This window comes from Candoia aspera, chromosome 3 (genome assembly GCF_035149785.1).
Source record: "Candoia aspera isolate rCanAsp1 chromosome 3, rCanAsp1.hap2, whole genome shotgun sequence".
NCBI classification, from domain to species: domain Eukaryota; kingdom Metazoa; phylum Chordata; class Lepidosauria; order Squamata; family Boidae; genus Candoia; species Candoia aspera.
The window spans coordinates 183,500,989-183,621,720 of record NC_086155.1 but is presented as its reverse complement, the minus strand read 5'-3'; the positions used below and the strand labels follow the sequence as shown (position 1 = coordinate 183,621,720).

Genomic DNA, 120,732 nt, shown 5'->3' with positions numbered 1-120,732 from the left:
CTGGAGGTGGTGGACTACCTGGATCCCTTTCAGTCAGGGTTCAGACTTGGATACTGGGTAGAAAAGACACTGTGCTTATAAGTGACTTCTAAAAGAACCAGGTTGGGGTGGGAGTTGAACCTCCTAGTCCTTTTAAATTTCTTAGCAGCGTGCAATGTCATTCACTACAGCAGTGTTTCTCAAGCTTGACAACTTGAAGATGTGTAGATTTCAATTCCACATCTTGATGTGTAGAGTTGAAGTCCACAGATCTTTAAGTTGCCAAGCTTGAGAAACACTGGACTACAGTATTCTTCTGGACTGCCACAGGATTAGGAGTTTGTTCCACTTCTTCTCAAGAGTATAGTTCTACTGGTATTAATGGGAGAAGAATGCTCAAAACTAAGGTTCAGTGAGGATCTCAGGCATTCTAGATTAAGGCAAAACTTTACCTAGTTAAAGGGAAAGCTGTCTTATTGAAGACAAAACTTCTTTCACTACAGAAGCTTTATTACACATAAAATGATGGTTAATATGAGTGCCGTTATATGAGATTTCTTAATACAACTTGTATGGGATATGTTCTGTTGCTGTATTATAGTTGCTGAATCCTGAAAGGCTCCACAATCATTTTAAGATTTCTTTTCTACTGAGTATCTTTATTAAACAAAGGCAAAATGGGCAGCAAGGCTCAAGAGCCTTGCAAAACCAGCATTCTAAGGTAATTGAATAAAAAGCTTATTGATACTGGAACAAAAGACCACAAAAGACACAATGGAATTTCCAAAAGTATATCTCCCAACCCACAGTACAGTAACTTTTGTCAGCTATATTCACAAAAATTTTACTGGTTTCTTAAATAAGGTGATGTGTTGAATAAAAATCTAGTGTGAAAGCACCTTTTGTCCACAGTCTGTTATAACTACCATACAATAGAACCTAGATTTCCAATATTGTTGGACTGTCTCTTTTTGGACAGCCTTCCAGAAGGACACATGGACCCTTGAGTGACATCATAACATGTCCTAGCTTTTCTTATAATTCACTTTGCTACTGTCTGATGTCAGTTTCAGCTATCACAAAGGGTGTTTTATTCCTTTGATCTTACAGGTGATTGCTTAAACAGGATGGAAAAGTATTTATTCTGAATTCCAACATCTATGAAAAATATACTGTATACAGCAAAAGCTTTTCAATAGTATCTTGTAGAGACAAATGTATTTATACAATTTCAGGGACAGGCAGATACTATAAGACTATGAGTGCTCCTTATCAATATTACACTCAGTATTCCATCTTTATAGAGCCAGTTTGGTGTAGTGGTTAAGGCATCAGGCTAGAAACTGGGAGACTGTGAGTTCTAGTTGTGCTTTAGGCACAAAGCCAGCTTGGTCATTCTCCCTTAGCCCTAAGAAGATGAAGACAATGGCAAACATCTTCCAAAATCTTACCATGAAAACTTCAGGGACTTGTCCAAGCAGTCACCAGGAATCAACACTGAGTCAATGGCACCAAAAAATAAATCTATCCTTACCTGCTGTACTACCAATATTGGAAATCTGGACCTTTTGTGCCAACTCCAGCCTTCAAAGAATAGCCTTGTCTCACCAACTGCAAAATTGGATGCGTCAGATTTTGTCAAATACTCTTCTGAAAACCATATTTGAAATACCACAGATATATGACCAGAAATGCTCCATCAGCATAGGATGCTGAAAAATAACCAGCTTTTATAACAACAACACAGAAAATGTTGTTGATATGTCATATATCATATGAAAATGAAGCATATGCAGTCAGACACTTTGCATATGGAGAGGAAGCATGGTAACGATTTGTAGAGAGGAGGCTCTGACAGAACTGTGTTGCCATAACCTGAAATATTAGAGATACCAGAGAGATGCAGGTTTTTGTTTTCTGAAATAAATAAATCCATTATATTCTCTAGAGATGGGTTGTTGTGGAAACTCCATAACAAATTTTGATAGTGAGCATTGATAAAAATTGAACATAAATAGACTACTCAGAAATAAATCCTGGTAATAATGGATTATTGCTATGTATTAACTAGGACAACATCAGCTGGAAAAACCAAAGTGAGAAGATGGAGAAAAGAGAAAAAAATAGAATGACCAATTGGAAAGTATGATTCCTACATTAAAAAAAGAAGTGTTTCTAGCTTTCACAGAATTATTAGAAATACCAAATCCTACAAGTTCACTAGAACTGCCCTTGAAGGACTGAATAGTTCACTATAAAGTAAGCCTTACTGAAGTACTAAAATCTTCACTGTCAAACAAATCTGTCAATGAGGTAAGTTACTGTCTGATTTATAAGAAATGGATTGTGCAATTCACAGTTCAAATTCAATGTTCCGTGTGTGGACTGTCGCATGCAGCAGGCATTACATAAAGAGCTACTCACATCATAGACTAGCTGGATTGCATGTTTTCAGGTTTTTTGTGGAAACTATTCATGCATGATGTAAGTTATTAAACTTACATATTAAACTGTTTCAGCTTGTTTCCGTGTCAGATATCATGTTCTGACCTAATGGCTTGGTAAAGTACATGTTGAGATAACAATTGGAAGCTGGTATTTAAAAGAAAGGTTAGGAATACTGTACAACATTTGGAAACCCTTGTACCTGCTCTAAAGTTCCATGTGGAAGGAAAGGTGATTTAATAATAGAAGCATGTCTGTCATGAGTGCCATATCAATGGCTTTTAATCTTATAGGCTTTTGTTAAGTAGCAAAACAACCAAATATTGACGGAAATGCTATGTTCAGTATTCCTCTCTGTGTATACAGTACATGGACCACCCCCTGCTCTTTGGACATGAAGCTGCCAGAATGGAATATGCATCATGAATTATGCACATCTTGATCTTGCTATAATATTGTAAATAAATATACAAATATATAGATACCTATTCACTGAAATACATCTATGAAACTCTATGAGTTGTTTCTTTCAGGGCCACTACCAATTGTATTTCTAATACAGTTTTGCATCCCCAACTCTTACAACTACATAAATGCCATATTAACTATGAAGGGGTAGGTGGACCTACAGTAACATATCATTAGTACCAATTTCTTTTTTACTTTACATTGAATGAATACCATATACCCAAATTCTCTTCCTATCTGGTAAATTAGACAGAAGTTTACTCATCATAGCTGGGGCAATATATATAAAGATATTGAACTGGCTACTAGCTTGGATTCCTCTCTTTAAAGTTTCCATCCATTGGTTCTTGTCCTACCCTCAGGCACAGTGAAGAATAAATCCTCACCCGCTTCCCTATGACAGCCCTTCAAGTATTGAAGTCTGCTATCATGTCTCACCATAGCCTTCCCTGTTTTAGGCTAAATATACCCAGTCCCTTTTACCTTTTAACTGTAAAAGGTTTCAGGATGCTTTGGCATAGGAAGTGGTATACACATAAATAATAACATTAATAATAAACAGTGAAAGTTTCATTAATATTGACAAATATCCAACAACACACTAAACATTAAATCCATCTTCATAAAGACTGACGAACTCAGAAAATCAATTCAGAAGGAGAAACTATTAGAAAATGCTATTACTTCCACATACTCACAATGAGCTAGTTGGAAAACAAGCAGCAAGCTAAACAGAAATAGTCAGATAATCCTTTCTGGCATAGTTCACCTTTCTGCTACTGCTGTAACTCATGAGTTCTGAATTGGCTCCAAATAGCCAAGTGTGTTAGAGATCACAGGTTGGCAATGGACATGTTCACAAATCCAAATGGGTAGTTCTACTCCAGTATAGGCATGCAGGCAGTGATGTGGTTGCATAAAAGCACATATTTACCCAGAAATTGTATGCTATACATGTTGGCCTATTCAGAGGATACCAAACCAAATGCCACCCAAGCACGCAACTGTCCCAGTCTCAATCAGAATTTATTTTTGCATTTTTCCATTCAAACACACTCACCTACTGCTGTCATGTGCTCTTTTCATAGGTGACTCAGTCATAAAACACCAAAGCACTAATTATTTACACAAGTTATGTAGGTATCAAAATGTAAACAGCTCAGCAGCATATTCCATTAATACCTTAAATTTTATCACAAGGGACCATAATCTATGCAAACACATCTCCCAAAATTATTTGTTCAGTGCACTACTCAAGGAGGTTCATTTCTGATAATGAAAGCATTTTTACATTCAGTTACGCTAAAGCTTGATAGCTCTAAAACAGTCATTCAAAATTCTGAATCTCATGCAAAACTACAGGACTTTCAGTTCTAATTATAAAAATGGGACCAAATTAGACATGTTTCCGTCTCAAATGTGAAAATATGTGGTGGATATTTGATTTGGGCCCCTATCTAACACTAAAGAGTCGCTCTCTGAGTGAGATGGGTGGGGAATAAATTTGATAAATAAATAAATAAATAAATAAATAAATAATAAAGGTTTCTGCCTTTCTGCACTAAAATGTATAAGCTTTCATTAGAGATATACAAAGCAACAGTGACATCCAGTGGCATTTGCAGATAAACTGATCATTCTTCTTTAGATCAATATGACTCCTGTTTTCTTGATGAATAAGATCCTCCAAGTTTGACATCATTCACCAGCTACCCAATGTACTACCACCAGATGATACTGGAGTGTGATGGCTAAAAAAGAGAAGCAAAGTACTCACTCCTTTGTTGAAGAGACAATCAAGTCAAATTAGTTGGCATTCTGCTCTCCACCCCAGTGGGAGAAGATGACACAGAGTCCTAGCAGGACAAAGAAAGGAACTTTTGATATCTTTTTATACCAGACAAATAACATGTTCATGAAAACCAATGATCTAAAAAATAGATTTCTTCCTCTGGCCGCCTATTGTACTGTCCAAAAACTGGACTGGAGAATTAAAGTAACTTCTGGAGCAGGATGAGAGACAATGCAGGGGCTGCAGAAGAGGGAATTAATTATTTCCCTATTTATTTCCTCCACAGAGGAGTTTCATCTGGGTGCCAGAGCCCTCCCACTCATTTAATGGCTACTTTTTGGCTCCAATCAATCATACATCTTTTTTTTTTCTAATTGTATTCATGTGCAAACAAGTGTTCAGATTCCTCTCACTAAATCAGGGTGCATGTTTCAAAAATATCTCTTGGAGTCACCTCCAGGGTTTGAAATGCTTTTGAAATATTTCAGCAGAACTTCTGCACATTTCCCCTTTCCTTGAAATCTTGGATTCATGTGCTCTTCGTGATTACCTGATACACTGAGTCACAATGACAGTTAAGTAAATGGAGCAGAAATCTACAAGTGATTATTAGCCATGAGAGTTAAATGGAACGTTACTGTTCAATGGGATCATGCAGTGCAGTTGCACGTGGTTGTGAATAGCCACACTCCTGCCTTGCAATGATCAAGGTTGCTGGTCAGTATTTATATAGGACTTCAAAGTTCAAAATATTCCATATAATTATTTAGGTAATCTCTTTTCTACAGTTCTGGATGTCAGACTAGTCATGCCACTTCATCTTGGAGATGGTGAACTGAGGCTGAAAACAGTAACTGAGACTGATTTAACACCTAGCATACAGAAGAACTGGAATCCTCTTGGCTCGCAGATCTTCCTGTTCTGTTTATAAGTGTAAAAGAAGACCAACTAATCTGGACTGAACTGAAACAATCTACCATAACCTGCTCATCCATACACATTAAATCTTGCAGTTAATCTTTACCAGTTCCTAGCCCAAGTGGAGAATATGTACTCTTGGCTGCTCTTCTTGAACAGCAAAATCCCCCACATATGGAGAACTAGTCCTTCAAGCAATTGGCCACAGAGAACCAGCGTCCTCACAAAATTTCTCCCAGCATTAATCTTGTAGCTCAGGCCTCCCTCTGTCTCTGTGACTCTCCCTCTTCACTCCATTTTGTCTTACACAAATGTAGTTTGTAAAATTAAACCCCAGAGGATTCCTTGCTCCAGGACAACTGGGGGAGGAGAGTCCACCCTATTCAGCCCAGATGGCGGCCTGTTACCTTCTGCAACAGTGGATCTTCAGTGGCAACTTCTAGCCTTCTCTCCTGGCTCACTGTTGCCCATGATTTGATACATGCTGTCAGCTGACCCCAACAAGCCAATCAGAATTCACTAGGCCTTATGAGTATTCAAATCAATAATAAGCAGCTTAAGTTTAGCTGAGTTTGTTTATTTCAGCGTTTTTCAAAGTTGGCAGCTTTAAACCAGCATGGGGAATTCTGGGAGCTGAAGTGCACACATTTTAAAGCTGCCAAGTTTGAAAAACACTGGTTTATTTATCTGTCTATTAAAGTTGTATGCTGCCTCCCAACAGCTCTGGGTGGCTCACAATCAAAAAAAGGAAATTACAATAAAGCAATTAAAAGGAAGGGGGGGGGAAGATAAAAGAGGGCAAGAACAACAGACTGGATAGAATGAAGCAAGGGGTCTTCATGGCTCTTCTAAAAAAGATGGCATCAGGCTATCTCTAGATTAAAAAAATATTAAGGTCATGACAGTTAGGAGGAGCCTGGAAACCTAAATGTTACGTCTGATTTCACCACAGAAACTATGAAGCAGTTATATTTGCATATTCTTTAGCATAAGAGTTTAGGTTATGTTCTGTTAGGGGTCCTTCACTCAATCTATTTGCTGGTGATTTACCACATTGGATCAAATGTTTATTGTTTTGCAATTGCAAAATAAAATACTGGTTATTTTCCTATCATTGCTTGATTAATTGGGACAAGCATGCTTCCAGGGTGCCAAGAAATTGCATTGTTTAATCCAGTGTTTCTTAAAGTGTGGTTGTAGGACCCCTGGGGGTGCTCTAAAGCCTTCTCAGGGACCCTCAAAATCAAAATTATTTGCCAGCCTATGTTGAAAAATAATACAATGTTAAAATCCCATCAAACAATTGTGAGAAGCAGTGGCAGCAGCAAATGTGTCAATTTTAATTTGGAATGCAGTAAATATTGATAAATATAACCTGTACAAACAAAAGGTCTTTTAGGGTCCTCCATAATTTTTAAAACTGGGAAGGGGCCCAGAGAGAAAAATTTTTAAGAAACACTGGTTTAATCAAAGAGAACCAAAGCATGCCAGCCCTGCAGGATCAAATCATCTGGGCAGATACTATGGGAGGCAGGTGGTCCTTTAAGTAACCAGGCCCTGTGCCATGTAGGCCTTTATAGGTAGTGATCAGCATCTTGAATCACACCTGGAAGCAAATTGGCAACCAGTGCAGCTCGCAAAGCAGAGGTATTACATGGGCCTACCAAGGCGTGCCCATCACTGCCTCTGTGTTCTGGACCAGCTGAAGTAACCAAACACTATGTAAAGAAGCTTAATTTATCTTATCTGAATTACACACGATTAAGCTTCTCTGGATGATCCCAGGCTCTATTATTAGGGGAAGGGGGAAAGTTTTCTCCTTCTTTGATAATACATCCATCGTGTCTCTTCTTACTCCTCCTTCTCTTTTTTTCTCAGCTATTAAAATCTGACATATAATATTTCCTCATGGAAGATATGCACAGTGACCATACATTCTTTATCAAATTTCAGAAGCTGTCCATTAGATTTGCTTTTCAAAAACTCCCTTTTGTCCTTTATTTAGCTCATTTAACTTTTACCTTGCAAATGGTACCACTTCATGCACAGTCTTTCACATTCATGTGAAAAATGTGGAAATTGAATTGTCTTTTTTATATAAATTTACATATACTGTTTGATGTTAGATATTTTTATTAGAATATGCAAGTTTGTAAAGCCTTTCTTGGTTTTGCTTTTGAATTTTCCTTTGTAAAGCAAAGTTATAAACATAAACAAGTAAATTTTTTTATCCTTATGAACCTCTTTCAGATTTGTCCCTTTTTGACATTTTTCCTTTATTTTTTCCAAGAAAATATGGTCACCGCAAAGATATACCTCAGTCCCCTTGATCATTTCAGCTGCTCTTCTCAGCATTTTTTCCAGTTTGTTAACTCTGTTGTAGCACCTGCTCCATCAGGTCAACAATCTCAGAGAGCTGCCATTGCACCAGGTTGTATTTGACCAAGATGAGATAGAAAGCCAGGTCATTCCATGAGCCTAGCTGAGAGAACAGAAACCAACTTGTCTTCCCCCCTTGCATTTTTCCCCTCTTTCCCATTAGACTACAAGTTTGATACACAAACTTCTTTGATTTCATCAACACCTGAAAACCATTCCAAAAGCAGAGATTTTCTGTGGAAAATTTTCCACTTAGGCAAGTTTATTATTTTCAAAATTGTATGATATTTTATTGCTTCATACCTACTGTACATATTCGCTCCTTTCCTATCCAATATGGTTTTTGTTTGATTTTGTTTTTATGTAAAAAGGAAAGGAGAAGTGGTGTAAAAATATAGGATATATAATAGGAACCACATTGTTCTTTTTGCTCCTTATGGGAGAAATTAATTTGTAAGTGAATGAGAATTATTTCCTTCCCATAGCTGAAAACAAACTAAAATACACATAAACAATTATTTTTGATTACAATTTGGAATATATTTATAAAAATTAGATTTAAATCAATTAAGTCTGGCAACTGCAGCTCTCTAGCTTGTGTGGTTTTCCCCTGAATCCAAAGTCCTTTCCTTGAGTGTAAAACGAGTAGTTTAAATATCTGGTATTTTGATCCTTCAAGCAATTCTGACTATCTAAAACAGCATAATTTAAATATGCGTATCTTTTAATGTACAAAAGATTATATTTTTCAGAATTTGGAATAGTTGGTTGAGTTAAACAATATCCAACTGATTGAACTTAAAATAGACTTTGCTGTACCAAATAATTCATTTTCACTACAACATTAGAATTATTAAGATTTATACTGGTGTTTTTCAAACTTGGCAACTGGCTGGGGAATTCTGGAAGTCCACAAATCTTAAGGTTGCCAAGTTTGAAAAACACTGATATAGATCTTATGACTATATTGCCTCTATGCAAATTGCAGGGTGCATTTAGTTTTAAGAATGGACGTGAGTCTTCTGATTGTCCAATCTCCATATTGGAGAATGGCTTGGGGATTCCATAGTACCCTGGGGAAGTCTTCTGCTCCTCCTCCTCCTCCCCCCACCCCACCAGGGTCCTCTTATTTTGCCAACCTCTCTCTCTCACCATAATAAATAGACTGAAATAATCTATTATATACATGCTTTTAATAATAATGACAGTCAGTTAAGATCAGCATTTATGTCCATAAAATACCTTATGCAGTCTGAATAAGGTCTTTAGATCCCTATTAATAACACGGTTATTTGTGGAATCTCTTATGATCTTCATCTCTCAAGCTAATTCAAAGTTAACAATTCAGATAATTTTACTAGTCCATTCCAATGTCATCTGCTTCTGAATAGTCCTTCTGATTCTTCCTCTTCTACAGAAATAGGCATCTTCACTTGTGCAGTCTTTGTTTAGAACTTTGAAAATATTCTCATTGCAATTGTACAAACTGTTTCATGGTATTATGAATGAAAACAATCCAGTATGTATTGTACCTTTAAGCACAAATTCAAGCTGCCTGAGTGTTAGTTTTCCATGACAATTTCCACAAAAGTTTTAGTTTTCTATGGCAATTTCCACAAAAAGTGAGTAAGTGAATTCCTAGTGAAAACTCATAGTACAGTATTGCATTTATTTTAAAACATTTGGTTAGAAAATTTGTTATATTTTAAACAACTTCTTCAATACAGCAAATTACACAAAAGAACCACTGCAAAACTCAAGCAACCATAAATCAGTGCAAAAGTTTCTGCCAAATTGTTTCCAGTCTACTGCAGAGTTATGGATTAAAATCACAGAGCTATTGTTCTCGTTTGTAACTGGAAGTGGTGTCTTTAATCGTCATAGTTTCTCGGCAAGATCAAATTAGTACAGTATACATTCACCATTACTGACACTTTGCTTAGAGTCAAATATTCGGGGAAGTTCCAAAATATGGGACCCTCACTGGGGGCTCCATGTTTCAAGCCCCAGTGCAGAATAGGATTTGGACTTAGACCAGCAAGTCCTAAATTCAGTGACTAGGGCATAAGTCACTGCCTGAAGGGCCTCCCAGTCCAGGAAGGGGTACAACTGATGCACCAGATAGAGTTGTGCAATGGCCCTCTTGGCCACAGCTGCTACCTACTTTTCAAGCAGGAGCTGTGAGTCCAAGAGGACCCCCAGATTGCACACCATTCTTGAATGGGGAAGTACTAGAATATAGATGGAAAAACCCCAGATCCAGGGGTCCCTAATAACCACAGCCACTTGGTCTTGGTAGCATTACATACTCATTGTTATTATTATGGCTGATTGCACAGTCAGCCAGATGTTTAGACTGGATTTGGCATTTTTGTTCACCTATCGAGTCATTATTATTATTATTATCATCAACATCATCATCCCACCTTTTCTATAAATAATAAAGGCAGGATAAAAATTAAAAATAAATTTAAAAAATAAAAAATATATAACTCAAGGCAGCGAACTTACCTACTTCTCCTGCCTCTAATTTTCCCCACAGCAACAGCCCTTATGCTCTGAATAACGGTGGTATATATTCAAACTTGTATTATTATTTGATTTCTATGAAAAAAATGCTAACTTTTTTTATTTAGCTAATCAGTAGTTAAAGCGGCTAATTAGAATTTAATCATCTCCATTTAATAAAAAGAAGATCTGCAAGACAACAAGCACAAACAAATACTGACTGGCAAGACAAGAGGACAGTTACAACATTCTGATATAAGAACTGATGCAACCACAGAACTAAACCAACCATGCAGAATCTCCAGCCCAATTGACTCGCAGGGACAAGTAAGACCTTGCCCCTTCCCCAAACCCTCTTCCTTCTACAACAGGCTGAATTTCAGGTGTGATTCCTCTTTGGTTTCCTGTGCTCTTATAGAAAGATACACAGGAGCTGAAGCTGGTGAAAAATGTATTTATAGGTGCTCCAGATGGGGGCCTGCAAGTGTGGTCCTTCTTCAGGCCTTCATCTTTCACCATTGAGAAAGGCCCAAGGTAACTGAAATAAATGACAAAGCTGGAGACAGACTGTTGAGTTATTTCTTGCATTTATATTTTCTTCTGCTATAGTTCCCTGTGAAACTTTCCTGAGTTTTCGTCTGTGACATAGAAGAATGAACAAAGCTACACTAAGGACACCGTTAATCCATTCAGTACAGACAGTTGCACCTACAGTAGGTGGGGACAGCTTGGGCCTCCTATTTTCAAAGTTTAAATTTATTTGTAAGTTTGCAGAAGTGGAAAATCATTTCAGTGTATTCTACAGGCATCTATATGGTCATCTCTTCCCTAATATAAATGCTGAATACAATTTTCATTAAAAAAAAACAGTCTGCATTGTTGCATAGAAGATTTTAAATAAGGTTATTTTGCTGAATGGAAACTATCTACACTTTAGGCAATCACGTGATTCTACTTATTATCCTTTCTGCATGATCTCTATATGTAAACTGTAAATGTTTATATTTAGGGTAAGTTTGGTATTCTGTTAGACTATAATTAGTCACATGAGATGAGCACGCTAGACATAAATTTGGAAGACTTACAGAATAGAAACATTTAAAACATCCATAAGAATTTTTAAAAAAGAAACTTCATATAATAATTGGAAAGGTAAGCAAACATGCACCTATCTCTAACTGCCTGCTTCCTAATAGAATATTGTTTTTTTCCAAAATTTGTCATGATACACATAGCCTTTCTACAATCAAAGCACCTAAGAGTGAAGAAATCCTCCTTAATGTGTGCCATCTTTTTCTAAAAACCCTCCAACAAATCTTCTCCTGTGTTGAATATTCTGCATGCCAAATGTTATAGCCAAGTTATAAACATCTATAAAACAGGATTTATAATGGAAGTCAATCACCAGACATATGTTAAAGTAGTCTTTTGCATCGTTAAATTCTGGCCCTAGATTTTCAGAGAGAAAAACACAGAATTTCACATTAGTTTGTCTGGACAGAAGCCAGAAAAATGTAATATAATCCAGATCAGTTAGTTTACATTATAAAACTTTACCTGAAGGCAAAATAATGCTGTTGGCCCAAGTTAATCTATTTTTAGAAGTAGAGTCAAGTTTGCCAAAACACACCACCCACCATCACTTCTCCGAAATCACTATTCCAAGAAAACCGTATATTCTAAATTACTAAATACTGATGCAGCACTAAATACTGGCTTCGGATTTTAAAGGTCTTAAGAATGCTACAATGGCTGCAAGCTCGTTGAGGCTGTTTCACTGTTTGCTCTATGGTACAGCGATTCCAAAGAGTCCATGGTCACGGTGATGAAAACATTTGTATGAACATAGTAGTGACCTGACAGGTAAAAGTTGCAAGTTTTTGCTTGTCTTCATTTGCTTCTAAAAAAAGAGAGAGAGAGAGAGAGAGAGAGAAAATATGACATCTAGGTGACAGCATTTTAAATCTCATTATAGTTAACTATGAAAAGGTCCCTTTTTTAATCCCTCTCATAACATAACACTTCCAGCCTTCACATTTTCTGATAAAATAGGCAGGATATTAATGATATAAATCATATCTGCAGTTAAGAAGTTTTCTGAAGCACTTATCACTAAACAAGAAGTTGCTAGGGATTCTGAATCTGCAAAGAACAGTCTAGTCCAGTGTTTCTCAACCTTGGCAACTTTAAGATGTCTGGACTTCAATGCCCAGAATTCCCCAGCCAGCATGGCTGGCTGAGGATTTCTGGGAGTTGAAGTCCAGACGTCTTAAAGTTGCCAAGGTTGAGAAACACTGACTAGTCCAATGTAATTAGCTGTGGAAATGGGCCAGCAAGAGTCAGAGGAAACAAATTTACTGAATGGCATTCAAAAATAGCAGTTAGAAGAGCAGAACCTGAACCTGGAAATCAAGATGTTGAACTCTGTTGAGGAGGTGTTGTGAAATAGGGTCAGACTTGTTCAGGACAAGGTTCCAGAAGGGGTAACAATTCTTTGTCCTTTTAGAGACTCCCCCCAAAGGATTATCAGAGTCTATTATGAAGTACTGTAAAGTAAAGGTAAAGGTTTCCCTTGACGTAAAGTCCAGTCGTGTCCGACTCTAGGGGGCGGTGCTCATCTCCGTTTCTAAGCCTTGGAGCCGGCGTTGTCCATAGGACACTTCCGGGTCATGTGGCCAGCATGACGACTCGGAACGCCGTTACCTTCCCGCCGAAGCGGTACCTATTGATCTACTCACATTTGCATGTTTTCGAACTGCTAGGTGAGCAGGAGCTGGGACGAGCAACGGGAGCTCACCCTGCCGCGCGGTTTCAAACCGCAGCGCCACCGCGTCCCTGAAGTACTGTAGCACATGTGTATAGGTACCATCCATGTTCGTTCCACCCATTCATCCATCCAAGTTTCACTATCCTTTGTCCTCAGTACAGACTAAACCTCCATCTTAAAAAGAACAACAAAGCATAGAGATGCTATTTTTGTGTCCTTTCTGGACACAAGATAGTGTATTCTACTACTTGGTCCTGATATGTTTGCCAACAGCTGCATTCCTTGACCAACACAGGCAACTGGGCATGGAGAGGTACTGAGTGTTTGTATGATGCTCACATAGACAGGAGATTCAAAAGACACAGCACCAAAATATGTTTTTGTTTTTTTCAACACAGTCTGAAAAAAAGCAGGGATTAAGAAAATAGCTTTTGAGCCAGAAATCGAAAGGGCAAAGTTTGAAGCTGATTTTCAAACCATCATTTGGGTTATGTTTGAATAGACTATAATTTGAAAAGTTCCATGCCCAGGGGCCACTGTCTGGGATTACTACTTGGAGACCAATTATTCACAGTTCATGATTTGTCTATACAGCTGGAGAACAGTTCATCTGAGTCGAAATTATGGTTAACACAAATCATTGTTTTGTAACATAAATTACAATTGTTCTTAACAAACTAGTAAAGGAACTGTCATTTCCTTCCCAAATTTTATTATTATTTATTTTATTTTATTAAATTTTCTCAAACCACCCAATAGCTGAAGCTCTCTGGGTGGTTTACAAGAACACACAAATACAGTCTAAATAAAAATATATACAATGAAATGCAAAATAAAACACCATATTAAGTAGGCAGCTGCAAGGTGGACATTCAAAGACTAAAACAATATATATTGAAATGCAGTTAAAATGCATTTAAACAGCAATTTAAAGCCCTGGGAAAATAGAAAGCTCTGCATCTGGCACCAAAATGATGCTAATACCGGTGCCAGCTGAGGGAGGGAATTCCATAAGTGGGAAGCTACCACAGAAAAAGCTCTCTCCTTTGTAGAGGCCCATCTCACTTCCCTTCGGTGAGGGTACCTGGAGGAGGATCCCATTAGATGATCTAAGGTCTGAGTAGGTCTGCACAGGAGAAGGCGCTCCTTCAAGAAACCTGGTCCTAAGCCATCTAGGGCTTTAAACGTCAAAAACAGCACTTTCAATTGGGTCAGAAAATGGACTGGCAGCCAGCATAGATGATGAAGAATTGGTATAATATGTTCTTATCAGCCAGTTACATTGAGCAATCTAGCTGCTCTGTTTTGAACTGAAGTTGCCAGACTGTTTTCAAAGACAGCCCCATGTACAACACTTTGTAATAATCCAACTAGGAAGTTATCTGAGCATGAATAATTGTTGCAAGGCTGTCACTGCCCAGGTAAGGTTGCAATTGTTTAATAAGCTGAAGCTGATAAAAGGTACTCCATCCCACCAAGGCCACCTGGGCCTCTGGTGACAATGATGGATCTAGAAGCACTCCCAAACTGCAAACCTGCTCCTTTAGGACATGTGCAGACACCTCCAGGACAGGCAAGGCACCACTTAGCTGGACAGATGCATCACTCACAAACAGTATCTCTGCCTTGTCAGATTGAGTCTCGGTTTATTGGCCCTCATCTACTCCATTACCCTGCTCAGGAATTGGTTCAGAATGCCAACTGCCTCACCTGTGTTAAATAAAAAGGAGGGTATGGTTGGGTGTCATCTGCATATTGATGGCACCTCAGCCCACATCCCTGGATGACCACTCACAGTGGTTTCATACAAATGTTAAAGAGTGTAGGGAAAAAATAGGGCCCTGAGGGACTCCATAACCCTACCACCACGAGTCAGAAAAGTATTCCCCCAGCACCACCTTGGAAATAGACATCTAAGTAGGAGTGGAGCCACAACATCCCAACTCTGAAAACCTATCCAGGAGGATACCATGGTTGATGATATCAAAAACCATGTCAGGGGGATGCTGGAAACTTATTATGTAGAGGACAGGATTATTCAGTTGCAGAAGTGGATTTAAAGTGTGCTAGAAAAGATTAGCAATGGGAAGGCTGGTAGTGTGGCAGACTTCAATTTTCATCCTAATGATCTGCTTCCTATCCTTTTGGGAGGTTGAAGTGTTCCGTGTGTACGTGTGAGCGTTCCCAAGAGGGAGACTCTAACTTGAGCAAAGTTTTGTGAAGCAGGTTTTCTAACTATAACAGAAGAGATTTATTTGCAGGAAATACATTATAAGAATAAGCAAAGCCTAGCACCCAGTTAGGCAGAAGGAAGTGACCTCAGATTAGGAATCTGATGGACAAAGAGCAGGCAGAGTGACAGACAAAGAGAGACATAAGGTAAATCCTTAACTCTCTATCTATAACCCACTGCCTTCCTGTGGTCAGTAGGTCATGAGGTGCTGAAGACTCAGTCCCATTGGATTTAAACCTCAAAAAGTTTTGTTGCTTGGGGAAGGAGCAAATATATGCCACTCTCTTTTTAGCCTCCATTTAAATGTGTAAAGATTGTCAACAAATCACAATCATACCACAATGGACATTTATGGGGTTGTTCTAGATGGTAGGGCAGGCAGCTTATGGCCTATAACTGGTTTCATTCAGGTAATCTATAGGATAAAAAGGAGGGCTGGGGTGGGGCACGGAGGTGAATAGGCTGGAATGAATGAAGAGATAAAGGGATACAAAAGCCCTTTACAAGTAATCAGACCCTTGGCAAAAAGAAGGCAAAGGGATGACAAACAAGATAATTCCTGCATGCTGTGCACTGACCAAAACGGTGATTTCCTGCCACTTTTGACTACAATCCTGCCCATCACCATTATGATCCCCTGAACCAATTATTCCAATCTAATGATACCTTCACAGAAATAAATCTCTCTCTTCTTGCAGCAAGTTTTATGATAACCTAATTTAGGGGGAATTGTGAGGGGAGAAGAAACCAAGTAATTTGAGTAATCCAAAATGAAGACAGTGTAGTATTTGTTCCATAGTGACATTTGTTTCATAGAATACATACAGGAACCATACCTAGCCCAATCCTGAATTTCTGTTAATGGGTAAGTTCACTTCTACAATAAGGATAGAAGTACACTGCTATATTAAGTATATTAAGTAGTACACTGAGTATGCTGCATGCTGTTATACTAATAGCTTCCCATTTTCAGTACAATTACATATATACTAAAACCAGTACATAGTTTGATGACTATATTTTTTCTCAGCTTTCCCACAAACAACCCAAGATGTATTCTGTCCTCTTGGCAACCTTAGAAGACCAAGACCTTTGAACCAGTCAATAAGCTCTGTAGCCTAATGGAGATTAAACCTTGTTTTCTCACATCTGTGTCCAAACTTTTAGTCGTCATTCTATTCTACAGGTCACTTATGTGAAAGATAATAGTTCTCTTTCTTTTCCCATATTAACCTGAAGCCTGTAAGATCCAAAATTCAGGGTTTCTAAATTATGGTGTTGAATATGAAAATGAGTTATCTTTTTAGAAATTAAAAATCCTTCAAAATGCCATTGTGTAGTTTTCATTTTATTCATACAAAATGGCCATTTTGCAAGGAGAGAACTGAGAAATTAAATAAATATTGGTTGGGACAAAAGAAATTAAGTGCTTGCCTGAGGGGGTTTCTCTGTTGTGTTTTGCAAGCAACTCTACTGTGTGGCAAAAACTCTCAAAAATAGATTGCAGTATTTTTAAAGAGTCTCATGTGTTCTTGGGAACTTAGCCAGAGTAAATGGGCTGCCTCTTATAAGAAATGTTGTGTTGGGTAGATGGATACTCAATATCTGTAACTGAGAGAAAATAGATAATTTACAAAACAAAAATATTTTGTCTATGGGAAGTCTGTTTTCAACTTAGTCCAAGAGCTTGTTTATAGAAGTTGTTGTGTAGGACTTTAAACACCTACTAAAATGTATACATTATATGGTTGGTACTTCTCCTATTCATTATTTCTTATACAGGAATGCAATCTCTGAAATTAAACAGTAAATCTTCTGTTCCTTCTTGTACAAAAGGTCACAGAACAGTGCCAATGTATTTTCACATTGGGTCACTGAATTCTGCATCCAGGTCTCCATTTTGTAATACCCATATTTAAATTATATGGGATATATCCAAAAATATAAGCACTGTTTGTTTGTTCTTATAGGATTTTTTTTTTACTGTAAAATGTATTTCGTGTTATAATTGTGTATAAAGTCCAGTCAAAGAAAGTTTTGGCGTTCCCTGATTTTCTCCCAGAAGTTTCCTTTCTACCCTTTCCAATGGTGGCCTCTTCTTTTCTTCTCAGGAATAAAAAGTGGTTTCTAAGGTTCCAGACAGGTCCAGCCATGAAATTGGCCATATAATCAATTACAATATAAATTTAACTGATGCTTTTTATAACTGGTATTCAACTGAATGTATGACTGAACCTTGTGATATTACTGTATAAAATTACATTAATTTTCTAAAATGGAGTTCTCCAGGTCAAACACTTTAAACGTGTTCTCTTTCAAAAGCAGTGTTTGATTATATTATATCATTTTCTGCAGAGCTGAAAGGTCTCAGGCAAGCATATGGGTAGTTTACTCCCAACAGGTTATTGATTTAAAAGAAACTAGGGAAGTTTTTACAACTGCAAAGCAAATCAGAATCACTATGAGTAAAGTAATGGAATCCATGATAAAATTAGGAAAACTACCCACATAAGCAGGCTTGAGCTTCTAGAGAAAAAGCATAATATAAATTTAATAAATAAAAATATTATTCTTTCCCATTTTTAGATTCTGGTCAATCAGATTTTGAAGCACACATTAATATTAAATAACCAGTTTTTCCTTTACATTTTTTTCTACTTTCAGGCTCCCCTTTTTACATTTGCACTACCTCCTTTTATATCCTCCTGAAAGAAAAAAATACCATATTGCTTAATTTGTATTGCTTTCCAAAGATTATCCTATTTTTTGGTGCACTACTACTAAAGTTCTTTATTGTTTTAAATATCTCTGAAGCTTATCACCAAAACCCTTAATTGTTTATCTATCTATTGTTTGTCATAAGAGTATACATAAATCACAAGAGTATACATAAGATCAGGTTGGCCATTGATAGAAAATTAGTTCTGGACCACATGGAATCTTCCCTTAATCCATCAGGATTTTGCTTACATTTGGAAGCCAATAAGAATTACACTGATGAGTAATAAAGGGTATAGAAATGCATAAGAAAAGCATGTAGCAGAGACAACTTCTGGTGGGAACATGACTGACTGAGCAGCTGTGTCTGCAGGCTCCGCAGGCAGAATTGACAACACATGCTTCTGTGGGCTCGGGCAGGCTTTTTCCTGGAGCCCAGAGCTTTTTCATGAATAAAGAAAAAGCTTGGAATCACCCCATCTCCTCTCCTGAATGCCGTCTTGCAGCCAGAGAATCACAAACAGTTCGTGACGATCTGGTAAGAGACAACGGGAGGTGGGGACATCACCATTTCCAAGCCATATTTGTAGCCTTAAGGGGACATTAGATTGAGCCACCCCATTTCTAAACCACCCAATTTACCTTTTTTTTAAGTTGGTGTACCCCAGGAGAGGCTTTCTACAGTAAGAAGTGGACTCTCTTGGTGCTTATCATTAAAAAAAATAAATAGAAATTTAATCCAGAAATAAAGTTTTAGCTTGTTTGATTCCACGAGATGGAATCCTCCTCCCCTCCCAGACGAAACACGCATCAGCCAAATGACATGCAAAACGTTACGATGTAACGGTAACATTGGAACGGTGAACATGACATACCGCCCCCCAAAAAATATTAAGGAGCAGGTTTCATAGGATAAGCTAGATGAAAGCGTCTAACTAAAACAGGAGATTGAACATCACGGGCAGACACCCACTCAGGGTGGGGAAAGTGTTTCCACCAAATGAGGTACTGCAGGGTGCCACGAAGTCGGCGAGAATCAAGGACCTCCTTCACCTCAAAATTTTGCTGTCCGTCAATCATGATCGGAGCAGGAGGTGGGGGTTGCGGATGCCAACGATCAGAGTGGTTGACAGGTTTGAGCAAGCTGCAATGAAAAACAGGATGCAAACGTTTCAAATTGTGTGGCAAATCCAGTTTAAAGGTGACAGGGTTCACAATTCCCACAATGGGAAAAGGACCAACAAACTTAGGAGCCAACTTCTTCAAGGGCTGAGGGGATTTAATGAACTTGGTAGAAAGGTAGACCTTATCATCAACTTTAAAAGCAGGTTGAAGGGCTCATCACTTATCGGCGTGCAGTTTATAGGCAGATTGGGCATCAGCCAACGCCTGTTGAATCACTGGCCATGAATCAGCCAGGTGAGCAGCCCAATCAGAAGCGGAGCAGGGCTGTGTGGAGGGTTGAGGCAAGTCAGGAATGGGAACAAAGTCCCGGACAAACACAGTACAGAAAGGGGTGTGCCCCGTGCTCTGATGGACGGCATTGTTATAAGCCACCTCAGCAAAAGGTAGCAGATCAACCCAATTGTCCTGTTGATAGTTGACAAATGCCCGCAAAAATTGCTCCAGGGTCGAATTAAGAGCCTCCGTAGATCCATCAGTCTCCGGATGCGATGCAGTGGACAACGCCTGCTTGGTGCCCACCAGCTTCAAAAATGCCCTCCAAAATTGGGAAGTAAACTGTGTTCCACGGTCTGTGATCAAGCGGGAGGGGCTCCCGTGAATCCGGTAGATGTGGATTAGAAAAAGGCGGGCCAATTGCTGCACAGACGGAATGGAAGCACATGGAATGAAATGGGCTTGCTTAGAAAAGTAGTCCTTTACCACCCAAATCACAGTCTTTCTCTGACTAGGAGGCAAATCCACAATGAAATCCATGGAAACCTCCTCCCAAGGACGGGAGGGGCTGGCCACCGGTTGCAGCAGCCCTTGCGGTTTGCCCCCCTTCCGTTTAGATATGGCACAGACAGGACAAGAAGCAACATAACTTTTAACATCACGTCTCAATGTGGGCCACCATTGGCGGCGTACCAGGTGCAAGGTTTTGACAAACCCAAAATGACCAGCCACTTTATCATCATGAGACCTAATCAAAATTTCCCTTCGCAAACTGTCAGGGACATAGAGGCGGTTTTGCTTCCAAGCGAAGCCTCTGTCAAAGGTAACATTGTCTCTATTCGCTTGCAACCAAGTGTCAGATTTCAGCTCTAGCAGAAACTGTTGTTGCAATTGCGAGGGAATTGGCGTTCTTCCCCCAGCCGGTGAAACCGAAGCTGGGGGCAGCTGTGCACAAGTCTGACTGCGTGTGACAGCTTGCAACCCCAATTGGGGTGCTGTCTACACTGTACCCACAACATCAGGTGCCTGGACCGAATCCTGGGGCAGGCGGGAAAGCGCATCAGCCAGGAAGTTTTTCTTGCCCAGAATGAACTTCAACTTAAAGTCAAAGCAACTGAAAAATTGAGCCCAGCGGATCTGCTTAGGATTGAGCTTACAGGGCGTGCTGAGCGCTTCCAAATTTTTATGGTCAGTCCAAACTTCAAAAGGACATTTAGCCCCCTCTAAGAGGTGGTGCCATGCCTCCAAAGCAGCCTTGACTGCAAAAGCTTCTTTTTCCCAAACATGCCATCGCCTTTCCGTCTCGGAAAATTTCTGGAACAGATACGCACAGGGCTTCAGGCGGCCACCAGCATCCGCTTGCAGCAAGAGCGCTCCAATTGAGAAATTGGAAGCATCCACTTGAACCACAAAGGGTTTAGTGGGATCAGGGTGTTGAAGAATGGGTTCAGCAGAGAACAGGCTTTTGAGTTTGTCGAAAGCCAACTGGCATTCAGGTGTCCAATTGAGCAATGCCCCCGGGTTCTTCACCTTACATGTGTCCCCCAACCCCTTCGTACGTAACAAATCAGTGAGAGGCAATGCAATTTCTGTGAACCCCTGGATGAATTGGCGGTAATAGTTGGAAAATCCAAGAAAACTTTGGAGCTGCCTGTGGGTACGCAGGTGCTCCCACCCCAAAATAGCTTGAATCTTCACAGGATCCATTTCAATGCCCTTGTCAGAGATCCTGTACCCCAGGTAGTCAAGCTGAGTCTGATGAAATTCACACTTAGAAAGTTTAGCATAAAGCTCAGCCTTTTTCAGTTTGCTAAGCACCTGTTTCACCAAGCGCTCATGTTCCTCCTCCATTTCAGTATAAATCAAAACATCATCCAAATAGACCAGTACACCCTTGAACAAATGTTCATGTAACACTTCATTGATCAATTGCATGGACACCCCTGGTGCCCCCGCCAACCCAAAAGGCAAAACCTTGTACTGAAAAGAACCCAGAGGACAATTGAAAGCAGTCTTCCATTCATCCCCCTCGCATATGCGGATGCGGAAATAGGCTTCCCACAAATCCAGCTTAGAGAAGGTTTTCCCCTTAGCCAGATGTGCTAACATGTCTTTTATTATTGGCAGAGGATATTTAATATCGAGACCGCATTTAATCCGTGGTAATCTGTACAAAGTCTCAATGTCCCATCCTTCTTCGCTCGAAACAAGACGGGGGCGCCCACTGGCGAATTTGCTGGTTCAATAAAACCCCTGGCCAAGTTTTTGTCCACAAACTCCCACAACACCGCCAGTTCCTTTTGCGTCATGGCATAGATTTTTGGTTTGGGCAGTTGCGCATCGGGGACCAACTCTACCGCACAGTCAGTTTTTCGATGAGGTGGAAGTTGGTCCGCTTCCTTCTCACCAAACACATCTGCAAAGCTTTGGTATTGCTCCGGCAAGCCCTCCAGTGGGGTGACAGTGAAATGCGGGGTTGCTGCCACCGCCCTCCCCACTGCAGCCTTCGGATCATCGTCCTCCCCAGGGGCTTGATAGAAACCATCCCCAAAAGTCAAAGTCCTGTGCACCCAATTTATATATGGGTTTTGTTGGACCAACCAAGGAATCCCTAGAATGGCTAAGGGACCCCCCACAGGCACCACCACAAATGGCTGCCCCTCACAGTGGTTGCCCATTTGCAACGCCACCATGCCCGTAAAATGGGTGACTGGCTTCCCCCCTGCCGTAGAACCATCCAGCTGGGTGAAAATCATGGGACGTTGTAGTGGAAAGCTGGGCAACTCCAAAGCAGCCACCACATCAGGGTGCATCAAGCAACGCGAACACCCTGAATCGATCAATGCCCAAACTTCAACGGTTCTTGTGTGGGAGCTTAACTTCACTTTAATGGTCAGTGTGGGATAGTTGCCACTCACCGAAATATGTTCACGCCCCTCCTCCACCACCTGCCCAGAGGTGCTCTTTAAAGCAGGTGGCTGGCGTTTCCCACCGGCTGGAGTAGATCAGGCTCCCCCTCGCCCCTGAAGTAAGGAATCTCCTCCACTTCAGTTTCAGCCATGGCTGCCTTCATTTTCCTGGGTAGAGAGGGAGATTTCCCCAACGGCTTCCCCGGACGATCATCGGTCTTTCCCTTTGGGCACGCCGCCGCTCGGTGACCTTCCTTCCCACATTGGAGGCATTGCCCTTTCACATAGCGGCGCTCCCTCTCCTCTTCCCAGGCACATTGACTGGACTTTTCAGTGGGCGCAGCAGTGCGGGAACCCTTGCTGAGCCCAGCATATCTCATCACCTTCCTGTGAGCGAAGGTCTCATGGGCATGCTCAGCCTTCCCTGCCAGCTGTATCCATTCATACAGGGTATCTGGGTCATCCCTGCCGAGCGACCACCTCAGGACCTCCGTATTCAGACCGTCCTTAAAAAGTTCTATTAATGTGGATTGGGACCAATCCTCAACCTTCCCAGCCAGAGCCTTAAATTCCAGAGCGTAGTCTGCCACCAATCGTGGCCCCTGGCACAGCTCCCTCAGTGCCCGTTTTGCTCTTTCTTTAGCTAACGGGTCTTCCAAGTGTAGTTTCAATGCCCACAGGAATTCTTCGAACTCCTCCAGCTCAGGGGCATCCGATTGACATAACTGCACATACCAATCGGCTGCCCGCCCCTTGAGCCTAGTGGCAATGGCATTAATCTTGGCTCTTTCTGGATGGAAAAACTGCTCCCACTCATCCATATCACTCCTTGCATTGGTAAGGAAGAACGATAGCTTAGTTGGATCTCCATCAAATTTAACGGTAAAGTCCTTAACCCCCACTCCGGGTGGTCCCTTCACCACAGCTGGGCGGTCGAGCTTTCTTGTAGCTCCCAGGGATCTCTGCTCTCGAGGAGGGGACCTGGAAATCCTCACCCTTGGCGCTCTTGCTTCCTCTCTGTGCCAGGTCCTACTCCTTTCCTCCGGGGAAGTTGGGGGCAAAGAAGGAGTCGAATGCCTAGTACTAGACTCCTCTCTCCTCCTCTCCCGGGGACCCCAGTCCATGGACATCTTTCAAAACATAAATTCTAGTGACTCCAATTTGGCCTCCACCAGTCTTATATGGTCAGGGGTTTGGGAATCCTCCTTTCCCTCTTGCCTTACCACAGTTGGGGAACTCGGGTATCGCTGCTTCCAAGACGTTTTGGGCGTCCCTGGTAGGGATCCCTGTGTCTCATCCCATGTGGTCAGCTCGCCTGGTGACTCACCAGTCAGTTCAGGGGCTCTTTTACCTCCAACCTCCTCTTCTCTTAGGCTGGAACTCGACTCCTCTCGAACTTCTGAAAGCTCTCGAGGAGGGACCCTCTCCATTCTTATCACTGTGGAGTCAGGTTCCCCCTCGCTTGATTCCTCGCTTTCCATGGTTTGGGGATTTGGTTTGCTCATTGCTAGCACTTCTCCCTCACAAAATAAATCTGGAAAGGGGCTAACGGTAATTTTTTTAGATTCTCAGCTTTATGTGATGATTGCCTACTCTAATAGACTCAGACTCACAAGCAGGGACTTAATGATATCTGATTTATTAAAGAATAGTATGCAAATACAGAGAAAGCTGAGAATGAGTAAAAGCGCGCCAAATACAAACTAAAAACCCTCAGCTCAAACGTAATCCCTCCCCTCGCCCTGCCATTGCAAACTCCCCCCCCCCCCCAGGTGCTGGTAACCATTTCTGCTGATATCCTGGGAAAGGAAACTTGAACACACGAGATAACCCAAACACATTCCAATCCAGCTGCTAACACATAACAATCCCACGAGATGGAATCCTCCTCCCCTCCCAGACGAAACACGCATCAGCCAAATGACATGCGAAACATTACGATGTAACGGTAACATTGGAACAGTGAACATGACACCCATTTATAGATTAAGGAGGACTGAGAATAAATAATTGCCTTCCTGCTATCATTTTTGTACTGAATTTGAAGGTTTGAATATTTTCCGACACTTTGGATTTGCCGTTTTGAATCTTCAGTTTTCTGTTCACTTTCTCTGGGACCTGCTTGTTAACTTCTTTCTCTTGGGCCAATTTCATTTGGAACTTTTCTATTAACTCATTAACTCCTATCTGCATGAGTCAACTATCTAGGGGGCACCATAACCTACTGCCTGAAATATGGAGGATTTCAAAGAGGATTTTTTAGAATTTCATTGTGAGCTTAAGCAGACCTTCAAAGAGATCTTTTCAGAGTCTGTCAAGTTATTCTGCAGAATATTCGGGACATTGAGGAAGATATTATCTCTAAAGTATGTCATCTGGCTGAAGATGTTATGGAGGAAGATGAAGATTTTGGCAAAGATGGAGATGTTTCTACTGTCAGTGAGACTGAAATAATGCCAGGCAAAGACTACATTTTGGTGCTGAAGGGATTAAAGCGACAGTCTGAGCTACAGATTACAAAAAGAGCTTTTTTTCTGGGGGATTGTTTTGGTTTTCTGAGGGAATATTATGGGAGAGAAGAGAATTTGTTTTGTGGGATTTTTTTTGCTGAGAAATCCGAGTTGTTAAGGGGGCAGTTGGGCTGTTTGATTTTTGCAAGAAAAATGCCTTGTGTGTAATAGGGAGATATGTAAATGCCTTGGTATACTTTGAAGTGGGGTAAAATAATTAAGCATGTGTAATTGGATTGATAGCGAGGTTATTATGGTTTCATTTCTCTTTAATGATTTGGATTAAGATTTACTGGACTTTTTTAAGGTTTGTTTGATTTGCAAGATTTATAAGGTATCTATAAGGTATAATAATAAATTGCTATTTTTATAATTTGATTTTTATTATAGTAGACAGAAATATATAGAATAGTGGTAGGAAGGAAATAATTAAATAAATGTTGTTTGGAGGGGAGGGAAATTGATTTAGAAATGTGTGTGTGTGTGTGTGTGTATTATACTGTATAAGGGGAAGGAGCAATTACATTAGTGATTTGTATATGTGCTAATGGAAAGATTTATAGAAATAACGTGATCTTGGTTTGATACTGAGTAAGGGATTGATTATGAAAATTGCTGTATATTCTTGTTGTTGAAAGTCGGAAGTCACTTCTTTGTGTAATCTTCAAAACTCTTTTTTCTTGGGTTTCACACTTCTTGTCATGTTCACTGTTTCAATGTGCACTGTACATCGTAACGTTTCACATGCCATGGCGCTGATGTGCGCTTGTTCGGGAGGGAGCTGCTGTGAAACCTTGTGCCAAGCTCTATCTATGTTCATTTCAATGGAATGTGTTTGGGTTATGTGCTTTGTTCAAGGACTTTTCCCGCGGACCATCAGAAGCCGTTAGGAGGACCTAGGATTGTGAGCTTGGGAAGATTCTACAGGGGGAGGGATCTCATTTGTACCGAGGGTTTTTAGTTTGCATTTGGCGCGCTTTTTTCATTCTCAGCTTTCTTTGTGATCCTGCATACTATTCTTTAATAAATCAGATATCTTTGTGATCCTGCTCATGAGTCTGATGGTGTTCTAGAATAGGCAATCATTTCATAAAGCTGAGAATCACCAAAGTAGTACCGTTAGCTCCTACCAAGATTAGTTTCTTGTGAGGGAAAAGAGTTAACAATGGTCGCGTCCAAGCTCACGGCCGGGGGACTTGAGGAACCGACTGGCTTGATGCCCGAGTCAACGGTCAAGAGCGGAGAACTGAGCCTCACCCCAGAACCTTCAGGTTTCTATTAGGATTCAAGTTCCAGCACTGAGGTGGAGGAATCTGACGATGGGAGAGAACCAGAGCAACCGGCACTCAGCGAATCGCCCGCAGAGTTGATCACCTGGGATGAAATGGGAGAACCCCAGCCAGGGACGTCCCAGGCATCCTGGAAGTATCGGTTCCCACTGACCCCAAACGTAGAATCTACCACAGTATCAACAGGGAGACAGCCTAACACATGAGGGAGGGAGGAATCTCAAACCCCTGAAAGGCTAAGAGTGGTGGAGGCCAAAATAGAATCGATGGAGTACATATTAAGAAACTTGTCTCTATCATGGGGGGGGGGGCAGCTAAGGCGCGAAGGAGATTCCAGCTCCAAGCAATCATCCCCCATCCCCCCACCCAGACTGCCAGCGGAGCAGGGCCAGAGACGGCGCTGGGATGAATCTCCACCCCGCAGAGTTCGACCACCAGTGTCCTCACCCCGAGGAGGGAGAACTACTGTAACCTGGGGCCCAACCACTCAAGCAGCCGCTGATTCAGCTCCAACAGGAGTGGGGGTGAAAGACTTTTCTGTCAAGTTTGATGGGGATCCAACCAAGTTACCTTTCTTTCTCACTAATGCTAAAAGTTACATGAGGCAATTTGGACCATACTTCCCTTCCGAAGAGGCTAAAATAACTGCCATTGCCACCAAGTTGAAGGGACGAGTAGCTGACTGGTATGTTCAATTAAGTGAGGCTGACTCCCCCGAGCTTGAGTATTTTGAGGACTTCATGTGGGCGTTAAAGCTGCATTTTGAGGATCCTCTAGCCAAGCCAAGAGCTAAAAAGGCGCTGAAGGATCTTACCCAGGGCCAACTGTCTATAGCTGATTACGCCCTGGAGTTTAAGGCTTTAGCTGGGAAAATCCCCGACTGGTCTCAGTCAACCTTAATAGAATGGTTTAAAGAGGGACTCAACCGGGACGTCCTGCAGTGGGCGTTGTGTAGAGACGACCCAGAGACATTATATGAATGGATCTGTCTGGCCGGCAAGGCTGAGCACACCCAGCATACCTTCATGCAAACCAAACGACCTGAAAAACAACCAGCCACCATGAGGGGACCCCGAAGTGCTGCAACTGCTGCCCGGCCAGGCTATAGAGCCTAGGAAGAGGAGAGAGATCAGCACTATGCGAGGGGTCAGTGTCTACGATGCGGAAAGGAAGGGCATCGAGCAGCTGATTGCCCAAAAGCCAAGGCTGGAGATCGAGCAGGCAAGCTGCCAGCCAAATCCCTACCCCCCTCGCGGCGGATGACAGCAGCCAAGGGGACAGCCGATGCTGAGGAAGTATTCTACTTATGGGAGAGGCTGAAGATGACTCTAAGGAGCCAGCGGGAAATGCCAGCCACCTGCCATGAAGAGCACCTGCAGGCAGGTGGAGGAGGATGGGCGCAAGGATGCTATGGTGAGTGCTGTCCCACTTTAGCAGTAAAAGTGAAATTGGGCTCCCGCACAAAGACTACAGAGGTCTGGGCTTTAGTTGACTCTGGGTGTTCCAGGTGTCTGATTCACCCTGATCTGGTTGCTGCTTTGGATCTGCCTAGCTTCCCCCTCCAGCAGTCTTTGATCTTCACACAGTTGGATGATTCAATGGCGGGGGGGGGGGGTGGCAACCCATTTCACTGGAACTGTTGCAATGCAAATGGGCAGCCACCGTGAGACTTTGAAATTTGTAGTGGCACCTGTTGGCAACCCCTTGGTCATTCTGGGGATTCCCTGGTTGACCAATCGAAGCCCACATATAAATTGGGAACACAGAACTGTGACTTTTAAAGATGGGTTTTACCAAGCCCCTACCGCGGAGAGAGCTTCAAGTGCAGGGGGTGGAAGGGCTGCAATTGCCACGCCGCACCCTAGTTTGGCACATTTAGAAGGCTTGCCCAATCGATACCAAGACTTTGCAGACATCTTTGAGGAAATGGAAGCAGAGCAGCTACCCCCCGCCCATCGGAAAACTGACTGTGCAATAGAGTTGGTTCCCAACGCTCAATTGCCCAAGCCAAAAATTTATCCAATGACTCAGAAGGAGCTTGAGGCATTACAGGACTTTATTGACAAAAATCTGTCAAGGGGATTTATTGAACCTGCAAATTCCCCAGTTGGGGCACCTGTGCTCTTCCGGGAAAAGAAAGATGGCACGCTTTGACTCTGTACAGACTATTGGGGGTTAAATTCCATCTCAATTTGCAACAAATACCCTCTGCCACTCATGAAGGACATGTTAGCTCACTTGTCTAAGGACAAGATTTTCTCCAAGCTCGATCTTTGTGAAGCCTATTTCCGCATCTGCATACAAGCTGGAGATGAGTGGAAAACCACTTTTAATTGCCCACTGGGTTCATTTCAGTACAAAGTCCTCCCTTTTGGGTTAGCTGGGGTGCCCGGAGTTTTCATGCAATTGATTAATGAAGTATTACATGATCATTTGTTTAAAGGGGTCCTAGTTTATTTGCACAATGTGCTCATTTACACTGAAACCAAGGAGGAACACGAAAGCCTTCTCAAACAGGTGTTAAGTAAGCTTAGAGGTGCCAAGCTTTATGCCAAGCTTTCCAAATGTGAGTTTCACAAGACCCAACTTGACTATCTAGGCTATAGGGTATCTGACAAGGGCATTGAAATGGACCCTGCAAAAATTCAGGCAATTTTAAGTTGGGTATGTCCCCGCACCCAGAGGCAATTGCAAAGTTTCCTCGGGTTCAGTAATTACTATCGCCAATTTATCCAGGGGTTCACTGAGATTGCTTTGCCCCTTACTGATTTACTCCATACCAAGGGCTTGGGGGAGACACGCAAAGTAAAAAACCTTGGGGCAGTGCTGAATTGGACGCCTGTCATGACCCCATTGAAAGGCACACAAGAGCCTCACAACGTGGATCATGATCATCAGGAAAGAGAGGAAGGATACAATCAAATCAATGCTCAACTAATCACCCAAGCAACCACACCCATGAACTGATCTACAGCTTAATAGGAGGACATCACAAGGTAATTCAGATAAGCATCGATGACACAGAAGGACTCACGCCTTGTGCCCCAGAGGACGCACCTGCACCAATAGGACAAAGACGGCAGCCGGGAAAACGCCCAAACAACCATCACAAATCCCATCAACATCTAAATCTCCCGTCCGGTCAGGGGAATGGGGACAATGGAGGGTGGAGGAGCACAGGGTCCGGCAAGGGGGTATAAACAGGACACCATGCCACCACGCCTCCATTCCCGTTTTTCGTTCTGTCAAGCATTCCGTTCCAATAAACCGGAAATCCTTAATCCCTATTAAGTGAGTCTGTGACTTATTCGGAGTGAGGCTGACCCTGACACGCCTGAATGCCAGGCAGCATTCGAGAAGTTAAAAACCCTCTTCACAGCTGAGCCTATTTTATACCACCCCTATCCTGAACGCCCCTTTGTGGTCCAAGTTGATGCTTCTGACTCCTCAGTTGGGGCTATATTGTTACAGAGAGATTCTGAAAATCACTTAAAACCCTGCGCTTATTTGTCCAGAAAATTTTCTGAAACTGAGCGCAGGTGGCATGTTTGGGAAAAAGAGGCTTTTGCTGTAAAAGCCGCTTTGGAAGCCTGGCGTCACCTCCTGGAAGGCGCTAAATGCCCTTTTGAGGTTTGGACCAATCACAGGAATTTGGAAGCCCTCCATACCCCCCGGCATCTCAGTCCTAAACAAATTCGCTGGGCTCAATTTTTCAGTCACTTTAACTTCCAGTTAAAATTTATTCCGGGAAAGGAAAACTTTCTGGCCGATGCTTTGTCACGTTTACCTCAGGACCTTGACCATGTGGCAGATATAGTTGGGACTGTTCTCACTGAACCACAACTGGGCTTGGTTGCTGTCACTCAGAGCCAGACCCGTGCACAGGCAACCCCGCCCCCAGCCCAGTCTGGGAAGCGGAAAGTGCAAGTTCCTTGTCAGTTACAGAAGGACTTTCTCCAGGCACTGAAATCTGACACTTGGTAGCTAGCTAATAGAGACAATGTCTCTTTTGAAAACGGTCTGGTATGGGTGGAGCACTGCCTTTATGTGCCTGAAACTTTAAGAGCTGATGTTTTGCAGCGTTCCCATGAGGATAAACTTGCTGGACACTTTGGTTTTGTCAAAACCTTGCATTTGGTTTGCTGTCAATTTTGGTGGCCAACCTTAAGGCGTGATGTAAACGACTATGTTGCTTCCTGTCCTGTTTGTACCATGTCAAAGCAAAAAGGAGGGAAACCACAGGGGCTTCTACAGCCAGTGGCCAGCCCATCCCATCCCTAGGATGAGATTTCTATGGATTTTATTGTGGACCTACCTCCCAGTCAGAAGAAAACTGTCATTTGGGTTGTAAAATATTTTTTCTCCAAACAACCCCATTTCATTCCATGTGCATCCATCCCATCGGCCCCGCAACTGGCCCGCCTATTTCTCATTCACATCTACCGTCTCCACGGTAGCCCCTCCTATTTGGTCAGCGACCACGGGACACAGTTTACTTCCCAGTTTTGGAAATCATTTTTAAAATTGATTGGCACCAAACAGGTGCTGTCCACGTCGTCCCATCCTGAGACTGACGGATCTACTGAGATTTTGAACTCCACCCTTGAACAATTCCTCAGAGCATACATTAACTACCATCAGGACAATTGCTGCGTTTTGCTGAAGTGGCTTACAACAATGCTGTCCATCAGAGTACCGGGCAAACCCCTTTTCGTGTGGTTTCTGGTCACAATTTTGTTCCCATCCCTGAGCTGCCACAACCCCCTCCCCCCCAATCCTGTTCTGCCTCTGACTGGGCTGTTAAGCTTGGTGATTCCTGGCCGGTGATTCAACAGGCTTTGGCTGATGCCCAGGCTGCTTACAAGTTTCAAGCCGATAAACATCGTTCTTTGCAACACGATTTCAAAATTGGGGATCAAGTATATCTATCTACCAAATTCATCAAGTCCCCACAACCCTCTAAAAAACTTGCTCCCAAGTTCATTGGTCCTTTCCCTATTGTTGGTCTTATCAATCCAGTTACTGTTAAATTTGACCTGCCTCACAATTTGAAACACTTGCACCCTGTTTTCCAATTGCAGCCTGCTCAAGCCTGTCCACCACTCTTCCCGCTGGCATCCCCAGCCTCCTCCTCCTGCCCTGATCATGATTGACGGCCAACAGCACTTTGAAGTCAAGGAGGTTGTTGATTCTTGCAAGCTTCGAGGCACCCTCCAGTATCTGATCCACTGGAAACACTTTCCTCATCCTGAATGGGTGCCTGCTCGCCATGTTAATGCTCCTGATTTAGTAAACCATTTCTACTTGGCTTACCCTTTGAAGCCTGCTGCTTAGTGTTTTCTTTCTTTTGGGGGGCAGTATGTCATGTTCACTGTTTCAATGTGCACTGTACATTGTAACGTTTCACATGCCATGGCGCTGACGTGCGTTTCTGTTTGGGAGGGAGCTGCTGTGAAACCTTGTGCCAAGCTCTGTATCTATGTTCATTTCAATGGAAAGTGTTTGGGTTATGTGCTTTGTTCAAGGACTTTTCCTGCAGACCATCAGAAGCCGTTAGGAGCACCTGGGATTGTGAGCTTGGGAAGATTCTATGGGGGGAGGGATCTCATTTGTACCAAGGGTTTTTAGTTTGCATTTGGCGCGCTTTTTTCATTCTCAGCTTTCTTTGTGATCCTGCATACTATTCTTTAATAAATCAGATATCTTTGTGATCCTGCTCATGAGTCTGATGGTGTTCTAGAATAGGCAATCATTACACTTCTTTAGTTTTTTTTCTTTTTGTAGTTTTTTTTGGGGGGTTTTGTAGTTTTTATCTTTGTTTCAAACTTAATAAAAATCTTTATAAAAAAAGAAAAGCATGCAGCAGTAAAATCTACTAAAAGTCTGAAGCTGCAATAAATGAATCTTTAAAATGTACAGTATCCAAGTAACTTACCTGTTTTACATCTATGAAATGCACACATTCTAGCCACATACTCAGAAAGCTGTGTCCACACTGAGCACATTTTTGCCTCTTAGAAAGCAAATTCTGGGCTTCTAAGTTTTTTTTTATTGCTGTGTATAGAAGATGGTTTCTGTTTTCCAACTGAGTGAAAATAAATCTTGCTGTTACTTCCTGTACAATTAAAAGACAGAATAAATATTATTGACAAGTATTGTAATAGAAATTCAAGTGGGTAACTTGAAGTTTTAATTTAGAAAAATTATGCGCCACTGTCTTTTTTAACAGCACAGTGCAGCTCAGAAAAATACAGCAAAAACCATCATTAGAACATAATTAAGAACAAGAAATACAAAAACTGAGAAACAGTAGAGACTTAATACTAAAACATTAAAACATCAAAAGCTCCGGGTAAATACGGATGCTTTTAACCCCCTCCAAACTTAATAAGGAGGCAGATTGTAATTTATTACAGTGGCAATTTATTTCTTGACATGGTCCCTGCCAAGAGAAAGAAAAAGTAACCACTGATGTTATATGCATCTGTGTTGGGAGCTGCAGCATGTGCTCCATTGATGATCTAAATGCATGGAGAAACTATGCGGGAATACGTAGGCAGATCTGTAGTTAGCTTGACTTTAAGCCATGTAATGCTTTATACACCAGTGTGAGTACCTTGAATTGGGGTGGAAGGAAACCCATAACCAATAAAGCTGTTTTAACACATGGATTATGTAGGACCTTTGACAGACACCACTCAGCACTCATGCTGCTGCATTCTGGGCAATTTCCAGGTTTTTTTTCAAGGGATGCACACCTGATTTAATTGGAGCTGGTTTGGTGTACCGGTTAAGGCATCAGGCTAGAAACTGGGAGACCGGGAGTTCTAGTCCCACCTTAGGCACAAAGCCACTGGGGGACCTTGGGCCAGTCACTCTCTCTCAGCCCTAGGAAGGAGGCAATAGCAAACCACTTCTGAAATCTTGCCAAAAGAACTGCAGGCAGTCACCAGGAGTAGAGACTGTCTTGAGCTCACCACCCCCCAAAAATCTACCCACTACCTGATTTATCAACCGAAGCTGCTAAAAGATGTTCTATTACCTACTGTACATTACTTAAGTTTGCTCTGCCCACAAATTAGCAATGAAAGTGGCCTAATTATTAACATATTTTTTTGATTCAAATATATTTAAAGTGTCTAAATGACCATGCCATTTTAAAAGAAGTTTTCTTCCTCATTTGACACATATTTTTTTTCTAAGAGGATAGCATCTACATTTCATGCATGCATCAAAAATGCTCCTTCCTTCTGAGCTGTTGGCTGATTCACACATTCTACTAAGAGATAAGGTGGCTTGTTTTATTTTGGTTTAGTGATGTGTGAAGCCAGCTAGTGTGCTTCATAAATCATTACTTACATGGTTTAGCATTATATGAAAAACAGCCAAAAGCTTGTTCACTGACCCATGTTTAAAACAAACCACCTTTTTTAACTGATGTTATAATCATCCCAAACTCATACAATTAAGGTTCTTAGTATTATGCTAAATCATTTTAATCTATTTAACTTGAAACTACTGTACTGAACTCATTTGATTAACAATCACTTTCAGCATATATTGCAGACTATAAAATGGTTATTTGGAATTGTTTGAATATCAAAAATTCAAATTACTTCGAAATCTAGGGAAAGCATCATGTTAAAACAATAGTTTCTTGAAAGTGTACTTCTCTATTAATAACCTTAAGAGTAAGAATGTCCTCTTCTTGTATGGCACTAACTGGATTTTTCTGAAGCAATGGATTATCTTCACAGTAAAGTTCCTCAAGCTGAAGATATCCCATCTATTTAAATAACACAAAAACATTTTAAATATAAAACAATACATTTAGTATTTTTCCAATTAACGCCATTTATTTGCCATAATTCCCAGGCCTGCAGTTGGGATTTTGTGTTTGTGGAGCCCTGACAATTTGGGGGGTTATTTGTGTTTTGTCTGAGTGTTCATTGGTGGTCCCCCCCCATTTTATATTATGCATACTTTAAAACTATAAGCTGTCCAGAGTCTTTTTTGGAGTCAGGTATCTTCAGAATCAATTAATTAAATAAATAAATAAATAAGATGTATTTGTACAGATAAAAGAATAAGGCTACAGATACAATTGGAAAAAAAAAAAAAAGAACCACATGTTCTTTCCTGCCCAGACTGAACAGGCTTTGTGTCTCTTGCATTTCCATCTGAAATTGCATAAAAGAACATTTTCTATTGCTGCACCAAAATGGTGGGACTCTTTTCTCTGCTTAGAGAGTGATTTTGATGGCTTTTGTCGCTGACACATGGTGTTCAAAGCCTTTGATCTGGCTGATTTTATCTGCAGTTCCTATACCATCTGTGTGTTTGTGTAAATGTGCATGTTATTAAACTTTACTAAGCAACAGGGTGTTTTTACAAAAACAAAATGGCGAAACACAAATACAGTAACAGCAAAAACACTAACAGTTCCAAAAAAAGGTAAAGTATTAAATGTCAAGTAGGGATCCATACTCCCCCACAAAATGGGGATCTTTGAACTCAATTGGACTGTTTTCCCTCTAAGAATGGTTCTTAGGAGCTTACGATGCTGAACCATTAGAATACATACAAGTTACCAACTACTACAATATCGAAGATAAATATGACTACATACAGTATAAGGATGCCATTTACTAGCAATTTCCTTTCAGCTCTGAATGCTTATGCTGGAATAGTGAGATGATCAAAATAACACATCGAGAACATGTTATATCAAGATTGTATGATGGGAATATTTATTTCCACAGGCATTTCGTTCTGAACCTGTTTGTTTTATGCAAGTTGAGAGCGAATACAGATGGTTTTGCATTCAAATATAAGGGGGTTGTAGAAATATACACAGGCAAACTGGCTCATGGGGTATGTTGGCTTATACTTCCTTTCTCCTTCTTGCCAATATACAGGCAAGAGAGACTATAGATAATAGTAATAGCTATAGCAACAGTCCATTATATGCTAGAGGAATGAGAGATTCCTACCTTTTCAAATCTTCCATTTAAAATAGCCTTTCTAAAAAACCTATTTGATTAGACTATTTCAAATTATTGTGAAAACAATATTCACATCCCTACGGTAAACTGTGGAGTAACTAGAACTGTTATAACTCTGATTTCCATAGTCTAGAATCAATAGCCTCTGTTCCCATAACTGGAGCATGGAACTATTAAACCAGCACAACCCAAGAAAATATTGTGGGTTAATATATATACTCAGTTCTTCTTATTATTCCTGGTCCTTTTCTGTCTCCCCAGGTAGAACTTTACCCAGCCTGTAATGGCTTAGACTCTTCTAACAATTCTGTTGCCAGTGCTCAAGGAAACCAAAGGATGCGAAGGGAGACTGGAAGACTTCTGCTAGACTTAGGCTGTGGCTGAAGAAGATATTTCTAGTTATAGGTAAAGTATCTCTGTAACAGAACTTCTCTAGTGATCAATAGTCTGGTAGATATTTCTTTATGGGGTTTGCTAGAGAATCCCATTCATTTTTGTTTAGTAGAGATCTCCTTCAATACTAGTTAAGATAGATCTTGGCACCCAGTTCCCAGAGGGATCTAATACTTCATATTATCTGCTGGAAAAACCATCCATTAATTAGTTTTGTTTCTTGGATTTAGAAGAATTCTTTCAGTAATTTGAAGGGGCCATGGTGGCTCAGTGGTTAAGATGCTGAGTCAGAGGACCATTAATGTTGGCAGCTCGGCAGTTCGAAACCCAAGAGTATGAGCCACGTGACAGAGGGAGCTCCCGTCACCTTGTCCCAGCTCCTGCTAACCTAGCAGTTCAAAAGCATGCAAATGCAAGTAGATAAATAGGTACCACTTAGGTGGGAAAATAACAGGGACATGAAAAGAGCCCCCTCAGGCATCCCCTGGGCAATGGTGACATCACCAGCAAATCCTTTCAATAAAGAAGCACCTTGGTAGGTGCTTCTGACACACACACACACAAAAGTAATTTGAAAGTGATCTTGAAGTACATGTTACTGGTCTTTGGCAAATAAATAAATACTTTTTTGTATTTATCTTTTATACATACATAATTGGACATTAAAATTACATTTCTTAAAGAACAGAATACTGCTTCATTAGATGGGGCATCCAAAATAGGCACAATTGGAAGCTAATGACTTAGCTAATACAGGTGGTCCTCACTTAACAACCACTCATTCAGTGACCATTCAAACTTAAGACAGTGCTCAATGAGGGGAACTTACAACAGGTCCTTGCACTTACAACAGTCCATGGTCCCGTGATCACAATCCAGGCACTTGGAGACCGTGGCGACCAGCTCGGAATTATGATGTCACAGTGTCCTGTAATCACATGATCACCATTTGCAACCTTCTTTGCTGGCTTCCTACAAGCAAAGTCAATGGGGAAGCTGGCAGGATTTCACAAATGGCAATCACATGATGTTGCACTTCACTTAATGACAGCAGCCAGAAGTGCCAGAATTTCTGTTGCTAAGCAGTGCAGACATGTGATGTCATGCTTTACGATCATGGCACTTAATGATGGAAATTCCGGTCCGAATTGCCGTCATTATGTGAGAACTACCTGTATTATGTAAAGAATGATTAAGTGCAAAGAGATACCTTTTGATTATCTCTAAGGTAGATATTGTAGCTGTGTACAAAATATATATGTACACACGCAGTGTTTCTTAATCTTGTTAACTTTAAGATGTGTGGACTTAAACTCCCAGAATTCCCCAGCCAAGACTGAGAAATACTGCACTAAGACTACTAGTATATTATTCTTATATTTATTCTTTTTCTTTTATCAGTAAGCTGCCCAGAGTGTCAAGGAGTCAGGCAGCCTCGAAATTAGATAGAATAAATAAATATTATGCAGCTGGTCCATCTGCAAAACCTCTTACAATTCTCTACCAAAAAACTCTTGAGACTTTTCATATCTTCAGGGCAAGCAGGGTGAATAAACATGTATATTCCAGGTCATATCCTTCATAGTAATCTCTATAAAAATAACAGTATTTTAAAGATTGTAACCGTGACAGAATTCCTTGAGTGTAATCCAAAAACCTCCTTGCCAAAAGATGATTTCACTCTCATAAAATAACAGATCATTAAGTGTGAAATTCTTGAATTCTATGGCTTAGATTTCACATAAAATGTGATTACAAGTTTTCATGGACACGTTTAGCAAAGCACTTATTTATTTACTATATCTTTTATACTGCCAGCTATGAAAGTCTCTTGGCAGGTTACAATAAAATACACAACCTAATCCAACCACAGAGGGAGAGGGAGAGGGAGAGGGAGAGGGAGAGGGAGAGGGAGAGGGAGAGGGAGAGGGAGAGGGAGAGGGAGATGATATAGATCAGTGCTTCTCAACCTTGGCAACTTTAAGATGTGTGAACTTCAACTCCCAGAATTTCCTAGCTAGCCATGCTGGCTGGGGAATTCTGGGAGTTGAAGTCCACACATCTTAAAGTTGCTAAGGTTGAGAAACACTGCTCTAAACTGGTTGGAGATCCAGTGGTCAGAGTTCCCATTGTATGATGGTACTTTTATGCCTTCTTCTAACCATTCCTAAAAGCCACTGTAGAAACTATGGAAAGCCAGAATCACTAGAAATCAGATACCACTTTTCTGTGAGCAAAAGTACTGATTGTTCATACAACAAATTCTGTGTTTCTCAGTCTCAGCAACTTCAAGATGTGTCCCAGAATTCACCAGCCAGCATGTTAAAGTTGCTGAGGCTGAGAAACACTACTCTGACTCTACCTCTTTATTAAAATTTCTTTAAAATCTTAAATAAGACATTCTTTTATGAACATCTTCATAAAATATAAACCGTTGGGCATTCAAAGGTGCTTCTACATTAGTTCTTTTCACTGGAATTGCTATTCTTTCTTTACTTACTTTTTACAGAATATTTATATGACATTGCTGGAAATGCACTGTATTTGGGTATTTTCTGGGCCAATCATTAGACTTCTGTAGAAGATTGGGAGGGAGGTTTCCATTGAAGAGATTTATTAATACTCATACTTACTGCTTTGGGAAAAATCTGAATATTATTTCCTGCAACGTCAAGAACCTTAAGTCTCTTCAGCTTGCAGATTCCCTAATTAAAATGATAAATGTGAATTAGTAATATTAAAATAAGTGGCTTACAGTGCAGTCCTAAGTAGACCTACTCTGAAGTTCTGCAGAGTGTGTTCCAAAGTAAATGTGCATAAAGTTACTGTGTTTATTGCTTCACAGAGCTGGACACCTTGAATATATTCCCAGAGTATCCCCAAAAGAAACCATTAAATTATCATTTTTAATGTGACAGAAGGAGCAATGTTAAATACATGGAGAATAATTAATTTGATTTAATTATCTTTAAATGTAACCTAAATTATATCAAATTTAGTTTTTTCACAAGGCATTATCACTATTTTGTTCCAGTCTTCCAGTCTTTTTTATAGAAAAAATTACCCCAAGAAACCACTTAAATGCAAAATGCAACACTCTTCCTTAAATTAGGACGAATAGACAGACAGCAGTCATGAAAGAGAAGCTGAACACAAATTATAGATAGAAGGGAGAGTCAATTCTTTTTATATATTAAATAATCTGGAGATAATGTGTCTTGTTATTTATTTGCCCCTATGATTAGAATATATTATTTGTGACATTTTATTTCCTGCCTTTTCAACAGAAACCTAAAACAATGTTATATTTTGGCCTCAAAATAACACTAGTGTACATTAGGCTGAAAAACAAGGACTGGACTCACATACTGTGCTAAACTACCATGTAGCTGTTTGGTTTTCTGCTTGGTATGTTGTGTGAATCTAAGCACCCTGGTTTCAAAACCATGATTTATAGGGGGTTTTTTACTAATGCAGATAATTATAGTTTATTCAGTAGACTACCATTTAAAAACCATGGTTTGTTCTGATGTGGGAAACCAGCCTATATTAGCCATTCTGCAATTTGAGCCTTCCCATTAAAACAAACATCTGCTAAGGGTATCTTTTGAAGTGATCCATTATTTTTCATTCTTTTGTCTGACCTTTGATCTATCAAAAGTCCCTTCCCACATTCAGATATAACCCTGCTTTCCCCTTTCTAGCTCCTCTGTGTTCCACTGGCTAAAGCTCTTGTTCTTCAATAGCTCATTGCATTGCCCTCTGTCTTTTAAAAGTTTTTTAAAAATCCAGATACTTTTTATTTCATTAATTCATCAGATGAACAGTACACTGTATCTACAATTAACTCTGAGTCCTATTTAAGAGATGTAAGCTGGTAGCATAATGAAATTTCTATGGAGGTCAAGTTGGGGAGTATTTGTCTGTAACAGTCAATACGAGTTGAACTGTCTTGAAGCACTTAACTATTAAAAATCTAATAGTATCCTACTTGAGATAGAGAGATGAGAGAGAGAGAGAGAATGCTGACTGGGGAATTCTAGGAGTTGAAGTCCACACATCCTAAAGTTGCTAAGGTTAAGAAACACTGATATAGATGATAAAGATGATAAAGATATAGAGATATAGATCAGTTTAGCAAAACAGACTTTACTTGAAATTCAACAGAAAATAACCCAACTTTTTTCAGTATAGCTTTCATAGGGGCTGACCACCCCCATAGGATTAACATTGTCTTATCAGGTAGGGAAGTGAAAGATTCAGAGAAAAGTCAGCTCCTGTTAGAAGGTCAGCAAAGCAAGGATCACCTCACATTATGGAAAGCTTTTGACAGTTCCCAGTGAAGGATAGACCAGTGGTGGTAATGATAGAGCTTGCTCCCTAATTTTATTTTGGCTTGTATTCTTGGAGTATTAAACAATAATACTGTTTATATACTCTGGAGTAAATATTAATAGGGTTAATGTCTTGACTACATACAGAAGCAAAGCTGGCTACTTAGGATTTACCATTATAACCTCAAAAGAGAAACAGAAATCATAAAAGGGATTCTTGTTTGGTACAAAAAGGAGAGACGCCATAACTAAAACAGGTGGCGCCAGCCTACCTGAGAAAACCAATATTGTTGCATAGGACCCCATGACTAGAATTGTGCAAGGTATTCCATGCTGGAGAAAAATTCTGCTCTGAAAAGTTCCATTTTTTTGTCCTATTTTTCTTCAATACAAGCTGATCAAAATTTTCCAGAGGTGTTTCAGGTATTTGAGAAAGTAGTTTGTACAGAAGCTAAAATAATTTGTGGAATTCTGGAAACATTTCGCATAATCTGTGGCACCTTCATCAGACACAAACATTTTTCAATTTCAAATATACATACATTTCTTTGATTAAAGATTAGGGGTGACTCTTTTAGCTTTACTTATATACTTCTATATTTTCAGCATTTTTTAAATATTTCATATAAATAGAGCAATTAAACATAACATTTGGACTTAGTCCAAATAATTTATTAGACTTTTATTATTTTTCATTAACTCTTCTGGCAATATTCCAATCGCATTTAACTGTTTCAACCATTTTTTTATGAAAAGCAAAAAACAAAAATAAAAAAGCAGGGATAAACCATTACAGTAAAAATAGATACAGGCAAAAGGTGGGAAGCCAACCTGTACAGACAAAGATGTTTGTTCTTATGCTACACTGTTCAAACACATTTACTACTTTACATGAGCAGAACCGCTGACCATTGTTTCAGTTATATACTACTTCATGTTTATATACCAAATAACAAAATTGGTCATTGCAGCTTTTAAGATAACACAACATTACACAAAAGATCGCCTTGAAGTAGGGTGAAAAATCTCATGTCTACAAATGTTGCTGAAGAACAATTCCCAAGCTTCATCATCATTGGCTCTTTTGACTGAGCTTCTGAAGATAATTCCTTATCCCAGTCCTAAAGGCATCGCTTTTTCAATGATCCCAACATGATGCACTTTTTTTTTTCCAAAAAGCATAGCTACTCACATCAGGGAGGTATGCTATTTTATTTCTTGACAAAATCAAGATCGTGAGTTTTGTCAGTTGTCTGATCTCTTCAGGCAATGTGGTGATGAAATTGTGGGATAAGTGAAGTTCACGCAAATTCCGAAGGCAACAAAATTCTTTGGGAATATTTTCCAGTTTGTTTTTCTCTAAACTCACACATTCCAAATTTTGAAGCCTATAGGAAGAAAGTATTTGAGGATAATGATTTTGCTTTTGAATATTTAACAACTGTTTATAAAAGATGGCCTATATTGTTGGCATATAGATGGATAAATAAGTTAAAATATATTCTCAAATCAGCCTTTCTAGCCTTCAGTGGATTTCAACTCCAGTAACTCAACACTGCCACATTAGCTGGATATTATGGAAACTGATGTTCAGTTTATCACTACTGAGAAATAAATTTTATAAATTTTATTTTTAGAGGTCTGAAAAATGACTAAAAATTACTTCAGTAGCTGTCGGTTATATGAAGTTGTGGTAGGACATATTATTTGTTATTATATTTGTATGTTACCCATTCCTGAGAGGCTGACAATCAAAAACATCATAGAATCCTTTGAATAAAAATAAACCCACCCAAAGATAATACTAATCCCAACAGCATCATAAGGGACATACAAAGTCATGTGTACACTAATGCACCCCAACTTATACTCATGCCTTCCTTCTGAACCAAATGGAAAATCTAGGTCTTAATTGCTCTCCTAAAACCCAGGAGGAACTGTTATATTCATAAGGAGGGAATTCCAAAGCATAGGGACAGTGATAAAAATTGCTTATTTTTTAGTTCACATCAAATGACATTCTCAAATAGTTAAGACTTGAAAGGAGTTGACCCAATTTGATCTGGTAAGATGGGCAGATTGGAGAAGGCCATCCTAAAAATAACCAGGCCCAAATCCATGTATGGCCTTACAAATACAACCAGCACCTTAAATCACACCCATAAACCAACTGGCAAGCAATGCAGTTCCCAAAGCAGTGGGGTCATGTGAGTACAGTAACGGAAAACAACCAACATTTTCTGGGCCACCCCATTTTTTTTTTTATAAAACATCCAACTTCCAAAACTGAAGATTAAAAGATATTTTTATGATCCATGAGGAATGCCTTTTGGAGAATTTGCTTTTCTTCAACGAAGTACTAATTTGGGCAGAACATAAACAGTTCCTAGTATAACTGATGAGTTTTAAGCAAAAGAAAAGTGATCTAGATCAGTGTTTCTCAACCTTGGCAACTTTAAGATGTGTGGACTTCAATTCCCAGAATTCCACAGCCAGCATGAAATCTTAAAGTTACCATGGTTGAGAAGCACCAATCTAGACAAATGGAATGACGTGTGAATATACTTTTGCAGCTAGAAAATCTGGACATAAACATAAACCAAATAATTTACTATATTCTGTTGTTAAATATAACAAATAAAATAGCAAGTTTTATTTATTCTATGTATATCCCACCTTTTATTCAGAAGCAAAATGTAGCATCCTATTTTTCCCTGTGAGATAGGGTGGGTAAGAGAGAATGACTGACTCATAGTCATCCAGTCACCTTCTATGGCTAAGGGTGAACTAGAACCTGGATCTCCCTCTTCCTACCCCAACATCTTAGCCCAGTGTTTCTCAACCTTGGTAACCTGACGGTTGATGGACATGCTGGCTGGGGGATTCTGGGAGTTGAAGCCCATTCACCAGTCCACCTACCTTCAAGTTGCCAAGGTTGAGAAACATTGCCTTAGCCACTAAATCACACTGGCTCTCATAATCATAGCTCTCCTTCAATGCTAATCTAGGAGTTTGTGTCCTTTCTATTGTCTAGAAAAAGTATTTGCAATCTTTCTTAAATAGCTTTTCTTGTAAGATAAACATGTATTTCCCTCAACCACACTAATTTTTACACAATTCACTCTATAAAATGCTAAGAGGAATTACAGCAAGATACAGCAATATATAGTATTGATATTCAATAAGAGAAAGACCCACAAATCAAAAGTGTTTCTATTACAAACTGTGTGGATTAAATGATGTTTGAAAATTAAGCCAAGATTGTAAAATACATTGTTATGGTGAGATGGTGTGAGAAAGATACGGACCTATCTCACACACAGTGGCATCAGTAGGTAACAGCAGTGAGGGTCGGGCTGATATCAAGAGCAAGGGACATCATGTCACAAACCCTGTCTCTGATGTCATACACATGCACACAGACACAAAAGGCATGGAGCTTGCAGCACAGCATTGCAACACTGCTCTCATCATTCAAATGATGCTGCTGCTTGCAAAAATAGTTACAGGTTATTGAAACCAACTTATACAGTGTAGCCAATTAAAGCAAAAACTCATCCTGATATTTATCAAATTTACCTGCCAATCTCTGGAGGAAGATAACTTAGTTGGTTCTTGTTCAGATTGAGAAGTACTAAATTCTTCAATTCATCTATAAACAAACATAGCCTTCAGATAAAATATACAACAATGAAGTCTTCATTATGCCTATTCTATTTATGTTCCATTTTATTTTATATAATCCTTGTTGTCATAATGCCTTTTTAAGTAAAAGGTACATTTAATTAAAATTAAATGTATTTAATGTAAGTACCATCCAGCTATGCGTTTTTTTTCACCTTCATTCATATTTTAAAAAATAGTTTTGTAAGAACATTTGCAGAATTCCACTTGAGGCTTCCAAAGATCATGAGTAACCATGGAACTTCTGTTTCTGGATCTCTGCATTAGCTCTGTTAGAACCAGTTTCAGGTGGGAGATGAACTGCTACCAACAAAGCATGCTCAGAAGACAGTGTACCCAGTGACAGAAGCCCCAGATGACAGATAGCTGTTAATAAGAACACAATAAACATTTAAAAAAAAAAATTCAAGTGACCAGGATCCTTTCCATGGAGCCAAGAGTTGATTAGGGGGAGAGTTCAGCCGGAGCAGATTTCTGAGGTGATGACTTTGCTTGCTACCGTTTTTTCTTTCTTCTCTCATAAAAGATTCTTTAAAATCCCCAAAAGTGGGCTTTATTCGTCTTCTCTCACAACAGATTTTTTTTTCCTAAGATGGCATCTGCTGAAACATGTGCATCATTCACAACAAAATATCTTCCTTTTAAAACTATTCATTTTATCCATATGTTAATTTATACAACAGAAGTGATTATAATGCACCTGAATGGACATCTAAATTAAAAGTGATTTCACTACTGCGGGGTGGGGGAGTGATTTCATTATATAGAATAGATTTGTTGTTAAATAAATAGTATAGCACATATATAGTAGTATATCTGCTGTACAGTAGAGTATTCGACTTTGAACACATAATACTCCCTTACCAAATATTAAGGGTGATATTTTGGTGATCTTGTTTCCAAACAAATGAAGCTTTTGCAGAGACATGAGGTATTTCAATTGCTCTGGAACTTCCTCAAAATTATTATTTCCCAAATTTAGTACCTTCAACTATAATCAGATATTTGATTAAATAGTGTTGATCATTTCTCCTCTAAGGTTGAAATAGAAAGACATTCATGTTATCATTAGTACTAATTTTGAACTATGTTAGAGCTGAAACTATCCTGTGATACAAGCATGCAACAGAAATGCTATCTTTTAAAACAATACTGGAAATTATTGTCATTTAGTCTGAAATTAAGAAATCAGCTACAACAAGCAAAATCCTACATTATTATAGCAGGATACCTAAGTGGCATGGAATTATCATGAAAAGATTTTGTACAGAATGGAATGGCATGCAAATTCCTTGGAATGGTACATATGACTTTATTAAAGATATACCCTGCCTTTCATTCAGGAGCTCAAAGTAGAGATGAATACAGTATCAAATTTGGTACAATGAAATTTTGTATCGGGTAACACTGACAGGATTGATATGTTGCCCTAGGTCATAGTTTGTTAACAAACAATTAGCTGGGTCACACAACATACTAACCTATAAGCTAGGATTTGAAAATCATGATAGCAAATGAGTTGCATTAATGTAATGTGTGAACCTAAGGTATCTGCCTTAAGCTACATTATACGGCTTTGCTGAGCTTTCTGTAGTAGGCCCAGGCAAGATGGCCAAGATTTGGTTCAGTGAGGCATTTTGTGGTGGGGAGGCAACGTGATTTTTGTTAAAGCAGCGGCAATGTAATTTGCTTTTAGACTACTCTGCATTGCCTTAAAACTTCTCCCTAGTTCCTGTCACTTGCCAAACCTACAAGCTCCTGTGCAGCCAGCACTCTTAGAAGTAGGTGGCCATTTTCCTTTACAAACCAACTTTGAGTACTTCACTTGAAACTTGGTTGCAGTGAACACTTATTTGAAGATTTCTGCAGTTCCAGTTTATAACTATTTCACTGCACACTGCAGAACATTCTTTCTGCCTCTGACAGGCTATGTTTTCAATTACATGGGCTATGTCTAGCTGTGGATAGCTAATCTGCTTTTCTCAGAGACTGAGATCCAAAGATCAACTTACTTCAGTGTGATTACTGGTTACATATGGCCACCAGGATTTTTTTTAACTTTTTAAACAAGTAAAATCTAAATTCTATCAAAAATGCTTAAGTTCTCAAGGCATGCCCCCCCCCCCCCAAAAATGAGTTAGGAAAGAGAAGCAACAAGAACCATATGCTTATATATTTAATCCAAGAAAGGACACAGTAGGGAAGCACACAATTTGAGAAACACTGGCAAAAGGCTACTCAAAATAATTATAGCCAGCACTTTCTATAACACTACTTTCAGCATGAAATATAATTTATAGTAGTGGAAAAATAACACTTTTTTGCCACAATCCTGGGAACCTGTGAACTTATTTTGATGTAATTTGATTTTTACCAGAAATGTTTAAAACAATATTTTACAAAATGTTTATTAGACTCAAGTTGAATTATAGTATTGTCAAGCTTCAATTTGTCATAAAATGTTACATAGCAACCCCTTTACAATGGATTTAAAATAAAAGCTTGGAATGTACAATAACTATTTTATTTATATCCCACTTTTTTGTATAGAAGCACAAAGTGGCATACATAATGCAGCTTTTCCCCCTTTTAAGAATATACATTGTTTGTCTGCACAAACCTACTCAGTAGTAAGTACAAAGGTTGAATGAGAAGTAATGCCTCCAGTCTGGTCTAGCAGTTAAGGCAACGGGCTAGAAACCAGGAGGCTGAGAGTTCTAGTCCCACCTTAGGCATGAAAGCTGGCTGGGTGACCTTGGGCCAGTCACTCTCTCTCAGTCCAACCCACCTTACAGGATTGTTGTTGTGGGGAAAATAGGAGGAGGAAGGAGTTTTAGGTATGTTTGCTGCCTTGAGTTATTTATAAAAATAAGGCAGGCAGGATAGAAAATGAATTTTAAAAAATCATCAACAGGTGGCAGTACTGATGCACCAGAAGTTCTAAGTGTTTCTCAACCTTGGCAACTTTAAAATATGTGGACTTCAACTCCCAGAATTTCCCGGCCAGAATCTGTTCTTTCACATCAGTTGGCAAGAAGTTCCTGTGAGAAAAGGTGATGTTGCTCTTGTTCATGAAGTGGAAGCCTACATTAAGTTATCATCAGTGCACTTTAAATGAAGTACTGTTCTTTAATTTTTCACTGGTAAAGGAGTCCCTCCAACTTCACCACTGAATGCAAGTTGTTTATACTGATGACTCTGTTGATGTGAGTACTGCACATCGCTGGGCCAAAAAATGTAAAGATGATAAACCAGAAACAGCTGGTTTGTGTGATCAAGATTGAAGTAAATGACCTGTGAAAGCAACTAATGAGTTTCACATGAAAAAGGTTAATGAACTGATCAAAGGCAATTGGTGGCCCTATGCTGCCATCTAGATGCCATTTAGATTTTTGCAAGTAAGTAGACCTTATTTAGAGGAGAGAGGGTTAAGTTCCAATGATCAGATGTTGATTCTGCTCTGGGTTTACACTATTGCAATTGCAATATATTTATTCTCACTAAATAACATACATTTTATCATAAAGAAAAATCACCTTGCAGCAAAATGGTTAAACTACTCTGTAGTTCTCCACTGTTCCAAAAATGTTCAAAAAACCTAAAATCCATATCTATTTTTAAAAAAGGAGAAACACTCCTTATTTTAAAAGGCTTCTTCATTCCACTTCAGAGGCTAAATATTTCTGCCTTAGCAGCAGTCATATCCTCCCTCTTTAAGAAACCACTACACAAGGAAACTAGTTTTCTTTTTTAAAAACAATTAAACTATACTAATTCTCTTTCAATGAAGATTTTCAACAGTGTTCCTTACAAAGCTGTTTTGGATTAGAAAAGGTATTTATCAAAAATGCAGCAGTATTTTGATTATAGCTGAGAATACTGATTGAAATTATTGAACAAATTTGTTGTAACAGCAGGTTAAAAACAGCTTAATTGTAATACTTGACTTTAAAAAACATCCTAAGAATGGCACTGAATGGTTCCCTCTGTTCTGTCCTTGCAATATCAAAGATTCTAGAGTATGGAACAATGGTGATTGTTCCAGGTGATCATTCTGTAACAATGCAAGAACAGCCTTGCTGGATCAGCCACAGCATTCTGTAACAGAGGCCAACCAGGGGCACTCAAGAAAGCCTACAATCAGGGCAAATGAGTGATAACCCTGCTCCAGAGATGCTCTCTAGCAACTGACATTTAAAATATATAGCCATTTCTGCAGTAGAGATTTACAGGGTCATCCAGTCACTTCCAAGGCAATATATCACTAATAAGGACAGGTTTTATATTGCTACAGCAATGGCTGAATGATGCTATAAATCCCTAGGGCCATGTTTCTCAACCTCAGCAACTGTAAGAGGTGTGGACTTCAACTCTGAGAACTCTCAATTTCAACTCTTTTTTTCAAATTTCAAAATTTCAAATTCTTGCTGAGGTTGAGAAACACAGCCCTAAGGAGAAACTGGCCTTTGATGCTGCAGGTACTTTGCTGTCACTGCAACTACTCTTGATCGTCTGCTCCAGGACCCATTGCTCTAGCCCCCCTTTAAATCCCCAAGAGATGAAAGGTGCGAGACTGATTAGGACCACCATCCGCCCTAACCGATCTTGAACAATACTGGTGGCTTCTTCCTGCTGAGAAAGGCTTCACAAGCCGGAGCCCAAAGCCACGGGGCGACGCAGGGCCATAGCGCATCCACGGCTGCACACCAGCCTCCCTGCCCGAGAGAGAGCGCGGCGAAACGAACTCAAAAAGCAACCGGAGGGACTCCCTGCCTCCAATCCGGGATCTCAGGGCCCCCTCACCCGGCTCAGGGCCGCCATTTCGTGGGAGAGACGGAACAGCCGGTTGTCCCGCAGGCTCAGGCGCTCCAGGTTGCTGAGGCTGGCCAAGCCCCGGGGCGGGCGCTGCAACCCCTGCTTTGCCAGAGAGAGAGAGCGGGTCCCGGAGCCGCCCCGCAGCACTCGAAGCAGCTGTCGTTCCGCCATGTGCAGGCTGTCCTCCAGCCGGGCCACCTCGCTGTGGAAACGGCAGAACTCGATAGTCCTTTGCTCCCGTTGTTGTGGAAGCGCCGAAGCCTCGCCTCGTTCTGTGGGCGGGGACAGAATTGTGGCGATGATTACCGCTCGGCATTCATCAGTCGTAGAACAACGTAAAATGATGCGCGCTAGGAACCGGGGGAGGGAATATCCCCCCGTGGGAGTGGAAACGAGGGGTTTATGAATTTAGCTGCCGTCGCTTGGTGATATTGAAAGGCCTGATTAGAATCCGAAGAGATAAATAGGGTAATACATAAATCTACGATAAATGGGCATGCTAAAAGTTATCAGATTGTTTTGTAAACCATAGCTCTGTGTATAACAGAGCTGACTCATGTTAGCATCCAGGTGCAGATAAATTCAAGCACGACCTTGGCTAATGTAGAAAGCTAAGCAGAGCTTTGCTGGTTAGATCTTGGATGAACTCTTCCTAAAGGAGAAATTGCTTTATAAATATCAGTGTCAGTTCAGCATCCCAGTTTGGAGACAGTTTGGTGCAGTGGTTAAGGTGCTGGCCTGCAAACTAGGAGACTGTCAGTTCTACAGTTGGCTGGATGACTTTGGGCCAGTCATTCTCTCTCAGCCCAACCCACCTCACAGGGAAGTAGTTGTGGGAAAATAGGAGGTGCAGGGGTATTAGGTATGTTTGCTGCCTTGAGTTGACCAAGCATAAAGACAGGATAAAAATCTAATCATAATCATCCCCATTTTCTGTCATTTGTATTTTGTAATGCTGAAGTTGGCTAGTGAGCACTGGGCCTTTCTTTACACCAGGGTTTCTCAACCAGGGTTCCGTGAGAGGTCACTAGGGGTTCCCTGGGAGATAATGATTTATGTAAAAAGTCATTTCAATTCGGGTAACTTCACATTAAAGAGGTAAGTTTCGTTCTTTATGTTTAGGTTAAGAACTCTGTTAATGTATATATGCAGGCCTACCCATGAAATGAATATAACAATTTTGTAACTTCTGGCCTATATTTGAGCCTGAATGTGCAGGGGTTCCCTGAGGCCTGAAAAATATTTCAGAGGGTCCTCCAGGATCAAAAGGTTGAGAAAGGCTGCTGTACACAATACTTCACTGCAGCATTAATGTACACAAACACTGATTTGACCACAGCGTATTATAACTGGAGAGAATTGGTCAGCTTAAAGGGGACCATTCCCAAATGGGGCAATCCAAAGTTCAAGTGGAAAGGATATATGATACTTAACAAATGGAATAGGAAAGAAAGCCTGAAAGAATTTTAATCACAACACATGTACTCATAGCAAAAAATATGCCTGTTTCTAAGTATGGATCAGTTCTGAAGAACCACTTTCTGTAAAAGTGGCAGGAAGCACAGAAGTTTACACTCAAGTCAAGCTCAATTCAGATGAAGGGGAATGGAAGTAAGGTTCAAGGTAAAATTACTACCACAGTATTTGTTATGTTTTCAACTTTACAATTTTACTTTTCAGATACCAGTAATGAAATAATGGTAGCTGCAATGTTTATCATGGTAACAGTGTTTTTTCCAAGAAATTCAGGAAGAAATCTCTCAAAAATGAAGATTTTTTTATCCACAAGCTGTGTGTTATTTAAACTCACAATAGGCCACAATTAAAATTCTACCTTTTCCAAAAAGCATTAGCACATACTAGGTACAATACATGAGTGAACGCAAAAGTGTTCATTCTGCAAGTCACACTTATTATTATGCACAATTTTAATTATCTACAGAATAGGAATGTTTTAAACAATGTATAAAGCAGCACATCTCAATGAAAGAGATGGAACTAATAATTGACATTTTATATCCTGTCATTATTCTTTCAAATATGTGATGGCCTGCAGGATCATGGTTTAGTCATAAAACATGCTTTGCATGGGAAATTGTTTCCATTTTTGAAATATACCAATTGATTGTCATTGTGGGATCTGTGTGGTGGTATGTATCCTATAGCAATATTGTAATCTATCTTCGTGCTTTCAGAATTGTGGGGTAATAAAAATACCCATGTGAAGGCACTATTTCATTTTGAGCTGGACAGCATTTGGTATACAAGCATTTGGTTTACATGCTATAATAGCTATCTAAACCAGATACCAACACAGTCTTCTACGGATGTTCTATTTACATGCTACAGAAAGAAGGGGTTATCTTATTAACTAAGAAAGACCAACAGCCCAGAAAAGTCCTATTTTGAAAAGGAAAAATTCGAATTCATTGGAAAAACATGTGCTTTGCCTGCAGAAGATTCCTGGCAATTCCAAGGTGGGTTGGAAAAGTATCTCTATATACTGATTACTGTAAACCAAGCTAGATAAATCTAGCTAGTTGAATAGAGCCGGTCTGGTGGTTAAGGTGCTGGGCTAGAAACCAGAAGTCTGTAAGTTCTAGTCCCGCTTTAGACATGAAGCTGGCTGGGTGACCTTGGGCCAGTCACTCTCTCAGCCCAACTCACCTCACAAGGTGGTGGTTGTGGGGAAAACAGGAGGAGGAAGGGGTATGAAGTATATTTGCTGCCTTGAGTTATTTATAAAAAATAATAAAGGTGGGATATAAAATAAATAAAGAAGCTCCCTATACTTTTAATGATCAGAGATGGAGGTTTCTGCATTTCATAATCAGGTATTCTGCCACAACCCAAAATAAAAATAGTATGAGGATTTCAATAAAAGGGATTTTAAAAGTCAGAACAAATCTTTTTGAGAAGTATTACCACAACAGCTCAACAATGTCAGATCCTTATGTCAGTTACTCTTGTAATTATTTCATGATTGGTGTCCATAACAACTGAACCACAGCGCAATATTGTGTGTGTATACACACATACACAGGCTTTGCTGTTAAAACAGAAGATGTAAAGCAAACAAAAGAAATATAATCCACAATTTATTATGAGGTACATTAGAAACACATCAGAAAAGATTTTTAAAAACATGATTTAAACCAAATAGTGCTGACAACAGATCTCATATATATCTACCATATATATGTTTGTATAACCCTGTATGCCTTATTAAAGAATTGAAAATTCATTTTCTTTAAGACCTATATAGAGACACTTAGCAAAATTGCAGCCATCATTCATGTCATCTGATGAACCGTGTATTAGCTTTCATTTTCTGCAGTCATATCCAAAAGAGTTTTTACTGAATTATAATGTTCTCCTAATCCATATGCATGTCTCATATACCTAAAAGAAAAACATATATGTGAAAAATACAAGGATTTCTACCAAATTAAAACAGCACGTGCACACATTATATACTGTAAGTCAGTACATTATTTATTAAAAAGATTTGTATGGCTGCCCTGAGTTGTGTTCTAAGATGGGTGGTCATACAAATCTTTTAAATCAATTCATTTTAATAATAAATACAATGAGAAAATTCAGTTTTTGTCACTGGAAGTCATTAGTACACAAGTGAGAGACATAGGTACTCTTGCTTTAATTAATATTTTCTTAAACTGAGTTCATTTTTCTATTAGAAAGTGGACACTTTTATTCTTGGGTTCTTGTTCCAAGAAAACAACCTACCGTTACTTTATATTATTAAAAACATAATGATGTTGGTGATCACAGTGATCACAAGCAACCTACAAGTTTGAAGGTCAATATTAAATATTTCTAAGCTCTGAGTAAGCTGTCAACTGAGACCTGAGGAGATACCCAAACCACATAGCGCTGCAAGTCATTTCTTAACTGTAATTAAAGTAATTTCAATTGCTCCTCCAATGTGCAGCAGCCAAACAAAAATTGTTTTGAACTTCAATGTTTAAAGTATTTACTTACACAAGTATTAGTGGTTTCCTACTGTATTCTTCACCAACAATAATAGGAGGGGAATCCATCTGAATTACTTCAATTGGTGTTTGCAAGATATGTGATAAAGCTCTTAGCTGTAAAGCAAAATTGCATCTTAATGTACAACATTTTAATCTTTTTCACTTTAGTGTTCTCAACAAAAGATTTTTCTATAAAAGCATATGGGATGCATAATTCTATCATTCTGGTTCCATATACTGAAAAATTCCTAATGAAAAGGAAACCTTTTATCTTTAGATTGAGTTGTTTCTGGGGTATGGAATATTAGTTATGCATCTGTAAGGCAACCTCATTGAATTTTCCAACTTCCCTCTTCAACTGCAATTCCCTATATCCCATCACATTGTTTGAGAAGGTCTCCTTAACTCCTCAGGATCAACTTTTGCGTGGTGACAGGAGTCACAAGGATCTGCAAAAATACGTAGAAGCAGGAAAGTCCCAATTGCACCAGCAGAACTCCACTTACCCATATCTAGAAGCAGTCTTTAGTCTTTGTTACATCTTAAAATCTAAATATTAACAGCGTGAATTTCAAGACTGTAGTCCATTCATATGCCAATAAGGTCTCAACAGCAAATGCATAAAGTTTGTCTTATTAAATGACACCAGATAAGACTGTTCTTTTGCTATTATTGCCATTAGTTGAATGTCAACTGGACGAAGTATGGCAGCACTACTGACACTAAAATTACAGTAGAAAACATGCATGAAAAATAGTTACAGGTAGTCCTCACTTACCAACCATTTGTTCAGCAACCATTTGAACTTATGATGGTGTGAAAAAGGAGACTTATGACTGATCCTTGAAGTTCTGGCTGTCACAGCACCCCCACAGTCATATGATCGTGATCTGGGTGCTTGGCAACCGGCTTGCATTTACAATGGTTGCAGCATCCTGCGGTCACATGAATGCCATTTGCGACCTTCCCTGCCGGCTTCCCACAAGCAAAGTCAATGGGGAAGCCAGCAGGGAAGGCTGCAAGTCACTCCTGTAAGTTGCTCGCACCCTCCCACACCTGGCTCTTTGCTTTCCAAGGACTGGACACACCACGTAGCAGATCTGTACACAATGCTTTGTTGTGGCACACACCTTCCCCAACAACAGGGTATTGTTCTGGGTTAACTCCATCCTCCTAAGCCTTGCAAGTTGATGTAGCCATGTAAATACATCTTTAATATTCAGTCCTTAAAGCAAACAAAAGTCTCAAAGTCTGTAAAGTGGCATGCACCCTTTGCCTCCCTCCAAAAGTTCTTGCACTAATTGGGATGAGGTGCTGCCTCAGTGTGATTGCTTCTTTTCTGGCTGCTGCCAAGCTCTGCTCTTAAGCAGTGTTGCTTTTAAGCACTTCAGCTGAGTTCCCAGCCAAGCTCCAGGCAGGAATCCCACCAGGATATGCTGCTTACTGTAGCTTGTACTCCTGGCAGTTGATTGTTAGCCCCCTTGCCTGCCTGTAACAGTTGTCAGTCTCCAAACGTTGCCTCCCGCTTCCTGTCTGCTTGCCGTTTTCTTATCTCCTTTTCTCCTATACACCCTCTGTCTTAGCGTTTGCTTTTGTAAACTACAGGCCTGGGTGGAGTAAGGCTGCCTCTGGATGTTGGCACGTTCCTGAAAATGCCAGGGGGTGGCTCAATTTGCCAGGCAGCTGGAATGTCAGTGTGGATGCTTATAAATAAACAGAGCAAATGAATGAACGAGTCCATATCTTAAGTTTCTGGGGCTGTAAACTTTTACAGTCCTTTGGGAAAAAGCATGAACTTCTTGATTATTGGCACTATCCAACAATGTCAATGGGGAGTGCCGTGACTGCCATTGCTAAGCGATGCGGTCATTTGATGTCGCATTTTATGACCACATTGCTTAGCGACAGAAATTCTGGTCCCAATTACTGTCAGTAACCAAGGACTATCAGTATTAATTTCTACAGGCCCAATAGGAGCCTCAGCAAACAAGACAAAAATAAGTATCTAAGCATGACATACATTTCAGGAGAGTCTCATTGAAACAATATGAAAAATGCTCTTTATTTTCACCACAGTCCACACTGCCTAACAATTTTCTATATGGAAAAGCTTTTTTTTAAAGACCTTGGAATATTCTAAAAGCTGTATCTAATGTCATGTGAGCAACCTACTTCTCCAATATGTCTGTGTCTCCAAGTTTCCTAGAGAAGAAATACAAATCCAGCTCACCAGTACTGTCCATTAGGTACAACCCTCCTATAATGTCATAAATATTTTATAAGAAAGTACAACATGTCATACTTACTTCTAACTGACCACCCCATGAAGCTGTGTGTGCTATATCGGAACAATATTTTTCAAATTCCTCTGCAGGAAAAAAGGCATCACGCTTTTAAAAATATAAATATTGAAAAAAGGAATAACCTAAAAATGAAGACATAGAATGGCAAAGGAAGCTTGCAGAATATAAACTCTTGCAAAATAAAATGGAAAGCAAAGGAAAAACCAAAGATACAAGACAGTCACCTCCAATAAGACACAACAGATGACAATGTTAGATGCTATGACAAAGGCATGAAACAGAAAAAAAACAATTTAATTTGTCAAAGTGGGATAGTAAAATTTTATTTCACTTAGCTAATATAGTTATGTTCTGAGATGTTTCCCTATTTCACATAAATACAGTTCAGAAAAACCACTACAGAGATAATTATTACTATCATTTTTTTTGTTGTTCTGTGCAAAATTAAGACATGCCCAGATCTGTTTTTACATAGTACTGTAAAATAATGTTTTCATGGTTTACACAGACTGATCCCTTTTCCTCCACCCTAAAGATGCTATGTGTGTATACATGTTTGTGTGTGTATGTCTGTGTGAGAGAGGGGAAGAACTTCAAAAAAAATATTAAGGATCAAGACAGGGCTGCATATTTACAACAGCTAGTAGTATGCTGGATGGGGAATTCTGGAAGTTGAAGTCCATACACCTTAAAGTTGCCAAGTTTGAAAAACACTGCTTTACAGTTTATATAACACAGCTAAGTATCGTAAGTATGCTGAAACCTAATGTTCTCTGTAATACTTAACATCTCTTGATACATTTTATTTTATTTTTGGTTGTTGTTAGGAGCCATTTACTTACCTTGGCTGTACAAATCTCCTGTATTTGGGTTTGTCAGAAATGGTAGAAAGTCATCCGTGTGACTTCGCATATACTCTGCAGTCTGACTCCTAAGTGTTGAAACTGTCCACAAGTTTTGTTGCTCTTTGAGCTGATCTTCAATAGCTCTATACATGCAATGACCATCAGATGGGATTTGCTTAATTTCCAATTGCCTTAAGGCTAAAACGTTTGCAAGTTTCTGACTTTCAAGGTGCCTCGCGCCTGTTAAATTTTCTATCTCAGCTTCTGCTATTCTTTCTTCTCTTTCCTTTTCCAGAGCTGCTTTTTTATCCTGCAATTGAACATAGCAAAACACTGCAGTTTTACGTTAGTCCGTATTATATTCTAATACAGCCTATAGAGTTTAACCATCTCAGATATTTATGTTATACTCAGTTTGACTAACAGAATTGTATAAAATGAGCAAAAGACCAAGTCTTAATTTTGTATGTCCAGGACTGTACTGACATTTTTTTCAGATATTTCAGTTGCACAAAGTCTGCTTTTCAAAAGAGACCTTGAAATGAAAAGATAGTGTCATATGCTTTCAAGTCCAGCTTGCTGAACTGAAGAGCAAAATCAGCTTGCCTGCAGATTTATCCTTTGCAATGTTCTGTCCTTTGCCGTTCATCTCAGAACACTATTTCACAGCATTTAAAATACAATTTCCAGATGTACAGGCCGTTTTTTAAATGATATAATTCGTTACGTTAAATACGTTTTGTAATAATGTTCCCTTCTGTTGTTATTCAGTGGCATTTATTTGGCAAACTAGCATGTTTGTCACCAAGTACAAATAGAGTGCTGTAGAAGTTAAACTATCAGATTTTGTAAGACCTATTATAAGCAGTTCTCTTATTGCTACTTCATGAAAAAAATCAGAAACATTTGACAGGATCCAGAATCACATTTAGCAGAATTATACTTTTGGAATGGAAGGAATTTCTCCATCCTACAGACTGTAGACTACCCAAACAGCTGCTCTGGAGATGTGGGGAATCATCAGGAGCAAAAGGAGGGATAGCATAATGGGAAGAAGTAATAGGAAAGAGTAGATCCTTGCCCCACGCCTCTGTCCCTCAAATGAGGCAGTCGTAGGTTGGAGGAGTATCTGCTTTACTTCAGATGGACAAATCCAGGCAAAACCACACGTAATTTTACTTAACTATTTCTGTGCATACTATTTTTTCCCTTTAATTGTGAAACAATGTAAACAGATCTGGGGAAACCATTATATGCTTTACTTTGTCTCTACATAAATTCAGTGTCTTTCTTGTAGAGCAATCTATGGAAGGAGGCAGCCCTTATTCCCAGAAGATAAGCAATCCGGCTTGCAAACTGAAAAGAGTATTTCTGAAAATCCAGTACTTCACATAGCATCACATCTGACGGGTGTGCATAGGTGTGGGTCTGATCCCGCTCTACACAAAATATTCTGATTATGACCTCTACTTGACCTTTGGGACGAGTCAGGTTCTAAAATCATCCCACAGATATCACATTAAAGCTGACACCTTGCACTTGATTGTAAAACCTACTCACAGTCTAATGAATTAATACTGAAATAATCTTACCCGCCTCTTCTGTGCTTTTGTTATTCTAGCAGGCTGGCTCTGTTCTCTGCTCTCAAGCTCCAGTTTTGCAATATTTAGAGTTGCCAAATATTCCTAAATAATAAATAAAAGTTACCTAATTTTTTAAACAAGTAGCCCTTCAATTTTAACAGAAGTTACAGTGTAGGTGCAGGCATTTAAAGTTTCATAACATTCACTGCTTCTTGATATTTTATACTATTTCTATTGCAGCTGATCATCCTCTGTAATCATCCATTTATGTGGTTCTATGCTAGTTCTACTTGCCAGTTAGCTTGAGAAGTAGCCCAACCAAAGAATCACATACAACTTCTTATCCATCAGAAATTTTATTAAATCCTATTATATTGGAATAAGAATGAAATAGACAAAGTTTTTCATTATTGATGCATCTGGTCAACATGTGGTCCCAGGTTCCTACTATAATCAGAAGAAAAACTATAATTACAAGGCTTATGAAATACAGGTAGTCCTTGGGTTACGATGATAATTGGGACCAGAATTTTTGTTGCTAAGCAATGTGGTTGTAAAACATGATGTCACATGACCGCATCACTTAGCGACAGAAATCCTGGCATTCCCCATTGCCATCACTAACTGAATCTCATTGGTTGTTAGGCAAGGACCCACCCAAAACCAAGCCATTCTGGGCTTGGTCCCTCCCAGCCCTGAGCCTCGGTAAGGCAGACTGCCTCCTCTGCCTCCTCTTCAACTACCCCCACTCACCTATCTCCCCCCATCTCTGCCCTTTTGGCTGCCCTGCATAGCAGCACTCCTCGGTGGCAGCGGCACTGCCAGCCATGCTGGGGCTGAAGTAGAGGCCCAGGGCCTTCAGCAGTCTCAGCCAGCTGCTGCCACCCCCAGGCCTCTACTTCACCCCAATGCCAATGGCACTGCCACCCCACCAAGAAGTGCTGCCTCAAACCCCATGCCATGGCCAGCCACCATAGCACCACAGCAAAAAACCCCCGTTGCCTTGCGCTCTGCAGGCCCTGCCACTCCCAGATGACCTTCACCATCTTCTTCCTCCCACCACTGAGGAGGTGTGCCTGGCCTGGCCCTATGAAAGATAGCTGCTGGCTGTGCCAGGCCCTTTTCCCAAGGCCACACACGTCCTTCTCCAAACTGCACACTGCCTTCTTGTGATGCTTCTGAGGTCTTCCAAAGCATCGCAAGAAGGCAGTGTGCAATTTGGAGAGAAGCAGGCATGGCCTTCTTGTGAGCCTTTGGGGTGGCTGTGGTCATAAGTGCAGGCAGGCTGCCAAGCACCCAAATTTTGATCATGTGACCATGGGGGAGCTGCAACGGCCATAACTTCGGTGACTAGATGTAAGTACCATCTGTTCAGCACCGCCATAACTTCAAACAGTCGCTGAACAAATGATCGTTAAGTGAGGACTACCTGTAAGTAAACAGTGAAAGGGGATGCCTATAACTTCAGAGTTTAAATACAAATTCAAGCTGACAGATGCATGGATGAAGCATGGCTAGAGATCAAATACATATGGATGTCCACAATCTCAAAATGGCAGGCATAACCAGGCAATCAAAGTCCTGACTCTCTTTAACAGGCATCACACACACCATACATATGTAAAAAGGGGCGGGACTTCTATTGACTGGTTGCACTCCACATTTTGACATCTTGACCCCCTACCACCACCATGGATGCCCCTAGGTAGGCAGGATGATTAAACCCAACTCCCCCATTCCCTTTTTGCTAAAGCGAAAAACTGTTTTACTAAAAACAGGTTGCTTCTATCTAACCTTAAGGTTTCATCTAGATACTCTAGAGCTGTATGACCACTCTTCTCCAAAAGTTACCTTATTCCCCAAAACTCATTTAAATGTTATGCAAAATCACTGCAAGGTTGCAAACTACTACTCAGTGATTATTCCTTTGCTTTACTTCCAAGAAAAAAGACTAATCACAAGACAACAACAGCCTTCAGAATGAAAAAAATCCTTAGCAATATTTACTTAAAATACACAAGATATTTTCAGTAACTCGGAATACAACAAGCTCATGGTATCTCAAAAATAAATTCTGCATACTTTATTCTGTTCAGGTAATGTTTCCTTCAACTTCTTTAGTTCCTCTTTGTGCTTCTGTTCCAACTCAGACTCTAGTTTGGCAACATCATCCAGCAGCTGTTTTCTTCTCTTTTTATCATTCTTTGGAACAGTATTTTTCATTCCTTGGATTTTGGCTGCAGAAGCAAAAACAGGTGAGACAAATGAAAAGCACCTTAAATTATTCTTGTCACTATTCATGATTTGAGTTTACTAAACATACTATCTTACACATGCATATTAAACCAAATAAAACTGCAATAAATGTATTCCAGAAAATATCCTTTTCAAAGAATGAAAAAAATGTTTCAGTGTCATTACTACTATATCACTTACTACTTATGCACTTCAAAACATGAAATGAAATTTAATCTATGCTGACCCAAAACTCTAATTTTCAAAAATCAAATGAAATTTGCACATGCATAATTAAAAGTAGATTGCATTATGTAGCTCTGCAGTTCTGTAGTTAGAACTGAATTCAGCTTATTAGTTTGAGGTGCCTGTGTTTTAATGGGAAATAGTTCCTTTTTTGTCAATAAACATATATACATGTGTTACTGTAAGTCCATGTAGTTGTGTGTCATGCAAGAACTGATCTGGATCATTTCCACCTGTCCCAAGAGGACAAAACTAACATTGGCTACAACAGTTGCTGTTGCTACTAAACATATGCTAACAGTTAAGCTAAAGTTAAATTAAACTAAAGTGGAAGAAGAAAGCCAACCAGTTGCCATGATATGATCAAGGAAAACATGAGGAATTGCTTTGAAGTCCTGAAATTCATTGAAAGGAAACCAGAGAAACTGTGGAATGAAATCAAGTAAGTTATTAAGGTAAAAGTAAAAATAAATTGCCAAAGATCAAGAAACAGGACAAACTGGATGTCAGAACAAACAATGGAAATTGCCAAAATGAGAAGAGAAACTAAAGCTAAGAAAGACAAAGATCTCAGGAAGGAACTTAACAAAGGATTTCAGACAGCTGTCAGAAGAGACAAGAAGTATGACATCCATGAAGACACTGAAGATGGAAACAGAAACGGAAAAACAAGGAAAGTCCAAAAGATCTCTGAACTGAGGAGTCTCCATCCTTGAATTAGTATGCTAATTGATGCCAACAATCACTGATTTCAAGAAGATCACACAAAAATAGATGGAGTATACTGAAAAGTTATACAGTGAGATGTCAACATCCAAGATACCCCAAAAGAGATTCCTTACTTACAAGAACCACTAGTACCAGAAGAGAAAGTTAGATCAGGACTCTGGTCTTTACCAAGTGGAAGGCTATAGGAATTGATGGAATAATTACAGAAATATGGCAAGCAACAGAAGACTTTTTATTACAAGTTCTAATCAAACCGTGAGAGCAAATCTTGAAAACAGCACAGTGGCCAACAGATTGGAAGAGGTTAGGCTATATACCAATACCAAAGAAAGGAGACTTAACAGAGTATGAAAACTATCACGCAATATTCTTAATTTCATATGCTAACAAATACTGCTTCAGATCATCCAACGCAGATTGGAACCCTACATGGAAAGGGAGATGCCATATGTTCAAGCTGGCTTTAGAAAAGGCCAAGCAACAAGATACAGTATTGCTGATGCACTCTGAATAACTGATAAAACCAAAGAATACCAAGAAGTCAGTATGTATTCATTGATTATAGAAAAGCTTTGGATTGTATTGATTATGTCAACCTGTGGAACGTGCTTAGAAAAATGGGAATCCTAGAACAAGCCATTATCCTAATGCAAAACTTATACATGGGTCAAGAAGCCACAGTCTCGATGAAACAAAAGGAATTTCACCTTTTGAAGTGAAACAGACTGGTTCCAGATTGGCAAAGAAGATAAGGCTGTATACTCACCCCTTATTTATTCAACCTAAATACTGAACATATATTGAGGCAAGCTAGATTGATGGAAGATGAGCATGGTTTTAAAACTGGAAGAAGAAATATCCGTTTACTGAACTATGCTGATGACACTACTCAGTTGAAAATGCAAATGATCTGCAAGCACTAATGGAAGTTTAGGAGCACAGTGAAAAAATGGGACTAAGATTAAATATAAAGAACAAACTAATGGCAACAGGTAGAGCAACCAGCCTTAGAATTGACAATGAAGATATTGAAATGGTGTATAGCTTCTGCCTTTTATGATTGACTACCAACAGTAAAGGAACCGGCAGTCAAGAAATATGCCACAGGGTAGCACGTAGTAAACTAGCAATAAAGGCTTTGGAAAAGATATTCAGACACTGGGATACTCACAAAGATCAGGATTGTGCAGGCAATTATTTTTCCTATTACACTGTAAAGAAACAGAAGTTGGACATTGAAGAAGCAGGCCAGAAAGAGTACCATTTTTGAATGTTGTTATTGGAGAATACTCCTGAGAATACCATGGATAGCCAAGATAATCAGACAAATCAACAAATGGATAATCAAACAAATCAACCAAGAGTTCCCACTCAAGGTGCAAACGAAGAGGCTCAAATTATTTAATTTTGGGCACATTATGTGAAGACCTAGTTCTCTGGAATAGTCTATAATGCTGGAAAAAGTGGAAGGAAAGAGAAGAAGAGGTCAAACAGCAGCAAGTTAGATGGGCTCAATTATAGCAGCAATAGGTGCACCATTAGAAGACATGAAGGACCAGGTTGGTGTCCTCCAGATCGTCTATAGAGAAAATCTATCTATGTGGTTGCTATGAGTCAACACTGACTTAATGGTGCATAATCAACAGACTATTTGAATTGAAAGGGCTACTACTAGAAGTAACATCTAGTTCTAAATAAAATATTTTACTTTTTCAAGAATTTGGATTATGTTTTTGTAATTCCCCTGTTATTGTTATTAAAAACTATCAGATTGAAAGGTGTATGTATGTACAGAAACGATAATTAATTAATTATACATGCATGCATGCATGCCTCCCAATTCATACAGATTCTAAGTGGCCTACATCAACAGAATAAAATATAAATTATGAACTTTTTGATATTGCAAGATGCTTGGCTCATGGTTACCATGGAAAAGTGGTATACATATAAACATAAGGATTTCCAAATCCAAGTGGTGCAAAAAGTTCTTTTTAAAAATATTATATGAAAGACTTGGTTAATCAAAACTAAAATAAAGGTATCTTTTTTGCCCCAAGTGCCACAATGTAACTCGGCCTGCAACTCAGGACAGGTTCTCAGGTTAACAGCATGAAAGTTAATTCAACAGCACTGCTACCATAGTTCCTTCCCTGCCATGAATGGAAGCAAGCTGTATGGGACGATGCAGGATAATTGAGGATGCAACAACATAAGATTCTGTGATCCAGTCATTTCATATTGCTACAGTAACTCAAGATAATCACTATACTTGCAGTTCTGACAGCATCAAGTTAATTTAGGGTGCTATTTTAAATAATGCTAAAAATAAAGCAATTACTAACATTTCATGATTTAAATATTTCCTACATTACAGTAGAGTTGAACTATTCCACACTGCAATTTTCATTGGGAGTCCTATAGCCCAAAATGGCTAACTTTTATTTATAGTACCCAGAAAAGCTGAAAGGCCCTCTTCTGGATTTTGAATATTGCCCTTTCTTATGTAAGATTTGTATCAAGACATTTGTTCCTGTTACATTTATCTATTACAAGTATTAAATGTTAGGATAACGTTAGTATTATCATCAACAAATGTTTTTTGGATGACTACGCTTGATACTTCCTTCACCATTTCCATTTCAGCCTGGACTTTGCGTGTATGTGTGCATATACATGTACAACACATACATTGTACAGATCTCCTGTATCTTTGCTATAACAAAGGCTCTGGTGAAACATTCTCCCAGGAACCTTTTCCAAAGCCACACATCACTTTTGCTTGTAAAAGTGAAGCAGCCATGTCACTTGGCTTTGCCCACACACTGCTGGCTCAATTCACACTTGCAAGAGCTGGAAGAAGCTGCTGCAGATGTGCTGTACAAGATGTCTACATGCAGAAGCATCCAGAAGCCTCTTCCAGCCTTTGCAAGTGCGAGTCAAAGCTATGACATGATGCAAGTCACTATATACACACCCACACACTCCTCACTCACAACAACACTCCATGCAGCTGATGAAGAGGATGAAGACCACAAAAGCTGATTAGTTTTGGTTCACTGAACTCTGTGCCTGTACTCACATGACACACCATGCCACAAATAAGCCAATCACAACTAAGCTTTCTGTACTATGCGCATCCAACCCATATAGTTAGATTATAGCTTAGTGTGTTACATACAGAATGATTTTAGGCAGAGCAGTATCATGACTAATGTGGTCAAGCAGGTCTGGGGAGCCCCCTGGCCAAGTGCACCCTCAACCATGGAAGCCCACGGTGCCAGGGCCACTTGCACTCTCAGTCTAAGCTACCTACCTGTTTCTATGGCACTACACTGAAGAGGGAACAATATATGTGCCAACGTGAGCTCCTGTACAAAAGAAGATAAGGTCTCCTTCAAGTTGAGCTCAAGCTTGGCATGCCCATGTAATCATCTTGGCAACATTATGAGGTTTGTCCCTGCCTCCTTCCCAGTCTAACCGAATTCCCTGGTGTTTCCTGAGGGTCTCCCATCCCAAATACTAACCTGATCCAACCCTATTATTCTTTTGAGACCTGCCACGGCCAACTAGAAGTTGCCACCCTGCTGTGCCCTGGAAAAAAGCAGTATATCAATCTAATAAAAGTGGGTGGAGCAAATCCTGGGTCAGCATGTCGTGCCAACATAGCGCAGTTGCTCGCGTCGGGATACAGGTTCTGCCTGCAACCTTGAAGCCCATTCCTGCGGTCCTCCTCCCGCTGCCCGGATTTGGCTGCCAAGTGCCAGCCTCCCCGCCCTTTAGTGTCCTGTCGCCGCCCTCACCCTGCAGCTCCCGCTTCTCCTTCCGCTGCCGCCTGGCGAGCAGCTCCAGCGCGCCGCCTTCCTCCTCCTCTTCCTCCTCCTCAGCCACCGCGGCTGAGACACCTCGCCCTCGCGAATCCATGGCGGCTTCAGCACCGCCGACCGGCTGGCTCTGCTACCCACGTGCAGGCGAAGGGGCGGAGTCGGACAAAGACCCGCCCCCTACGCACCGTCCTTGCCCCGCCGCAGTGGAAAGCGAGGAAACCGCAGAGATAAGAAAATGGGAGGATTCGGGCTGGATGTTCACGGAGCTAGCAATCTTGGAGGAAACAACTTCAGCATAAGTTTGCGATGGCGTGGTCGACTTTTTTTTTTTTTTAGGAAGAAATCCAAAATTCAACAAAACTGGAGTGGCTAATGGAGACTTTCCTCTTTAAGGTGGCGCAAGATTCTGTGTTTTTCTGCAAAAGATTAAGCTGGTTGCCCCGCTCAGAAGCTAGGCTGAATAAACTCGGAGAGGATTGTGATGATGACATGGTGGCGAAGATGCGTCTTCTCTCAAACCGTATTGTTACTTTAAGTGAAAAACTAAAGAGTTTCTTTTTCAATCTTTGAAGGTCTAAATCAGTGTTTTTCAAACTTGGCAACGTTAAGACTGCGTGGACTTCAACTCCCAGGATTCAACCTGCATGCTGGCTGGGGAATTCTGGGAACTGAAGTCCAGGCATCTTAAAATCGTCAAGTTTGAAAAACACTGTTCTAATCTTATGAGTCTACATTTTCTATATTTATGAAGAGAAAGGAAGGCAGAGTGTATGCCTCTCAAGAAAACCCGTGGACTAAGGTGGCGCGCCACCGTATGGCTCTTTGAGTTCTTGCATTTTCAAGTGGTTTTCCGCAGCTGCTTCTCCATCTTCAAATTAAGGTCCTTGCGGTAGGCGATGTAAACATGACACTAGAGTTACTGAATTTGGGTTTCAAAAATACTTCTCCGGACTGAACTAGAAGGTGAGGCGGGTGGAGAAAGCTAAAACATGGGCATTTTATAAAGGATGGATGGGACCTGGATGATTAGTATTGCACTCCTAATTGGATTTCCTTAGAAAACCCCAGGACAGTGTTTCTCAACCGTGGCAACTTTAAGTTGTGTGGACTTCAACTCCTAGAATTCCCCAGCATTCTGGTAGTTGAAGTCCACACGTCTTAAAGTTGCCAAGTTTAAGAAAAAATGTCCTAGTGAGTGTGAGAGGACCTACTTACAGATAAATGCACATGGGATTACAGCCTAAACAAACAGTTCTAAATGCACTCATTTTGGAGTGAGGCTCACCTCTTTATTGCTATAGTTTTCTACTAGTACAAATTCATAATGATAATACAAATCCATAGTCTAAAGAGGATTTAAGGCAACCTTACTAGCCTACGACCCTCCAGATGTGGTAGACATGGAAGCTGTTACAGTTAACCAAAACCAATGTATGAATAGCAAGAAACAAACTTCGTAAAATCATTAGAAATCAAAGTGGGTTTACGAAGCTTTTACAAGGGGGATGGATGAGTGAATAGGTTAACTTATGTGGGAGATCACTTGCAGGGGGAGGACCATAGAAGCAGCCACAGAAATATTTTTAGACCATAGCAACAGTTTGCAGCGTTAGACCCAGTTCACATTTCCAGTGAGAACACACATTTAAGCCTCAGGACTGAATGTCCTCACATGGATCTAAAAATAAGTGAGGAAGAATAGCAGAAGGATTAAAAAGCCATGATAGAGATTCCATATGGAATAAATAATGGGAATGCTGCAAAAATCCATAGCGGGACCATGTCATAACACCCTGACTATCCTGTGCATTGTTGCCAGTGTGCTATGACATAGGCCTGATATGGAGCTGGGAGAAGGTGCTTTAGGCATTACTCCCTGCCAGCAGATATATTTCAGGCACACAAACATCCATCCTAATTTGTCCAATGCCATCGCAACAAAAACTACCAAAAATATTTGGCTTTTCAGGTGACTTGTATTGCCATTGCTAAGAACTGGGAGATGAAGCCTAGACAACTGGAGAATATTGAGGTTGAGAAAACTAGCCCAGTATATTTGCTGTCCCAGACTTTGTTCCTTGCTGTTGTGGTGCCATGGCAGAGTAACTCCTTTGAGTGAAAGGGTGGTAAACTGATGCCCACGAACCCATAGGACAAGGCCATGTGGCATACACCAAATCATTCACTGCCTTTTATTCTTTAAACTTCTCACCTCTCTGTTTTGATAATCTCAGTTCCATCCAACCATCACTTTTTCAGTTTTCCCCTTCTTTTTTGGCAATGGAATGTAATAATCAATTTTCCAGATATGTTAAGTATTCCATCAACTTAGTATTTCAGTAACTATGTATTTCAGTACTTTATTCATAAATTCATTTTACAATTTAGCAATTTAATTTTAAGTAGTTCTAGTACTTTATTTAGTTTTATTTAATTTTAAGTACTTCTAGTACTTTATTACTCCATTTTATTACTCCATTTTTGTCAATTCTGTTATACTAGTGTCATTATCTTGGTTAGTGACTATAATAAAGATTATCTATCTATCTATGTATCTTCCTCTTCATTCATTACCTCTTCTTTCATCTATGATCAATGCACATTTGAGGACCTCATGACAGCGCGACAGAACGCAATTAATGTTGCCAGTTTCTGTTTAACTTTTATATATTTTAACTTTTATATTTTATATTTTAAATTCTGTGTTTTACAGTATGCCTTATTTTAACTGTGATGCTCCTGACACAAATAAATAAATCTATTCATTTTGCTCTTTGATATTCATTTTCTCAATATGTCCAAACCATACAGTATGTGTCAACATATTTCTTTTGTGCTGCTCACCAACTTTTGTAGTCAATACAAATTCATCCATAATTATTCTTGACCCCATCTCTTCTTGTTTTACCACACACACTTCTTAACTAACTATAAACTAACTACTTGTACTGCATTCAGTTTACTTTTGTGTTTCTCCTGACATACACAACTCTCACTTCCACATAAAAAGGTGGCAGAAGCATGTTCTTATTGGGATATTTTAATTTGTTTTGACAAATGTTAATTCCCTTCAACAGACCAGCAAACGTGCATCTAAAATTTCTCCATCCATTTTCCCATCTTTAGTAAACCAAAGCACACAAATTCCTCTTCTTGCTCTATTTTTCTGCCCTTTACTATGTGTATAACGTAAAATCATTCAGTCCATTTTCCCTGTCATATACAATTACCTTGGTCCTTGATACATTAATTTTCAGATCCATACTCCTTGCTTATTTATTTTTATTTATTTGTTAGATTTAAATCCAACCTTTCATTTAGGAGCTCAACGTGGCAATATAAATTGTTGCCTCATACAATTTAACTAGGTAAAAGTTTGAAGTGAAAGGTCCCCTGTGCAAGCACTGAGTCATGTCTGACCCTTTGGGGGGGTGCCGCTTTCACAACGTTTTCTTGGCAGACTATAGAGCGGGGTGGTTTGCCACTGCCTTCCCCAGTCGTCACCTTCCTCAGCAAGCTGGGTACTCATTTTACCGACCTGGGAAGGATGGAAGGCTGAGTCGACCTGAGCCGGCTACCCGAGAATCCAGCTTCCACTGGGATCGAACTCGGGTCATGGGGAGAGTTTCGGTTGCAATACTGCCGCCTACCACTCTGTGCCACACAAGGCTCTTAGGTAAAACTTTATAGTACAAACAATTCAGATTTTTAACCAACAATACAGCCTTGGTCAACATACCCCTAACATTACCACAAGCATCCCTTACGCATTTACAGTTATTAAGCAGCCAGTAAGGCATCCCACCCCCTTGTCTTTGTTGAACCATTTGGTAAGTATTTCATTTATTCTTACTCATGCTTTACTTGCATCATATACTAGTGTCATTACATTCTACAACTAACTTTCCATTCTTTGTACGTTTATACATTTCTTTGTCACATTTATTCATTTCTCAGTTACATGCTAAAATGTAAAACTAGTATGCACATCCCTTGCCTGTCATAAAACTTCACTACACTTCCCAGATTTTGTTCACTGTTACTTCTCATACTTTTTTGATCAGTATCCTTAAAAAAGAAGTCTTCCCAGAAATATTTGCAGTAACAATTCCCAACCTCCCCCACAACTCTTTCATTCCACATGCTATCTTATCCTTTACAGAGAACAGTAATGACCTTCTTCCATTTGCCAAGCCCACATAGATTAAACAAGTTGCACTCCATAAACTAACAGTTGCATCATCTACGTAGGCAACCTTACAATTTTTCAACATTCTGACAGCATTTATGGCTTCCCTTTCCTCACATATTCCTTTTCACTTGTCTGATATTACTGATACTCTTTATCAAGAAGCCTCTGATAGATTTCCACAGTATCATGGTATGCAGTTATGTTAGAAAGCATTTGGCTAGAAAGCATTTGGCCCAGGAGAGATCAGAAAAGTCACACACCAGGCATTTCTATAAAAATAAATTTATTTACAGAAAGCACAAAAACATATTTACAGGCTTCTGCATTCTCACAGGCTCTCAGTGAGAGCTGCTTACTCTCTACGTGCCTACAGAGAAGGAAACTGAAACTAAAACAAGTCCAGGCAAGGTTCCTCCCCCTCAGTGCAACTATTAACACTTGAAAAGAGGACAATTAAATTCAACCTCTTCACCCGGCCAAAATCATTTGTTACCATAGTAACCTTAATCTGTGTCATGTTCATCGTTTCAATGTATTTGTACATCGTAACGGTTCGCATGCCAGAGCGCGGATGCGCATTCCTAGCTGTGAGGGAGCTGCTGATAAACCTTGTACCGAGAGCTGTATCTCACTCTGCCAAGCTGGAATGTGTTTGGGTTATCTTTTTCTGTCAAGGTCTTTTTCCCCTTTGATCAGCAGAACTCGTTAGGAGCACCTGGGAATGTGAATTCGAGATGATCGAGGGGGGTGGGTGGGACTCTGTTTGAAACAGGGCTATTTAGTTTGACTTTAGGTGCGCTTTTCTCATTCTCAGCTTTCTTTCTGTTTGCACTCTATCCTTAATAAAATCAGAACTTAAACTTTGATTTTGAGTCTGACTACTTTATTTTGGAAAAGGCATTCATTACATAAAGCTGAGAATCCTTTTAAAATATCCTCACTAGTCTATACCAAGAAATTTTCTTGCGAAAGAAGAAGTTAGCGATGGCAGAATCGAGACAGGAGTCCACGGGGTTCAGAGAGGCAACCAGACAACTCGAGTCGGCATTTCCAAGCTGGGACCCAAGCCCCCTCCCGTCCCACCTCGCACACTACCCGAGGGATTCCAGCTCCTGCCCGGAGTTGGGGGAATCGATGGAAGGGGGGGGAATAGAACAGCCGGCAGCGACGGGCACCCCTCCCCCGGAGATAATGTGGGATACGATGGGAGACCCCAGGCCAGGGACGTCTCACACCTCATGGAGACTCAGGTACCCCCTGACTCCTGAAGTGAAGTCTACCACAGTGGCGGCAAGACAACAACCAGACGCCCTGAGGCTGGATGAATCAATCATGCCGGAGAGGATTAGAGTCATAGAAGCGAAGATCGAGTCTATTGAATACATGCTGAGATCGATTTCATTGGCTGTAGGGGCCCCGGTGACAGGCGATGGGAGTCCAGATGGCAGTCAACCTTCCAACATCCCCCCTCCCCCGCTGCAGGCACCCAGAGGGTGCGGACAGCCGCGAGACTCATCCCCACCGCAGCGTGGTCCAACACCAGCATCAGGGGGAACACCTGTTCGTCCCACGGCTGGATCTGCACCAGCCGGGGGGGGTCGCTAAAGACTTTCCCGTTAAATTTGACAGTGACCCTACAAAGTTATCCTTCTTCCTCACCAATGCCACAAGCTACATGGAGCAATTTGAACATTCCTTTACATCTGAGCAGGCTAAAATCACGGCCATGGCCACGAAACTTAAGGGTAGAGCTGCTGACTGGTATGTACAGCTAACTGAGGTGAGAGCCCCAGCGCTTGGTACTTTTGACACGTTTTTGGCTGCCTTGAGACGATACTTCGAGGATCCCCTTGCTAAGGTCAAAAGTTAGTTGCTGACTATGCCCTTGAGTTCAAAGTCCTAGCAGGGAAGGTACCTGAGTGGTCAGAAGCTACCTTGGTCAATAGATTTAAAGACGGTCTCAATTGAGAGGTTCTGAAGTGGGCGCTGGGTAGGGATGACTCTGAGTCTTTACACGATTGGATCTGCCTCGCTGGTAAGGCTGAACATGCCCAGCGTACCTACATGCAAGCCAGAAAGGGCGACAAGCCTCCCTCAGGGGGGAAGGGCCCACAGCAGGGAGCCACCGTGACGTGGGACAACGAAAAGCAATGCCGCTTTGCCTGTGGGCAATGCATCAAATACGGCAAGGCTGGTCACTGGGCTGCGGAATGCCAGAAGGGCAAGACTGCGGAACGCCCGTCCAAAGCACCGCAGAAGACAACTAACCCGCCCCAGCGGCTGACGGGGGCCAAGGCATCGGCAGAGGTGGAGGAGGATGTCTACCTCACGGGAGACGCATTTACTGCCCTCAAGCAACCGGCGGGAAACGACTTCCACCTGTCCTAAACAGCGCCGCTGGGCAGGTGGTGATGAATGGGCGCGAGAATGACATGGTGAGTGCTGACTGCCCCATCTTAGCTGTAAAGGTCAAGTTGGGCTCCCGCACCAGAACCGTCGAAGTCTGGGCTTTGATCAACTCGGGGTGCTCTAGGTGTCTAATCCACCCCGACCTGGTGGCCGCATTGGAGCTGCCTTGCTTTCCCTTCCAGCAGCCGTTGTTTTTTACAAAATTGGATGGTTCTACGGCGGGGGGGGGGGCAGCCACCCAGTTTACTGGGGATGTGACACTGCATTTGGGTAGCCACATGGAAATCCTGAGATTCACTGTGACCCCAGTGGGAAACCCACTGGTGGTGCTGGGGATTCCTTGGCTGACCAGCCATAACCCATACATTGACTGGACGCGCTGTACTATCACTTTTGAGGATGGGTTCTACCAGGCCCCAATGCCGGGAAAATCCATCACTGTGGGGGTGGGGCGAGCTGAAATTGTCTACCCCCAGCCACCCAATCTGCCCCTGGATGGTCTGCCTGCCCGATACCAGGACTTTGCCAATGTCTTCGGAGAAGCTGAAGCAGACCAATTGCCCCCCCCCCCCCCACTGCAAGACTGACTGTGCCATAGAACTTCTTCCGGACACTCAATTGCCCAAACCAAAAATTTATGCAATGACCCAAAAGGAACTGTCCGCCTTACAGGACTTCATTGACAAGAACCTTGCCAGGGGTTTCATCGAACCGGCTAACTCGCCGGTTGGAGCTCCCGTCCTTTTCTGTGAAAAGAAGGATGGCACGCTTAGACTTTGTACGGGCTATCGCGGTTTGAATTCGGTCTCGATTTCCAACAAGTAACCTTTGCTGCTTGTAAAAGACATGTTAGCACATTTGTCAACCAGGAAAGTGTTTTCCAAGCTTGACCTACGTGAAGCGTATTTCCGCATTCGCATTCAGGAGGGGGATGAATGGAAAACGGCATTTAACTGTCCCTTGGGCTCATTTCAGTATAAAGTCCTCCCTTTTGGGTTGGCGGGTGCCCCGGGTGTTTTCATGCAATTGATAAATGAAGTTTTGCATGATCATTTGTTTAAGGGGGTCTTGGTCTACTTGGATGATGTGCTTATCTATACCAAGACGGAAAAGGAGCACGAACGGCTCGTAAAGCAGGTCTTGACCAAGCTCAGACAAGCTAAACTTTATGCAAAACTTTCAAAATGTGAATTTCATAAAACTCAGCTTGATTACCTGGGGTACAGGGTCTCGGATAAGGGTATTGAAATGGATCCTGCTAAGGTTCAGGCCGTTCTGAACTGGGAACGGCCCCAAACCTGGCGGCAACTTCAAAGTTTTTTGGGATTCGCCATTTTTTACATAAGTTTTGTCCAGGGGTTCGCAGGGATTGCGCTACCCCTCACCGATTTGTTGCACACCAAAGGGCTTGGGGAGACGTGCAAGGTAAAAAACTCAGGGGCTGTGCTCAACTGGTCTCCTGCCTGTCAGGCTGCATTTGGCAAGTTGAAATCCCTCTTTACCACCGAGCCCATTTTGTCCCACCCTGACCCTGAACGACCCTTTGTTGTCCAGGTTGATGCCTCTGATTTTTCCATTGGATCAATTTTGCTTCAGAAGGATTCCAACGGGCTCTTGAAGCCATGCGCCTATCTCTCCCGTAAGTTTTCTGAAACTGAGTGGCGCTGGCATGTTTGGGAAAAAGAGGCTTTTGTGGTTAAGGCTGCCTTAGAAGCCTGGCACCACATTTTGGAGGGGACAAAATGCCCTTTCGAGGTTTGGACTGATCACAGGAACCTTGAGGCGCTTCGCACGCCCCGGCGCCTTAGCCCAAAGCAAATCCGCTGGGCTCAATTCTTTAGCCACTTCGATTTTCAACTCAAATTTATCCCTGAGAAAAAGAATTTTTTGGCTGATGCTCTCTCCCGGTTGCCACAGGACGCTGAGCCAGTCTCTGATGTGGTCAGCACCATGCTGATGGAGCCTCAATTGGGGTTGGTGGCTGTCACTCGGAGCCAGGCCCGTGGGTAGCCTCTCTCCCTCTCGCGGCCGGTCAGGCGGGTAGCCCTTCTGGGCGCAGGCAACCCCAGATGCCTGGTCGGTTACGTGCTGATTTTGTCTCTGCTTTGAAATCTGATCCCTGGCTCCTTGCTAATGGTGACAAGGTTTCCTTCGAGCACGACCTGGCTTGGGTGGGGGACCGCTTGTATGTCCCTGAATCTCAGCGAGCTGCTGTACTGGCTTGTTCGCATGACAGCAAGCAGGCTGGTCATTTTGGATTTGTCAAGTCCCTGCATTTGGTTCGGCAACAGTTCTGGTGGCCCACCTTGCGGCGGGACGTCAAAGACTGTTGCTTCTTGCCCTGTCTGTGCCATGTCTAAAAGACAATCTGACAAGCCTCAGGGGCTTCTGCAACCTGTGGCTAACCCCTCTCGCCCATGGGAGGAGATCTCTATGGACTTTATTGTGGATTTGCCCCCCAGTCAGAGGAAAACTGTCATTTGGGTGGTCAAGGATTATTTCTCTTAAGCAAGCCCACTTTATTCCCTGTGCGTCCATTCCCTTGGCACAACAGCTTGCTAGGCTGTTCCTGGTACACATCTACCATCCCCACGGATGCCCCTCCCGTTTGGTGACCGACAGGGGTACACAATTTACTTCAAGATTCTGGCGGGCTTTTTTGAAACTCATTGGTACTGAACAGGCACTGTCCACCTCTTCGCATCCCCAGATGGACGGATCTACTGAGGTCCTTAATGCCACCCTTGAGCAGTTTCTCAGATCTTACATTAATTACCACCAGGACAACTGGGTTGACTTGTTGCCTTTCGCTGAGGTGGCTTACAACAATGCAGTGCATCAAAGTACTGGTCAAACCCCCTTTCAGGTTGTTTCTGGACGGGACTTTGTTCCCATCCCTGAATTTCCTCAGCCCCCCTCCCCGGCTGTGTCTGCCTGCGACTGGGGTGCTCGGTTGGCTGATTCTTGGCCGATCATTAAGCAGGCTCTCATGGATGCTCAGGCTTCCTATAAGCTCCACGCAGACAAACACCGGGCCAGGCAATGCAATTTTCAGGTGGGGGACCTTGTCTATCTTTCTACCAAGTTCATCAAGTCTCCTCAACCATCCAAAAAGCTCACTCCTAAGTTCATTGGTCCCTTTCCTGTCACTGAGGTTATTAATCCTGTCACTGTTAGTTTGGATTTACCTCATAATTTGAAGCGTTTGCACCCTGTTTTTCATTGCAGTTTGCTTAAGCCTGCCCAGGATTCCAATCTCTGGCATCCATGGCCTCCCCCTCCTGCTCCTGTCATGATTGATGGACAGCAGCACTTCAAGGTCAAGGAAATTCTCAACTCTCACAAGCTTCGGGGCACCCTGCAGTATTTGCTTCGCTGGAAACACTTCCCCCACCCTGAATGGGTCTCTGCTCGAGATGTAGTTGCTCCTGATTTAGTGTGACGTTTTCACCTTGCTTACCCTTCCAAGCCTTCTGCTTAGTTTTCTGCGGGGGGCGATATGTCATGTTCATCGTTTCAATGTATTTGTACATCGTAACGGTTTGCATGCCAGGGCGCGGACACGTGTTCCTAGCTGTGAGGGAGCTGCTGATAGACCTTGTACCGAGAGCTGTATCTCACTCTGCCAAGCTGGAATGTGTTTGGGTTATCTTTTTCTGTCAAGGTCTTTTCCCCCTTTGATCAGCAGAACTCGTTAGGAGCACCTGGGAATGTGAATTCGAGATGATGGGGTGGGGGGTGGGACTCTGTTTGAAACGGGGCTATTTAGTTTGACTTTAGGTGCGCTTTTCTCATTCTCAGCTTTCTTTCTGTTTGCACTCTATCCTTAATAAAATCAGAACTTAAACTTTGATTTTGAGTCTGACTACTTTATTTTGGAAAAGGCATTCATTACAATCTGTAGCAGAAAACAATATACCAAACAAGTTAGCCATATGGAAAGCCTAGGAAAGCAGAGGGAGAAAATTTGACTTCATATACATACTGTATCTCAGCAGATTTTCCATAAAGCAAGAAAGTGACATTTGTTTAGCCATACAGCTCCATAATACTATATATTTTTTACCTGATTGCATGATTGCTTTGATATGCACATACTATATTAAATGGCTAAAAATTAAAATTGCTACCCATCAGTAACTATCCAAAATCCTGAGATTAGCTAGAAATGTGTTTTGCTTAACTTAAATAAAGAAGAATATGAATTAACTCAGGTAGTTGGACAGCAACTCAAAAACAATACTTTGGGAGTTGGGGGTGGGTGGCACAGTATTGTGCTGGTTCTCCTCCTTCCTCCAGGGTCAGTTCCAGTCAGTGTTGATAGGAGGGGAAAGGTCCAGCCCACACCCCCTACTTTGTGGGGTGCCTCAGGGCTCAGTTCTCTCCCCTCTCCTATTTAACATCTACATGAGACCGTTGGGGGAGGTGATCCAAGGTTTGGGGTAAGATACCATTAATATGCTGATGATACTCAGCTTTATATCTCTACCCCAGACTGCCTGAGTGATGCTGTGGATGTCCTGACCCAGTGCCTGGAGGCTGTGAGGGCCTGGATGGGGTGCAATGGGCTTCAACTCAACCTAAACAAGACTGAGTGGCTTTGGCTCCTGGTGCTAAGGTTTTTCCACTTCTGGTCTTGAATGGGGTTGCACTACCCCAGACGGAACCGGTGCGCAATCTGGGGGTCCTCATAGACTCACAGCTCCTGTTCGAAGAGCAGGTGGCAGCCGTGGCTAGGAGGGCCTTTGCACAGCTTCAGGTTGTGCGCCAGCTGCGCCCATTCCTAGACCGAGAGGCTTTGCTCACAGTCACTCATGCCCTCGTGACCTCCAATCTGGACTCCTGTAATGCACTCTACATGGGGCTGCCCTTGAAGAGCATTTAGAAGCTTCAACTGGTGCAGAATGCAGCTGCATGGATAGTAAATAGTGTTGGCTCCTCGGCACATGTAACACCACTGCTACGTGAGCTGCACTGGTTGCCAGTGTCCTTCCAGGTTCAATTCAAGATGCTGGTTGTCACCTTTAAAGCCCTTCATGGCTTGGGGCTGGGTTACCTAAGGGACCGCCTTCTCCCAGTTGTTTCTGCCCATCCAATTCGATCTAGTAGGTTGGGTCTGCTGCGGGTCCCGTCAGCCAGGGAGTGTCGGCTGGTGGGAACTAGAAGCGTGCCTTCTCCTCCGTAGCGCCTGCCCTCTGGAACATCCTCCCTCCAGAAATTAGGATGTCCCCGACCCTGTTGGCCTTTCGTAAGGCCATAAAGACCTGGCTTTGTGCCGGGCCCTGGGGCCTTGAGCGTGTGGATGATCCTGTCTCTTGGCTATATTAATATCCATGCATTGCTCACTTGGCAGCCATGTATATTTATTTTATATTTTAACTGTTTTAATTATAATTGTTTTATGGTTTTATTGTTGTAAGCTGCCCAGAGTCACTTGCTGAGATGAGTGGCTATAGAAATCAAATAAATAAATAAATAAATAAATAAATAAATAAAATAAAGAAGAGTATGAATTAACTGGGGTAGTTGGACAGCAACTCAAAAACAATACTGTGTCAGGAGTGCCAGACATAATATTGATAATATTAGAAAAAATTACAAGAATATGGGTCTTTCCAGGTGATAGGGCTTGTTAGCTCATTATATTTTTTTTTGCACTACATATATTTCTGTCTATTTCTGCTTCTTCATAGGTTTTGTGCTTCTTTAATTCTGTAAGGATTTTTTGATCTGTTTTCTTCCATACGTTCAGGATAGTACAGGAAATAAAAAGCCTGCAAGATGGAACTGTGGATGGCACAGCATGACATACCGAGGGAAGCTTTTTATAAATATACCTTTGATGGTGTTACTGACTTATTTGCTGTATGATTTTTCAAAGCCATGGTTAAAGCAGATGTTCATCCCAGGGGAAATTCTAGTAAGAGATCTGATAGACAATGAGACTGTAAATAAATTAAAGTTCATCAGCAAGGATTCTTGAACACATTACAGTCCAAAAGACATTGAACATATACACATGAAACAAATAAGCTGAATTTGTAGCTTCTTTATTTAGCATAACATCTGAAGCAAGCCATTGTGAGGTGCAAACCATGATTTATGGTCTAGCATGTATGCATCAAGCCAATTGTGATTTATTCAACAAATCATGGCTTAGCATGATATGTCAACCCTGTCATGAGAAAATAATTGTGCTTGCATTGCAAAGATGGGAACTGGTTTGCATTTAATACAAGCTTAACTGCTTTTGCATGTTCAAACCAATATGTACACTATAACCGTTACACTGAAATATATCCAAATTTTGCACTATAGTTACGCTAACATAGAATGTGGGCAAAAAAACATATATTGGAGGAAATACATATAATTGTCAATTTTGAAAATAAACCACAGACATGCATTATTTTGGTAAAATTGTTTGCAGAAGTATGTAATTTAAAAGTGGATACAAATTTGTATATAATAGGAAAAATACGCATAAAACCAAAATCAGTGCAGAAATAAAGCAAAATCTAACAAGCCTGGGTCGTAAAAATGAGAAATTAGAATCTACAGATTTGCCCATCCCTAGATTACACAAGAAATGAGTGCCTCTTTGAGAGAAGGGATATTCGTATTTTCTTCTCTGATCACATATCTGGTTGGCCTATCAGTTTTCACAGTGTAAGAAGGGCCCAACAGAGTTTTGAAACTTCTAGTTACATTGTGGTCTCTTAGTATCAGCTAGAGTCCTCCTTTTTCATTAATAGATTTTATTGTTTTAAAAACAAAATTCTGGGAGTTGAAGTCCACCTATCTTAAAGTTGCCAAGGTTGAGAAATGCTGCTCTACAAGATTTTCAGCAAATCAATAAGGGTCTCTAATTACCAGTAGTCTAATAATAGCAGCAACTGCAACCTCCCCCACCCCCACACACTTCAAATTAGGTTTCTGAAAAACCATTCTTGGAAGGAAAACCAGGAGTGGCTGTGTACGGTAAATGACTTCTGCCCTTGATTTGAACATATCAGTTACAAACTCCTGGATTCAATATGTGTTGAAGGACCCCACATTTCTTAATGCTTAGTATATGCTTATGTAGCTGAGCTGGCCCAATTGTTAGACCTCAATGGTCTAATAAAAAGTAATACAGAATTTGTAAGTCTCAAGTCTTCCATCTTAGCATTACTTGATGAGTCATAATAATAATAATAAAAAAACCCTAATCAACCTATCCATAGTGTTTAGTGACTGATATTAAACGCTGCTTAATTATGTTTAAAAATAGAAGTTCTATTTAATATATTTGCATGCTGAGTATTATTTTTGACATATGTTTAAATATATCAACAACCAGCAGCACCTGGCCTATTTTGCCTCCAAGCTAAACAGCATCAAGCTGGGTTAACACTTAGACCAGGGTTTCTCAACCAGGGTTCCATGGCACATTAGGGTTCTGCAAGAGGTCACTAGGGGTTTCCTGGGAGATCACAATTCATTTAAAAATTTGTTTCAAATTCAGGGAACTTCACATTAAAGAGGTAAGTTTCATTCTTTATTTTCAGTTTAAGAACACTGTTAATTCGTATATACAGGTCTACGCATGAAACGAATATAATAATTTGGTACCTTCTGGCCTATATTTGAGCCTGAATGTGCAGGGGTTCCCCGAGGCTTGAAAAATATTTCAAGGGTTCCTCCAGGGTCAAAAGGTTGAGAAAGGCTGGATGAAGCACTGGAATATCATAAGCATAAGCCTATCTATAAATCCTGGTTAGTAACCTTGCTATGCTCCTTTTTGTCTAACTGAAGTTTCCAGACCACTTTCAAAAGTACTCTCTCATGAGCATTTTTGCAGTGTGGCAGCTTTTGTATCAGGCTAGTCACCAAGCCTATTGTGATTAATAAAAATCTTCTGTCATACAACTGCTGTCAAATCAAACTTTAAGTCCCAGTATTCTATCCATCTCTTGTCCATGGCTTTCAGCACCTTCAATGTCTCTTTAGAGTTGTTAGATATGTAAAATACAACATTGTGTTTCCTCTGCATGAGTTTTGAGATTTCGGTAATGTTCCCTCATTAGCTCCTTGCTTCTTTTTCTTGTCTCTTCTGCTCTTTTCGTGAAATTCATATATACAGGCCTACCCATGAAACAAATATAATAATTTGGTACCTTCTGGCCTATATTTGAGCCTGAATGTGCAAGGGTTCCCTGAGGCCTGAAAAATATTTCCAAGGTTCTTCCAGTGTCAAGAAGTTGAGAAAGACTGGCTTAGATGGAAGACTCCCAGGGGATAACAGGGCACTAGGGTAGACCAGGAAGTGGACAAGACATCCAGGAAGAAGGCATTGGCAAACACTTTCTACGTGGTTGTCAGGAAAACTGTATGGATGTATCTATATGTTCACTAGGTGTTGAGCTGGATTCAAGGAATTATTCCCTTTAAAATTATATTTTATTTATTCTACAGGAATGTATTTACAGGGTTAAATTTAACTCTGAAAGATTTAAGATTAATTATCCCACATCTGGAGGGCATCAAGTTATGGAAAATTATTGCAATTTATTACATTTGGCTCCATAATGATCAAAACCTCTTTAAGATTCCCTCTCAAAGGTTCCTCTAATATAGATATTGGTGGAAACTGGTTTCTATAATGTAGTGCTTTCTTATCTACACACTTTTCTAATGCATGTGTTTTGATGATTACTGCTGGCTGGGGAATTGTAGAGGTTGATGCCCGTGCATCTTAAAGTTGCTCAGGTTGAGAAACACTGGTCTAATGTTTTCTCCAGCCAGGTTTGAGACAACCTTGTGTTGTTGTTTATTCGTTTAGTCGCTTCCGACTCTTCACGACTTCATGGACCAGCCCACGCCAGAGCTTCCTGTCGGTCGTCAACACCCCCAGCTCCCCCAGGGACGGGTCCGTCACCTCTAGAACATCATCCATCCACCTTGCCCTTGGTCGGCCCCTCTTCCTTTTGCCTTCCGCTCTCCCTAGCATCAGCATCTTCTCCAGGGTGTCCTGTCTTCTCATTATGTGGCCAAAGTATTGCAGTTTTGCCTTTAATATCATTCCCTCAAGTGAGCAGTCTGGCTTTATTTCCTGGAGGATGGACTGGTTTGATCTTCTTGCAGTCCAAGGCACTCTCAGAATTTTCCTCCAACACCACAGTTCAAAAGCATCTATCTTCCTTCTCTCAGCCTTCCTTATGGTCCAGCTCTCGCAGCCATATATTACTACGGGGAACACCATTGCTTTAACTATGCGGGCCTATGAGACTACCTAGAATACTGCAAGTCCAAACAACTAGGAATTTTAGGAACTGTGGTTCCAATGTATCCAAAGGCACCAGGTTTGGGAAGGTTATTATGGTGCATTTATTGGTGTGGTTGTTAGTAGTAATGCAAATTGATATCCAAAATATTAAGAATCAGGAAATGTGCCTATTTGAAAAATATATACAAAAATTGCACAGTGATGCCCAAACAGGATGGAATGAAACTAAGACTATAAAAATGAGAATCTGAGCAAAAGTAGGCATGGCAGATTTGCGCATTTGGGCTAATAGAGTAATTTTGTATTTTAAGCTAAAGCTGTATCCCTGAACTGCTCTACTTGATGAATGTGCTAAGCTAATCAATAACATTTTTCATTCAATTTTTAAGGCTAAAGAGAACTTTCAACACTGAAGTGGATTGACCTACTTCTTCTTTAGTTCTTGTATATAAATCATGAACCACCCATTATTTCTTTTTCCACTGTCTGCTTACTGATCATTCAGCATTTCACAATCTTCTATTGGTTTTGCTCTAGAATAAGAGGTAACAATAAACCATAAGTCTGCCAATCATTTTAAGCCTGTTCACAAAGAGCCAGAATTTCCATCATAAATTCTGACTCTTTCCTAAAGTTGGCACTTATCCATTAACTGCAGAATGCAATCAGTGGCGTCTTTCAACAGACCCTCCAGCCAGGCTTCTCACAGCTCCTCTGTTGTCTTGGTTATTCACCCACAAACTATTAGAGAGAAATGAATTATTCACACAGATCTCTTCCTCCACTTCACCTTCACCCTGCTTTTCTGTATGTCCCATCCATTTCCGCAGTTCAAGGCCACCTCTTTCCATCTGTATCCCGGGCAGAGGAGCCCTCTTGCCTCCTGCATTTTCAGCTCCATGGCACAATGGCAGCCTTGGCCCAGTTGCCTACAGAAGGGTTCCAGGGGCTCGAATAAAGAAATCTTGCATAAGGAAAATGGTGCAATAATTTTTCAAGATATTCTGACTTGAAGAACTAGACCTTACAATGAGCAGATTTCAAAATGAGAATTTTTCCTGGCTGATGATCTATCCAGCATAGCCAATGGTGATGGATGTAGGCAGTTGTAGTTCAGCCACTCAGAGAATCTAAGTTCCTCATCCCTGATCTAGGCTGATTTAGTCTCTAAGGCAGCGTTTCTCAACCTTGGCAGCCTGAAGATGTGTGGACTTCAACTCCCAGAATTCCCTAGCCAGCATGGGGGCATGGCTGACTGGGGAACTCTGGGAGTTGAAGTCCACACATCTTCAAGCTGTCAAGGTTGAGAAACACTGATCTAAGGAGTCCAGCCATTTATGCAGAAGTGAAAGTGTTCCTTCCAACCTGTTCACATGTCCAAACTTACTGGTCTGAGGGTTGTTGCTTTGATAGGCAGAACACATACCACTTTAAAATTACTTGACCTGGTCTTCTTCATGACACAACCAATAATGAACCTATGCAACCTGTGTAGTCCTAATTACAAAGGACTCACTTAGGTGGAAAGGAGGGGGCGAAGCAAATGACAAAACATGCATTGCAATGTCATCACACTGATTCCACCTTTTTATAGTTATGTCATAACACTATGTGCAAATACATAAGGGATGGAGCTTTTATCATGCCATCATGAAGCACGTTCATCATTTTGATGAAATTTCAGTTGTGTGGACTCAGGAGAAAGAGAAACTCAAGCACTTGCATACCTAGTTTTTATCAGCTGCATAGAGCCTGGCTTCCACCAGTAGGAAACATTGTTTCAGCCTTTTGACCGATGTTTGCATGTTTATCGCTTACTAGGGCTGTGCAGTTCTTCCAGGAGCTGCTTACTTCAAGACCATCCAGTCTGCTTTGGGCAGCAGGACAATCTGTTCTCCCAAACCAGGATCTTTCCAGTACATGACAAGTCTCCAGCTGATCCCTAGCTTGGAGACCTGGATCAGAGAGAATACCAGTTGACCAGAAGCACTTGGGGGGGGGGGTGTATAGTGAAGTGGGAGAGAGAAATATAGCTCTACCACTTCAAGGTGCAACCCCTCCATCACACTTGTCAGATACTGTTCAGGCTGCTTCTGAACATGGGTTAAACCTAGCAGAACACTAAAATCATTCTCAAAAGCTGCTGGAACAGCAGAGGAGCACCCTGGGATTGCACTGTGAAACAGCAGAGAGAAAGAGAACTGGCTTGCGCACCCCTCCAACACTTGTGGTCTGTGCTGTCAGTTATTTGGGCTAATCCAAGTCTCAAAGCTGAGGAGTAGTTCAGAGACCTGGCAGATTCCTTCTTTTCCCCTTTACCTGCCAACTCTCACAGCTCAGGGAGTTGATCCACAGGCTGGGAGAGGTGGAAGGCAAAAGTGGGGAGAATCCTAACAGATGCTAAGGCCATCCATCTGTCAAAACCACCTCAGTGCTGGGATGGGGATGGTTTGCTTGCTGGTGATGTTGAGAAGGTGGGAGAGGGAAGCCATCTCTATACAGGAAATGGGGACACCATCCTCCAGCTGCAAGCCAGACTGGCAGCACTGGGGGCCGGCAAAAGCCTTGTGGGTTTTCTTTTCTGCTAGTTCATAAAGTTGGCAATGGAGAAGAGCAATGGTGGGGGTGTATGTGTATGGATTATGCCCCCCCCCAAATCCTGCCCTGATTACATTTAGTTGTGCAGACTTTATTGATCAATTACCTAAGCAGTGATATCCCAATGTGATGAAAAACAATGGCTGCATTTGCAGAACCCACTGAACGCCAAACCAGCAGTCTACAGCTTAGCACTGTGTGCCATCCCAACCTCTGTGGCTGGTTTATAGCCCAGGGTGTCCTCAGACCCCAGAAAATCGAGTTAATTCGATAAAGGGAAAAAGCATCAGGCAAAGCCAGAAGTATTTTTGAAACAAGTAGCATATACAGTATCCCTGTTCTGCTTCTCACAGGAAAGAGTTACAACCTCAGAGAGGCATCTCGTCCTGATGTGAAATGAATGGAGAAATGTCTCCTTCCGACAAGAGGGTGTTGCAAGCGTTTAAAATCATCATCATCATCATCATCATCATCATCATCATCATCATCATCATCATCTTCCTGATTAAAAGAGATGTAACGAATGCATGTTGGAGATGCCAGATCTGGGCATGCACTCGGCCATGGCTATATTTCTCCAAAGTGCGTATCTCCCCTCCCAACTTCCAGCCGCTGAAGCGAGGCAGAAGCGATTCCTCGGAGTCCGCCCCCCTTTTCATTGATTAACTTGTACCTTCCAAAAAGGCTGGCAGCCGTTTTCCCATCCCTCCCCCTCGGACTGCGCTCCGCCCGGCGCCTTCCCTCCCCCGCTCTCCGCGCCTGGCGGCACGCACATTGGCGCAGCGGGGCTGAAGGAAGCCGGCCTCTTCCTTTCGCTCCCGCGTTAGTGCGATAGTCATGGCTGCTGACGGGGTGGATGAGCGGTCCCCGCTGCTGTCAGCGCCCAGTTCGGGCAATGTGACCCCGACGGCCCCGCCGTATTTCCCAGACAGCAGCCCGAGAGGTAAAGCGAAGCGCGCCGATCTCTGCCATTCCTCCCTTTCCTGGCACGTTGGCCACAAACTCCCCCTCGGCTTCCCGGCGTTGCTGCCAAGTTCGGTGGGAAAGGAGGAGCGGGGCGCGGCGGGGCAATTCTCGGACGCGCTTGTGCGGCGGGGCATAGTTCGGTGGGTCGCTTACGAGGCCGCGGGGGCGACCGCCCGGCTTCGGGCAGCCGTAAACGCGCTGGGGAGTGAATTTCGGGGGAGGAAGGGGTGAGCGCGCGCCTCTTTGCCCCGCTCCCCGGCCTTCCTGGCTGCTTTGTTAAGGGCAAGGGAAGAATTGGGGATCGGAGTAGGGGGCATTGGCTTGAAAGGGGGCGGGGGCGCATTCGCTGCGGACAGGGCTCCCGTGTCCTTGAGGCAAGGCTTGAGCTTCTGAGCTGTCCATTTGCCTGGCTCTCGCGCCTCCCTCCTCCTCCCCCAATTCTGCTGAATCAGGGGCTTCTCCTGAGAAAACAAGACCAGCACGCAGTTGTCAAGAACGGGGGTGGGGTTTGGAAATAATGCATATACCCCCCCCCCCCCTTAATGTAGAAACCCACCCGGCTTCTGGTTGGGGGCCAGAGAAGATTGCGGAGGGGCGCTCGCTTTGCGATCCGCGAGATCAGAAACAGAGATGCAGGATTCCAGGGGCCGGCGACGATTAAAAGGGTGTTAAAAGGCCTCCACACGGTTGGGGGCGTGCCTTTTTACGTGAGCGTGTTTGTCGTGAGAAGCTTTCTAATCAAGCTATCGTCAAGCTTGAGGCTGTTTCTCAGCGTTATTCCAATTCTCAGCTAGGTGGGGGCTCCCAGGTTCTCGGCCGAGAAAAGAACTCCACATATGCCCATGAAACTCCTTTGTATTCTGTGTCCTGTTTTCCAGGATTTTCCTTTGCTACTATTAGCACAGTACCTTGATCACACTCAGTGATAGTGTGTAAAAGTGATGGGGAAGAGAAGGAGATGGAGGGGTGGTACTTGCACGTAACTTCTGTTCCCTTGTCTAGTCCATGGGCCTTTATAGAGAAAGAAGGGGTAAGGCTGGTTGGCAGCATAATCTCATTCAAGTTTACTCAAAAGAGAATCCCCCTGAATCTGGTGTCCTGCTCCTAAGTGGTTCTTCCATGTTAGTTAGTTGCTAACCTATGAGCACTTGAATTTGCCGGTAAGCTCAATGGCCAGGGTTCATTTATAGAACATGCAGAATCATAAATTCATCATATGCTCTGGGATTGTACAGCACAACAACCTAGTAAGACACATTTTAGCATAGCATGCTGTAGGAGAACCAGCAACAGTCTTTTAGGTGGGATAAGTAATTACAAGTTCAGAAAGCCAGAAGATCACGCTATCAGCATCAGCAGCTATATTTTGTCTTAGATGTGAAGACTCATTGATTTGTTTTTGAGTGTATGTGCTTTAGCTGCGATCAAACAGGCTAATTCCATAAACTCCCCAGCGCATCTTATTATTGAACAATAATCTGCTGCTTTAATGAGAAATGAAAATGTAAATAATTATATTCATTGTTATAAGCAAAATGGATTGATTTTCACTTCAGCTAACGATTATTTAAATCACTCAGAAAAGTGGCCATTAAAATTGTTTACTTAAGATAAGTTTTCTACAGATGCTTCAATCTATTTTTTTAAATAAAGATTCAGATTCATTTATCAGGTACAGTACATGAGAAAGTCTCATGGAATTCCTGGAACTGACTTTTTAATAAAGATCTATAACATTTCACTGCCTATAGCAGTGTTTCTCAACCTTGACAAGTTTAAGATGGGTGGACTTCAACTCCCAGAATTCCCCAGCCAGCATGGCTGGCTGGGGAATTCTAGGCATTGAAGTCCACCCATTGTAAACTTGTCAAGGTTGAGAAACACTGGTCTATAGGATGTTTATCCTATCTAGTCAGTGGTTTTCTTTTAGTTAGGAACCTGTGAAGAACTGAATGCCTTCGCTGTCTCTCTCCCTCTCCAAGTTAAAAGGATAACAAAGAAAAAATCAGTAAAAGACTGGATAAAAGCCATATTTTGCTCCTGGATGCTCTCATTCTCTCATTCTTGGTGTTGGGGTAATTGAGATTGGAAATATAAAACCTCATGAAACTTTTGAGGGAAACATACAGAATCTTGGAATGTTCTAAGAGGATTATTTCTTCTTCCTCTTCTTTGATATTGTTCCATTTTTGTTTTTCATGCCCAGTTTGGCTCTAACTTTTCTGCCTTGCCCTAATTTATTCCCAGAAAGAAAGTAGCTGGCTATAAAAAGCCTTTGCTTATTGCAGTCCATGTGACTTTGCCCATGTGCTTCTTCCTGGCAAGAAAGATCAAAATGCCCTGAACTTTCTAGAAGCAAAGGATGATAATGATTAATCATTGGTCAGAGTTTTATTGTCATAACACAAAAATGAATTCCCATTTGGGCATATCTACAGAGCAAATGTTCATTATTTGAAAATTGAGCATAAGGTAGAATCTGAAGAATTAAAGAAAATAGAAACAGGAATGTATAATCTCCCCCTGGTAGCTCAGTAGATGTTCTTCCTGGTAAAACTCAGTTCCATATCTCCTGGAACTGATTTCCAAGGCCAGAAATGCACGGTTCTCAATATCAGGCTCATAAGATCATCATCATCATCATCATCATCATCATCATCATCATCATCATCAATTAAACTTGTATGTCACCCAACTCGCAACAGCTCTGGGCAGCTCACAACAATGAAACAAGAAATTACAATAAAATCAATAAAAGATAAAAGATAAATGACAAGCGCAGTGAAGCAAGCGGTCTCATTGTCCCTCTCCAAAAGCATGGGTGAAAAGGAAGATCTTATGGCTCTTCTAAACAGCAGAGTGGGGGCAATCTGGATCTTGTGGGGAACCTCGTTCCAGAAGGTAGGCACTGTCACAGAGAAGGCACGCTTCCAGGGTCCAGATAGATGATATTTTTTAAGATCAACACAATTCATTAAAAGCAATAATTTAAATCTGCCAAAATAAAATGTAGGCATTCTTGTGGGAAGTTCTAGCACATAAGAATGTTCTATGGTATCCGACAGTACTTAATTTAAGGTCACTTAAATGAAAACATAAACAGCCTTCACTAGATGGAAGTGATTAAAATCCTTCTGGCCTTGTTAGTCAGGATTTCATCAATTTGGAAGTATACTGGGGAGTGAGGAAATCTTTTCATACACTGTGTATAAACAAAATGTTAAATACTTTTGATAAATTGATCACAAATTTATGGATTGGATTTTTAAAATCCATTCTAAAACAAAATTGGGAAGAAAAAAGCATGCATAGCACAGTGAAACATACAGAGATAATTCTTTATCAATAAAAGCTAAAATACACCCATCAATTTATGAATTACTGGAAGCTGTAATACAAGGTGACCATGAACCCTTGTTCATGTCATGGAAAGTGAAGACTTGTATGGGTTATCAAAGTGCATGTTGGTCCATACTTTGAGCTGCATCCTTTGTGATTTTACCCTTTCAGACTTGTCTATAACAACCATGGCTTATATAATGATGTTAAGATTATATTGATTAGACTATATAGTTATGTTAGAAAATATTCAATATACTGTATTGAATAATATATACTGACTAGATAATTTATCTCAGTGTTTGATTCAAGCACTGGGTTGCATCAATTCTTAGTTGAAGTCTACTTAACTTCAGTTGGGCAAGCTAAATTTAAAGCCATCAGAGTCTCTAAATCAAAATGTATGGAGTTTCAGTATGGCATAGAACTATAAAACCGTATTTTAATTAAAATATTTGTTTTATATAACTGTCATTGAAGCACTGTGAATATCCCTAAGTTTTATAGCTCTTTGAAAAGACCTTAAATTTTATTGATAAAGTTCTGCCTTTTGTTGTCAAGATAGATATGAAGCATTCTCTCTTTCAGTATTGCACCATTTTTGGTCTTGCACCATTCTGGCACTTATACAAAGCCACTGGATAAGATGAGTTGGTCGGTTGTCTATCATAGTCTTCTCCAACTTGGTACATCACCAACACACTAGACTACATAAAGTCTTCTTCAAGTTAAGCTCATCTCCATGGGGGCCTGGGCATTTGACTAAAACTGCACCTGTCATTCCCATGAATAATCTATAGCAGGACTTGGAGGGGAGAGTGTGGCCATTCTTGTTCTTCAGTGGACTTCAGTATCAGTGGACTTGAGCAATCATGGTATCCTTCTGGCCCACCCACAAGAGTTGGAAGTTGGAAATACCATTTACAGTGGTTTCTACCCTTCCTGAGTGGTAGGTCCAATCATTGGTTGCAGGAAGGAAGAGGTCAGATCCTTCAGCTGCACATTGCAGGTGCCCCAAAGCTCAGTTCTTTTCTCCATCCTGTTTAGTATTTACATGAAGTCTCTGGAAGACGTCATCCATCAGTTTTGGTTGAGTTATCACTAGTATGCTGATGATACTTAATTATACATGTCCAAATGGGCAGTCCAAATGCAGTGGAAATCCTGAACCAATGTCAGGAGGCTGTGGGAATCTCGGTGAGGATACATACTCACTCCCACTCAACCCAAGCAAGACAGAGTGGCTATTTATTCAGAAGCACCCTGATTCTGAAATTATAACAACTTTGACTTTTGACAATGTTGTGTTCCCCCATTGAGAGTGGGCTCACAACTCCTGGACTCATGGGTCCTGGTGGAGATCATGCATTGAAAGACCTTTCCCCAGATTTAGCTAGTTTGCAGGTTGTAGAGTTACCTAGAACAGGAGGTGCTGAAGAAGGTCACTCATGATCTTATCATTTCTAATTTCAGTTATTGTAATTCATTTTACATAGGCTGCCCTTGAAGAACACCTGGCAAGTTCCACTGGTACAAAATGCAGCAGCCTGTGTACTTGTGTTAATAGCACCAGTAAAGTCCAATATGGCTCAGGGCCCAGATATCTGTTAACCATGTTTCTCAGATAGATTCTGCCCATCCAGTCTAAAGAGCAGAGGATATTTCCTGATGATCCCCACCCAGCATCTGGTGTGATGGTAGGATGCAGGAAAGTGGTTATTCTCTATCGAGCTACCATGTTTTGGGATAGCTTGCCTGCTGAAGCAAGAGTGGTTCCCATTCTCATGGTCTTCCAAAAGCTTGTTAACACTTGGCTGTTTCAAAATGTCTTCAGATACTGAGTAGTAATGATTATTGGCACAGATAGATGAATGATTTCTTGCTGCTATGGATATTTATTATTCTGTTATACTGCACTGGTTGGTATACTTTTATCTTGTACATCGCTTAGAGTCTTTTTCAATGGAAGTGCTCAATAAATTTTATAAACAAATCCACATAAACTTGGTATTTCTTAATGGCCTCTCATCCAAGTACTAACTAGGAATGACCGTGCTTAGCTTTTTCTTTTTGAGAACAGCCAATGTTGGCTAGCTGCTATTGTTATACAGTAAACCTTTTAATGCCCTAGCCATCACCCTGGGAGTGAGCAATCTGTGGCTTCCAGATGCTCTTAGATTACAACTTCCATTACTCCAACCCGATTGCTACAGTTGTAAGATTTGTACATACTGTAGCAATACCTGGAGGATAACAGCTACCATAAGCTTGTACTTTTTATTACTAGCTAGAGATGGCTATTAAGAGGCATGTTCTATGGGCAGAGACCCCATTTCTACCTCAAGAATTAGAGTTTCATTTAATGTTTGAACATTTTTGAAAGCAAGCCCAAGTGACAAGCCTAAAGATTGCTTCCTGGATAGATATCTGTAATGAGTCCTGTCTTCCTGTGGTCCTGAAAGCTATGACTTTCCCCTGATCACTGTCCTTTGCTTTCTATACCCAGAAAAAAAAGCTTTACCATCCCATTATGCTGAAATTGGTTTCTGTTGGACTGGTAGAATGGTCTTTCTTTTCAACAAAGGACAGCTTGCAAATGCTTCCTTCATTTACAAGACCACATTCTGGTTGATTCTGTGGTTTTTCTGTAATCATTTCTAAATACTTGGAGCTTCCATTTGCTTTGATTATAGCAGCATTATCTTTGTGCACCCTGATAATGAGATTGCTAATATTTTAATGAAAGTGTGTGGAAGTGGACAAATAAATGTCAACCCATTGTCTCTTCAAGTGCTGCTATGGATATAATTAGTTCTGCCTTGTAATAGGGAAGGCCTTACTCAAGGCTTTCTTTTGTTAAAATAGAGATCCTGCTGATAGCTACAGGTATGGTACCATGAGAAGGGAACTACTAATAGGTTGTGTGGATCAAGCAGACTACAGTCTGAATCATTGGTTCAGTTTGAATTTGGGATTTGATTTGAAGAATCAAGTTGATTGAAATCATCAAATTAATTGATAAGATTCAATTCAGTAAAACAGTACATGCACACTTGCAGAAGTCCTTCACATTAATTCAACAATACCCAATTTGATTTGATGCTTCACATAGATTTGTCATTTTGATTTGAAGAAATGATTCAGTCAAATCACCTTCCAATTAAAGTTTGAAATGAAACTTCATGCAGTCCTAGTAATGAGTGGATTTGGTGACTGGGTATGAAGGAATGTAGGGTTGACCTTCAGGAATGAGCTGAGGAATATGCAAGCTGTTAACGGTGGGACTTTCAGAAAAGATTGCATAGTCCAGAAAAAGAGGAAAGAATGAGAAACAAACTCAAAATAATCCCCCCTTTATTTTGTTTAGTATGAGATGGGACAGAAAGGAGCTTGGAGAGGCTTTCAAGATTCTGATCTTCTACCTAACTACAATAAAGAGCATTCCTAGAATCCCTGCCATGCCTGTTTCTTGGCCTGGCTTACTTTGAAGGGCTGACAATGAGATTGTGCATTGCACAAAGCTACAATGTCTTTGGGTGTAGTATGTAGTATGTTAGTACGTTGTGCACATCTAACCATTGTAGCTTGCTAAACATGCTTGATGGCTTAATGCTTTTTGTGAATCCAGACATTGTGGCTTATTCAAAAGAGAGGTTTTTTTTTTTTCCAAAAAAGGGAATGGCTTATGGCTGTCCAGATAATTTTTGTTCCCCATGATAATGAGCACAGAGAAATCTTTAAATGATTTCACAGGCAGTAGAGATTAAAGCCAGGGATCAAAATCATGGAAAAGATAGTCTTGGTAAGGATACAACAACCTTTATCCGGTCACTGGGTGGAATGGTTGCTGTCTCTTTATCTTCTGTGCTGATCCCATATGTGGGAACATTGGTGAATTATACCTTGAGATTATGTCTGTATTGAATCACACCAGCTTGCACTTGAGCTATACTGTATCTAGCAGGGTCAAGTTTGAAGAAGCTTCTTCTGTTACTCAGTTACTGAATGCAGGGGTTAAGTTTTTGGAGCATTGAGATTTATTGCTGTGTCTGGCCTGATATCTGATAACAATCAAAAGTGCAAAAGGCTGAGGTTACTGGGTTAATTTCCTTTGGTCAGAATATCCCTGGAAATGCATTGTACCACTTGGATTTATTCCCAAATATACTAGCTGGGCATTGTATAGATATATCAGATATTTATTTTAGTGATTGATTTATTGGATTTATAAGGCCGACCAACTCAAACAATGTGACTGTGTGGCATATAACAGATAAACAAACAATAAACCAAAAGAACCACATAATATTGAACATACATACTATATGAAATAAAATTCAAAATATAAAATGGTGGCCAAATGCGACAGTAAAAACAACCAAAAGGGGATTCCACTCAGCTGAACCCAGATGCCTGGGGGAAAAGCCAGCTCTTAAGGGCAAACAGTTGGGGCCTGTTGCAAATCAGGGGTGTGGGTGGGCGGGGAGAGAGAATTCTAGAGACAAAGCAGTATTCTTAATATTTTCAGTTTATAATTCCTAGCTCAGCAGTATGTGTGTCGTTGTCTCTTTTTTTCCTGTAAAACCACACCTTTTCTTTTGTTTGTTTTTACACTCACATACCTAGCATGCTTACACACTTCAGTTGAAGCCAGTCTTTCACTATGAAAGTATCCCTTTGCCTTTCAGAGGTGGCTTTGTTATTTTGGAAGCAGGCAACCTTTTGATGGTTGGGACACAATTCCTGTCTTTGGAGGGGGAGGCCCATAATAGGTGGAATAATGATGCAAAGTAGACATGATGGGTATGCATGTGAGCAGGATCCAAATTTTCTGGATTTCTTAAGTTTTAAAAAAAATCTATTTTAGGGCTTTAACCTAAGTTTCATGCACTCGTTCCCTTAAAACAGCAGAAAACAGTGTCAGTGTTTGGGTTTCAGAAATCTCAAAATAAAGAGGAAAAGGGAGGCAGAATAAGCTATTTCCTAGCTCTTCCAGGCCATTTATCTTATATTTATTGGGGGTGGGGTGAGGAAGTATAGCAGCTTCAAGCTGTCATTCTGGTTTCCTTAGACCTATTTTGTCCAAATTCTAGGCTCTTCATAACATTCTGTCTCATAGTGCATTCAAGGCAAGGGCAATGGGGGTAGCAGGGACAATACCACCCCCCACCCCCCAGAAGGTGTGTCAATTGAGTCACTCCGCTACTCTTCCAGATGGGAACCAGGCGGCTCCAGTTTCCTTCCCTTCTCTCATTTTGCTGAAGTGGATGCCAGCTGTAGCTGCCAAAAGCACCTGCTTTCTAAGCTTTACTGCTCCTCCCTGTTTAATTTTCTCATAATGCATTTAGGGGTTGACTGAAGCAGTGCTCTTAAGGGATCTCTGAGACTTTAACAGATTTAAAAGAATGGTTGTAGTGACTGTGCTAGTTGAAAAAAAAATACTGACTTTTTGTGGCTATTGGTAGTCATGTAGGATTTCAGCCCAGTTCTTCAGATAGATGAGTTCAGGGTTTCTCAACCTTGGCAGCGTGGAGATTTGTGGACTTCAAGCTGCAAGCCGGCTGGGGAATTCTGGGAGTTGAAGTCCACACATCTTCACGCTGCCAAGGTTGAAAAACACTGGCTTAGTTCCTTGGCAGATAAGTAGCCATTCCTGATACAGACGTGGCACATTTGGAAATGGGACACAGAGGCTATCCACAGGGGAAAAGTTTGCATGTGTGTGTGTGTGTTGGGGGGGGTGATGTTGACATGAGCATCATGACATTATCATGAAAATAACAGAATTTACTTATTTGCAACGCGTTATGATGCAAGTACATAATTGCATCATTTGCACAATGATGTCACAATGCCTGCCATCTTTACATTGTGACAGAGTTCTCCCATTAAAATTGGAACTATAGCAGCTGCAGTTTCTCCTGTCCATTTTTTTCCTGCCTTCTTTCCATTTTCCTCACAATGATTAGGTTCAAGGTGCACCATGCAGAACTAACAGGCCATAGATCCGAACAAGTGGGAGGAGTTACAGGTGTAGATTTTCTTTAGTTGCGTTACAATAATTGAGCATCTTTCTAATTTGAAAGGAGCAAAACCAAGTCTGCTTTGGTCTTTTCCAGTTGCAGAGCAGGGATTGTGTTCAGTATATTGTGTCTGAATAAAAACAAATAAAAACAAAATGGAAAAGAAAGCTGAAATGAAAATAGGTGTAATATTCTGTGAATTAGCCTTGGCTTTTGTGAGTATGAAGCCAAGGAGAATACAGGTTTTATAATAGCACATCTTCCATATTTCTTGAAGTGCTAAATAAATCCTTACTGTCCTTGTTATCAGGAAAGTGTTCCACACAGGACTTACTTGGATCTAAGGTAAAGGGTACAGAAAGTTCTGTTTTCCTTTTCACTTCACTGAATTGTTTACCCTTTATTTCTGGAGATATGGCTGACTGACGTCAAGAAGGGACTATAAATTTCTTTAAACACCAGTACTAAAAAGATGGCTTGAACCTTATTGCTCTAAGGACACAAGAGGCTTGTGAAACTGAGGCCTTCTGGAAATGACTAGGACATAGGAATAAACATTTCCATAGCTGCTAGTACCGTTACGCTCTCTGACGATGTAAATGCTTATCTTTGCAATGTAGAGGCAAATCTTGATGTATAATATTGGAAACAGTGCAACTTTTACATCAGCCCCATCCCGTTAGATCTGGCAGAGAAGGCATGCTGCGAGTACCGTCTGCCAGGGACTTACATTTGGTGGGTCCCAGGAGGCAGGCCTCCTCTGCCATGGGGCCTGCCTTGTGGAACATTCTCGCCCCCTCCACCCCAAAGTCAGGTTAGCTCCATCCCTGTTTATGTTCTGGAAGTCCCTCAAGACCTGGTTATGTCAACAGGCATGGGGGTCCCAGGGAACCAGTAACACCTAAAGACAGCTCCACGATTTATATATTCACTCTCTTCCTGCCTGTGATTTGTATATTTTACTTTTTAATATGTTTTACTTTTTAATAATGACTGTTTTATATATTTATAAGAGTTATATTTATATACTGTTATATTGTTGTATGCTGCCCAGGGTCACTTCTTGTGAGATGGATGGCTATACAAATTTGATGAACAAACAAACCTACATTTACTGGTTTCTCCCAATGAACTCCTTTGAAGTGCTACTAACTAGCAGCTGGAGCCTCTCCAAAGGCTTATTCATCTTGAAATGATTGTCACGGGATTCTTTGGACTAATCTTGTGCCTGGGTTTATAATCTGCCTTTGCGTGATAAAGCTAAATGAAGCTGTTGTCTTCCGTGCCATTCAGGGTGGCCATCATTCTTTGTAACTTGTAGCAGTATATCAGATGGAGCCAGTAGCATCTAAGTCTGCATTGTTAAGATGGATGGTTCTCTGAATCAGGTCCCCAACCTCCGGGGCCGCAGACTGGTACCGGTCCGTGGCCTGTTAGGAACCAGGCCGCACAGCAGGAGGTGAGCGGTGGGCGATCAAGTGAATTTGCAGCCTGAGTATTTACAGCCGCTCCCCATCATTACCGCCTGAGCTCTGCCTCCTCTCAGAGAAAGCAAGCCCATTGGCTGGTATCTCAAAACGGCACGAAGAAAAAAAATAAAGGGTCAGGAAAAGAGGAAGTGCTTGAATCATCCCGAAACCATCCCCCAACCTGGTCCGTGGAAACATTGTCTTCCACAAAACCAGTCCCTGGCGCCAAAAAGGTTGGGAACTGCGGCTTTGAATGAAAGGACAAGTGAATTAGCTGTGAGGGCCCATGAGCTATTAGTTCTGTATTCGTTGTGTGCATGGTTTTTAGATGCTTTGACCCAACATGTCTTTTCTTTCTGTAGCAGAACTTCCGCCACCTTACACCGCCATCGCTAGCCCAGATGCCAGTGGTGTTCCTGTAATAAACTGCCGTGTGTGCCAGTCGCTAATCAATTTGGATGGGAAGCTTCACCAACATGTGGTCAAGTGCACGGACTGCAGTGAAGCTACGGTAAATGGCTTTGCAGGCTTCTCACTCTGTAACATGCTTTATTGGCCTTTTTATGGCAGCCAAGAATGCAACATGCCATGACAAGGATCACTAGTGCGAGAACAGCCATAGCTATACTTTGAGTAGGAAACCGTAGCTTCAATGTTGTTTGGATTTGCAGTAATAGGATTGGCTTTTGATATTTCTCTATTTCTTTATGATAACAGCTAACGTAAGATATATTTCAGTGATTAGTGATTTTTTTTGTATATCAGTTCTGTGTAAATCAAGGGTTTGGCTTGCAGTTGATTTCATAAGAACTGCGTTTGTAAAGAGTAGCTCTGTGCAGGAGCTAGCATTTTTGTTGCACCATCAAAGCAGTGTCACACAAGCTCTGCTATTTTCATATGTATGTGCAATATCACAACACATGTACAAAAGAGGTAGTGTTTTGGTCATTTCCCCCTTCCATAATTCCTCCCGCCCCCTATGCCTGTGGTTCTGTGATCTGGTTAGGTCTTGAATGAGTTACATCTCTCCTTCTGTTCCATATTCTGAGAGAGCAAGGGGTGTTAGCTGTGATAGGTGTGTTCTCTGTTAGCTGTGATAGGTGGATCCTCAGATTGCGGCAGCAATGGGCCCATCAGGTTCTAGCAGAAGGTAAGGGCAGAAAGGACATGTTGTTTTCATCAGACTACTTCTATATAGTATAGATGGAATTAGCTGAATGAAAAGGGGGATTTTTTTTGTCATTTGGGGGTGATATGTGAATTTGAGGGAACATGGGGAAAGAAAACAAAAGGGAAGGAATGGTTGGGGAATAGATTGTTTCTAAAGGGGGAATATTTTCAGTATGGCTCAGGAAGAAGAGTGATAATTGGCTTCAGTTGCTGCATGAGAATTTAAGTTCTGTGAGTCAGACAGTGATCTCAGAAATGGCAAGTGGAAGGGCAATGATAATGTAAGTTGTGATCCTGTTTTAGTCCAATGTTTATTTGTTATGCTCTAAGCTAGTTAGCCTAAATAACTAGCTGATCTTTGAGTTGAAGTTCACACGCACTCACAGTTTGTTCAAAATTCTTTTTTAGCAGAATAACCTATTTTTCCTCTGTTGCAAGTTTTCTTCTTTAATTTTTTATCACAACTATATTGAAAATATTTATACCATTCTGTTAATTATTGAAGACTTTTAGAATATTAGAAAGTAATTAAAATCATTAGAAAGCCAAAGCCAAATGTAAAACTATGCATTTGAATCTTCCTTGATATTTTGGTTGCAGTGAATATTTTGTTTGTTACACTATATTTCATTGTTCTTGGATTTTACTACATCTCACATGAATCTCTTTAGCAAGGTACAAATGATATTAAACAGATAGGATTGACAGAAACCAGATACAGAAACATTATAGTTTTTTGAATGTTAACATCCAAAGACAAATCATACCATAATTTCTTAACTCTTTTGAATAAAGCTCCTTCTTTATAATGTAGTTAGGTTTTTGAAAAGTTCTTAAATCTGATTGTTAAGATATCCACCAGTATACCCACGTCATAGTCATCCCGCTTCGGCTCACTGTTTCCCCAAATACTGCCTGGCCAGCTGTTTCTGGCTGTTAAAGAGACAAAAGCCACTTCACTAACTGTTGAAATTCAGCCTGGGCATTTCTCAAAATTGGCCCAACACTCATGGAACTCTTTTCTCGAAGAAGTTCATGTAAATTGATTCTTAGAAATCATTCATACATAAATAAATAAATATTTTATAGTGTTCTGGTTCTTGAGGCCTTTGTCTGTAAAATTAAATAAGTAAATATTAATAGGATTCTGGTTTGAAGTAACTGCTGCAATTTATGGCTTCATCTCTGTTTATGTTGTATATTGTGTTGCTTAATTGTATAATAACCTTTCTCTGGTTATATTTTTAACTGTGTCCTCTCTAGGGAGGAGGGAAGAGGATAATACAGTACTATTAAAGGCACCTTATTGGTAAATACATAATAGCCACTGTCACTTCTATATGTAACTTTGAATTCTAAAATAGTACCAGTAATTGAAATTAAAGGAAACAAAAGTGTTGTGCTAGAACACTTCAGTTGAATCATTTCTGTTGCTCTGTTTTAATCATTGTAAGTTCTTTTTTTTTCTTTTGACAATCAACATGTATGTGATTTCTTTTTCTTGTTTGTGTAGCCAATCAAAAACCCTCCTTCAGGGAAAAAGTATGTTAGATGTCCATGTAACTGTCTGCTTATCTGTAAGGATACATCACGGCGAATAGGATGCCCAAGACCCAATTGGTAAGAACTACAAAAATTTACAATCTGTGTCTTTTTTTTTTTTCCCCTTTGCTTTCTCACACATACATACACAAAAGATTGTGATGATTAAATGTGGAATAAATAAGTAAATAATAATATGATTTTGGCTGTTTTCTTTGTTATATTTCATATAAACTGTGACATTAGCCTATGCAAATCTAACATCTGTAAAGATAAATATTTATTCCTGCCATTAGCAACTATAGATTGATCAGAGGAGTGCTGGGAGATCAATAATAATGACAAAAAAATGAAGATTAGTATCTTTTGTGCACATCCACTTCTTTTAATTAGAGAATGTGCATAATTTCTAATGGAAGGTATTTGTGGTTTCATGGACAATTCAAAAATGCTAAGTTCATGACAGTATCATTATTGCTGTACAAAGTACCCCAAATGACTTTTTAAAAATAATTAAATAAACAACCTGGAGGCAAAAGAGTGGTCATATTAAGAGAATTAGTATCTGTCCCTTGAATACATTGATAGAGCAATCCCCATACACATGTCTACTCAGAAGAATAAACACTGAGTTCACTAGTATTTATTCTTGATACTTACTTCTTGATGTTTTTGGACTACATTCTTAGAAGCCCAATATAAATATAAGGGTAATAATTGAAATAAATATATCAATACAGATGTATGCTAGTTTTATGAAGATTTCACTTTTAATATTGTATTAGTACAGGAGCAGTATAAAAGAGGGTTACGCTTCAATTTCCTGCCTCAAAACTAAGGCATACATCATCCTTCGTTCCAGTCAAGGGAGTCTTATTTACACATTGAATCAAAATGACAACTGTCATTAGTGCTGTTGTGGTGTTAACTTTAAGGGACAGAACAGATTTCTTTGGTGCAGATGAGTCTTTTTAGCTAAAACATTCTCTGCAAATTAGCATCAAGGAAAGGTGGAATAGTGCTTTACAAGCATAATGTCAGTGCATATGTTAGTGACTCAGTTTCAACATCTTCCTAAGTCATATATATTGTGTTAGCTTTGGTGCAGCTTGATATGTGAACCCAACCATTCTAGTTTGTAAGTTGTGGTTTATGGCCCACTGTTAGGTATGAATCAGACCATTATGCCTTTTTTGATTAACAGTGTGTGAGTCGCAGTATAAACTTTAATTACAATCTAAGAGCAACTGTCAGTTATGCTTTGCATATAATCAGGAAGACATTGAAAAAGGAAGTGAGGGGAAAATAAAGTTCTTGAACAAGTAACTAAACTGAATAATCTTTAGCATAACTTAGAGAGCAATATAGCAAAAGAGAGGAGAAGAAAAATACCCCTTTAACAATAACCTCCTAACAGGTATAGATGGACCATAATGTAGCAACCCTTCAAGAAATTTCTGGAGACAAATCTGCTAGTAAAAGGAGAATGTTCTCCTCCTCTGGCCTACTAAGATGAATAAATAAAAGAGCCATTATTAAATCCATGTACTATTTCATATAGAATGTGTGTGCATAACTCTCTGTTTTCTCCATAAGGTTTGAACATAATGCTCCTGCATTGTGGGTTATATCTCCCTCCGTTAACATGGGTGGCACAGCACTAAAACTGAGCAAAGAACAGGCTCTCCTGTGAGGCAATCCTGAGATATGAACTAAATAAGGTCTTTTAGATAGAGCACTGCTATTGTAGGTAGGGGTTGTATTCAGACTTGTTGGTAATCAGTGCTGAATACATGTTGCCTCAACTCCATTTTATCTCTCTTAAGTTGAGTGAAATTAAAAAATGGACTAAGAGGCCACAGTGTCTGATGCCTTTCTCCTCGGATGATGGAAAAAAGGATTGAGGAGGTAATGAAACCAATAATAAAAGTCCACTTTAGATGGAATTTTAAGTGACAGAGCTGCATATGAAGAAGCAGCCCAGATTCCAGGTGTGATAAAAGATTGGAGATAATGTACAGAATGTGGAACATGGCTCTTAGAAATTCAGACCGTTCTGCTGTTGCAGGTCTTAGATCTTTATAAGTACACATTTGTGAGTCATATAACAACTAAGCTGTTACCTAGGCTGATTACCTAAAAAGCTATATGTATTTTTAAGACTAAGTAATCTGCTAGAAGCTTCAGTCATCTTGTACCATTTATGTGTGTTTAATTGTTAACTTAATTTTATTTTGGCACCTCCCAACTCAAGAGTGACTCTGGGCAGCTCAATATAAGACAGAATATAGGTACAATAACATAATTTTAAAAAATACAATAAGAAAAATAACACATTGGAAAAATGGACAACAACATCAATGCAAAAACAAAAACAATAAAAATCAGTCACTCCCTGCCCCAGGACCGGGAGAACAGCCAGGTCTTTACCGCCTTCCTGAAGGCTATCAGGTTAGGAGCTTTCCAGATCTCATTCCAGATTATGTTTTTCTGATTATAGATATTTAAATTAACACACACACACGCACAAACTTTTATATTGTCTTTTGTTACGTGTTCATGCATTGTTAGCTGACCAAAATTACCATGTTGAGATGGGTAGCTATGTAAATAATTTTAAATAAATAAATAGCAGCAATAAAACGGTTACCACTTGTGCTGCTTCTAAAATTTAGCAATCTTCTAGGCCTAGTCAGTAATAGCTCTTATTATTATAAAGTGTACTTTATTTCAACCAAATGATTTTAGCAGAAGACCAACACAATGGCAACACTTTGGGCATATCTCATCTCTGAGACTTGAACTCAAAACATCCAAATAACTAAACCTAAATACTAGACCATAGCAATAAATGTATTATTTAAATCAATTCACTCCCTTTACATTTAATTGCCATTGCTGATCTTCCATGCTGCCACTATATTTCTTGCCACTTGCTGGTTAATCTTATGATAGGAGGCAAGAGTATTAGGTGTGTTTGCTGCCTTGAGTTATATACAAGTAGTCCCCATTTAGCAACCACAATTGGGACTGGCAACTTGGTCATTAGGTGAAGTGGTTGCTAAGTGAAACTACAATAGTGCTTACTATCTTACTTCAGCTTTTTTTTTTTGCTTTACAGACCTGCAAAGGTCACAAATGTGAGGATTGGTCACAAAGTTACTTTTTCATCACCGTTGTAACTGCGAACAGTCGCTGTATGAGGCAGTCACTAAACAAGGACTACCTGTTTCAAAAAAGGCAGAATAATAATCTAATCATCACCATTTAAATCTGCCAACATAAAGCAAATTCACTATAGGAATCTCAGTGCACCAAGACACAGTAGATAAATAAATTGGGTTCTAGAAGCCTTATATAGTTTACAATCCAGCACATAATGTATTAGTTCTTCAATTTGAGACTCTCCACAAATACAGAAATGCTCCAGAACGGGTACCTCTCTGTACCTCCCACCCAAATATGCTGAAGGCATTTATTCAAAGCAATGCTCAGCAAAGGCTGGTCTCAAGGATGGATTTATCAGTCTGTAGATATGCCAATACCCCGTGATACAGTGCAACCATGCAAAACCATTCAAGCTCTTTTTGCTGAAAATTACCCTAAACCTGGAGGGAATTCTTTGCAAACAATCAGTCCTTTAAATTAACCAGAAAACTTGGGTTGTATGCTTGTACCATTGAAATGGATTAACATTTGGAATACCATAATCAATCCAAGACTCAGGCATCATCTTTAAATTATTCTCTACAGCATTGTTTAACTAGGCACAAACTAGGCACATCAACCAATCTCTTATAGCTACTCTGATAGTAATGGAGCAAAGACCCACTCCATTCTCAGCAAGTCAGTGGAGGTACTTGGTAGCACCAGTCCCCAGATCCCCAACTCATGTAGTAACTGCAATACAACTTTCCTTTAAAGATGTTACTTCAAGTTCAATTATTTTTATCTTGTAACAGTTGATTTGAAGCAACTTGGTTCTGCAGTATTCACTCAGCTTATCCAGCAGGTTTCACACACCGATTTGTATTGTGCAGAGTAATACCATATCATCTGCTTATAGAACAAGCAATATACAACAATTCTGTTTATCAATAGACATAGGGGTAAAGGAAGGAGAGGAAAAATTCTGTTACAATATTATTGAAGTAAAATCAGAAAAAGAAGGGAGCCAGAATGCATCTCCGTCTTAATACCCTGTAAGTCTACTATTATCTTTAAATTGATACATGCAATCAAGAATATTTTATCCAGAATATCTTGGGGATAGTTACAATACTTTTCCACAAGGTTGAACAGTACAATACAGTACAATCAAGTGTTGACTGTCCTGCCTAAATGTAACTTGTTTTTTGGCCATTATATTGTCCTCTACCAGCAGGAGAGTGTAATGACCAATTGACTACCAAACTGACTAATTTCCAGAAAAGATGTCTGCTGTACAATTTACTGGTTATACCTGTGAAACTGACTGGGCAAAAGTTTGCTGGATTAGTTTCATTTCCTTTTTTACACATTGGCACTGTAATTAACCAACACCAGTCCTTAAGCATATGAAAGCAGGTAGCAAATTGGTAATTTCTGGTAATTGATCTTTATTACCTCAACAGCAGTTATTGAGACAATTTATACATGGGATGAGTTTGAGGACTATATACTAGATATGATGTTAATAATGCTATAGTTATTTCTGGCAACTTTAATGCTAGATTAGGCCCAAATGATGAATCCCTTTATATTTGCTTTAATCCCCTTTGTCCAAGAGTTTAATCCATCTTCAGTTTCACTGATCCAGAGATAGGTGGATTAATCAAGGAGATTGATCACTAAATTCAATATAACCATCTTTAATCTGTAGAAGAGGATTGTAAAGTAGAACACATGCACTCGTGCACACACACACAGGTGCAAACATGGTGCTAGCACTATTGATTGCATTAAAATGAATCCTACATTTAATTAATAAAATGCCTTCTTTATAATTAATACCAAACAAATAGAAATCACTCCCCTCTCACTGTTTCATTATCTCTTTCTCATTGTCTAATATATCGTCTGCAGCAAAACTGACCAATCAAGAATCCCATGAATTATGAAATTAGATAATTTAGAAAACTGGAGAGGACAATCTTTCAGTGGGTTTTTTTAATCTTAGCTATGCCAGTCTATTAATTTTGAGATTCCAGTGAATAATTATAAATACAATCAGGATATTGGCCTTAGTATATCCATTTCAGGAAATGCAGTACATGCAATCAGTTCAGAATTAATAGTAATTTTTGTGAAATGGATATAGTAAGGCCACCATGAGTTTGGCCTTGGGTTGGGAGTAGTTTGGGCAGAATATCCTTGGTTTTTGGGTAGTATTCAGCTCCAAATTGGATCTCCTAGGTGGTATTTTAAATTAAGATCTTCTTGTCAATTGTTCATCTTCCGTAACTGCTAAATCCAGTTTTCTCTCTTCTATTAATCAATTATCGCGAGGTTGGAGTTGAAGTTGGCTGTCAGCTGGTCTAGTTACAAGAAAGAGTATACAAATATTTGTTTAAACAGTAATTAAAACAAACCATGGATCAGAGCAATGCATGAACTATTCATAGTTCCTTTAGGCTTAGTGGCTACTTGAATTACAAGGGTGATAGTTTATGGGGAAGACGAAGGCCAAGTTAGTACAGACAGGTTACATACAGTTTCAATTCTCAGTAAGCAAGGCAGTTTGACAGTGGAAGTAATTACCAAGAGACCTCCCCTCTATTAGATGTGTTCAAGCTGGGGCTAAGTAGCAACTGAGGTGCTTTAATTAGGATTCCTGTATTGAGTGGGATGTTTCGGATTCTACAGCCTGAATGGTTCCTTCCTGATTTACGTTGGTTTCAGTATGTGCATCATTTTTAATTATATAGCATTTTGTAATTCATTTGAAAATAGACCTATATTTCAAAACCTTACTTACTACCTTTGGGTTTGGTGGTGGAATTTGGCAAATATAACTGAGCCAATGAGTTTTCATTGTAGAAGGGATCAGTGTTTCTCAACCTTAGCAACTTTAAGATGTGTGGACTTCAACTCCCAGCATGGCTGGCTGGGGAATTCTGTGAGCTGAAGTCCACATCTTAAAGTTGCTAAGGTTGAGAAACACTGTACTAGATGATGAAAGAGTCTTTTTCTTTCTCTCTTTTTTTCTGAAATGGTATGACATCTTTACTTCTGACAGTAGACGCATCATTAATCTTGGTCCAGTTATGCTGATTCCAGAGGAGCAGCCAGCACAGCCTGCAGTACCTGTTCAGCCAGAAGGCACTAGAGTAGTGTGTGGACACTGTGGAAATACATTTCTAGTAAGTACCATCATAATGAAACAAAAAGGGTCAAATTAATTCACTGTATAGAATATTCAAACTAGTTTGTGTTTTTTTAATATTTTGTCATGGTTTTACCATAGAAAGTTCATTTACAAGCTGGCCCCCTCATAAAATGTAAGCTTTACAGCAAAACATTTGATTTTTGTTCTAAGTAATTAATGCAGTAATTCTGTGATAGGAAGTAATTATTGCTAATTAGTAGAATACATACTTTACACAGATGCTTGGGGCTGAACCTGAAACTTTAATCTCCAGTTACACAATGATGTAACAGGCGACAGCTAGACAATACAGTACTGTCTAGTTGACAATTTGAATGAAAGGCCAATTAATTTTCTTAATCATGCCATGATTTTGTTTTGTGGATGTTTATTTCTGCTTAAAAATAGGATTGGAGGAAGTGAGAATACTTCCTTTCAGATCAGGCCAAATTCCATCTTTGTGATTAATAATAATAATTATTGACTCAGTAGCCTGAATAAGTGTATTTAATTTTTAATATTATGAATCATAACAAATGCAGGGTTACTATAAATTAGTGGAGATCCTGTAGCAATTGAAATGTTGGTGAATTACTGGTGCCAGCAAGCTCAGCCAACATAATTCTGGTGTGGGGATGGAGATGAGCGATATATGGTGGGACGCTTGTCTGTCTCATCTGCTATAAATGAAGTTAGCGCTGTTAGAGAATGTGGCCTAATATTAAGTGTATCTTCATAAAATATTTCCAGATATTCTCATAATTTTAACTGTCAGCAGAACAAATTATCTGCATTGAATATAATCAAAGAAGATAGGTACAGAAAAGCTAAAAGAGAAGGAGAGGTAATCTTCAAAGTGCCTGGGGGTGTTTATTTTATGCAAGACAGTGTTGTAGAAGCAAAAGCACTGTAGGTGTTTTTAAAGATTTATCTATCTATCTATCTATCTATCTATCTATCTATCTATCTATCTATCTATCTATCTATCTATCTATCTATTTGCAGGACTTATATGGCCGCCTATCTCATACAATGACTCTAGGCAGCTCACAACAATCCATAAAACATAGTTAGACAAACATAGTTTAGACAAAGATGATTGTTTGGTCACAGTTGTATTCAAGGAAACAGATGTTTCAATGTTTACTTTAATTCTTTGCCTCTCCAAACTTAGCCACATTCTTCCAAGCCAAACTATCCAAATGACTTTAAGAATGACTTTTGCATTTGTCCAAGCCTCAGAGGCAGGAGAATTTCATTACAACTGACATAGGGTGAAAGATTATCACCGTGCACATAGTTCATTCCCAGCCTGATGGTCATCCTGTTCCAGCTTGGGGACCTTGTGGATCCTTTAGCCAAAAAACAATACAAAAGCTAAATAATAGAATCCAGATGATTTGAAAACTATGTGAGAGTATTTTGCTCCTCAATTTTTTTTTTATACCTGGGGAATATTTCTGTAACCAGTAATATATTATAATAATCGTGTAAAGGTTTTCCTTGTTTTTATTTATTTAAAATATTGTTATTTGCCTTTTCTACTTAAAGACACTCAACAAATAATTAAAAATAAAATTTAAAATGTACCCCAAATTTAAAGCGTAGGTTTTTTTACCACTGAGTCTAAGGGTGAGAGAGAGGGACTAGTCCAAAGTCAGCTAGCCAGCTGCTGTGCCTAAGTTCTTCTGAGGAGAACCTGCTCCTCCTTGCTCTTAGTCCAGCACCTTAACCACTACACCACACTGGCTGTTATTTCACTTGTGCCTATCTACTAAACAAAACAAAAAGGTAAATCTGTAAATCTTGCCTTTAAAATTACTATTGCTGCGGCTAATGCCATCATCATCATCATCATCATCATCATCATCATCATCATCATCATTTGTACCTCAAGTAGACTTTATTTTCCAATATTCTTTTAGCTAGCAGAGAAACCCAATAACCTGCCATCTTTATGGCATGTGACTTCTAATAGTTCCTTTTTGTCCCCTACTGTCAGATGATATTTTTCTTTCAATTTGCTTTCCATTCTGCTCATTTTAAAGGGATCACAATGAAGTTGTTTAACATGATAATCCTGCTTCTAATGCAGGTTTTTTTTTCCTGAAGGATGCATGCTAACAGGCAGTTGGATTATTGTATAGGGGCATCAATAATATAATCTATCTAGATAGACAGACAGACAGACAGACAGACAGACAGAATCATGGAATATCTGTGATATTATAATTTCAGAAGAAAAATGACTAATGCTGAAAAGTGCTACTACTACCATTCATAAATAATATACAGAGGCCTGTAACTACCAAGTCATGGGAAATTATTTTACAAAGAAATCCCAAACCACAAAGTATGGGGATATTGCCTGAAAAATGGCAATGCAGTGATGGAAGAAAATAAGGAACAAAATGTAACTAAGTCATGAGAAGTTAACTATTTTGCTGTGATCCCCATGACATTTAATGTGAAACAAAATAAGTATTTTTCATGCTGGCATTTCTTTTCAATCCTTTTTTATTGCAGTGGATGGAACTGAGGTTCAACACTTTGGCAAAGTGCCCACATTGCAAAAAAATGTAAGTTCCAACAAATGCATCTATAAATCCTATTATTTATAGATACAATTTTATTTCAAATATTAGCTCTCAATTGGTACACATCTTTTTTTACAAAACGTTTATGTCAACTGACCTTTTCATTTCTCACTTTTTCCAAGTCAAAATCTTGAAAACTTTCTTGATTGTAAATGCTTTTTGGACTGTTTTTCTGAAGAGGTAATAATGTCTATAAAATACAGGAATCATATTTTAGAAACTCTTCACTTTAACATATACTTGAAATATTAAGTTCATATTAAAGAAAAAGATGTGTGTCTTTGGGGGTAGGGATATGAAAGAGTTCATGTTTCATATGAAAAAGATACTTGCTGCTTTTTCATTGTAGTAATTAACTTAAACTGGCATCTATATTTAAATTTATTATGGTTTAATTGTTATAACTTGTACTTCATGAAATATTTCAGTTGATCAAGGCTTGGAATAATAGCAATAACAAAAATGTCCCAAATGAGAATCCTCCTGGAATATTTATTTATTGCAATAATAGTAACTCCTAATGAAGTTACTGAGCTGAGTGAATAGATTGTGTATAATTACTTGCAAATAAAATAGTAACACAATTTAGTTCATTTCTCCTGTTTGTGTATGTGTGTGTGTGTCTATCTTCTACCTATCTTTTGCTAAAGTTAAGTGAGTGATGCCTGCGCTTATTTATAGTAGGCTGTGCTGGATTTTCACTTTTTTTAAAGCTCAAAGCCCATGAATTATTATTTAGAATTGCACTCTAGCAGATAGATCTGGTTGAGGCTGCTCTTCATATGGGCTGTGAATCAAAGCGTATGAGCTGCTTCAGATCTGATTTATAAATACATGCTATACATTTTAGAATGAAAATCTTACTGAATTTGTTATAATTGGAATCAGAGTATAAAGTTGAAAAAGATAATACAAACCTGATTTTATCACCCAATAAATATGCTTGATTCATATACATTGTCCAGAGGTTAATGGCAATGAGGCAGCATTTGTCTATGTAAAAATGAAAGTGTCATACATAGCAGCTCTAATGAAGTTAAAGCTACCTTGTTGATAGAAATGACATTTATCTTTTCTTTTTTAACAGTGGGAAGCCTTAGGGAACAGGCTAAAGGCCTCAATTAACAGTACCCAAATAATGCTTTCTCTTGTGTTTGAAGCTAGAACATTTTTTATTAAAGTAAAACTGCCTAAGTCAATCAGTTTAAAGGCATTCCAGCAATATTTAAGGGGGAAAAACCTAGTCACAAGCTGGGCACGTGGGTCTTTTTAATTGATACCAGCCTTACAGCTTTTGGATAATCACATGATAGCTTACTGTGTTATTGCTCTTGCAAAGTTTTTGGAATATCTGTAACTAAACAGAACTGTGGGAGGAAATATTTTTCACAGTGGTCACAGATCGTGATATAATTTTGAACCCCAAACAGTTTAAACTGCAGTTTTATCTTGTACACCCTTCAGTGAACTTTCAAAATCACTGTGTCAATCTATGTTTAATTCTGGCTATGGAATACTGGTTATTTTCAGTTCTTCTGTTGGATGTGCACTTCCACGAAGACGGTGCTGTGCATATATTACAATTGGAATGATATTTATCTTCATTGGTGTTGGATTAACTGTAAGTAACCTTAGTGTTGGTCTTGTACTATTGAATCAGACAGATGGTACTTCTTCAACTACTGGATTGTCAAAAGTTTGGGAATCAATTATCCTCCCCAAAAATCTAGAAAATGCAATTTAAACTTATCAAGATTTTACCTATGGATGATAAATTAGCATTCATGGCCCAAACTACATGAGATAGCAACTGTCCTGTGTTTTATTGGCTGTGCTCCAACCAGATCTTTAATGGGCATGACAGTGACTTCAGTTGCCAAAGGGTGAATGGATGTTTCTCCTCCCATGTGCATTTTCTCCATACTAGGTTGGCTTAGTTCCCCATGCAGCCCAAACACCACAAGAAGACAAATTTACACAAAACAGTCCCCAGTCTGTAATCATTTCATGTAACGAGAGCAATCTTCCCTCCCATATTATCCAGAAGGGGCTTGCTTTTCCTTTTAGTAGGGAGTTTTAATATAGGTACAAAATTCTAATTTGCCTGGAAAGGAATTTTTTTTTAAATGTATGTGTTGTACAGAAGAATATGGTTCCTGGCTTCCTTAGTTTTTGATTCTGATCAGGAATATCAGCTATTCTCAAGTATTTATACAATTGCATTTATTTATAAGTTCTATCAATTCCACCACAATATTTGGGGGTAGAAATTGTTTTTATTAACTTTGATTACAAACTTGTGCACACTTACTTGGGAGTAAATCCCACTGAACTCAGAGTTAGCTGTCATGATACACAATTATAGATCACTAAACTATAAGTGGTGAAGCATACTAATGATAAAGTCATATTCTAAATTAATACTCAATTCATCATACTCCATCTTAAGGGATACAACAAGAATAACAAAGTTTCTCTGGAAAAAAGTGCAGAAGGGGGAGAGAACTAGGATGGTACAATGATTATTCTCCCATTAGAAAACTCTTAAATAAAGAAATGAAAGCAAGTATTTCCATGACACATCCAGCAGAGAATTTCTTATATTCTTATCAGGACATATGTTTATCCAGCAGTTAAGAGTGCCTTAGTAAGACTGGCTGATCCTATAAAGTTAGCCTTTCTTAAATTCTTCAGCATTTCATATTTGTCGTAGAGCAACGTGTTTTATACAGAACTTTTTTTTAAATTAAACTATTATATGTTCCAAATCAGTTGAAGCAGAGCAGGGTATAATTGTATCAGAAACCGTAAGAAGTCAGGCTGTTCTAATCTCAGATTTTGATAATATATCAGTTAATAGAGAACTACTTAGAGACTTTAAATTGTGTATTTTTTCCCCATGTGTTTCTTTTAAAAGGTTGGTACCCAGGATTTTGCCAGAACATTTCATGCCACTTATGTTTCATGGGCTATTGCTTACCTCTTCGGCTTGGTCTGCCTGGTTCGAGCCTGCTATTGGGGAGCTGTAAAAGTCAGTTATCCAGAACACAGTTTTGCATAGACTTCTCATAGTATCTTACTGGAAAGCGGAGCTTTCTAGAGAATCTGATAATGGTAGGAGCCGAGTAATTTAAACAGTTTTCCTGTTAAATGTTTCTGTTTTGTTACTAAAGTTTTAAGGCTGGGGATCCTTTTAAGAACAAATGTTCATTGCACTACATTATATGCAAATAGTTTGTTTTGCTGCTAGATTCCCAAACTCTGAATACTAAAGCTTTGTTTACACGGTTGTACATCTGTCTTAAAAGAACTGTTGAATTCAACTCCAATTTACAGTATTTTTCTTTCTGTATTAAACGTGCTTGTGCCATTTGGAGATGAATATGTAAAAGCAAGAAATGTTTATAGGTGTTTCTACAAGTGCTTCACGTTTGTGTGTACACTTTTAAAACTGTCAAAGCAACTTGCTTTAGAATGTTAAGCAATAAACATTTTGCTTGAACTGCTTAGTTTAACTTTCACCTAAGATCAGCGTGACCTTAAAGAGTGTGCATTTTCAAAAAGTGGAGTTTTTCTTAGGGATATACTATCCTTTCAGATTTCCAGTTTGAGAAATGCAGTATTTTAGTAGGCTAGTTAAAGAAAAAAAAAGTTCATTTATTCTCTGCTGAAATTCAACTTGAATATTGTTTTTTAAAAAAAGCCTCTTTTTTTTTAAACATCCAAAGCCATGATTGGATTTCTGGAACTTCCCTCTGGTTATTTGTATGAGTTCCTTTACAGGGTCTAAATAAGGGAAGCATTTGATATGACTTGTTTTATACATTTAGATGATTTTAGAGTGATGTTCGGCTATCTCTTAGTTTGTTTAGATTGTCATTTTATTTCCATAATGGGAGAATAACTCTCCAATCATTATAAAGGGACATATTTATAGATTTACCCAGCTAATATGAAATGAAATAGAGCAAACAGTTATTCTGATCATTCCATCAATGTGTAGCTGGTTGGTAGAATATTAAAAACGAATCAAGTGATAACACAGATGATAGAATAAAAATAATAATTTTCTCAAGACTTCTGACTTGTTCACAAATAGAATATTGGGACCAGTTATTGCACTGACCAATTTTGAATTTTTGCAGAACATGGGCTTTTTTAAAAATTCTGAGGGAATACCCTGAGCTTTAGATTATAGTAGTTCTTAGGCAGTGGGAGTCAAGAAAGTAGATTAAATGGATTTTCTAGGATTATATATAATAACCCTTATTAAGGACAAAGTGATGCTTGGCTGAGGATTTGGAGCGCACAAAAAATTATCCTAAATGTACATGGAAGTTGTCTTTGTATAATGTTAAATGTACAAAAGCAGTAGCTCAGGTTTATCATGTACCTTTTAAAATATACCAATAAAGATAATTATTGAAAACAAATGTTTCTGATCTCATCAGTTAGTCTCTGATATTCACATTTACCAACAAGGGCTCAGGATAACAGGGAACATACCAAGGAAGTGCAACTCTGAACAGGATAAAAAGTGGATTCTGCTCCAGCAAGGTTACACTGGTTAATACCTGGAGGCATAAGTTAGCTTAATTAGCATTTAAAAAATGAACACTGTCATATTCAGTATTTATTTAGATGTAATTTGGTGTTCTTTCCCTTTCAGAACACAATTCTCTGATTTCCCCCCCCCCAACACTGTGATCCAGAGAGGTTTTTTGCAGATACCTGGAAGATTTCTGCCCAGATTTCTGAAACATGTCTTCATCTAGTCTCCTCTATTTGGATGCACGGAGGTTCTTAAGACCCCCAGTTAGTGGTAATTTTTAGGTAGACTCACACGACTCTTTGGAATAGTTCTGGAAAAGCCGCCCTTGCTCTCTTTAGCTCAGGAATTCTCCAAACTGAGGGTCCAGCTCCTATTCTTGGCTCCCCCTTTTTGAGCCAGCGAGTAGTGAGGCCACCTTTCTCTCTCGTCACACCCACCCTTTTCGCCACCCCCGCTTTTCCTTATCAGCAATTTGGATCACGTGCAAATTCCTTCCCCAGCGGAGGCCTTTTCTCCGGCTGGCAAAAAGAGAGCAAGCAGGGAAAGCTCTCTGCACTGTTTCGGGCTGGGAAACCAATCCATCTTCCTTCCCATGCCCCACAATGACCAAAGTGACCTTCCTGAATGGGCAACCAAGCAGCAGAATTCTCAATTCCGCCTGTGTGTTTCTTTTATACCCCACCCAACCTGGTCCTATGGGTGGGAAAGGAACCTCTGGCTTCCCCTTCTCCTGCTGGCATCACAGCCAGCCTGTTGTGGCAGAAGCTGCCGGGAGAGGGAGCTGAAGCGACGAGAGAAGGAAGCCTGGGTCTTCCAAGCACCGACTGATGAGTGGAGGGAAGAAGCTTCCCAGATCCATGTATATACATGAAGATACCTATGTATGGATGTATTTGTGCATGCGTGTATGTGTGTGCGTGTATACTCACATGCGCAAGTATCCTGGGAAACCCTGAGGCCTCCATACAAACTGCTCGCTTTAGAAGACTAGACAACCTTGTGGCCTGTTGGGTCCTCCTTTGAGAGAAAGGTAGTGCAGTCTGATGTGACCAAAATGAACATTAAATTTTAGGCTGACCATATATTTTTTTTTACCCCAATGCTGGATGGTCCCGTGATCATCTGAGAAAAATATGTATCATGAAAAGAAAAATAATTGTAGTGGCAAACGAACTTTAGTAATAAGTCAATATTTACTTACCTAAATGGAGAAACAGAATGACCATGGGTGGGCAAAAAAGCAGTGGGAACAGGAGCTACTTCCCACTTCCTGCCTCCTTCCCCATTGACTTTGCTTGTGGGAAGCTGGCATGGAGCTTCAGAAATGATCGCATAACTACGGGGATGCTGCAATGGCCACAACTTTGGGACTAAAACTGGTCTGAACATCGTGGAAATTTCAATTCCAAGGGAGTAAAGGGTCCTGGATTTTTTATCCATTCTTTGTTAGCGGATTTTAGATACCCTGATTAAAAAATTGTTGCAGTATAATGCACTATTTGGGCTAACTTGAGGGCACAGATAAACACAATGAGTTTTAATAGTATATAGATCAGTGTTTCTCGACTTCAGCAACATTAAATGTGTGGACTTCAACTCCCAGAATTCCTCAGGCAGCATGCTCCAAAATGTCAGGGCCACCGCTGAGAAGGCCTGCATTTGGGCCCACAATACCTTCTCATGTGGATTGAAATCCTTAGTATCCACTCACTCCTTGAAAGCCCAGGAGATGAGTTCGAGAAGGCAACCAGTAAGGTAATCTGGTTCCACAATGTGTCAGGCTTTAGAGGTTAAAACCACCACCTTGAATTGGATCCAGAAGCCTAATGGAACTAGAACAGGTGCTGTAGTCTGTGCGCTGGCATTCAGCCACTAGTGATTTGACTGCTGTAGTCTGTACCAACTGTAGTTTCCAGGTGTTATAGTAGTAATTTATTTGATTGCTGCTAGCTGCCCATAGTCACTGAGAGTCAGGCAGCATATATGTTTAATAAATTATTATTATTATTATTATGTACAACTTGGTGTAGTGGTTAAGAGGCTCATCTAAAAACTAGGAGACTGAATTCTAGCCCTCCTTTAGGCATGAAAGCCAGCTGGGTGACTTTGGGCCAATCATTCTCTCTCGGTTCCAACCCACCTCACAGGGCTGTCATGAGTGTTGGAAGTAATTATTAGAAAACTAAACCAACTCCATTTTTAGAAGTTAGTGCTTTGCTATTACACAAAAGTGAAAGGGTCACAGAGGCAGATAAGGAAGAAATGAGAAGAAACAGTTATGCTTCTAGCAACAGAGATAAGGTGCCAATCAGGAAGTGAGAAATCAGGCTATTCCTTATGCGAGAAGTTAAACTTGAGAATTCTAGAATTCAGCATATGGAAATTAGTTATTTGTACATAAATGTAAGAGTACTGCACACCTTGGCAGGGGTCCAGGCTGCATTCAATGCTTGTGAGTTATGTGTTTGTCTTGTATGTTAATAAACTTTTGATTATTTTTGATTATTATTAATTACAGCATCTAGTGTTTTGACTTGGGCAAGGAATGAATCATAGGGAAGTAATTCATCCAACATGGGAAAATAGGAAGCAGGAATATAAGGTATGTTTTCTGCCTTGAATTATATACATAAAAAGGTGGGATAAAAATGTAACACATCGTCACTGGGGCTTCTTGGTCCAGGAAATATGCAAATTTGCAAAAAGATGTTATATTTAACTACATGCCACATAGTTGAATCAACTTCTGTTCACTTTGGGAACATTCAATTTAACCAGAGGTTTCATAAACTTTTACATATTACTAAAATATACGCAGAATTATTCAACTATTATCCTTTAAATATTTTATATTCCCAGTTCTGCGCTTATTATTTCCATATAAACTGCAGTAAGGGTACTAAGACTCTTCTAAATAAATGAATGTAAGCCGAGCTAAGGCAAGAAATGCAACCCCCTGCGAAGAAAAGGCCTTAAACGGCGCTGATTTCAGGTGGCAGAAGATGCTCCCCGCCGCCGCCGCCGCCAATCCTGACTCGAGCACAGCAGGACCGAGATGAGCTCCTCGCGGTAATCAAACCCCGAGGAACCAAAGGCAAAGAGGACCAGGTCCAAAGCCAACTTTTTAGAGTCTGTGGCCGCAGAGCCAAAAGGTCGATGATGATGATTGATGGATGATGATGATGATTAGAATACTGGCGCCTCGCGAGGAGGCGGTTGGCTGTTTCTTCGCCAACAAACATTCGGGCCGTCACTTGGCCGAGTTGCCCCGTCCGGCTCCCTCTTGAAGACGGCTCTAAGCGCTCGCGGGGACGGCCGGCGCTGTTCTTGCTCCCGGGGTGAGAGCGCACAGAGCTGGTAAGCGGGTCTCGCTAAGACCCGGACGGGGAGCGGGGAGGAGGAAGGGGCCATCGGCCAACGAAAGAGTCGAACGCGACGGCCCAAGCCGCGAGAGAAGCACCCAGGGCGCTCCAGAAAGGGGAGCACGCATGCGCGTGAGCGGGCGTTTTGTGCGTGGGCCTGGAGGTGCTCGCGGCCGTTTCAGAGCTGCCCTCCATGGGGGTGGAAAAATACTTTCTCTGCTTAGTGATTATAAAGCCTGGCGCTTTGCTCGGGAGGCCGTCTTTCCGTACGAACTTCGTAGCGCTCTTTTATGAAACCCCTCAGAGCCTTCGCGGTTTCTCACCATTCCCCGAGAGCTCGCTTTCTCTCTTTTTTTAACACCTACCAAACTCAGTGGGAACTTCAGTTAGAGTGGCGGCTCCTTGAGGAGTTTCACAGACGCCTAGGCCCAGTTCTCATCGCCTTGAGAATGGGAGAGGGTTTAGGACTGGCACGTAAAGTCCGGGTGAGTGGCCATGGAGTTGGGAAGTCCTGAATTAGTACACTTTGAGCAACCGCCCGGTTTCCATCTGTGTATTTGGGGGCTGTTTACTTTTACAGCATGGCATCTCCAAGTGTTTTAACAGATGGAAACTAAAAGATTGATTGGTAAAACCCTCCAGCCAGCAAGACCTGTGCGCCACCTCTCTTCTCATGGTAAGTGCCTTGATCACCTCGAGGCATTTTGTGTAGAAAACATTACACTAACACAGAGTTTTAGAAGTACAATCAGCATATTAATGAAGAACTAAGCCTATTACCTTTTTTTTTACAGCATCCTTTTCCACAGTATCAACAGGCCCTGTTAACTTTCAGTTTCCATGTAGTGCTCCTGTCTTTTTACATAATGAAATTAGTTCAGTAAGTATTATTTCAAGAAAACAACAACAAAACATCTTTTACTTGAATCATTACAAAACCTGACACTATAGATAAGCTAGATGTTGTGATTTTTAACAAAGTCTGGCTAGTTTAACAAGCCAGCTTCATATCCCATTACTTGAACTTGTTTTGAAATAACAGCCTGCAAAATGATAATTGTGGTTATTGTGTATTTTAAACTACTGCCTAGGATGATGGCTTTGATTTACTGTACCTACCAAAAATCAGAAGCCTGGTATAACTTTCTTCCAACTAAAAAGTTTTATTAAAAGGCATAAGCTTTTGTGAGCTACAGCTCACTTCATCAGATGCATATAGTGCTAAACTGATGTAGAGTTTAAATTGGGATGAGACAGGGAAAAGGGAAAGGAGGGGAAGACAGGTTACATATTGGACAGATTACGAGTACCTTACCAATTGACAATTGTAATGTGTTAAAAACATTTAAAACGTTGTGTTTGTTGAGACATTTTGAGATAGCCAGATAGTACTTTAGAGGACTTCTAATGTGATATTTGCCATTATTTGCCAGCAGTGTCCCTCTAGTAGGACAGACTTTGCACAAAATAATGAATGGACACAAATTTGATATCAGGACTCAAAACAAGGACTAAGTAATATCACAGAGCATTTCAACCTCCAAGGCACTCTATTGCAGGTCTCAAAGTGACCATTTTGGAAAAATGGGACTTTAGCAGCATGAATGAATGAGAAATTGATGAATTAACATACATCAAAAAGTTTCAGGCTACCTCAGAAGGTCTCAACAAAAGTAATGTGTTTCAACACATTACAAGTGTTATCTGATAAGGTACTTGCAATCTGTCTCACTTTTAACCTGCATAACAAACCTGTCTCTTCTCTTCAACCCCCTCATCCCAATTTAAATCCTATATCAGACTGCTGATTTTTGTCTACCATAGACTAAAATGGCTGTCTTCCTATAATATGTATACCAAATTAGTGCATAATGCTGTAAAAAAGTGTCCCTCTTTTGGGGAGATGGGCGGTAATTAAATTTGAATAATAAATAAAAATAATAAATAAATATCTACACAGTCAAATGGAACTCTGCGCTATTCCTTAAATCAAGTTTGTAGTAAGTAGACTGTATCTTGTTCTTTCAAAATGTAAATGGTGCATAAAAAACAACATAGAAGAATCTATATAGGGTTCTTTTCTTGCCTCTTGGTGGCATTTTTGGGCTGTAGGGCTAAGCCAGGGGGGGTAAGGCCAGTTACAGTTCAGGAGCTGCTAGTTGGTTGCCATTTTGGCTCCTCTCCTTTAGAATCAATACATTGACAATTTTGTGGTGGCTAATCTGACAGTCTTAATAGCATTTTCTCATGTATGCCTGTGAAAATATTCTGATAGGATTTGAATAAATTTTGTTTTTTCTTCCATACTGTATGTAGTGACTACATAACTACCCACTTCATGGATTTGTAATTATGATGGAGCTCGGAGAGGGGGGAGAGGAGAGTGCATTCCAGACTGATAAAAGAAGTCACAGCCTGCTTAGCGTGGAGAGTGCGGGGGGGCCGAGGAAGAAAGGCAGGCTGGCACCGCCTTAGATTCCCAGGGGTATTTTTTCCTGTGGTTCAGAAAAGGAACCTTTAATCTGGCAAGATTCTGTGTATGGTAGAAACAATAAAGAACTAGAGTTAGAACTTTGACTCAGTGTTGTTTCTTCACCGACTGCCCTGACAGTAATACAGTTAATGTTTGGGTGCTGTGGTGAAACAAGCTTGAACTGTTTGAACGTTTCTACGGTTGGGGTGTTTTGGTAGTGCTCTTCACTACTAAGACTACATGTGGTATCTTTTTAATAAAAAAAAAACTCTGTTAACTGAATTATATTCTTAAATAAAATGTGTGCTCTTGCATGAATTACCAAAAGTTTCTAAAATCATGTAAATCAATATACAAAATATGTATATTATACATATATGTATATTATAATATAATATGTATGTACACTTAATTTTAGATGTGTAAATCTAATGGAATGCTGGTCTTAAATGAAAATGTGATTCCTAGTCTGTCAGAGCAGCATAAACATGAAGTCACAAAAGGTAAACATTACAGATTCTAAAAATACCATGAAGAATTACACAAAATATATTTCAGGTTATAGGCTTAGACTTTTCTAGCATTTTTCAATTTAATACATATTTGGAATTTATCTGAGAGGTTAAAATTAATTTGTATTCAAGAGCTTATTTAGCATACCATGCTTACTGCAAGAGTGGTATTTACACTTCAGAAGCTCATGGGATAAGCTGTATATTGGCTGCATGTCATTTCCAATCTCTTCACAACACTAGACGTTGAACTTCAGAACTGTCTAAATTACTACACCATTGAGTATAGAATGCATAATCATAATTCAAATGATAGCTATATAAATATTCAGAACCATAATTTGTTGCTTTTAGTAATAAGGATACAGGTTTGCTAACTAAAACACTTTTGTAAAACTGTTTGCAGAAAAATCTAACTGATTTTCATAGGAAGGTTTGAATATCAATGTTGCTCTCACTTTTCAGTAATCAAATTTTGTGTTAACAGAAAGAATAACATATAGCAGAGATTTCCTTCTGAAACTTTCAGGGGTTTCACTTGCTCAAAAGAAGCCAGAATTTCTTCCTGATCACCCTGTGGTACTAGAAAAACCAGTAAGTATTTGAATTTAAAACTGAGTTTGTGGAAAGAATTTAACTGACATTTAAATTAATAGTACAGATTTACTATATAGTGAAGCCTTCAGCATAGGTGTCCATTCTTAATCATGATGATGGCAAAATGATGGTGTCATGATGCATGCTCCAACCTTTTGTAATTGTATTGTGATGTTGCACACAAGTATAAGCTATAGACAGGAGGACCTTCCAACCTCCTTCCCACCAAAATATTGGGGGATTAAAATGAAAATAGAGCTATATGTAGTGGCTGTGTATGCATATGAGTGAGGAGACAGCTAGGAGGCGTTTCAGAAGCAGCTGCTCAAGCTTTGCGAAAAGCATGCTTCTTTAACAATGCAAAGAGAGATGCATGAGCCGCTATTGATTCTTCCTGTGTCAAGTTATTACATGGATTTCTGTAAGATCAAGAACAGTTTTTTCGTAGCATTTTTATATTATGTGAAGTGTTATATGAACTATTTAGATTGGGTTATTGCTTATAATTCAATAACTGTTTTTGCAATAATTCACACAATGGTTATAAATATACAAACTGTACATGTGATTAAAAATGTCCGTATAAAATCTACTAAAACTTAATACTGTATATCTTTCCAGTGATGATGAGTTTCTGGGCTAATAGGCTGTGGTCTAATTACCTGGTATCCTGATGTTTCATCAGCAACCATGGCTGGCATCTTCAGAGGTGACAGTGATCTGCTCTGTAGCGCATTTCTGAGATCGCCTAAATAAACCACAGCCTATTAGACTGGAAGCTTATCACCATTGGATTGACACTGGCTATGAAAGCTTTCATCAGTATATTAGTGTAGCTTATTGATGAGAGTTGAGAAGAGAATGTCTAAAATAAGTTTAAGCCTCATTGGGTATAAAAAGCAATTTGTGGAAGGTAAAGCTCAGAGAGTTACCAGTATAGATTATTATTCTGGTGGATGTCCTGTCACATATTCTTTTATCCATAAATGTTGCCAGTATCCATTAATTCATTATTTCTATATTCTTCATAGCTCTTTTAATGATTTATGTTAGAGGTTTGAGTTTCTTAAATAGTTTTCAGTCTTATCTTGAGTTATGATTCAATCTAATAAATGCTAACACATTTCAAAGCTTGTTTAAATATGTGATGTTTTCTATTAACTAAATGTGTGGGGCTTTTGTCTTGTAGAAAAATTATTTATTACCTGCTACAAGCAATGATAGATCTTTCTGAAGATAAGGAATGCGTCTCTTTTCACCACTAAAAAAATTAAGGGAAAGTGATCTGTAATACCAATAGATGAATTCAGATGTATCTTTTACAGTTGGTGTAATCATCAGTTCATGTCACAAGTAAAGCTATGTTCAAGCGAAAATGTACGTGAATCAACTTTAACTTTTGTCTGATTCTGAACTAGTATTACACTGAGATTATTGTAATAATGAAGGAAAGAGCTGCTGAAATGAAGCAGGATCGTTATCACTTGTCAAGTTTTGCAAATGCTACATATGATAATAAGCTGCTATTGCTTTTAGATCGTAACAAGTGTGAGGCTTACCTTTTACTGTGGCAAAATGCCAAGTATTGGGAACATGCCATATGTCTAACTGCTATAAATTGCTGATATCTTGTGGCTGTTTGCACTTTGGGCTAGAAGCCAACTCATGTGATTAACTAATTGGGTTGGGGAACATGGACACAAACCTAAGCTCTGGTTTCCATGCACCGACCTGCTTGCTGAATTGTAGCACATTTAGCATCAATATGTACAAGAATTGGTATAAGCACATGGAATCTTTGTAGAACTTCATGCTAAGCATTTAACTAGTAAGTAGCAAAACATGACCATTAAAGATGCAGATTAAGTCCCACCTTCCATGTGTCCCAACTCAATTAGTTGTGTACAGGCAAATGTTTGTATAGGGCTGTTGTATATATTACATATGTTTGTACTTGTCCTTTTATTAAACACACGTTTAAAACTTTCCATTGAATTATTAGGGTTTAGATATTTTGTCATTGTTTGAAAGTGTTTAAAAAATATTTTAAGTATAGGGTATTGTGTTATGTGTTAATAATTTGGTCTCTATTTCTGACATTTACCCCTCCCTTTCCTAGATTTTCCTGTACTCTTTTCTACGTGATAACAACTAAATAGCTAACAAGATTTTAATGTAAAGATACATCTGGTAAAAGTGTTTCTCTTTTTCTGATAAATGGGTATGCTTTTCAGAAAATCACTGTAACTCTTCCGGAACAATAAACCAATTCAAATTGAGGTAGAATTATTTTAAACAATATGAAGATTTAATAATCGAATGATTAGGGCTATGTATTGCTTTGGATGGCTGACTTGATTTAATGAAGCTTCAGTTGAGTCACCCATGATGGCACTGTATGATTTGAAGCAGTGCATTAGAATCTGTGGCCCTGAAGTATTTTGTACAATTTTATACAATATTGTCACTTCAATAACAAATAGAAAGAATGCTGCAGGTCAAGTGGTGTGATGGGCTGACACTGACATAAGTAGCTGGTCAGTGGTACTGATTACCTTATTAAACTCTGCCTATCAGCTCTTGAAAGGGACGCGGTGGTGCTGCGGGTTAAACTGCTGAGCTTGCCGATCGGAAGGTCGCTTCAAATCCGCGTGACGGGGTGAGCTCCCATTGCTAGTCCCAGCTCCTACCAACCTAGCAGTTCGAAAACATGCAAATGTGAGTAGATTAATAGGTACCGCTTCGGGGGGCAGGTAATGGCGTTCCGTGTAGTCATGCCGGCCACATGACCACGGAAGTGTCTACGGACAAACGCCAGCTCTTCGGCTTTGAAGCGGAGATGAGCACCGCCCCCTAGAGTCGGACACGACTGGACTTAATGTCAAGGGAAACGTTTACCTTTACCTATCAGCTCTTGAGGTGTGCCTATCACCTCTTGAGGTAGCAAGGCTAATATTACTTTGGGCTTCATTCACTTTCAACTTAAGTTAGCCATACCCTCTAACTTTCC

At 40.1% G+C, this 120,732-nt stretch overlaps 4 protein-coding genes across 5 annotated transcripts; 2 read left to right on the top strand and 2 right to left on the bottom strand.

Moving 5' to 3' along the window:
* Positions 1–12,275: 12,275 nt before the first annotated feature.
* On the bottom strand, positions 12,276–48,755 carry LRRC69 (leucine rich repeat containing 69). Its single transcript, XM_063299976.1, has 8 exons — positions 48,533–48,755; positions 44,594–44,720; positions 43,625–43,697; positions 41,238–41,433; positions 38,345–38,416; positions 33,998–34,099; positions 32,249–32,428; positions 12,276–12,386 (listed from the first exon to the last, which is right to left on the bottom strand). The coding sequence occupies exons 1-8, from the start codon at positions 48,713–48,715 to the stop codon at positions 12,276–12,278; spliced, it is 1,044 nt and encodes a 347-aa protein (XP_063156046.1). The 5' UTR covers positions 48,716–48,755.
* Positions 48,756–51,629: 2,874 nt separating this feature from the next.
* On the bottom strand, positions 51,630–64,440 carry OTUD6B (OTU deubiquitinase 6B). Its single transcript, XM_063299472.1, has 7 exons — positions 64,284–64,440; positions 59,353–59,507; positions 57,280–57,372; positions 55,685–55,997; positions 54,846–54,907; positions 52,547–52,653; positions 51,630–51,946 (listed from the first exon to the last, which is right to left on the bottom strand). The coding sequence occupies exons 1-7, from the start codon at positions 64,402–64,404 to the stop codon at positions 51,862–51,864; spliced, it is 936 nt and encodes a 311-aa protein (XP_063155542.1). The 5' UTR covers positions 64,405–64,440; the 3' UTR covers positions 51,630–51,861.
* A 19,123-nt stretch (positions 64,441–83,563) lies between these two features.
* Positions 83,564–110,313, top strand: PIP4P2 (phosphatidylinositol-4,5-bisphosphate 4-phosphatase 2). 2 transcript variants are annotated; one of them, XM_063299471.1, is made up of 7 exons: positions 83,564–83,717; positions 94,937–95,082; positions 97,255–97,361; positions 103,501–103,624; positions 106,156–106,208; positions 107,757–107,847; positions 109,144–110,313. In XM_063299471.1, the coding sequence occupies exons 1-7, from the start codon at positions 83,612–83,614 to the stop codon at positions 109,285–109,287; spliced, it is 771 nt and encodes a 256-aa protein (XP_063155541.1). In that variant the 5' UTR covers positions 83,564–83,611; the 3' UTR covers positions 109,288–110,313. The 2 variants fall into 2 exon arrangements, with proteins under 2 accessions (XP_063155541.1, XP_063155540.1); XM_063299470.1 differs by having other exon boundaries at positions 94,934–95,082.
* Positions 110,314–114,625: 4,312 nt separating this feature from the next.
* C3H8orf88 (chromosome 3 C8orf88 homolog) lies at positions 114,626–117,731 on the top strand. The gene is made up of 4 exons (XM_063299975.1): positions 114,626–114,816; positions 114,935–115,020; positions 117,032–117,116; positions 117,613–117,731. The coding sequence occupies exons 1-4, from the start codon at positions 114,747–114,749 to the stop codon at positions 117,729–117,731; spliced, it is 360 nt and encodes a 119-aa protein (XP_063156045.1). The 5' UTR covers positions 114,626–114,746.
* Positions 117,732–120,732: the final 3,001 nt, after the last annotated feature.

Coding starts and splice junctions, on each gene's coding strand:
- LRRC69 (XM_063299976.1), bottom strand. CDS start 48,715: ATGGCGGAACGACAGCTGCTTCGAGTGCTGCGGGGCGGCTCCGGGACC. Junction 38,417..41,237: donor AAATAGCATACCTCCCTGAT/GTGAGTAGCTAT, acceptor CATTTTAATTAG/GGAATCTGCAAGCTGAAGAG. Junction 12,387..32,248: donor ATTTCATAGATGTAAAACAG/GTAAGTTACTTG, acceptor TTTTTTTAGAAG/CAAATGAAGACAAGCAAAAA.
- OTUD6B (XM_063299472.1), bottom strand. CDS start 64,404: ATGGATTCGCGAGGGCGAGGTGTCTCAGCCGCGGTGGCTGAGGAGGAG. Junction 59,508..64,283: donor GGAGAAGCGGGAGCTGCAGG/GTGAGGGCGGCG, acceptor TTGCTTCTGCAG/CCAAAATCCAAGGAATGAAA. Junction 52,654..54,845: donor CATGGGGTGGTCAGTTAGAA/GTAAGTATGACA, acceptor TTTGCTTTACAG/CTAAGAGCTTTATCACATAT.
- PIP4P2 (XM_063299470.1), top strand. CDS start 83,612: ATGGCTGCTGACGGGGTGGATGAGCGGTCCCCGCTGCTGTCAGCGCCC. Junction 95,083..97,254: donor CGGACTGCAGTGAAGCTACG/GTAAATGGCTTT, acceptor TTGTTTGTGTAG/CCAATCAAAAACCCTCCTTC. Junction 103,625..106,155: donor ACTGTGGAAATACATTTCTA/GTAAGTACCATC, acceptor TTTTTATTGCAG/TGGATGGAACTGAGGTTCAA.
- C3H8orf88 (XM_063299975.1), top strand. CDS start 114,747: ATGGAAACTAAAAGATTGATTGGTAAAACCCTCCAGCCAGCAAGACCT. Junction 114,817..114,934: donor GCGCCACCTCTCTTCTCATG/GTAAGTGCCTTG, acceptor TTTTTTTTACAG/CATCCTTTTCCACAGTATCA. Junction 117,117..117,612: donor TAAACATGAAGTCACAAAAG/GTAAACATTACA, acceptor TTGTGTTAACAG/AAAGAATAACATATAGCAGA.